The sequence below is a fragment of the Chlorocebus sabaeus genome, chromosome 8, assembly GCF_047675955.1.
Source record: "Chlorocebus sabaeus isolate Y175 chromosome 8, mChlSab1.0.hap1, whole genome shotgun sequence".
NCBI classification, from domain to species: Eukaryota; Metazoa; Chordata; class Mammalia; order Primates; family Cercopithecidae; genus Chlorocebus; species Chlorocebus sabaeus.
In genome coordinates, this window is record NC_132911.1 from 27,685,399 (window position 1) to 27,829,577 (window position 144,179).

Consider the following 144,179-nt stretch of genomic DNA (forward strand, 5'->3'; position numbering starts at 1 on the left):
CGTTCCCACACCACCCCCGCCCCGGATGTGACGACCCTGGGCTCCCACTTCCCCTCATGAGAGACTACCCACTTCCACCCTTTTACTTAGACTTCCTGACGTAGCCTCTATCCAAGAGCTCTGTCTCACATTTGTACTGCCCAAGTCGAGCTTTCTAACCCCAAGATACCACTCTGTTCAGGCGCTCCCATCCTCTATCCCTGAGACCCGGGGCAGGATCGCACCTGAGAGGCCTCTGGTGCCGCAAGCTACCCCGCTAGTTGCAACAAGGGGCGGGGCGTGGCTTTGTGCACGTCGGCTTTTCGGGAAGAGCTTTACGATACATTGACCGACATTTTACGACAGGCGGGGTTGCTTTGTGGCTGTGAGCTTTCCCCGAGGTCTGAGTTTGTGGCTGCATTTTTATACCTGGTGGTTCTGCTACGGCGGCGCAGAAATGAGGCAGAAGCGGAAAGGTGCGAAAGGGAAGGATATGGGGAAAAGGGGTGGTCCGAAAGGGGCGAACGCCCAGGCAATCAAATGCTGAACCAGACTTCTCCCGCGAGAATCCGCTACCCAGTCCAGTCGCCCCGCCACCTAGGGTCAGTCTGTCCATTCCAGCCCCCCAGCCTTCTCGTTTCTCTTGTTTTGCTTTTGGAAGCACCCTACCTTTCCTCTTTTCCTCTTTGGCAGTCACTTGGTGTCTTTTGTTTGAATGGCAGGGAAACCTTTATTCCAAGATATGTCCTCCGAGGAGTTAACGTCGATTTAACGGGTTGTGGGACTTTTCATTTGTTAAGATTTGTTTCACGACACATTTGACGTGTTAGTTTGAGAGTTTCTTTTAAAGCCTTATGTTAAGATATGAAAAAAAGCCTTAATTATCCTTGGATTCAGTGTAACAGTTGTGCATGCAATTATTCTCATTTTTATTACCTCCTGAGTTAGCATGGAACAATTCCACCTTTGGTTTTTCAACAGAACGGATTCAAATTTTAAATATTCTCTCACAGGTTCTGTTTCTGTTTCTATACACTCGTTTGACCAGCTGGTCTAATCATGGTAATGGTTGTCAGAATAATAGCTACCATTTATTGAGCCTGTATTTTGAAGTCGGTATCATTTCCGTTTCACAGATGAAGCTGAGATTCAAAGAGTTAAGTAACTTTCCCAGACCAAAATTATACTTAGGTATGGAGCTGGTTGGCCAGGCTGTATCTGTGACCTCAAAAAACATAAAATGAAAAATAAATACATCGTTAGTCACTATGCTTCTTGACATTAACTGCTATATTTCTTTATTGCAAGCAACAATTCTAAGTGTCCAAGTTACCTTCGTTTGGGTCTTGTCATATTTGCATGCCTTAAATTAATTTGTTATCTCACTCTAACTTGCTCCTTCTCAATCTGTCAGGATTCTTTTAGCGTCTGCTGTCACCAAGTCATGTTGATTCTTACTTAGAAATTACCTCTTGAAATAGTTTATTCCTCTTCATTTTGGCCGCCAACCTCCTAACCCACCTTCATCACTAACTAATATTTGAATGGTATTTTAGCTTTCATATACATTATGTGAATCTTAGAATGGCTTTGTGAAATTTGGATGTATTATTTTACAGACAAGGAAATGGGCGCTCAAAAGTTGATCTCGGCCAGGCGCTGTGGCTCATGCCAGTAATCCCAGCACTTTGGGAGGCCAAGGCGGGTGGATCACTTGAGGTCAGGAATTGGAGACCAGCCTGGCCAACATGGTGAAACCCCGTCTCTACTAAAAATACAAAAATTAGCCGGGCGTGATGGCAGGCGCCTGTAATTCTAGCTACTTGGGAGGCTGAGGCTGAGGCAGGAGAATCGCTTGAACCTGGGAGGTGGAGGTTACAGTGAGCCGAGATCGCACCCACTTCAGCCTGGGTGACCGAGCAAGACTCTGTCTCCAAAAAAAAAAAAAAAAAAAGGTCGACCTTTTCCTTTACCACACACCTAGTAGGGATTGGGACTGGATCCTGTCTTAGATTTTGTGGATTTTTTAAAACAATGTTGCCTTTCAAGAGCCATTTGCATAGTACCCAGATTATATGTGTCCTTTTTTACTTTCTGAATCATTCTTTGTACCAATACATATTCTTACCTTCCTTAAACATTACTTTTATCTTTTTATTTCCAAAGTTGAGAATATGTAATTCTTCACTGTCTACTGCATTCCATTTCAATGCCTTTGCCTAGTGGCCAGGGTCCCCTGTAATCTGTTCTTTATTAAACCCTGTTAGAAAGGTGGATTCTAGTTAGACTGTGCTCTTTCACACAAAGATAGATAATTCCTATGCCTGACATTATTTGTTCTGGATTGCCTTCTGTTTTGCATGTCCAAATCTTGCCCTATCTTTAAAGATCCCTGTGCCATTTCCTCCATGAAGCCTTTTCCTACTCATTTACTCTTCCAGTTCTTGATACACTCAAGAGCTATACAAGTGGTTTCCAAATATTTTTCTCTTCTTATCGGCCAATCCCCTTTTACCCTCCAAATAAATTCTTCTACAGAACCTCAATATATAAACAACTGAAAGCAGAGCTGCTGTGGTGGAAATAAAGAGACCCCCTCCTTTTTTTCCCCCCGCCTTATTTTTCTCTTCCCTTCTCCCTTCCTCTGCCATGACCACCACCAGTCCTACCTCTGTTACATGGCCCCTGAGGCACCTTTGTAGAACTCTGAAAGTGCTGAGTTACATGGTTTGGAAAGCATTTAGCCTTTGATTATAGATGGACTTTATTTCTCTCAAAAATTGTGTATATGTTAGCCTTGCCTCATTAAATTAGATGCAGTGTGCTGCAGTGAAAAAAGCATGGAAGTTGTGGTGAAAAGAGCTGGATTTGAGTCTTGGCTCTGCTATTTACGATGGCTTGTTAACTTGCCTTAGCCTCATTTTTCACATCTATAAAATGGGATAACAGTACCTACCTTCCGTGTTACTGTAAGGGTTCAAATGAGATAAAGTAAATGTGAGGCCTCCATAGCTGCCCGGGCCTTCCATCCACACTTTTCATTATCTTTTAGCTTTCTCTACAATATGAGTTCTCAACCCCCTGGGCTGCGGACCAGTACCAATTCGTGGCCTGTTAGGAGCTGAGCCACACAGAAGAAGGTGAGCAGCAGGCGAGCAAGTGAAGCTTCATCAGTATTTGCAGCCACTTCCCATCACTCACGTTACTGCCTAAGCTCTGCCTCCTGTCACATCAGCAGTGGCATTAGATTCGCAAAGGAGCCTGAACCCTGTTGTGAACCAGGCCTGCGGTGGATCTGTGTTGTGTGCTCCTTATGAGAATCTAATGCCTGATGATCTGTCACTGTCTCCCATCACCCCCGGATGGGACTGTCTAGTTGCAGGAAAACAAGCTCAGGGTTCCCACTGATTCTATGGGAATAGAATTTATTATGGTGAATTGTATAATTCTTTCATTATATATAACAATGCAGTAATAATAATAATAAAGTGCACAATAGGTATAATACGCTTGAATCATCCCAGAACCACCCTCCTCCCCTGGCCTGTGGAAAAATTGTCTTCCACAAAACCATTCCCTTTTATCAAAAAGGTTGGGAACCACTGCTCTACAGGCAAGAAGCTTGCTTGCCAACAGCTTCCAAGGTGATATCCCACAACTTTTGTCCCTGGAAAAAGACTGGCATTTTTTACCTTGAAGAAAAGAGCTCAGATTGGCCTGGCTTAGAGATATGCCCATCCTTGAACCAATTTTTGAACTGTGCTTGAGTAGATGAAGTCGTACAAGAACCTGTCAGCTTCTGCTGTTGCCTTTGGATGAGAGTGGGAGCTCCAGTTGCCAGAAGCTCATGATAGTGGACAGACAATATTTTAGAAATGCATTAAGATTCTTAGGCAGATACCTGGGTTTGAGTTTCAGCTTTACTCCTTGATAGCATCTTTATGTAATAGGCACATATTCTTGTTCTGTCTGCCTTCTGTTCTGAGAATCACCTGAATTCATGCATCTAAATGTTCTTTATGAACGCTAAAGTATTATGCAAATATTAGTAATTACAACTCTGGAGATAAAGGGAAGAGAATTACTTTGGTCCTTTCGTGTGTGATTAGGTTCTTTCTCCTCACATTGTTTCTACTCCTTCTTGTATCCTTTCCTGTATTTATTTGTAATCATCTCATAGAGTATGTGCTTCTAAAGGGAGCTTTTCCCATATCTATGTAAAACCAGGTTTGTTTTAAATTAAAGATACAAAAGATATGATCAAATCGTAAACAATAGAGGTTTAGCATCTTCTGAATTTGAGCTATTCATTTGGCATATTTGTATGGTTTTGGAAGGAAAACTGCCACTAAATCAGATTTTAAAATCTTGATTGAATGATACGATTTTTGACATTGTTGAATATTAACTTTCCAGGAGATCTCAGCCCTGCTGAGCTGATGATGCTGACTATAGGAGATGTTATTAAACAACTGATTGAAGCCCACGAGCAGGGGAAAGACATCGATCTAAATAAGTAAGTGGATATAAAAAGACAGCAAGCTTGTTCTTAGGTAGCAGATCTCTTTTATGAAATTATCTAGTACTACTTGTTTTCCAGCTCAAGTTTTGTTTTAGTTGAGAATTTTAGCTTTCTGCCTTGCCTTGTCATTCATTTCTTAATGGCAAAATTGTCTCAGCTTAAGAATACTAATAGCTTCTAACATTTATTGGGTACTTACTGTAATCCAGACACTGTTGCTAGTGCATTATATGTATTAGCTCAGTTAATCCTCTCAAAATTCTGTAAGTACTGATATCAGCCACACTTGACAGGTAGGTAATCTGAGCCAGAGAGTGGTTAAATAATTTGTCCATGGGTAAGTAACTAGTAATTGGCAGAGCTAGGATTTGGAATTAGGTCAGCCATCTCCAGAGCCCATGTTCTTCTGTGCTGCATTGCTGCACATCCTACTTTCCTTCCCTACTGTCTCAGCTGAAGCAGCAGCTTTCTGTCAGGAAAACCCTCGCTTTGGGGCCCCGATCTAATCCAACCCTCCCCTGCTGTGGAACCTCTTTGACACATTCATCCACTTCCTCTCCATAATCATATTCAGCTTGGACTTTCCTACAGTCTCAAATAAGAGTGTCTTTCATCTCTGCATCTATTTTTTTTAAAAACTATAATATATATTCGCTCTGTGTAGATCTTCCCGAATGAAAGGGTTCTCCCCCCAACCCTAGGTCATCTAATCACCACGTACAGCAATGACCTTTTTTTGAGATTCTATTCTCTGATACTTGAGATGCTGCAATATTTTACCCCTTCCTTGAAGCCTCATGCTTAGTAAATATTTGCTACAGGAATAAATAAGTAAATAATTATCCTCTTCTGACTATAAAGTTATTATATTTTACTGATTTTTCTACTATGTCTTTAGCAGTTTTTCTTCCTTTTTTTGTTATACCCCGATTATACAAATCTTTAATTTCTAGTGAACATTTCTACATCTTACATATATTTGTTGTTCTCTTTAATTTAGCACATTTAAAGCTAAAGCTGCCATCTTCCTTAAAACTCGCCCCTCCTCAGATATCACCAGCCTATTATTGGAAGGTCTCTCAGTCTGGCTTCAACCTGCTTTTCCAAGTTTTTAAACCTCTGTACCTTTACATTGAAAATCTGCTTTCTGTCAAGTTGGTCTACTTGTATTTCTTAAAATATATGCATTCCTGTTTTTGCATCTGCACATAAATCAGCCTCTCTGCTCTCCATGTCATCTTTGTGTCTTTACTGACTGAGACCTACTCTTTCTTCTGTGCTCATTTTCCATAAATATCTCCCCGGCACACATCAGATTCCTCCCTGAATTCTGGAAGCACTCATTGTGCTTGTGTATGTGTGTGTGTTATGACATATGTTTTAATCATTTATACATTAATTTTTTCGGCATGCCTGTCTGCAAACATGTAAACATAGAACATGAAAGGACTGTGCCTTGCACATTTGAACATACCAAGTATTCAATATTCAGGCAACCTCTTGTACATGTTAGGTACTCAGTTAGTATTTGTTGACAATGATGTGAGCACTTCACAGATATTTCTAGATGGATTAAAGTTAGAAGACAGGGTGACTGTTAGAGTTTGGCTAGCAGGCACAAGGAAAAGCTGGTAAAAGTTTTTTTAAACTTTCAAAAATACGTACTTTATTTCCTATTTGGTTCTGTGTAGCCATCCTTGATTTTTTTTTTTTTTTTAATTGTTTTGCCTAAGACAGTAGTTGTCAACCAGGAGTGATTTCCTCCTCAGGACATTTGGCAACGTCTAGGGACATTTTTGAGTGTTACAACAGGAAGACAGGAAGAAGGCTGGTAATGCATAGAGGCCAAGGATGCTGCTGAACATCCCTCAATTCACTGGCCACCTGCCACAGCAAAGAGCTGTGTGGTCCCAAACATCAGTAGTGCTGAGGTTGACAAAGGTGGAGTCAGAATAGTCATTTGAAGCTGCAGCACTATTCTGAACTAGATCTGTATTGTGTCATTGTCGTCCTCCCTCCATAGTCCTGGTTTTCTTTCTGGTACTCGAGGGTGGGAAGTAGTCATTCACTTGTGAATTTTGTTCTTCTATTTCCCTGATAGTCACAGATCTTAAAACTATTCTTGTCACATGATGAAGGGATTAGAGAGTGACAGTTGTTAATGATATTGTTTATAGATCATCCTCTTGATAGCATGTCCTTAAAATACCGTGATCTTGATAATGTGAGATGCTTTACTTTCAGGGTGAAAACCAAGACAGCCGCCAAATATGGCCTTTCTGCCCAGCCCCGGCTGGTGGATATCATTGCTGCCGTCCCTCCTCAATATCGCAAGGTCTTGATTCCCAAGTTAAAGGCGAAACCCATCAGAACTGCCAGTGGGGTGAGTGATTCTACTCATGAAGTGTCGACACACTGGGTATCTGTTCTGGCAGAAGTCCCTGCCTCATGTAACACCCGTGTAGTGAGGTGGAGGTTGGGGATTCTGACTAATGAAGTCCCTGTATTAGGATATGTGCTGGAATGGAGACCTGTGCTGAATGCAAGGAGAGCAGAAAGAGGAGAAAAGTATAATTTTGATTAAAGGAGTAGAAGACGTTTTGACTTCTTTAAAAGTATGGATTCAGGCTTGGTGACAATCACAATAGGATAAATGTTGGTCATCTTAAGCGGGTAGCTTTCAGTATAATTGATGCTTATGAAAGGTACTTTTGAAAGGCAGTTAATGGTGCAAAGTAGTTCTATATATGGTCATTATGAGCACTGTGGAAGTCCAGAGGACAGCAATGTCCCTGCAGCAAAAGGGGCTGGGGAAGGCCCAGTAGAAAGCACAGAGCTTGCTTGACCCATAAGCCAAGAAGAGCAGGCTCGAAGCACCATGGAATCTAGGACAGAGGGGCTAAAGCACAGAGGTAGAGAATGACAGGAAGGGTGTGGTGCGCGCAGGGAATAGCGAGTGTGCCAGACTTAAGGGCGTTAACAGTTCGGGAGAGTAGGACTGTGCATTGAATAGGTAGTTTGGGATCAGCTTATAAAAATCTTAAATGTCTGGCAAAGCAGCTAGATAATAGGAAACAAAAGTTTTGAAAAAGGGAGTAATATGAACAAAGTAGATTTTCAGAAAATTTATTTGGATACAACGTGCAGGGTAGTTCGGAGACAAAAAGACTAGTTTAGACGCTCTTGGTATGATCTCAGTATGCAGTGTTAAGGACTTGAGTTAGGAGGGAGACTCTAGGATGAAAAAAGATGAGTGTGAGATACATGCGCAGAAATTGATAGAATTAAGACCCTCTTAACATATGGTCCCCAGAACCAAATTTTTCCTGATATGATCCCACAAGTTCATTCTGTTATTTGAACTGGGATATTATATTCCAAGCAACTTGTGTTGACTTAGTGACCATGTCTCCTGGATCACGTTACGTTTATGGCTAATTAAACCCTAAGACTTTAACATACAATGTACCACCAAACCTCATATCTTCTTCTTTGTACTTAAGTGTTTTTGTTTTGTTTCGTTTGTTTGCATCTAGTGTAAAAAGTTTGTTGACCGGGCACGGTGGCTCACGCCTGTAATCCCAGCACTTTGGGAGGCCGAGGTGGGCGGATCACAAGGTCAGATCGAGACCATCCTGGCTAACGTGGTGAAACCCCATCTTTACTAAAAATACAAAAAAAAAATAAAAATTAGCTGGGCATGGTGGCGTGCGCCTGTAGTCCCAGCTACTCTGGAGACTGAGGCAGGAGAATGGCGTGAACCTGGGAGGTGGAGCTTGCAGTGAGCTGAGATTGTGCCACTGCGCTCCAGCCTGGGTGACAGAGCGAGACTCCGTCTCAAAAAAAAAAAAAAAAAGCTTGTTAAGAAAAACTAATAGTCCATGCCCCTCTCACCTCCCTTTTTCTACCCTAGGACAACCATTTTTAACTCTTAGCCAATTTCTTTAGCATTAACTTCCATATCCCTAAATAAAATAACATTCTTTATGTGATAGATAAGTCTTGACTTTCTTTTTTTTCCGTGAGACAGAGACTTGTTCTGTCGCCCAGGCTGGAGTGCAGTGGCACAATCTTGGCTCACTACAACCTCCACCTCCCAGATTCAAGAGATTCTTGTGCCTCAGCCTCCCAGGGAGCTGGGATTACAGGCATGTGCCACAATGCCCAACTGATTTTTGTATTTTTAGTAGAGACAGGGTTTCACCATGTTGGCCAGGCTGGTCTCGAACTCTTGACTTCAGGTGATCTGCCTGCCTCAGCCTCCCAAAGTGCTGGGATTACAGACATGAGCCACTGTGCCTGGCCGACTTTTTGGGGTTAAGCATTATGTGTGAGCTTGCCACTAAAGAAGACAGAAACTTAGCAACCTTTCAGCCTGCCTGGTAAACCGAGGCTTCTGTGATACCACCCTCTCTGTTTTTCCTTCTATCTCTGATCATTTCTGTCCTTTCTTTGAGAGCTACCCTTGTTGTGCTTGCCTCTAAAAGTTGGTGTTTTCTTTTGTCCTGGGCCCATTGTGTTTGGTGCTTTACATGCTTGCTTTGGTAACCTCATCCATATGATGATTTTACTGTTACTGTATGCTGACTCCCAGCATGAACCATTTGCTGAACTTCAGCCTCCTGTCAGATTGTCAGTTAGGTATCTGTCCTTTGACTGCCTAAGAACCTCCTCAAGTATAACATAACCCAAACTAATACCAAACGTGCTTATTCACCTTTCCTGTCCATGTTAGTTCATGGTACCACTGTGCACTCTGTTTCCAAAAAATGTGAAATGCATTTTCCGTTCCTACTGCCACTGGTAGGAATGCTTTGACGTTTATTATTTCTTGTTTAGATTATTTCAGTCATTTCCTTACTCGTCTACTTTGTCCTACCTGCATGAAATTCATCTTTGACAGTGTCACAAAGTGATCTATTGAAAGCATCAGAAACACACAGCCGGTGGCCATTCCTTATCTACTGCCATTCTCACCTCCATGCCTTTATTCTTGCTGTTTCTCTGATGATGATTTGTTTATTTTATGCAGTAGTTTTAGGTTTACAGAGAAAAAAAAATTATATACTTCCTCTAGCACCTTCACACCTACTCCAGTTTCCGTATTATTAATATCTTGCATTGTTTGGTACATTTGTTATAATTGATGAACCAATATTGCTGCACTATTATTAACCAAAGCCTGTAGTTACATTAGAACACCCACTGTGTTCTACATTCTGTAGGTTTCACCAATGCATAATGTCATGTATCCACTATTACAGTGTCGTATGAAATAGTTTCAATGCCCTAAAATCTCCTATTTGTGGCCGGGTGTGGTGGCTCATGACTGTAATCCTAGCACTTATGGAGGCTGAGGTGGGCAGATCAGCTGAAGTCAGGAGTTCGAGAACAGCCTGGCCAACATGGTGAAACCCCATCTTTACTAAAAACACAAAAATTAGCCAGGCGTGGTGGCAGGCGCCTGTAATCCCAGCTACTTGGGAGGCTGAGGCAGGAGAATAGTTTGAACCAGGAGGCAGAGGTTGCAGTGAGCTGAGATCATGCCATTGCACTCCAGCCTGGGTGACAGAGCGAGATTCTGTCTCAAAAACAAACAAACAAAAAAAAAACCAGCTCCTATTTGTCCCTCTCCCTCTCCATGCTCCAGAAGTAACTTGACTACCACTGAGTGTTTTACTGTCTTTAATAAAGTTTGCTTTTTCCAGAGTTTCATGTACAGTAATTGGAATCAAACAGCCTTTCCACTTAGCAATATGGGTTTAAGTCTACCTTGTCTTTTTGTGGCTTGACAGCTCATTCCTTCTTTTTAGTTGCTGAATGATATTCCATTGTACGGATGTACCACTATTTGCTTATTCATTCACCTATTGAAAGACATCTTGGTTGCTTCCAGTTTTTGGCAGTTTTAAACAAAACTGTGTGAAGGTTTTTGTGTCCGCCTACATTTTCAGCTTACTTGAGTAACTGTCAAGAAGTGCAACTGGTAGATCATATAGTAAGACTGTGTTTCACTTTGTAAAAGACTGCAAACTCTTCCGGTGTGGCTGCACCATTTTGCATTCCCACCAGCAGTGAATGAGCGCTGTGATGCTTGGATTTTATTTAATTAATTTATTTTGAGACAGGGTTTTGTCCTGTCACTGAGGCTAGAGTATGGTGGCATGATCACAGCTCACTGCAGCCTCAACCTCCCAGGTTCAAACTATCCTCCCACCTCAGCCTCCCAAGTAGCTGGGACAACAGGCATGCACCACCACACCAGCTAATTTTTGTGGGTTTTTTTGTAGAGACAGGGTTTCACCATGTTACCTAGGATGGTCTTGAACTCCTGGGCTTAAGGGATCCTCCCACCTTGGTCTCCCAAAGTGCTGTGATTATAGGTATGAACTGTGGTGCCCAGCCAGTGTTTTGGATTTTAGCTATTCTCACAGTTGAACAGTGGTATCTCCTTGTTTAGTTTGTAATTCCCTAATGACATGATGTTGAGCATCTTTCCGTACACTTATTTGCCACTGTATATCTTCTTTAGTGAGATATCTGTTCACATCTTTTGCCCTGTTCTTAATTGGGTGTTTTTTATTAGGTTTTAAGAGTTCTTTGTATATTTTAGCTGGAAATGGTTTATCAGGTACCTATTATGCAGATATTTTCTTGCAGTCTGTGGCTTGTCTTTTCATTGTCTTTCTTAGAGCACAACTTTTAAATATAGACAAGTAGGTTTGTAACCCATTTTGAGTTTGTATTTGAGTTCGTGTTTGTGTTTTCCTTGAAACACCATGGTTGTTAACTCGGATACATTACTGTCATCTAAGCCTCAGACCTCACATAAGTTTCACCAACTGTTTCCATAACGTCCCACAGAACCTAGTTCAGAATCACCTATTGCTTTTCATTGTCATATCTCTTTAGTCTGGACATTTCCTTTGTCTTTTTTGGACTCCATTACCTTAACACTTTTAAAGATTTCAGGCAAGTTGTTTTGTAGCATGTCCCTGAATGTGGGTTCATCAGCTGTTTCCTTATCATGAGATTCAGCTTATGTGTCTTCAGCCTGTGCATCACAGAAGTGGCACTGCGTTCTTCTCATCATCTTCCATCCGGTAGTGCCTAGGTTCAGGTTTCCTATCACTGACATTTCTTATTTTGATCAAGGTGCTGTCCACCAGACTTACCGTCTGTCAAATTATTTTTTCCCAGTTTGTATGAAGAAGTGTTGTATGGAGAAATACTTAGAAACTAGGTAAATATCTTGTTTCTCATCACATACCCAGTTCACACCTTTATTTGTGTGAAGGAATAAATGGTTTCCTCTTTGGTGGGTTGTCGTCTGTTACTATTTATTTTGATGCACAAATTATTGCAGACTTGACCAGTGAGAGCCTTTTCAAGGTGATTTCTGTCTTTTTAAAATGTCCTCATCATTCTTTGAGCAGTTTCTAACTTTCTGGCTCAATAAAATGTTGCAGGCTCAGCCAGACATGGTGGCTCACGCCTGTAATCCCAGCACTTTGGGAGGCTGAGCTGGGTGGATCGCCTAAGGTCAGGAGTTCGAGACCAGTCTGGCCAACAGGGCGAAAACCTGTCTCTACTAAAAAAAATACAAAAAATTAGCCAGGCGTGGTGGCACATGCCTGTTATCCCAGCTACTTGGGAGACTGAGGCAGGGGAATTGCTTGAACCCAGGAGGTGGAGGTTGCAGTGAGCCGAGATTGTGCCCTTGCACTCCAGCCTGGACAACAGAGTAAGACTCTGTCACCAAAAAAAAAAAAAAAAAAAAAAAGAAAGGAAAGAAAAATGTCCTAGGCTCATCTTAGACTTTCTTTGTTCCAGCCCTGGAATCAGCCATTTCCCCAAGGAGCCTTGATTTCTTTCAGTGAAGAAGGATATTTAGAAACTAAGACCTGAGTACTAGGTGTGCTTACTGCTATTAGGGTGTTATGCCACCAGACTCTCTCAGTGAATCAAGTGAGGACATATATATGTATAGCTGCATACATATATGCACACATATACATGTAACACATTTCCATTTGTATTTATTTATCAGTCTACCATATGTTGAACACTCTGATTGACCACAATACCTTTAATTCCACCCAGCCCATAGAGTTCATTCTGCTTTTCTCTCTTTCCATATTTGTAGCTACTTCTCTGACAGTGAGAAGCCTGGCTTGCATTTGCTTTCATAAATGGCCAGATTTGACCAAGTGCCCCGGATGTAACCAATCTCGCGTGTCTGCCACTGCCTCCTGTCCTCACCTCACTGAGGCTCTGTCAGACTCCTCTGAAGTTATTTACACCCAGACCCTGAAACATGAAGCTGTTAGTTTAATAGTCCCTGCTGCAAATATTGAGATCCAGTGTGTTCATGAGGCATTTGAGTCACAAAGGTTAGGTTTATATATAACTTCATGGAATTGCATAAAGTAATTTTTTTCTTACAGGCTATTTAGTAAGATAATCAGAGAGAGAAAGACTAAGAATCACTGTGGCTTTAACAATTAATTAATTTTGTACTTAATTTATTGTAAAATGGAATATAAATTCACATATATAATACATATGGACAATTTAAAGATAATTAATATTAAATAGAGATCGCTCTTGTACCCAGTGCCCAGCTTAAGAAATACAGCCTCGTCAATACCTTTGAAGCCCGGTCTTGCCCCTCTCTGGTTGCATTCCTCTCCTTCCTTCCAAGGGATAACCACTCTGTGGCGTTTTGTATTAATTATCCTATAATAGCTTTTTTTATTCATCTTTCTTTTATAGATTGCTGTTGTGGCTGTGATGTGCAAACCCCACAGATGTCCACACATCAGTTTTACAGGAAATATATGTGTGTAAGTATGGTGATTTTGTTAAATTGTATGTGTGTGTGTTTTATTTAAACTAAGTATGCCCCCTCAAGCCCTTAGTCAGTACATGCTGGTAATATTTAAAACTTCGACTTAATAGATTTATAGATTACTCCTTTCAAACAAGCAACCATTGGTAGATATTTTAATGCTTTAAAATTGGAATATATGGGGCCGGGCACAGTGGCTCACGCCTACAGTCCCAGCACTTTGGGAGGCTGAGGCAGGCGGATCACCTGAGGTCAGGAGTTTAAGACCAGCCTGGCCAGCACCGTGAGACCCCATCTCTACTAAAAATACAAAAATTTAGCTGAGCGTGGTGGCATGTGCTTCTAGTCCCAGCTACTTGGGAGGCTGAGGCAGGAGAATCGCTTGAACCTGGGAGGTGGAGGTTGCAGTGAGCCGAGATCACACCACTGTACTCCAGCCTGGGTGATAGAGTGAGACTGCATATCAAAATAAATAAATAAAATTGGAACATATGAATATTTTAATTTGTTGCAATATACAATTTTTAAAATGTAGGGTATGGAACTCAAAATAGTAGACATTGGGATATGCAACTCAAAACAGCACATTCTGTTTAACTCATAAATGAAACATGGGAATATGAGCTGCCTAAATTCCACGTCAGAAATTTAAAATGAATTTGGATCAGAAACGTATCAAAATAAAAAATTATCCTTATACGTAACCTTTAGATTTCTCCAACTCATCTATTTGAAAGAATTAGCAGAAAAGTTTGCATGATTCTGGGTAGGAAGATAAAAAGGGGGAAAGATTTTCTTGAGTGTGGTTCCCAAGAGAACACTGAGTATTGATTCAAACTTAGGAAATCTTCATTTCTGTTATTTGTCCCTAAAAGCTTAAACCTCTGAAATAACCACAACGGTAGTATTTTGAAAATGGGTGTAATAGTGTCCCTTTACATATTTATCTTATTTACTTGTTGGTAGAAAATAACGTTATTTACAGATACTGCAAAGGTAGATTCTTCTGTTAGGATTTGAAAAGGAAGCTCGTTTGTTATCAGGATTCTATGGAGACGGTAGATGCTTGAAACTAGCCGGTTGAACTCAGTTTTGCATCTGACATTCTTGTTCTTTTGTTGTATTGGCAGATACTGCCCTGGTGGACCTGATTCCGATTTTGAGTATTCCACCCAGTCTTACACTGGCTATGAGGTACAGTAACTTTGAGGCCATCCTGATGAAGTGTTGCATCATGCTTTACTTGTAGTATGGTTTTACCAGTACTGGCTTTCTGATAATTTTTTGTTTTTGTTTTTGCTTTTTTTTTCTGATTATGAAAGCTGTTCATTCACCAAATATTTACCAGTGTCTACTAGTGTCCTAAATTGTTCTAGCCACTAGAGAAATACTTATATAAGCATTTCTTATCCCAAACGCTGTTCTAAGTGCTTTGTAACTGTAAACCTTATTGCAGTGTTTTGAAGATAGACACTATCATTATCCCAGTTTGCCAATCAGGAAACTAGGGCATAGTGGGCTTAAACAGCTGGCCCAAAGACACACTATTAGTAAGAGACAAGCAGGTTTCGAACTCTGCTGCTCACCACTACATTGTACTGTTGCTTTAGCAGTGGAAAATGGAGAGGGTCCCTTTATCTTCCAGAATTTACATGTTTTTTTCTTCTTTTTTTTGAGATGGAGTCTCGCTCTGTTACCCAGGCTGGAGTGCGGTAGCACAATCTCCTTCACTGCAACTTCCACCTCCTAGGTTCAAGCGATTCTCCTGCCTCAGCCTCCCAAGTAGCTGGGACTGCAGGCAAGCACCACCACGCCCAGCTAATTTTTGTATTTTTAGTAGAGACAAGGTTTCATCATGTTAGCCAGTCTGGTCTCCAACTGCTGACCTCAAGTGATCCGCCCGCCTCGGCCTCCCAAAATGCTGGGATTACAGGCATTAGCCACTGCACCTAGCCTGGAATTTGTATTCTAATAATGGAAGGTAGACAGTAAAGACACAAGAAAAAGTATCAGGCACTCAAAAAACGCTAAGCGGAGATGTAAAATCAAGTAAGGTGATGGCAGCTGAGATGGTTTAGCTGTGGTGGTTAGGAAGGGATTCTGTGAGGAGGTAAGATTGAAGCGGAGTCTGAATGACAAGGAGCTAGTCCTAAGAATATGTGGAAGGGGCATTTCTAGCACAGAAATCACTAGAATAAGACCCAAGGAAGGAAAGACATGGGGGTGTTGTACAGTGCAGAGAGTGAGGGAAGCGTGAGGCTGGGAGGCAAATGAGCTGGGGTTTGTAAGCAAAGTTAAGGAGTTTCCATATTAGTGTAGGAGTCATGAGAAACTATTAGGATTTAAGGCAGGGGAATGATACAATCCAGTTTAGTTTTTTTTAAAGATCATTTTGATGGCCATGTAGAGAAAGGGTTAGAGTGGGGACCAGAAGGAAGGCAGGAGGCCAGTGAGGCACTTTTGAAGGAGTTACCCTCCTCAGAAGAGCTCAGAAGCCAGGAAACCTTGTGACTTTTTCTCATATGCGTTTTCATTTTTTTTTTTCTGTTTTCTAGGGTTCAAATTTTTTAAAATACAAGAGGAATGATTTTGTGAAAAGGCTTCCTCTCATTCCTATCCCCTAGCCATTCTTTTTTGCTCCTCCCCCTACCACTTAGTATTGTCTATTATTTCCTCCCCATCCTTCAGGGATATTTTAGGGAATACAGCATACACAGATTGCCTATCCCTTATGTGAAATGCTTGGGACCAGAAATGTTTCGGATAATGGATTTTTCTGGATTTTGGAATATTTGCATATGCATAATGAGAAATCTTTAGAGTGGAACCCGAGTCTGAACATGAGATTCATTTTTGGTTTATGTATACCTGATACACCTAGTCTAAATTAATTTTATACAGTATTTGTAATAATTTTGTGCATGAAGCAAAGTTTGTATTAAGTTTTAAAAAATTAACTCAAAAAATTTTGAGTTTTGGAGCATTTTTGATTTTTGGATTAGGGATGCTCAACCTGGACATATTCTTTGTTCGACTGATTCCATATAAGGTCGCATATCAGAGTCCTCTTTCACTTTGCCTTTTATTTTACAATATCTTAGTGAACATTTTATGTCAATACATTGTTTTGTGGCTGTAGAGTTTTCCACTGTATGATGGTAGCCATTAAAAATTGTGTGGTATTTTAGAAGCTTATTTAAAAGTTACTTTATTACATGACTCTAGAATATGTATGCACGTCTGTATCTGTGAGCAGAACACTTTGGCGACCCCGGGGTTCCAGAAGTGTTTATACAAAAGACAGATGTGATGCAAGGAGACACCCTGCTGTTGAGGTGCTTATGACAGTGTGGGTGGACACCTGCCGGATGTGATTTAGGACATTGTTTTGAACCCTGACAAGACTGAGAAAAATTAATGGGGGTACAAGCCATGTTTCAGTGTTCTGAACCATGGAGAGTTGTTTTTTTTTTTTTTTAAATACAATCCTTTTGAAACTACTTTTTATTTTTAATTCAATGTGAGCATAACAATATTTTTCTCTTCTAGCCAACCTCCATGAGAGCTATCCGTGCCAGATATGACCCTTTCCTACAGACAAGACACCGAATAGAGCAGGTACATTTTTAAAAAACATGTTTTTTAAAAATTAGCTGTTTATACTTACTAAGAAGGCATTGTTGGTTGAGTCAAATTGAACCTGAAATAACAAAAAATGTGTTTTTCCCCTTTGTAAGTTTTCAGTATCCGTCTGAGGGAGGGAGAATTTGCCATGCCTAGCAAGGTGAAAAACACTGCTTTCTTTAAAGACTGTATTTATTGTTTAAGGGTTTTATATTCTCTAAGTTTTTTTGTATTTGTAGAAAGTTATTAGTAGTATGAAATTTGTGGAATAAAAATGTATGAAAGTTCTTAGACAATAGGTGGATATGTTGACTTTTAACTTCCAAAAGTCAGAATAAGAATTTTGACTGGCCAGGCCCAGTGGCTTATGCCTATAATCCCAACACTTTGGAAGGCTGTGACAGCAGATCACTTGAGCCTAAGAGTTTGAGACCAGCCTGGGCAACATAGCAAAACCTCATCTACAAAAAAATAAAAAAATTAGCATGGCGTGGTGGTGTGCACCTGAAGTCTTAGCTACTTGGAAGGCTGAGGTGGAAGGATCCCTTGAGCCCAAAAGGTCAAGGCTGCAGTGAGCTGTGGTCATACCACTGCACTTCAGCCTGGATGACTGAGCAAGAGCCTGTCTCAAAAAGAAGTATCATGACAGATTTGTTGGATAGAAATAGGAAATTTCCTACAAAGGAATACAAAGAAACTTGTGGGGGTATGGCATTATTCTATATCATGATCATGGTGCTGGGTAGATAACTCTAAATGCTCTCATCCATTGTACACTTAAAGTTAGTGGATTTTATCATATGTAAATTATACCTTAGTGTAGCTGACCAAAAACAAGTACTACGTACATGACCTTGCACTGTTCAAGAAATCTGAGCATTAATACAGATTTTCTTTATTTACAAGTTTATTTTAAACTTGTCCAATTTAAAGAATGTAAAGCACTGTCCATAGTTGTAACAGTAATGTATAGTAGGCACATCCAAGTCTAAAGTAGATAGTAATACATACTATAGTGGATAAGTCGTGTGTGGGTTTATTTATTGGCTTATTGATGAATACTGTTCAGTTTTCATATCCACTTTGCTGTCACCCAAGCGTATGAGGAACAGGATTGTCAGTGACAGGAGAGGACCCCACCTGGGGGAGCCTGCATTTTTCCAAAAAGTGGGTTCTAAACTGACCTTTGCTTCAATTTCTTTTTGAGCTATGATAGTTAATTCATTTAAAATGTAAAGCTGTTGAGCTGAAATGTTTATGTTTACCAGAAAAGGAGCATAATTTACAAGATTTAGAAATGAACATAGAGCAGTGATTCTTTTCTTAAATGCGCTAGAATTACCTGAGTAACTTCTCCAAAACATGTGTCAGATCTTCGCCTCTGGATGTTCTGATTAAGTCAGCTTTAAGGTTCTAGCAAGATATTTTAAAAAGCTACCAGGGTAATTTTGATGAGTATCTCTTGGAAACAACGATAGATGTAGAAACAGAGTATTCTTTTAGTGTAGATATATGTATACACATGCATATATATAGTTTTTCTGTATAAATTTTTTTGCCATTTTCAGAAATTAGTGTTAATTTCAATACCTATTTTTAAAAATTAGAATCTTGGCTTATTGTAGTCAACAAAATGAAAGATTGGTATCATTCTCTCCCCTAGTAGAGGAGACCTAATATTTATTAATTAATTTATTTTTTGGAAACAGAGTGTCACTCTTACTGCCCAGGCTGGAGTGCACTGGCACAATCGCAATCTCGGGTCACTGCACCCTCCGCCTCCTGGTTCAAACCATTCTCTTGTCTCAGCCTCCAGAGGAGCTGAGATTACAAGCACGTCTGGCTAATTTTTGTATTGTTAGTAGAGATGGGGTTTCACTTTGTTGACTAGGCTGGTTTCAAGCTCCTGACCTCAGGTCATCTGCCAGCCTGATCCTCCTAAGTGCTGGGATTACAGGCATGAGCCACTGCACCTGGCCTGAATATTTCATTTTTAATCAGACTTTCACTTTTTTTTTTAGAAAGCAGACTTGAAGTGCCTCCTGTGCCCAGAATCATCCATCAATTTTAGACTGCTGTCTTTATTTTTCTTTCTAATTTATTCTTGTTTTCTTCCATTACATCAAATTCTTATTATGTTACATAATCATTCATGTATCATTGTTGACCATAAATGCCACCTTTTTGTCCCCTAGGCTTACCACCAAGTCTGACATAAAATACATGATCAATAAATACTTATTATTCTGCATATTGTATTATATTTGTCTTTACTGGTTTCTAGTTTATATTCTTCGTGTTTTTAAATTTCCACTTTGTACGTATTAAAGTCACGCCTCTTATTTGTTATTTTATGTTCTCATTCTCCTTATTTGAGTTGTACTCACTTTTTTTCTTTTAGATGAGCCTATTTTTAATCCACAGAATTAGCTGAATGTGTTTCATTACTTCTGATTTTTAAACTACTGATGAAAACACTGCAAAATAAGAGATTTGCAATGCCTTCTTAGAGTAGTTGCTTTTGCTTACATCATTCTAATGCTGATGAATTTGTCTTTCAGTTAAAACAACTTGGTCATAGTGTGGATAAAGTGGAGTTTATTGTGATGGGTGGAACGTTTATGGCCCTTCCAGAAGAATACAGAGATTATTTTATTCGAAATTTACATGATGCCTTATCAGGACATACTTCCAACAATATTTACGAGGCAGTCAAGTAAGAAATTCTTATTTTATCATAGTCTCCAGAGTGATTTTCAGTTTATGCTCCTAGCATTAGCTTACGAGAATGCCTTCTGCCCTGCATCCACATTCTTACTTCTCATAGTCTTTCTCGTTTCGTGGAAAGTTCTCATTTTCACGGAAATAATCCTTTCACTGAAATAACCCTTTTAAAGAAAAAATGAATATAGTTTGTTGACATAGTAGTGTTCTCAAACAGAGAGATTCACCAAATATGGTCCATGAAGGTCTTTTCAGCCTTAGGCTCATCTAAACAACAGTAGTTTTGATTGGCCTATTTAAGTTTTTCAGCCCACCTAAGAAGGGGACTGGGAGTGTGCTTTATTTGAAACATTTAACTGCTGTAAAATCAGCAAAACAAGGTACTGGTAGTTAAAAACTTAATTTAGAGTAAATATTTCATAAATATTAAATAATAACTGTGATTGGGATCTTTGGCTGTCTTGTGCTGCTGTAACAAAATATCTGAGACTAGGTAATTTAATGAACAGAAATTTATTGGCTCAGAGCTTTGGAAGTTGGGAAGTCCAATGTCAAGGTCCTAGCATCTGGCAAGGGTATGTCATCACATGGCAAAAGGCAAGAAAAACAAAAAGCGGGCTAATTCTTCCTTTTATAATGGCTTTAATCTTACCCACAAGCTCAGATCGCTTCTCAAAGGCCCCACCTGTTAATACTGTTACAATGACAATTTCAACATGAGTTTTAGAGGGGACAAGCTCATGTTTGTCAAATCATGTGTTATTCAAACCACAAGTTAATTTACTCATTTTGAGTTCCAATTGACAAAATTATGCATTATTTTGACATCTTGATTTTAGCAAGAAGAATACTACAGGTTAGTATGTAGTTCAGTGATTTAAGAAGTGAAAGTCTTAAAATAGTTTTTGTTTTCAGGAGTTGTGGGAACACCTGGATAGTTACTATTTTCCTTATTTAACAAATCCTTCTTGAGGGCCCACTAGATACTGTGTGCTGTTTTAGATCCTGGAAAGTGGTGATATTTAGGCTGAGCCTGAAGTACAAGGAGGAGTTAGGCCAACAGCAGAAAGGATAAGATAAAGGGCCTGAAATGGGAAACAGCTTGGGTGTTCTAGGGACGGAGAGGAAGCCAGCATGGCTAGATCCTGTGTTAATCCATTTGTGTCACTATAAAGGAACACTTAAGACTAGGTAAGTTATAAAGAAAAGAGGTTTAATTGACTCCAGTTCTGTAGGCTTCACATGAAGCATAGTGCTGGCATCTGCTTCTGGTGAGGCTTCGGGAAGCTTCCAATCATGGTGGAAGGTGAAGGGGGAGCCAGTACATCACATCACGGGTGGGGTAGGTGGCACGCTCTTTTAAACAACAGATCTCACGTGAAACAACTGAGCGAGAACTCACTTATCACCAGGGAGACAGTGGTAAGCCATTTATTTATGAGGAATCCAGCCCTAGGACCCAAACACCTCCCACCAGGCCGTACCTCCGACATTGGGAATCACATTTCAACATGAGATATAGAGGGGACAAACACTCAAACCATGTCAGATCCCAGTGAACAAGAGAAAGAACATCATGAGATGGGGTTGAAGTGTTAGGTAAGGGCCAAGATACATGCTTTTGAGGAGTTGAAATTTTGTTTGAAATGCAGTAGGAAGCAGATGAAGGGGAAGTGGCATGTTCTGGTTAACAGGTAGGGTCATTCTGGCTACTGTCTGGCTAATGGATTAGAGGAGTACCAGGGTGAAAGTGGGAAACCAGATAGAAGGCCATCTGATTACATCCATCCCTGCTCAGTTGGGGGCGGCAGCAGTGGTGATGGAGAGGAGATTGAGACAGAGGAAGGGATCAAGCCTGACACTAAGTTTCTGGCTGTCAGAAATGGTAGGAAAGCAGGGTAGGGCTGTATACTGAGGTGGAAAAGGTAGCGGGAAAAGCAGAGAAAATCTCAGCGGGAGAAAAATCAAGAGTTCTGTTTTGGGTGTGTGAAGTTTGAGGTGCCTGTGATACATTCAAGTGGAGATGTCAGTGGGCTCTGAATACAAGAGAAGTCTGAGCTGATGGTACGAAACTGGGGATTATCAGCTCACAGGTAATGTTGCCAACCATGTAAATGGAGGAGACCACCTCATGGGAGAGTTGTGGATCTCCAAAGTATACTAAGTGAAAAGCAATTTTTAGAGCAATTCTTACAGTACAATCCCATTATTTGTGTGTTCATGCACATACATACACATCTGTATATAAATGCATAGAAAAGGTGGCAGAATAATGGTCATCATAGATCTTAGAGCTGAGGAGGAAGGGACATGGGAAATGGGAGCAAAGGAGGATATTTCCCTTTGCTGCATGTACAGTGGGCCATGTTGTCATGGTGTTTAATATTCACTTATTTAATACTCATAGTAAGCCTTTGAGTTAAGTGTTCAGATTATCCCTGTTTTTCAGGTGAGGAAGCTGAGGCACAGAGAGATGAAGCAGTTTGCCCAAAGTTGCAGAGGTGGTTGGTGGTAGAGTGGGATGTAAACCCCTGGTAGCTTTGCTTTCAGAGCCTAACTTTGCAAGCTGTGCTAGGTGTCAGAATGTGAGTGTGTCTGTATGTATGTGCACGTGTGTGCACATCGTCAGAGCTGTGCTAAGTGTCAGAATGTGAGTGTGTATGTATGTGCACGTGTGTGCACATCGTCAGAGCTTGACGGTCTTGAGAGCAATATGGCCTGTTTTTCCTTGCCCCCCTTCCCTACCACCCTCAGGCTTTTCTCTGGCTTCTCTTTTATATGGGGTGGGGGTTTCATATAGCTAATTATAAGGTTGTTCAAATAGTGCCACCTCTTAAGATTTTTGTGTAGGATCAAATTTTGAGTAGACTTAAGAGTGGTTTTTATTACCCTGTAAGTAAAGCAGTTCTTGGCACATAGTAAGCACAAGTAAATGCGTGAATGAGTTTCAAATGAATGATCAGTTACCTTATGACCTGGGTATGGTTGCCTCTTGGAATTGGGGGCAGTCACATCTTTTTGTGCCCTCCCTACTCCCCCTACCCGCTTAACTTCCTTTGTTCTCCTTGGGTTTGTAAAAGTGAAAAGAAGAGAGGAGCTTTTTCATAAAATTTAATACCAAGGGTAGCTCAAAGAGCCCATGTGAAAGATCCGGCAGCTGAGAGAGTTGTGTGCACAGCATCCCACTTCTGTTCGATTGACTCTGGGGAATGTAACAGGTGAATTCTGTGTCCATGAACCTGGACCTGTAGCATTATGATCTCTTCCTCCAGCAGGGGCTTTAACAGCAGATGAGATGGTGACTGTGTTGTTACTGCTTATTCAAAACTGATCAAGAGGCCGGGTGTAGTGGCTCACGCCTATAATCCCAGCCCTTTGGGAGGCTGAGGCAGGCAGATTGCTTGAGGCCAGGAGTTCGAGACCAGCCTGGCCAACATGGCAAAACTTCCTCTCTACTAAAAATGTAAAAATTAGCCGGGCGTGGAGGCTGGTGCCTCTAGTCCCAGCTACTCGGGAGGCTGAGGCACAGAAACACTTGAACGCAGGAGCTGGAGGTTGCAGTGAGCTGAGATTGCACTACTGCACTCCAGCCTGGGCGACAGAGTGAGACTGTGTCTCAAAAAAAAAAAAAAAAACTGATCATTAATGAGTCATGCTTAGTAAACGCTGAAGTCTTCAAACTTTAGAGGAGTAATGATATCATCCAGCTAATTACTTTTAATAATACTGAAAAATCAAACTATACCTTAGATAAAATGCAATTGAGGAAAACCATGCTTTATTAGTTCAAAGCCAGGAGACGGGAATGGCAGCAGAATGGTCTCTCAGAGGGTTACTGACCACAATTTATTCAGCTCTGAAAATTCCCTGGCAGGGACATCTATCAAGATTAGTTTTTCTATGCACACTTATATACTTCTATACTCCTTTCTTGGACCTTAATGTGTAAGGTCTTCTTATCTTGAAGACCTTACATATTAAGTGGAATGGAGCTGTAAATATCTTAGACTTGCCTGTCTCCCCCATACAAATTTGCCACTAAGCTTTTCATCACCTACAGTTTGGGTCACCTGAGGTATATGAAGCAGGCCAACTAATATCTGCGTAGTGAACTTTTAGGATGTATCTAGTTTGACATTTTCATCGATTGAAACTAAAAATTTTGCTTTATTCTTGGTGTAACGTTTCATTTTTGCAGAAATGTGCTAGTGCTAGTGGTGCTTGAATGTAAGTTGTCCATCATTGGGTTGAAAATAGGGTTGTCTAGTACAGCGAACTCAGTGTTTGTAGAAAAAAGCCCTGTGGAAGAGAAAGCCTCTTTCAGTAATATTCTAGGCAGTGCCAGTGTTGTTTTGTTTCTGTTCTTGAATTTACCTCAAGAGGGCAACAAACACTTTATTTTCAGATAAAAATTTATATACGATTTGGGTTTTCATTGCAACACATGTCATGAATGGCTCTTGAGAAGTAATAAAAGTACAATCTGGGAGCCATAAAACCATCAATAAATTACACTGAATTCTGCCAACACACACTTTAAATGTTTTGCTCTTTTCTCTTAGTCTCTATATTTTTGGCAGATAATCTGAAAAAAAAAAAAAAAAAACCCGATTTGTGGCATTTTGTTTCTTTGTTGGGGTAGAGTTTTACTACAGACCCCTCATAATAGAGTTTGTATTTGTTTTGAGGGAAACTTTGTATTTGAAGAAATAATAGTCTCATTTGTGCTATAGAACTAGAGACAGAAAGTATTTTCAAGTGTTGGCATAATCGTGAAATAAAAAGCAGCCCAGAGAAGTTGTGGTTTTGACATAATGTGGCCCTCGGAAATGTTTGGATTTGACCTTGCTCTTCTCTCTTATCCTGCACAGAGCGTATGCGTGAAAACTGGTTGGTTTGCACAGCGTAGCCCACTGCTCTTAGATGTAAGGTGATGAACTTTGTTTATTTTACTTTGGTTTTTGCTTGCTGGACTACATAGATGTAAACTGACTTTCATTAGCTTAGCAGGGTTTTTTTAAAGATTAATATTAAATTAGGTTAAAGATGATATATTGAGACCGATGGGTCAGCAAGCAGCGTTTAAGGTTAACAGTCTATTCACATTAGGGTCAAGTTTTACTGCTGTGTTAGCTCAGGTGTCCCTGCTGTGTTTTCATATGTTGAACCTGATTAAAGTTTTGCTTCTTAAAAGAATAGGAGTTAAGGTAAAGAAAAGCTCCAGCAAGCAGAGAGCCTGGTTATTATTTATGGCAAGCTAGTAGCAAGCCGTGTGTTACATATTCTTGCGGATGGAAAAATTCAAAAGTTGAGTGAACAGAGAGTTCAAGGACAAAACAGGTATGGCTTTTGTGAAGGCTCATTAAATCAAGCAAAGTGCTAATCACTCATTACTATCAGCTGGACTGAGATTCTTCAGTAATCTCCAGAGAGCAACAATTACTGGTGACTGTCATCGTGTAACAATCAGGCTCTAGAGATGAAAAAGACCGGTAGTGGGATCTGAGTCACCCATTCACTAGAATGCAAATGTTGCCAAATAACTCGAACAACCTTTTAAAATGGTTTTATTCCTTTTTAATCAGCTTTGCCCAGAAGCAGTTTTACATTCAACTTTAAGGCTCTTTGGCTGTTTTCACAAGATGCAATTTAAAAGGGTAGTTACCCATTAAAAAGTGGGTGAGTCATACTTTCTCCCTGTGGAATTTTAAATTCATTTCCGTTCCTTCCTCTTTTTCCTCCCCATTAATGACTTTAAATCCTCCAACTGTGTTCTTACCTGTCTTAGAAAAGCTGAAGTGCTAGGTAATGCTAGGTACCAGGCCCAGAAGACAGTTTCATAGACTTGCAGAGCTGCGACAGAAGCAAAAGGAACCTACAGAGGCCTGAGAGTGACTGACTGTGGCCCTGCTGCCCTGGGCCTCATTTCTGGCAGCCCTCAGGACCTTCTGCATTTCTGGGCTTTGACACTGATACTCCCTACCTCGCACTTATTCTGTTGACCATTTTACTTTCTCTTTTGGTCACCCAGATTTCCATACATGGTGACCAGGATCCTTAACATTGGCCGGAGAACGTAGGATACAATCTTAGTCACTTTAAGGAGGTGATATTGTTTGTCTTTCAGGATTTTATTTGAAACAAAAATTAAACAGTTTTCAATAAGCATCCACATACCCATCATCTAGATTCTATAATACTTGCTTTATCACATATCTGTCAGTTCCACTATCCATTCATCAGTCTCTTTCATGCATGCTTGCGCTCTCTTTTTTGATGCATTTCATAGTAAGTTGTATGCTTCAGTATGCTTCTCCCCAGATACTTCATCGTGCATATCACTGACTGGTGTTCACTGTTTGCAGTGTTTTTCTTTTGAAGTAAATTTACATACAGTAAAAAACAACGTGTGGCATAATATATGTATGAGAAACACATATATTAAGTATACCATTTGATTATTTTTGACAAATGCATATACCTGTACTACAAAGTCGTATTAAGAAACAGAATGTCACTGTCATCCCAGAATGTTTCGGGGGAAAGTTCTCACATCCCTCTTCCTAGTAAATCCTCCCCTGCGCCTCCCAGAGGCAGCCATTCTTCTGATTTTTTCCCCCATCACAGATTAGTTTTGTCTCTTCTAGAACTTCGTATAAATGGAACCATGTAGCATACTCTTGTAGGCCTCTCTCACTGAGCATAATATTTTGAGATTTATCCATGTTGTTGGATGATTCATTTGTTGTTACCTATTTAGTGGTGAGTTATTCTATTGTATGCAGAGATCACAGTTTGTTTACCATCCTTCTATTGATAGATGCCTGAGCTGTTTTGTTTGTGGCCATTATGAATAAAACTTCAGTGTACATTCTTGTATAAGTCTTTTTGTGGCTATATGTATGTATTTCTCTTGGGGAATAAATAGACATGGAATTGCTATATAAGTTTAGTTTTACAAGAAACTGCCAGTCATTTTCCCAAAATGGCTCTACTATTTGTACTCCCACCAATAATGTATGAGCATTTGGTTGTACCACATCTTCACCAACATATGGTGGTGTCAGTCTTTTTAATTTTAGCCATTCTAGTGGGTGTATAATGGTGTCTCGTGGTTTTAGTTTGCTTTTTCCTGATGACTAATGATGTTGAACACTTATGTGCTTATGCTATTTGTATATTTCCTTTGTGAAGTATCTGTTAAAATCTTTTGCCCGTTTTTGATGGGGTGGTTGTATATGCTAGCTGCCAGTCCTTTGTCAGCTCTATATTTTGCAAATGTGAAAACCCAGTCTGCAGTTTGGCTATTTGTTATATTAATGATATCTTTTAGCCAGTTTTTAATTTTGATAAAGTAGAATTTAGCAGTTTTGTCTTTCATGGTTATTGCTTTTCTGTAATGTCTCTAATAAACCATTGCACATTCCCAAGGCACAAATATATTCTCCTGTGTTTTCTTCTAATTACAGTTTGAGCTTTCACTTGCAGGTTTATGTTCCATCTTGAATTAATTCTTTTGTGTAGTATGAGGTGGGGATCACAGTTTCTTTTTCCCCATGTAGACATCTAGTTGCTTTAACATTACTTCTTTAAAGACTTTCCTTCCCCATTCGGATTATATTTCACCTTTGTTAAAAATCGAAGGACTCAGTAGATGTGGGCTGGACTCTTTTCTGTTTCATCGATCTGTTTTCGATCCTTATGCCAGTGCTACACTGTTTTGATTACTGTGGCTTTTTAGTATGTCTTGAAGTCAAGTAATGTGAGTCTTCTAACTTTGTAATTGTTTTTCAAAATTGCTTTAGAAATTCTGGGTCCTTTGCATTTCTATGTAAAATTTAGAATCAGCTGGCCAAAGTCTATTAAAAAGTATAATGGATTTAGAATTGTGTTAAAACTATAGAACAAATGGAAAGAATTGACAATTTATTGCTTCTTCCAATTAACGAACATAGTCTATCTCCTTGTATACTTAGGTTTTTAAGTTCTCTTAGCAATCTTCGTTGTTGAGATTGTGTAAGCCTTTTGTAAACAAATTTTTTCAAAATATTTGTATGTGTTTTGGTGCTACAGTAAATGAAATGTAAATTTCATTTTAAAATTTTATTATTATTATTTTTGAGTGGGAGTCTCGCTCTGTCACCCAGGCTGGAATGCAGTGACACCATCTCAGCTCACTGCAACCTTCACCTTCTGGGCTCAAGCCATTCTCCCACCTCAGCCTCCCGAGTAGCTGGGATTACTGGCATCCACCACCATCTCTGGCTAATTTTTGTATTTTTAGTAGAGATGAGGTTTCACCACGTTGACCAGGCTGGTCTCAAACTCCCGGCCTCAAGTGATCCGCCCACTTTGGCCTCCCAAAGTGCTGGGATTACAGGTGTGAGCCACCATGCCCAGCCATAAATTTCATTTTTTTCAAATTTTTGCTGCTAATATGTATATACATACAATTGATTTTTATATATTAATGTTATAAGACCTTACTAAATTCACTACTTAATTCTAAAAGCTATTTTTGTAAATCCATTAATATTTACTTCCTAAACAATCATGTCATCTGCAAATGTGCCTTTTACTTTTCCCTTTTGGATTTGCATGCTTTTCTTTCTCTTGCCTTACTGTACTGCCTAGGACCTTCGGTACAGTGTTAAACAGAAGTGGTAAGAGTGGGCCTCTCTATCTTGTTCCCAGTGATACAGGGAAAACATTTTTATTTCAGTATTAAGTGCAGCCTGTGGGTTTTTTCTAGTTACCTGTATTAGATTGAATATGTTTATTGAGAGGGTTTATCATTAACTCATTTGTCTAATGCTTTCTCTGCATCTATTTAAATGGTCATATGATTTTCCTCCTTTATTGTGATAATATGAATTATTTTGGTTTTTTTTTAACATTAAACCTCACAGTTCTAGGATAAACCCTATTATATCATCATCTTTACATATTGTTGGATTCAACTTACTGATACTTTGTAGAGGATTTTTGTGTCTATGTTTATACGGGGTGGCAGCCTGTAATTTTTATAGTTTTGTTGTCAGGTATTAGTTGTTGGTATTAGTATAATTCTGGCTTCACAAAACAAGTAAGGATGTGTTGTTCCCTCCCCTATTTTCTGAAACTGTTCATGTAACATGAATGTGATTTCTTCCATAAATGTTTGCTAGAACTCACCAGTGAAACTATCTAGGGCTGGAATTTTCTTTATGGGAGGGTTTTAGATAATTAATTCAGTTCATTTAATAGATATGGAGCTGTTCATATTTTCTGTTTCATCTGTGTCCATTTTAATAAGTTATGTCTTTCAAGGAATTTGTTTCATTCATTTTGTCAAATATTTTGGTATTACGTTGCCTTATTAGGCTTTTAATGTCTGTGGAATCTTAGTGATCACCCTGTTTCAACCCTGACACTCATCATCTGTGTTCTCTCTATTTTTCTTGTTTACCCTAGTTAGGGGCTTATCAATTTTGTTGTTCTTTTCAAAGAAGTAGCTTTTGGTTTTGTTTATTTCCTGTACTCTGTAGACTTCTACTTTTATTTTTATTCTACTTTCTTTTGGTTTAATTACTCTTCTTTCTCTAGTGACTTAAATAAGGTATAAAAGCTTGACCGGGCACAGTGGCTTGCGCCTGTAATCCCAGCACTTTGGGAGGTGAGGCGGGCAGATCTGGCCAACATGGCGAAACCCTATCTCTACTAAAAATACAAAAATTAGCCATGTGTGGTGGCACGCATGGCTACTGGGGAAGCTGAGGCAGGAGAATCGCTTGAACCTGGGAGGCAGAGGTTGCAGTGAGCTAAGATCACGCCACTGCCCTCCAGGCTGGGTAACAGAATGAGACTCCTTCTCAAAAAAAACAAAAAGATTGGCCATCATTTTAGACCTTTTCCTCAAATCACTGCTTTAGCTGAATCCCACACATTTTGATGTGTTGTATTTTAATTATTCAATTCAAAATATTTCTTAATGCCCTTTATATGTATATATATATTTTTGATCCATGGAATGTATAGGAATGGGGTGTTTAATTTACAAATTTCCAGACAATGAGGTTTTTCTTGATATCTTATTAATTTCTAATTTATTTTCATTTTGGCCAAAGAACCTACTCTATATAATTTTGGTGTTTTAAAATTTATTGAGACTTGTTTTATGGCCCAGCATATGTGGTCTCTCTTGGTGAACATGCCATGTATGTTTGTAAAAAATGTATATTCTCAGTTGCTGGGTGTCATGTTCTATGAATATCAGTTAAACCAAGATGGTTGGTAGTGGTGTTCAGGTAGATTTTATTTTTTATTCTTTTGTAGTTCTGTCAATTGCTAAGAGATTGAAATCTCCAACAATGATTGAGGAACTGTCTACGTCTCTCTTCAGTTATATTAATTTTTACTTAATGTAATTATTTTGAAAATCTGTTGTTAGGTGCGTACACATCTATGATTGCTGTGTTTTCCTGATGTATGAGCTTTTCACCATTATGAAATTACCTCTTTATCGTCATGATATGTCCTTCTGCATCCCTGGTCTTGCAGTTTACTTGGCATTAATTTAGCTGTCACAGCCTCATGTGCTTACTGTTTGCCCTGTGTATTATCCTTTGCCATCCATTTGCTTTCCACCTGTATGTTTCTTTATCTTGAAAATGCATTTCTTTAGACAGAAGTCTACAGTAATTGGGTCTTTTTTTTTTAATCCATTTTGCTCATGTCTGCCTTTTAATTGGAGTGTTTAGTCTGTTAACATTTGTTGTAATTATTGATACATCAATTTAAGCTGATGGTTTGATTTGTATCTACCAGTTTAATCATCTCCTCACTTTGGTTTTCAGTAGCCCAGAATAATAGTTGTAATGAATACTATTGTGGTCTAATTCTTTATAATGTATTTTTTCTATATCCTTTAATAGGGAATGTCTTCTTAAGAGAAAGGGAGAAGACTCCTTATATCTGGTACAATGCCTTAAGCATAGAATTCTGGTACTTAGTAAATGCTAAGTGAATGCAGTGGAAAGAACTTTCCCTTAAGAATCAGGAGACATAGCCTCCAGACTTATTTATATTATTATTTTGCATTATTATCTAGTTTAATTCACTATTTTGTGTGTGTGATTTAGTTTCCTCATCTATAAAAATGAGGAGGTGTAGGACTGTATTATCTCTAAAATTATATCTGTCATCTATGATTTGAAGCTTTCTAATGGAATGAGAATTTTTATCTAAAAGATATGTTCACAAGTTATTCTTCATTTAGCAACCACTTTCTGACAATCATTTTCTATGTTTTTATGTATATAACCCTTAAATTTCAATGTGGATATAATATTAAAAGAATATAATATCTGTGATTCTTTTTTTCTTTTCTGTTAATAATGTGTTGCTGCTTGTTCTTTAGCTAGACGAGGGGACTACAAAATGATAGTTTTTGTCAGCCATGAACAGAATCAAACCTCAAACAAAATGTTATAGGTTGTTTTTATATATCTTAAGCCCTGCCAGCTAATATGATAGGGCACAATGGTCTTTGATTAGTCTGTAAGCTACAGTGCCACCAGGTTGGTTTTTCATAGGTAGTACTCTTTTTTAAATCAAAATTCTGTTCTTTGTTACTTCATTTTGTGTTGGGCAATGGTTAATTTATAGAACCTCATGACAAAACCACCAATATTGAGGAAGCAGACTTGACTACCATCTCAAAAAAAGATTGGGCGGAATAGTTATTTTTAAATCCTCAAGCACATCAAACAACTCATTTAAGTCTAGAGTATCACAGAGCATTGGGCAGAACTTCAAATTTTTTTGAGATATTTTCAAGATACGGTGATAGTTAAGAAGAGGAATTTGTTCATAGTGCTGCTGCCAAGGAGTTACACCAATAACTCGAGGTGTTATCAACAATTCAAACAAATCTGGCTGTTCAAAGGAGTGGGTATACTCCACTGACTTGTTTTGGGACCATAGATGGAGAAGAAATTATATGTTGTGACTAACGAAAATGAATATTTCATCTCTGTACCATTTTTTACTGTGCAGTCTGGTTTGAGCAGGTTGACTATGAGGTTGCAGGATGTCCACAGAGGGAATGTTCTGTAAGCCTTTCAGGAACTTGAGCCTTGAGTTCTTGTGAGAGTTTAAGCAAGACTAGATTCAGGCACATCCAGTTGCAGTAAGGACAAAGGTTCTGAAAGAGGAGCTGCCACGAATTATTCGTAATGAGAGGTGCCCTGTCTGATAACACAGCTTCTTGGAGTGAAACAAAAGATAGTTTCCAGAAGATAATGAAGAGACTTTAAAATCAGTGTGCTATCTTCCTTCCATCAGTGTCCGCCTGGTTGGGCCCTTAGTGCAAGGAGACGATGATGATAGATAGTGCTTTTGTCAAAAGGTCGCTTTCTTCTTTCCAGAAATAGAAATATGCTTCCCAAGAAACAATCTAAATCTATTTATATTTCTGCCACTTCTAGCTTTTTGTTCTGTAGTCGTTTCTCTCTTTTTTTTTTTCTGTAAGTCTTATCCCCCCAGCTAGATCCTTAAGCATGTCTGGGATAAGAACTATTATAGTTTTACTTTCTGAAGAATACCTGGCCTACTGCTAGGCACCTTCTAAGGTTAACTTTTTGCAAGAGGAAGGATAAACTGTAGATGTATCTGGAGGCTGCTGCTGGAGTGAAGAGAGACCTCCTGTATTCCCAGTTATGCCTAATTCATTTATTCCTTCTTCAAATTTGTAATTTTTTTTTTAATTGACGGAGAATTTTTAGTGTTGAAGCCTTTTAGCCTCTAGACGTGTTTGAGACTGCCAGCTTTCAGAGGCTTCCTGTCCAGATGGAGAGACAGACATATCCACACATAACAAGGCAGACTACTTGTAGTGTGGGCAGGATGCTTTGAGAATGGGAGCACTGAGATCTCACTGGGGGCGGAGGGGTTCTGGGAAGATGTCATCGGGGGAGAAATGTATTGGAGCTCTGTTTTGAAGGCTGGTAGCTTTTGGTTTTTGTTTGCTTTTAAATTCCTGGGTTATTGTCCCATTTCTCTTCACCCCTGCTCCACAATTTTTAAAAATTCTGTCAGCATAAGCTTTTGGCTTAAGCTATGCTTCACAGAGAGCATTAGCATCTTTTATCGCTGGTGCCATTCCTATGGCATACAGGAAAGCGTAGGATTCAACATAGCCCCATATTGTTGGGCTGTACAGGCTTAAAATGAATCTGTAATACCACAAAAAGAGCAGTAGAATTGGAATCAGAGGATCCCTTTTGAGCCTTGGCTTTGTCTCTCAAGAAGTTGACAGAGTTGCTGCATGCGGAAGAACTTGTAGCCCCCAAGAGTATGGGAGTTGGACTGGGTACTGAAGGAGAGCCATGCTTTTGGATGGCTGTCTAAATGGCACATACTGTTGGATAGCTACCTTGGTGATACAGGGGGATCACATTAATAGCAGGCCATAAAATATCAGCTTAGATTGGTTGAAAGCCTGTATGTGCATATTTGCATATTAAAGAATAGTTATGTTGATATGTTTACATCTCTGTTAAATGAATAATTAGATTTAGTGAGATGTAGGATTAGATATAGTATTATCCAAAAATTTTCATGAGAATACAGTAAGCCTATGGGAAAAATTCATTGTTTTGTCATTCAAATTTGATACAAATTTCTGTTTAATTGCTTTTCGGATGAAACTATAATTCTGGAAAGAGGAAATGTAGTGAAAGCCTTTTTATAAATATAAAATATTGACTTTTCAAAACCTGAGTTGTTTTTTTCTTCCTCTATTTCTGTTACTGCAAAAGGTAATGACATTTCCTGCCTGAGGAAAGACATTTTTGAAATGGAGTTAAATTATTATTTGAGAATAAGGTTTCCTTCTATGGCCTGTACTATATTCTGATGACTTATAAAGAGACCTTGTATAGCAGTGTCCTCTATATGTCCTTGGTGGGGCCTTTGACATTCTGTGCAATAGGAAGACTAGCTAATAAATTTTCTCTTTCCTCTACACAGATTCCCATTTGTGTAATTGCCTGCCCTCTAGTTTTTCCCAGTGATGTAAGCTACTATTATGCCACTACACTTGTTAACTTAATAGTATCACTGTTAAGAAATAACTGCAGGTTTTTAAAAAATACCAATTGGAATGCCTCATTCTAGGATATTCTCATTTACCTTTAAAAACGTAGTCATTTAGAACTTTTTGCTTTCTGGTTTTTTTTTTTCTTTTTCCAACCTTTGTATTGTGTGCCTTCTTCATAGTATATGAATATTTATTTTTATTTGAAAAATGTTTTCCCTCAAACCCAATACTTGATGGTAGAGAAAGGTGCGTTACGTCTCTTCTGTGGCATCATGTACTCCTGTTACTGCGTGCCTTAGTACCCACCTGTTTAAGAGGCACAGGACCTGATGATTCTATTGTTTCAGAGAAGCCAAATTAGTTTGAATCCTGTCTTAGGCAAGATTTAATAAGGTCTGAGCCTTTTTTCTGTCACATATTTCATCTTTTAGTGACTTTGAACTACTCGTTTACCTTTAGTCCTGTTGCCTCTGGTAATCCTACCTAAAACCTCGCGGAATACAGAAATAAACAATGCAAAAGAGTTCAGATGTCCAGAATGAAAGACTTGAGAATTTGTTCTCTAGATTGGTGATTCTTAGCTTTCTTAGTTATTATTACCAATAAATAAGTCCGTTTTTATTGACAATTGAGAATGAAAGAGTGAACCTCACAGAATTAGTTACAAAAATTACAGAAATGTTATGATTTTTACTTTTCAATAAAGAGCAATGAACTTCTTCAGAAAGAAGGAAAATAAATGGTAATTTTTTTAAGGCTTCTCTCATCCTCCCCCCAAAATTGAGAACATTGTAGAAGGGTGCATTAAGAAAAATGGTTGGGTTCTAAGAATTGAGAGATGTTGGCCGGGCGCAGTGGCTCATGCCCATAATCCCAGCACTTTGGGGGGCTGAGGCAGGCGGATCACTTGAGGTCAGGAGTTCGAGACCAGCCTGGCCAACATAGTGAAACCCCGTCTCTACTAAAAATACAAAAAAATTAGCGGAGTGTGGTGGCACGTGCCTGTAATCCTAGTTACTTGGGAGGCTGAAGTACGAGAAATGCTTGAACCCAGGAGGTGGAGGTTGCAGTGAGCCAAGATCGTGCCACTGTACTCCAGCCTGGGCAACACAGTGAAACTCCGAATCAAAAAAAAAAAAAAAAAATTGAGAGATGTTGAAAAGCAGAGAAGTCTGGGGCCCATGCTGAGTTGTCTAAACAGTGTGGTAACTGGAATACAGAGCAAGGACTTTGAAGTCAGGTGGACCCAACTTCGGATCCTGACTCCAATTTTATTAGCTCTGTGTCCTTGAACGTGCTGTTTACTCCCTTTCAACTTCAGTTTCACCACTTGTGAAATGGAGATAATAGGACACACTTCATAGAGCTGGTGGGAGGATTCAGTACTAGAGTGTGTGGCACAGAGCTTGGCCCACAAAAGACTGTAAATGTGAGCTCCTATCCCCTCACTTCACTAGCCCTGCTAGCAAGAGACTTGCTTCTCTGCCTCTTTGGCCAGCATTAAGGCCACTAACTCAAACAGCATGAATCTAAAGTGGTGCTTGCTACTCTGATACATGATTTTAGTAAAAGACAAAAGTGATTGGTAATTTTGTAAATCATTGCTAAGATTAATAGACTCCGTGAAAAGACTTTTGTGTATATAGAAGACATTTCATCTAAAATATTCCTGTAATCATTACATATACCCTCCCCCCTTTTTTTCTTTCATTTAAAATGACTCAAAAATATAGAGTGGGAAATAAATAATGCAGATGGTTTTCACTTATGTGAAAAATGGTTGCTAGGAATTGAAAAATAGGTTTTCACAGTTAAAATCACTGCTTTCAAGGAGATTATGGTTGCAGCTTACTGCAGGAGAATAATAATGATAATGATGATAATAACATTACTATGCTAGCTCAGTCACATCAATCCTATGAGGTGTAGATAGTATATTATCCTCATTTTGCAGATAAAGGAACCGAAGCACAAAGAGGTTAATAGCATCCTCATGTGCGTAGTTAGGAAGTAGCAGAGCCAGGATTTGAACTTAGACAGCCTGGTTCCAGAGCCTACACTCTTTACCACTATCTCATGCTAGGAGGACAGAAAGAAGGCAGTTTTTTTGAGAGTGAGTAATGTCTTGAAACCTGCAACAGGTTAATTATTTTAGATTTGCTCTACAGGTATTCTGAGAGAAGCCTCACAAAGTGTATTGGAATTACTATAGAGACCAGACCAGATTACTGCATGAAGCGGCATTTAAGTGACATGTTGACCTATGGCTGCACAAGGCTGGAGATTGGGGTGCAGAGCGTTTATGAAGATGTGGCTAGAGACACCAACAGGTAAGATGGTGGCAGGTGATCTTGCACAAGCCTTCCTCCAGCTTCACCAGTTTTCTCTACATTCATACCCAGCCTTTCTTCATTCTGACCAGTCTTAGGGAAAGAAGTATGGGTATTCCTCCTTTTCGAAGTTCTTTCTTCTGTCTATCCTCTTACTTCCATCTCTCCTTCCCTCATTTTCAGTTTTTCTCTAGTGACTCTTTTCCAGCAGCCTGTAAACACGCTCATCTCTCTCCCTCTTCTTGTCCTACACAGCCTTGTCCATATAGAAAGCAGGGGAGAGGACTCAGGGTTAGTAGTTTAAAGCAGGAGAGAAGGCCAAGAACAAAGAAAAGAGTGAGTAATGTTGAAGAGATTCATTTCTGTGGAGCAGATACCAACTAGCAAAAAGTATGGTGATGCCATGGTTGTAAACTTTGAGAAATTCGGGAATGCAAGGAAAGAAGGAAATAAGAGTTGTTAGAACTTTATTATGCTCCCTCTAGAAATATGTCTTTTAGTTGAAAAGAAAATGCCCGTGAAAGGTTAACTGTATAAGGAACTTAATAGTTGATTGCTAAATTAGTGGAGTAGGGGAGACAATTGAGAGTTTATTAGACAGCTGAGATGATTAAGAATTGTAACGGTGGGCTTTGGAGGAAGGATGTGTTGCGTTGGATGTTAAAGGCCCCTTTATTCTGTAGGGTTTCGGTAGATGTGATTGGTGTTGTGCCAGGAGAAGGAAGCAGAGAGGAACTAGGGAGACAAGCACTGATCAGCGTCTTAGAAACAACCAAGAGGAATGCCAGGCCGAGGAGGATGGAATTTTCCCTTAAGGAATAGAGATCTGTTGAATATTTTTTAGCATGGGGAAGAATCTCATGGATATCATGTTTAAGAGTAACTGAATAGGATGCTCTTTTGTGGGAAAAGGCTTCAACCAGGGAAACTGTGGAGTGGTGTAGCCTTCAAGGGCTGTGCTAGAGAGACACCTGGGCAGATGGAGGGGAAGGTGAAGCGTTCTGAAGAATACGACATCTGAGTTGAGACTTCGTGGAAGAGTCTGAGTTGGTCAGGTGCAGAAGAGGAAGATTGAGGCAGAAGGAACATAGGAACAAACTCCTGGAGATGGGAGTGTGTGGCACATTTGGGGAATTTGGAGTGGCTTAGTTTGGTTAGAATGTGAGATAGGAGAATGATAAGAGTAAGGCTGAAAAGCAAACAGAGGGCCTGGTTATTAGGGGCCTGAAGAGTCAGCCCAGGGAGGCTGGACATTAATCCAGCGGAGCAAGCCACCAGCAGGCTTAAAGCTACAATGTGATGGAGCATATCTGCAGCTTAGAAAGATGCCTTAGTTACAGTGTAAGGGGCAGGTCAGAGAAGAGCAAGTTGGAAGGGAGATCAGGTACAAGGCTGTTACAGAAATTAAGCAGGAAATACCGATGTCCTGGAAAGAAGTGAATGGTGGTGCTGGTGACTGACTGGAAGTGAGGATAAGAGAGAATGGGAAGTCAAGGAGGCTTGGAGAGAACATGGGTTTCATTTGGCTACACTAAGTTTCAGGTACCTGTAGAATAGCCAAGTGAAGGTTTGCTTTAGAGCAGGACTAGGCAATAGACAATTCAGCAGTGATCAAAATGTTCTGTGCTTGCAACCAAGTTTTCCATTTTAATTCTTCTAAATATAAATTTTAATAACCACATGTGCCTAGTGGCTGTCATTTTAAATAGTGCTGCTTTAAAGTATTGGTTATTTGGGTTTGGAATTCAGGAGACAGGCCTGGCCTTGTCCTAGGAATTGGGAAGTCATTAGCAAAAAGAGATTAGAAATTGAAGTCATGGAAATGGAGGGGAGCATTCTGAGAGAGTGAGATGGAGTCTGTGGTTTTTAGGATCCTTCTGCCGTGAATGGGAACACCTTGGTGGCAGAAGGATTGCCACAAGGCTTCAGTCTAGTTGCCCAAAACTATTATTAGGACTTGTTTCCTGCTGGATGTGGCTCTAGAATGCTAAATTAAGATGATTTATCCACGTGACCCCAAATGACTCTGCCTTCTCACTAAGTCATTCTCTCTTTCTACTGTTTTTTTAAGGCTCCTCCAAACCCATCAGTGAAATCTATTTTGTATTGTAGGTTTCAGTCTTCCTCTCTGTCTACAAATAATTTCATAAGATCTTTAAAGGAAAGAACATAGCAGCTTGCTGCTTCTGCATGGTTTTGAGCTTTTGATTTTTAATACAGATACTTACATTCATAAGCTTATTTTGACTGGTGATGCTAAACCAAATAATTTTAATACACATTAACTTTTGCGACCCCAATGCTTTACTTTCAAGACTTTGAGTAGATGCGTAAGGGAATTTCTGAGAAATATCTCAGAAATAAAGTTATTTACTTCCAGGCCTCCTGAGAGGTGGGGATGTAAAAAATAACTTTCTGAGGTGTCTTTTCCCCCAGCCATATGATTTTGGTTATGGAATTTCTGTTACCTGTCTCAGAGATTGTTTTCCCCCTGTTCCTTGTGTTAACTTTGTCACCCATTTACACAAATAGGTAGTGATTTTCACAGGTAGTGATTTTCTTTCCTTAGGGGCCACACTGTGAAGGCAGTGTGTGAGTCATTTCACCTGGCCAAAGATTCCGGTTTCAAAGTGGTGGCCCATATGATGCCTGACCTGCCAAATGTGGGACTAGAAAGAGACATTGAACAGTTCACAGTAAGTGTGGCTTCAGCCAGGCGCATTCAGAATGCCTCTGCATGTTTCTTATCCCATCTGCTCTTGTTGCCTGTTTACTGATGTTTTCCATTGTTAAAGAAATGCATCCTTATTATAGAATACTGGAAACACAGTAGGGTAAGGGACATCACCCACGGCCCCATCAGACAAAACTCTTAACATTTTAATGGGTTCTTTCCAAGATTTTTCTATGCTTAGGCTTTTTTGAGGGTGAGGTTGTCTCTGCAAATATAACACAGACATACAAATATGTATGACATAGGAAATTATTGTAATAGTTTTTTCACTTAACATTATAACAAATGTTTATCCATGTTGTAGCATGGTCTCTGTTAACATGTTAACATATTTAAATGGCTTTTTAATTTAATATGCCATATCTTGCTTAACCCCTTGCAAGTTTTTCAGAATAAGGTATTACTGGTTTTTAAATATTATTTAAAAAACACTGCAGGTAAATGAGTTTATGTGTATAATTTTTTGTCGTATTTAGGTTTATCTGTTTATGATAAATTCCATGGAGTAGAATTATCAGGTAGAGGTAGAAACATTTTAAGACTCTCACTCTATTAATAAGTTGCTTTGCAGAGAGTTATAACAATTTACACTCATTTCAGCAGTTTTTCTTCACAAATAATTCTCTCCTGTTTATTTTCTATGTATGCTTATACATGCACACACACATATGTACATATATTTTACTCTTTGCTAGTTTGATCGAGAAAAGTGCCATTTTAACTTGCATTTTGAAATTGTGATAATACATTTTTCAAGTTTGTATTTACTAATTACATTTCTTTCATCTTTTTGGAGTTGTGTGTTTTTATCCTCTGACTCATTACTCTATTGGGACAAGAATATTTTTAATATTAGTTTATGTGAACTTTTTAGGTAAGGAGATTATGGACTCATTGTTTTTTATATTTGTTTTAAATATTTTACTTAACCTATTGTTAACCTTTTAGTTGTGCTTCCATTAAGTCGATCTTTTTTTTTTTTTTCTTCAAATGCCTCTAAGCTTAGAACTGCCTTTCTGTTCTTTGAATTTTCACTCTAGGTTGTTTTATTGTTGTTATTTTAACCCTCACAGTTTCTTGATCCATGTTAACTTTGTTGTGGGAAATGAGATTGGTCAGGCCTTTAGTTTTTCTTCAGATTCTCAGATAGGGCTAGTGTGTTTTAGGGATATCCTTTTATTGAAGGCGATGACAATATTTGTCAAGTTATTTCATCTATAAAAGTACTTTTAATTTGATCTGTTTAGAAAAATGCAGTTCACCATGTCTTATTTGTGAAGTTAATAATTCTTTCCTCTCAAGAAGTTTACTTTTATTATTTTTTAAGTTGGTGAACTGCACCTGAGGACCTGTTTATGAGATAACATTAATTCACAGATATCCCTCTTCGTAATTTCCCCACACTGGCTGTGTAATAGATTGTGAGTCTGGTATCCTCCCCTCAGTAACTAATAGCCAGGTGCTCAGACCCCAGGCCAAAAAGGCACCTGAAACACTATTATTATTATTATTATTATTATTATTATACTTTTAAGTTCTATGGTACATGTGCACAACATGCAGGTTTGTTACATATGTATACATGTGCCATGTTGGTGTGCTGCACCCATCAACTTGTCATTTACATTAGGTATTTCTCCTAATGCCATCCCTCTGCCTGCCCCCCATCCCATGACAGGCCCCAGGGTATGATGTTCCCTGCCCTATGTCCAAGTGTGAAACACACTTTTCTTTAGCACAGCTCCTAGGTGGACCAGTAGGATAGCCAGAACTCATAAAGTGTAAGTGCTCCTGAAAAATATAGTATGTTTCATACTGTAACAAACCATAGCAAACAGCTGAGTCTTGCTATGTATTTTCCTTGGTGTCTTCAACATAAGGAATAGTTCAGTAATAATATTGCAAGGACTACCCTTCCTGTAAACAGATTTATTTGCTTGTTTGTAATCTTTGCAGGGGAACACATAGGGAATATGAGTGGATCATATTTCTTTTCTAACTGCGTCCTAGTAAAGAGTAACAGAAGGGAGCTAAAATGAAAAATATGAGTTCTTTCTAGAGAAGAATTCTCTACAAATTAAATTGTTTTAAAATAAATAATTTTTAGAAATTGATAAGAGACAAACAGCTCAGTAGGAAAATGGGCAAAAAACTTGAACAAGCATTTCACAAAAGAGAATATTCAAATAGCCGATAGACCTATCAAAAAGTTCTCAAAGTAATTAATCTTCAAAGAAGTGAAATTTAAAACTACAATTGGTTTCTCAGTTTTCTATAGCACCTTGGTCTTGTATTGTGGCTGTAATTTATCTTATCTCTGAAGAAATTTATTACAGATATTTTTTATACATTTTATTTTTCTTTATGCAATGCCTCTGTTTCCTTTTTTCCTTTTTGTTTTGGTTGGCCCCTTAATGTCCTAGGCTTTCCCCAAGTTTATGATGATCTTCAGTCAATTTCTTATGCCCCCTTTTTTTTTTTTTTGAGACAGAGTCTCGCACTGTCGCCTGGCTGGCGTGCAGTGGCGCAATATCAGCTCACTGCAGCCTCTGCCTCCCGGATTCAAGCAATTCTTCTGCCTCAGCCTCCTAAGTAGCTAGGATTACAGGTGACTGCCATCACACCTGGCTAATTTTTTGTATTTTTAGTAGAGACATGGTTTCACCATGTTGACCAGGCTGGTCTCGAACTCCTGACCTCGTTATCCACCCGCCTCAGCCTCCCAAAGCGCCGGGATTACAGGCATGAGCTACTGCGCCTGGCCTAAAGCAATTTCTTATGCTTTTAAGAGTAGGGGATTGAAAAACTGGATGGCAAGGCCTGTGTGCCTAGCTTGCAGGCGTGCTTCACTGAAGAACGTTCTTTTAGCAATAAGCTCTCCTTTCTTTAGGTTATTCCTAAATGTCAGTATGGTGAACTCTTATGTAGAGCCATTTGATTCATCCAGAGATGAACTCTCCAACTTCCTGCTTTGGGCTGGGTGGCCTGGGTATATCTCAGGAAGTTGGTTGCTGACATCCAGAGAGTGGGGTGGAGAGTCCACCAGTCTATGTGCTGGCTTTTCCCCGTTTTCAACCTTGGTCTTCATCTAGACTTTCCTTTGTACTTGGAATCTCAGAGCCCGGAGGCTTTCCAGTTTCTCCAGGGACTAAACGTTCTCATCTCCCTGTTCAGGAAAGGCTAAGGGTTAACAGATAATTCCCTCTATGTACACACTTGATCCAGTACCCCTGTTTTTATTTCCATGTCTCTCCTCTGTCCTGCCCAGTTCTTGGTACCTCTGATCCGTGAGCCTTTCTGAGACCCGGCAGTGCAATTGAGCAGGGTTTTCGTTTCTGTCTCCTTTTGCTGTTTTCTTTACTTGCAAAGTCATTCACAAGCCTTCCTAGTTTCTGTCTTTGAAGAATTTGTTGCCATCTTGGGTCTCATCCTTGCCTCCTTTCTAGTCCTCTTTGTTATTCTGGGTTTATACTTTTTAAAAAATTATTTCCTGTTCCTTTTCTTTTTTTTTCTTTTGAGACGGAGTCTCGCTCTGTCGCCCAGGCTGGAGTGCAGTGGCAAGATCTTGGCTCACTGCAACCTCCGCCTCCTGTGTTCAAGCGATTCTTGTGCCTCAGCCTCCTGAATAGCTGGGATTATAGGCACGCACCACCACATCCAGCTAATTTTTGTATTTTTGGTAGAGACGGGGTTTCACCATGTTGGCCAGGCTGCTCTCGAACTCCTGACCTCAGGTGATTCGCCTGCCCCAGCCTCCCAAAGTGCTGGGATTACAGGTGTGAGCCACCGCGCCTGGCCCCTGTTACTTTAGTGTGGTTTTGGAGGGAAAGAAAAGAAACACTTGTTTTAATTATCTAGTGTAACCAAAAATTGAGAACCAATCAATTTTCATTCTTTCCAAAGGAATGTATCAGTCCATATGTCTCCGAAACTTATTATAAAAGCACCACAAGTACCTTTCTAAATCCCATGTTCAAATGTGGATTCAGACTGGGTGGACAATGGCTTCCATATGTGCTCTTTGTGGAAAGGCTGCAGAATATTTATTAAAGACCCGATGATTCTTTAAAATACAAATATTATAGGAAAATCACACAATTACAGAAGAAGATCTCTGAAACTGAATAGTACATAAAGAATACAGCATTTAAGAACATGATAGATGTCAATGAGAGATGGAAAGGTCTATCGTTACATTTCTTTGTAAAGCAAGTTTAACAATGAAGAGCTTTGTAAGAATGATGTGGCAAAGATAAAAAGGATTTTTTCCAGTTTACAAGATAGAGCCCTGCCAGCTGAGTAGATACTCCTGCCAAGGTGGGAGTAACAGGGGACTGTGTTGAGTCCACTTTCATTTCTCCAAAATATATTATGCAAAACAAGATTAGAACAAATTATCATTGCCAAGTCATGGAAAGGAGAATGCCTGGTGTCTCATTGCTACATCCCAAAATAAAGAAAGAAAGCAGCCAGCTGGGGTGATACAATATAAGAAATGACTGTGGCAAAAGTAGATGAGTTAGATGTATTGCTCAGTGTCCGGATAACAAATGGACGACGTGTAGGCCAGGATAGGAATGGTGCCAGTTGGCTTAGGGACAAAGTAGTCATATTCAGGGATCAGCAGACTTTTCCTCTAAAGGACCCTATAGTAAACATTTTAAATTTTGTAAGTCAGATGATCTCTGTCACAACTTTTGAAATGTTTAAACAATTAAGTATATTCCATTATTAAAGGAAGATATACTCTAGAAGTGAAGACAGACATTGAATAGATTGTCATGTGGTGATAAGAAAGAGGTAATACTGGGTTCAATGGGTTTTTTTTTTTTTAAGCGGGACAGCTAGTATTTGAAGGTCAGAAGGGCCTCTCTGAAGAAGTGGTGTTCAAACTGAGACCTGAAGATTCGCTAGATAAAGAAAAATTGATGAATTTTCCAGGCAAAGGAAATTGCCTTTGCAGGGCTGGAAAGGCAAGATGGTGGGGGTGGCATGAGATGAGATTGTGCAGGAGACAGGCTGGAATGGTGAGGGCCTGGTGCAGTCCAGCACACACTTGCTTTGCCCCAGTGAGGCCACAGAAACAAGGGGTTTCTGTTCTGTCTTATGCCCTACCTGGTCAGAAGCAAAGGCTGCCCCAGGGCCTACAGGGTATGCCAGAGAAGCTGTCCGAGGGTTGAGATTTCACCCTGGGTGATCTCTGCATAACTAATGGAGAAGTCATTTTCTGTTCTCTATTCACAGGAGTTTTTTGAGAACCCTGCTTTTCGTCCCGATGGTCTGAAACTCTATCCTACCCTGGTGATTCGTGGGACCGGGCTTTATGAGCTTTGGAAATCAGGAAGATATAAGAGTTACTCTCCTAGTGACCTGGTCGAATTGGTGGCTCGGATCCTAGCCCTCGTGCCTCCATGGACTCGAGTGTACCGAGTGCAGAGGTAGTGTGTTATCTTTTATTCCTAAAATAGTTGGTGACTAGTCTGTTCACCATTTCTCATGGAAATAGTCTGATTTCATATTAAGGGTTTTGGATTTTTTAATGGAAATAAGGTAACTGGAATGCTATCTGTAAATAGAGAGGGATGGAAATCATAGCATGTCTAAGCCACTTTGCCAATATCATATTTATTTATCTACCCATTCATTCATGAGCCTGGAGATGGAGCCATGACGGTCAGTAGGCATGGTGCTTGCTTCCCAGCAGCTTATGGTCTAGTTCAGTGTTTCCTCTTCCAGGTCTGCTTCCGTCTAGATGCAGTAATGGGTGTGAGCATAAGAAGTGTGGCCATGTGTGCAATCTGTGTTCTAGAGCCTCTGAAAGAAAAAGAGTAGCAACAATCACTCTTTACAGATATTAATGTAAATATAGAGGAAAGGTGACATATTTCTGATGGCATGAAGAAAATAATCTGAACTGCCTTCTTCCTAGGAAAGAGAAAGTAAGATCTCATTTACAGTCAGGAACCTTATTTGCCTATTTATACATACATACATACGTACATACTAGAAACATAACATAACTTCACAGAAAAATTGTAGAAGCTGTAAAATTTTCTGTGTACCTACAATCCTAACAAAGCCGATTCCCACACACACGTTCCCACCACCCTGCCAAAAGCTACCCAGGCTCCAATATTACAAATGCAAGGCCAGAAGGAGACTGCAAATGCATTACAGTCAGCTACTAGAGCAGGACTCCACTGAGCACAGAAACTGTGTGACTGATCATGTAAAGCAATGAACACTGGAAACAAGCAGAATTAACTACTTAAGGAAAATTATCAAGGATATAAAGTAACAGACTTACTTGCAGGTCAAAGGACATTTACATGATACTTCTGCTGCATACTGATTTCTCACAGTTTTAAAATCATTGGCCAAACTCCAGGATCTAAATTGCCTATATGATCTTTATTTTTAAAAACACACCTAAGAATACTAAGGAGATTTTAATAGAAAAATCAACTGTTGAAATTGCTTGCGTGGCCCTTCCCCTTGTTGTTCAACCCTTCTGAAGCAATTGAGTCCAAAAGACATTAGGTGGCGCAGAGCAGTGTAGGTGTCCACGTACAGGAGGCAGGGAGCCACAGCGGTCCAGAGCAGGGTGAGAAGGTCACTCATTCACATGCAGGAGGCAGAGGCGTGGTGCAGGCTGTTGAAGTCAGAATGTGACGAAAAGGGCGTTCATTCCCACCAAGGGCAGATCTGGTACAGGATGTCAGAGCTGTACATCCTCTAGGGGTGGGTTGGGGGTATATGCAGAAGAGGAGACAGCAAGAAAAGGCCAGTTACTTATGGGGAGTTAATCTGTTTGGCAGATATATTAATGATAATGGGTGCTAGGTTTTTTTGTTATCTTAGAAGTCAATTACAAATGTTGAAAAAGGAGAAAATTACTGTGAGCATTGTGGTGTTTTGGAATAGGAGATATTGGTGTGAACTCATAGTTTCCAACGTTTAGGTAGATGTAGAAATAAGTGTAAATGTAATGAATAACAACACAGTCAGCCCTCCATATCCTCAGATTCTGCATTCTTCATATTCAACCAACTGCAGATGGAAAATACTCAGAAAAAACAGTGAGTGGTTGTTGCATCTGTACTGAACATGTACAGATTTTTTTTCTGGTCATTACTCCCTAAACAATACAGTATAACAACTAGTTATAGTACTTACAGTGTATTAGATATCAATAAGTAATCTAGAGGCCAGGCGCGATGGCTCACACCTGCAATGACAGCATTTTGGGAGGCCAAGGTGGGTGGATTACCTGAGGTCAAGAGTTCGAGACCAGCCTGGCCAAGATGGTGAAACCCTGTCTCTACTAAAAATACCAAAGTTAGCCGGGCGTGGTGGCAGGTGCCTGTAATCCCAGCTACTCGGGAGGCTGAGGCAGGAGAATCACTTGAACTCGGGCAGCGGAGGTTGCAATGAGCAGAGATCATGCCATTGCACTCCAACCTGGGTGACAAGAGTGAAACTCCACCTCAAAAAAAAAGTAATCTAGAAGTGATTTAAAGTATACAGGAGGATGTGCATAGGTTATATGCAAATACTACACCATTTTATATGAGGGACTTGAGCATCCATGGGTTTTGGTATCTTTGGGAGTCCTGGAACCAATCTCCTTTGGATACTGAGGGACAACTGTAAATAGAGTGTGTGTGTGTGTGTGTGTGTTTATAGCAGTGAGTGCACCTAGTTTCGAGTGAGCACAGCTGATTTCCAGATCTTGGTCTCTAAATGCTCTCCATTACTAAAAGGAGCATCTTGTGCCAAAAAGTAAGGAAGTGTTCAAAGAAGAAAGGGGAAGCTGGCTTAAAGGGCTCCCATTGGCCAAATCTGGGACAATTTGAGCATCAAAATAAATATTGATACTAACAGATTGTAACCAGCTGAATAAAATAGGAATCCGCAAGTTTATACCGATATACATAATTAATAAATTGTGTGATTCAGAAACATAATTTTTGCAGTCAGTCTTCATCATTCTCAGATTCCTTATTTGCAAATTTTGCTACTCACTAAAATTCATTTGTGACTCAACTCCAATACTGGCATTTTCACAGTCATTCTTGGGCATGCTTAGCAGTGAAAAATTTGAGTCGCCCAGCATATCACCAGCTGAGGTCAAACAGGTGGCGCTCTGCCTTCTCGTTTCAGCACTCACACTGAGAGCCAGTGTCCTTTTGCAGTCTGTTTCATGCCATGTTTTTCAAAGTTTTATGCAGTTTGTTGAGGATTTGCTGTTTAGTGTGGCCCCCAAGCATAGTACTGAAGTGCTGGCTATTGCTCCTGAGTGCAGGAAGGCCGTGACGTGCCTTCTGGAGAGAATACATGTTATGTAAGCTTTGTTCAGGCATGACTGATGTGCTGTTGGCCATGAGTTCAGTGTTCATGAATCAACAGTATATGTAAGTTGTGTTTAAACAGAAACACACATACAACAAGGTTATGTATTAATGAGTCGACAAAAATATTGTGACCAGGACCTCACAGGAACCTAACCTGGTATTTTCCCTAGGAGCAATTGCTCAGTGTTCAATTGCAAAGTGTGTTGGTGACACTTTGTAGAATGTAACTACTTACTGCCTGCTAACAGAACTAGAACCAACTACCGACTGTACATAGTTTGAGAGTATCTGCCCCACCATACGTAACAATTACAGAGTGAAAGAAAATAACCGGGCCGGGCGCGGTGGCTCAAGCCTGTAATCCCAGCACTTTGGGAGGCCGAGACGGGCGGATCACGAGGTCAGGAGATCGAGACCATCCTGGCTAACACAGTGAAACCCCGTCTCTACTAAAAAAAAAAACACAAAAAACTAGCCGGGCGAGGTGGCGGGCGCCTGTAGTCCCCGCTACTCGGGAGGCTGAGGCAGGAGAATGGCGTAAACCCGGGAGGCGGAGCTTGCAGTGAGCTGAGATCCGGCCACTGCACTCCAGCCCGGGCGACAGAGCAAGACTCCGTCTCAAAAAAAAAAAAAAAGAAAAAGAAAATAACCGAATAGTGGGAAAACCTGGCAGCTGATCAAAGTGAACATTATCAGTAATAGGACAAATCTCAATTCTGGGCCTCCTGATAGAGGGTATGAGAACATAGCATCACTTCTCTGTTACTCAGCCAGAACTTCACGATCTGAATCCAGTAGTCAAGAAACGTTAGACAAAACAAAATTGAGGAACATTCTAAAACATAACTGGCCCGTAATCTTCAAAAGTATCAAGATCAAGAAAAGAGTTCAACTTGAAGGAGACTATGCAGACATGACAATTAAATACAAGGTTCTGAACTGGGTCCTTTGACTGTAAAGGACTTTATTGGGACATTGGTGAAACTCACATGGGATCTAGGATTAGACACTAGTGAAGTATCCATGTTAACTTCCTCATTTTGATGGTTCTTTTGTAGTTGTGTAAGAGAATATCCTTGTAGGAAATATTTAAAGTATTCTCAGGGCGTTGGGACATCTTATTTGCAAATTAACTTTCAAATAGTTCAGGAAAATAATTATTTGTACTGCACTTGGGACTTTTTGTGTAACTTTGTGATTGTTTCAGAATCTAAATTAATACAATAGACAACAAAGATGCAGTAAATAGCATTCACAGAGACAAAAGAAAAAGATGATTTGCATGTGTTATAACTGACTCAAGCAACCAGAGAGCAGTAAAGCTGCGGCTTCTCAGCCGCAGAGCATGGCAACAGATAGCACAAAATAGTTAGCAATTTCACATCCAGAAATACCAAAAGTAACAAGGCATGGATCTCACAGGCAATCAGATGAAGAATTTGCATTTTCTCCCTTCATTTTCAGCTCAAATTTCTTTCTGCTGTAACCAGTGAGTCAAAAGCAGCAGAGACATTGCTATACCATTAAAAGCTTAATTTTATAGACTTTTAAATACCACTATGGGACATTATCCTGGCCTACCAACAACTGAGAAAATAAGGACTTGAAGAAAACAAGGGCAGCAGATATAGTCTCTATAGGAAAAATGTAAAGGAGTCATGACAGGAAGAGTGGAGAACACTTATATGATACAACCAAAAGGTCATATGACAAGAAAGCCATGACATTATTAATAAGCAACATATGAGGCCTGTTAAGGAAACCTGGCTGTTCTCAGTTCTTCTGATACGACCCCGTTACACTTCTCCTAGGGAGAATTGGCCCATAGGAGAGTCCACAAGCTCTGATTTCAGGAGGCCCAACTGTCACACATATTCCTCTATCAATACATCACTTACGGAGCTTATGAGTGAGGAGTGGCACAGGTGGATGTAGGCTTACAATTTCGAAGTGACACTCTTACTTCACACGTAGGTGGGTGGATTAAAATGTAATGGAATAATGTAAAACAAGAGGCAGTAGTGCAATCTCTTTCAAAATGTGGAATTAGTAATGTCCTCAATGAGTCTGAGGACAGTTTATTGTTTGAAGATTGTGGTGACTCAGCTCCTAACATAGTAATGCCATTGGTGAAGAGAGTCATCCAGAGTCTAGCTGTGATGTCAGGTTTTTATGCTTTAGGACTGATAATGTAGTTAACTGTGAATATGATCGTTTGCTAGATTTTTTTTAGTACAAAGACTAATATCTTCATAGTATTTTCCATTTTGTTTTATTCTTATTTGTTATGTAGTTTGGGTGCTTTTGATATGTAACTATGATACTTGTTGTTAAACATGTTTCTGTTAGAATTCATTTTTTTTTTTTAAATGTAGCTTACTGTGGACTGAGGTTCAATAAAGCATTTACTTTTTTGTAAGCATGGGGAGAATTCCTTGAGATGCTACTTTATGTTTTGCATTGAGTGTTCACTAAACTATTACTGTGACTGCCTGTATAAGACCTCATTCATATTTATTATATTTTGCTACTTCCTTTTTACCCATTTTTATCTCCACATTTTCTTTGTATATACCACACTGAAAAATGATTCAGATTTATTTTGTGTTGGAACTTGCTTTTTATTCTCAACAGCCACTGAAACTACTGAAATTTTAGACTAGGCTTATGCAGTGCTGAGGTAGCATATGAGATTTCACGTTCTAGTCAATGTATTACATCTTGTGTTTCTGCTGTGTACCACCACTCCATGATCTCATACACTTCCCTTTTGATCATGTGATTTTATACTCCCCCCCACCAACAGTCTGTAGAATATTACTAATTATCCAGATCTTATGTTTCTTCCTGATTTCTAGCCATAAAATATTCTATTTACATGAGCAAAATAATGTTTTCTCTGTAGAACTAAACCACTTTCAATATATGTATTAATAACAAGTTAACATTATTTTTCCAGAAATTTCCTTGCAAAGTTGGAGTGCATCTTTACATACCAGTATATTTTATACACTGGCAAATTTGCCATTGGCACTTTCGTGTTGCATTTCTTAAGGATTTAGAATAATCTTCATGGTTATAAACTTAATGGCAGAATAGTACTCTGCAATTTTAATTTGTATTTTTCAGTAAACTGTTCACCTTGTTAGACGTTTAGATTGCTTCCAGGTTTCTTTGATTTCTTCTTCCTTTTTTAAATGTAATTATCCTGGCCTCCACTACAGCTAAAATTCACATACATAGAATTTTCTAGTGCTGGTGAAGTAGTCTCTTAGAGGGGTATAATCTGGGCGAAGGATTTCCCGTGGTAAAGGATCTAAGCATTTTTTTCATTACTATTATACTTCTTAAATCCTTTCTGGAACAAGGGGAAAATAAATAAATGTTACAGCTTTTGCTGTGAATATTGATATGGCTTTCCAAAGGGATTATACCAGTTTAGAGTAAACATTTACTGGTTTTATCACAACCTCTACAGAATTGGGTGCTTTGTAGTATTTTTATTTTATTTAATTAAGGGTATTAATTTGCATTTTCCTAGTTTCCCTTGTAACTGGTTATTATTTGTGTTTCTTCTTACGTCAGTTGTCTGTTTATATTTAATTTGCCAGTCATGAAATTTGGATTATAAATATTGTCTTTTTATTGAGAAAGCTCAAAAAAGTTCATAAATGTTGCCTCATTTTGAATTCTTTCCTCTCACCCAGACGAATGGGAGACCAGGAAACCAAGAGGCCACATTTATGTTCGTATAGGACACTTAGCACATAACAACAGTCTAATAGCTGTGTTCTAGTAAAACAGCTTCATATCTTTATTCGAAAACCTTTAATTCAGCCAGCACACTGGCTCACGTGTATAATCCCAGCACTTTGGGAGGCCATGGCAGGTAGATTGCTTGAACCTAGGAGTTCAAGACCAGCCTGGGAAACATGGTGAAACCCCCATCTCTACCAAAAAATAAAAACACTTTAAAAATTAGCCAGGCAAAGTGGCACATGCCTATAGTCCCAGCTGCTCAGGAGTCTGAGGTGGGAGAATCACTTGAGCCTGGGAGGTCGAGGCTGCAGTAAGATGTAATTGCTCCATTGTACTCCAGCCTAGGCAACAGAGTAAGACCCTGTCTCCAAAAAAAAAAAAAAAAAAAAAAAACACCTGAAATTCCATTTCAAAGTGTTTTAAATTTTATATTCAGATTTAACTAGAATTTGCTGTGTCTGGACTTTTAGAAAGAAACTTGTATCAGGCTGGGCGCAGTGGCTCACGCCTGTCTTCCCAACACTCTGGGAGGCTGAGGCGGCCAGATCACCTGAGGTCAGGAGTTCAAGACCAGCCTGGCCAACATGGCAAACCCTGTCTCTACTAAAAATACAAAAAAATTAGCCGCGCGTGGTGGTGGGCACCTATAATCCCAGCTACTTGGGAGGCTGAGGCAGGAGAATTGCCTGAACCTGGGAGGTGGAAGTTGCAGTGAGCTGAGATCGTGCCACTGCACTCAGCCTGGGTGACAGAGCGAGACTCCGTCTCAAAAAAGAAAAGAAAAAAATAAAAAAGAAACCTGTATCAAAAGCTAGATAGTAAAATTTTGATATAAAAGTGCTCAGAAAAATGTTAATTGCTAACTTAAACATTATAGCCAAATGTGTATGAGAAGGCTAAGTGTTTATACAGCATCAAGTGGCTGAGAAACTTTCTGATTTTGGAAGAGAGATTCATGGGGATTTTACTCAGCAGTGTTTTTTGTCTAGCTTCAGCCTTAAAGTTTTAGAGCAATTCTGAGACTGTAGAAAATTGGTGTTAGTCTAAGACTGCAGTTAAGCACCCTGACTCAACGTGTTTAATTTGATATTAGTGATGTCTTGCTAGGAAGAAACCATTGGCAAAGGAGAAAAGTCTCGCAGGATATTTAGTTCAGATGATTTTTAATAATTATAGATTATTTATTTTTATTTTAAACCATTGTAAAGGAAAATCATTTGTGTCTTTCTGTTCTGTGCCTGTAGAAAATATGCCTAGCCTCTATGGAGGTTCACCTAGTGGCAGCTTCCACCAATTACAGGCAACACACTGTTGACGGGTGAAGCTGAACTTACAAGGTTTATGTGGAGAAGGAACTTTTTTTTTTTTTTCCTGAAATGGAGTCTAACCCTTGTCACCCAGGCTGGAGTGCAGTGGCGCAATCTCAGCTCACTGCAACCTCCGCCTCACAGGTTCAAGCGATCCTCCTGCCTCAGCCTCTTGAGTAGCTGGAATTACAGGCTCCCATCACTATGCCTGGCTAATTTTTGTACTTTTAGTAGACACAGGGTTTCGCCGTGTTGGCCAGGCTGGTTTCGGAACTCCTGACCTCAGGTGATCCACCTGCCTCGGACTCCCAAAATGCTGGGATTACAGGTGTGAGCCACCATGCCCAGCCGAGAAGGAACTCTTTTTAGGCAGGTATCAGAAGGGAGAATGGAGGAAAGGAAGATAATTTAAGTGAGAACACAATGTTTCACACTTTTAAAATTGTACTGTATTTTACTGGTACATTACTTGATGTTTTTAATTGGTTATTTTCCCCACCCTTCCCTACCCATTACCTTTTTTTAAAAAAAACTATTTATACTTTTTAGTTTTATGACAGTTGAGTCAGTAACATCTTCCAGGGGGTTTTTATGAAGCAGCATCCTAATAGAAGATTCTGTTCTAGCCCTGAAGGGTGCAGTCAATGATTAAATGTAAAATTCTGTCCAGACACATGATGAAGCCACATTAAACTGTTGCTGCCCTCAGGCTATTTGACAGCTGTCTGCTGATGTGATATTTAAATCATGATGAAACAGTAGAATAGGAATACCAATTCACAAGCCAAACATGTTTCTGAAATATGAGCAACTGCAGACAAAAAAAGGCCTAGACATCACTTGAAAGGTTTTTGATGAGCAAATTGCAAGTATCAGCACCTCTAATCTTGAAATCTTACCTGTTGAAATAGAACAGTGAATATTCTTGTATGTAATCGGTCTTCAGGCCAAGAAAGTGGAACTCGATTGAATCCAATTGGAGAAACCTAAAAATAATTTTAACTCCTACCTAGATGAATGTAGCAAGCTCAGATGGTCAGTAATCTCATCTAGGTTTTCAACTCCTAGAAGACTGTAACAATGCCTGCTTATATAGTCCAGATTGCTAACTGCAGTACTCTGTCCACTGAACATGCTCAGCATACATAGAATTATCTCTTTTCATTTTCAGTGAAAAAGACTTTGTCACTGAAACTGGCAATTACCACATTTCTGTTCCTTAATGAGGAAGAACTTCCATCTGGTATACTCCCGGCACGATACTACCGAAGACCATTGAATCCATGTTGCATTCTTGTAGTGGCAGACGTAAATTTAAGGACATTTGTGAATTGTCAGCATCAGCATAAATGCCTGTGTTACCAGGTCCTCACTGACTTGTGCTCTCTGGTAATCAGGGCCAGCTTCAAGGATATGTGGCCCATGCAGTCTCATAGGGTCTTGCACTTGGCTTAATGCTCTGCTCTCACCATCTTGAAATTATTAATAATTTTTTTCACAAGGACTCTCGTGTTCTCATTTTGCACTGGGCCCCACAGATTGTGTAGCAGCCTCCTGGGTCTTTTTATCATGCACTTCTGCCTACCAACACTGTATGTAAAACCTTCCCTAGATAGTTTACATCTATTGAAATTTTAATGTCTTTTAAAAGTACCAGTTTGTTATTAAAAGTATTTGTAGAGATCATCTCCCCTTGCCTTCCCATCTCCCCTTCCCACTGCCTGTGGAGACAGTGCCCCCGAAGTATGGCCAGAAGCATGTCTGGCACCTGACTGATGCAAAGGTAAGGGGAGGGAGTGCAGAGATGGCAGCTGCAGTTTTTGGGAGATTAGTTACATTGAGCAAAGAAGTTACTTGATTTAGCAAACGGGTAGATGTTCTAAAGATAAGGAGAGGCAGTTTTTTCACTCCCTGAAGGGATTTACAAACATTTAAAAGGTGAAAACTGAAAAGAACACCAAGGTACCATACTAGTATTGGAATTATCAGTATGAACTTATGGGTTTAAAAATGTATTATATACACACACACACATATATATATAGTTATAGCATGTATGTCTATATATATAAATATCTCTGTGAGTGTGTGTATATGTGTGTATGCATGCATATATTTCTTAGTAGTGTATACTGAGAGGTTCTAGAGGCAATGACACCCCAGCAGTAATGAACACAGTGAGTTCCAAGACCATAGTTGTTTTTTTTTTTTTTTTTTTTATACTTTAAGTTCTAGGGTACATGTGCACAACGTGCAGGTTTGTTACATATGTATACTTGTGCCATGTTGGTGTGCTGCACTCATCAACTCGTCAGCACGCATCAACTCGTCATTTACATCAGGTGTAACTCCCAATGCCATTCCTCCCCGCTCCCTCCTCCCCATGATAGGCCCCGGTGTGTGATGTTCCCCTTCCAGAGTCCAAGTGATCTCATTGTTCAGTTCCCACCTGTAAGTGAGAACATGCAGTGTTTGGTTTTCTGTTCTTGCGATAGTTTGCTGAGAATGATGGTTTCCAGCTGCATCCATGTCCCTACAAAGGACACAAACTCATCCTTTTTTATGGCTGCATAGTATTCCATGGTGTGTATGTGCCACATTTTCTTAATCCAGTCTGTCACTGATGGGCATTTGGGTTGATTCCAAGTCTTTGCTATTGTGAATAGTGCCGCAATAAACATACGTGTGCATGTGTCTTTATAGCAGCATGATTTATAATCCTTTGGGTATATACCCAGTAATGGGATGGCTGGGTCATATGGTATTTCTAGTTCTAGATCCTTGAGGAATTGCCATACTGTTTTCCACAATGGTTGAACCAGTTTACAATCCCACCAACAGTGTAAAAATGTTCCTATTTCTCCACATCCTCTCCAGCACCTGTTGTTTCCTGACTTTTTAATGATTGCCATTCTAACTGGTGTGAGATGGTATCTCATTGTGGTTTTGATTTGCATTTCTCTGATGGCCAGTGATGATGAGCATTTTTTCACGTGTCTGTTGGCTGTATGCATGTCTTCTTTTGAGAAATGTCAGTTCATATCCTTTGCCCACTTTTTGATGGGGTTGTTTGTTTTTTTCTTGTAAATTTGTTTGAGTTCTTTGTAGGTTCTGGATATTAGCCCTTTGTCAGATGAGTAGATTGCAAAAATTTTTTCCCATTCTGTAGGTTGCCTGTTCACTCTGATGGTAGTTTCTTTTGCTGTGCAGAAGCTCTTTAGTTTAATTAGATCCCATTTGTCAATTTTGGCTTTTGTTGCCATTGCTTTTGGTGTTTTAGACATGAAGTCCCTGCCCATGCCTATGTCCTGAATGGTATTACCTAGATTTTCTTCTAGGGTTTTTATGGTTTTAGGTCTAACATTTAAGTCTCTAATCCATCTTGAATTAATTTTCATATAAGGAGTAAGGAAAGGATCCAGTTTCAGCTTTCTACTTATGGCTAGCCAATTTTCCCAGCACCATTTATTAAATAGGGAATCCTTTCCCTATTTATTGTTTTTGTCAGGTTTGTCAAAGATCAGATGGCTGTAGATGTGTGGGATTATTTCTGAGGGCTCTGTTCTGTTCCATTGGTCTATATCTGTTTTGGTACCAGTACCATGCTGTTTTGGTTACTGTAGCCTTGTAGTACAGTTTGAAGTCAGGTAGCGTGATGCCTCCAGCTTTGTTCTTTTGACTTAGGATTGTCTTGGAGATGCGGGCTCTTTTTTGGTTCCATATGAACTTTAAAGCAGTTTTTTCCATTTCTGTGAAGAAACTTACTGGTAGCTTGATGGGAATGGCATTGAATCTATAAATTACCTTGGGCAGTATGGCCATTTTCACGATATTGATTCTTCCTATCCATGAGCATGGTATGTTCTTTCATTTGTTTGTGTCCTCTTTTATTTCACAGAGCAGTGGTTTGTAGTTCTCCTTGAAGAGGTCCTTTACATCCCTTGTAAGTTGGATTCCTAGGTATTTTATTCTCTTTGAAGCAATTGTGAATGGAAGTTCATTCATGATTTGGCTCTCTGTTTGTCTGTTACTGGTATATAAGAATGCTTGTGATTTTTGCACATTGATTTTGTATCCTGAGACGTTGCTGAAGTTGCTTATCAGCTTAAGGAGATTTTGGGCTGAGATGATGGGCTTTTCTAAATATACAATCATGTCATCTGCAAACAGGGACAGTTTGACTTCTTCTTTTCCTAACTGAATACCCTTTATTTCTTTCTCTTGCCTGATTGCCCTAGCCAGAACTTCCAACACTATGTTGAATAGGAGTGGTGAGAGAGGGCATCCCTGTCTTGTGCCAGTTTTCAAAGGGAATGCTTCCAGTTTTTGCCCATTCAGTATGATATTGGCTGTGGGTTTGTCATAAATAGCTCTTATGATTTTGAGATACGTTCCATCAATACCAAATTTATTGAGAGTTTTTAGCATGAAGGGCTGTTGAATTTTGTCAAAGGCCTTTTCTGCATCTATTGAGATAATCATGTGGTTTTTGTCTTTGGTTCTGTTTATATGCTGGATTACGTTTATTGATTTGCATATGTTGAACCAGCCATGCATCCCAGGGATGAAGCCCACTTGATCATGATGGACAAGCTTTTTGATGTGCTGCTGGATTCGGTTTGCCAGTATTTTATTGAGGATTTTTGCATCGATGTTCATCAGGGATTTTGGTCTAAAATTCTCTTTTTTTGTTGTGTCTCTGCCAGGCTTTGGTATAAGGATGATGTTGCCTCATAAAATGAGTTAGGGAGGATTCCCTCTTTTTCTGTTGATTGGAATAGTTTCAGAAGGAATGGTACCAGCTCCTCCTTGTACCTCCGGTAGAATTCGACTGTGAATCTGTCTGGTCCTGGACTTTTTTTGGTTGGTAGGCTGTTAATTATTGCCTCAATTTCAGAGCCTGCTATTGATCTATTCAGGGATTCGACTTCTTCCTGGTTTAGTCTTGGGAGAGTGTAAGTGTCCAGGAAATTATCCATTTCTTCTAGGTTTTCTAGTTTATTTGCATAGAGGTGTTTATAGTATTCTCTGATGGTAGTTTGTATTTCTGTGGGGTCAGTGGTGATATCCCCTTTATCATTTTTTATTGCGTCTATTTGATTCTTCTCTCTTTTCTTCTTTATTAGTCTTGCTAGTGGTCTGTCAATTTGGTTATCTTTTCAAAAAACCAGCTCCTGGATTGATTGATTTTTTGAAGGGTTTTTTGTGTCTCTATCTCCTTCAGTTCTGCTCTGATCTTAGTTATTTGTTGCCTTCTGCTAGCTTTTGAATGTGTTTGCTCTTGCTTCTCTAGTTCTTTTAATTGTGATGTTAGGTGTCAATTTTAGATCTTTCCTGCTTTCTCTTGTGGGCATTTAGTGCTACAAATTTCCCTCTACACACTGCTTTAAATGTGTCCCAGAGATTCTGGTATGTTGTATCTTTGTTCTCATTGGTTTCAAAGAACATCTTTATTTCTGCCTTCATTTCATTATGTACCCAGTAGTCATTCAGGAGCAGGTTATTCAGTTTCCATGTAGTTGAGAGGTTTTGATGGAGTTTCTTAGTCCTGAGTTCTAGTTTGATTGCACTGTGGTCTGAGAGACAGTTTGTTATAATTTCTGTTCTTTTACATTTGCTGAGGAGTGCTTTACTTCCAACTATGTGGTCAATTTTCGAATAAGTGCGATGTGGTGCTGAGAAGAATGTATATTCTGTTGATTTGGGGTGGAGAGTTCTGTAGATGTCTATTAGGTCGGTTTGGTGCAGAGATGAGTTCAATTCCTGGATATCCTTGTTAACTTTCTGTCTCGTTGATCTGTCTAATGTTGACAGTGGGGTGTTGAAGTCTCCCATTATTATTGTATGGGAGTCTAAGTCTCTTTGTAAGTCTCTAAGGACTTGCTTTATGAATCTGGGTGCTCCTGTATTGTGTGCATATATATTTAGGATAGTTAGCTCTTCCTCTTGAATTGATCCCTTTACCATTATGTAATGGCCTTCTTTGTCTCTTTTGATCTTTGATGGTTTAAAGTCTGTTTTATCAGAGACTAGGATTGCAACCCCAGCTTTTTTTTTTGTTCTCCATTTGCTTGGTAGATCTTCCTCCATCCCTCTATTTTGAGCCTATGTATGTCTCTGCATGTGAGATAGGTCTCCCGAATACAGCAAACTGATGAGTCTTGACTCTTTATCTGATTTGCTAGTCTGTGTCTTTTAATTGGAGCATTCAGTCCATTTACATTTAAGGTTAATATTGTTATGTGTGAACTTGATCCTGTCATTGTGATATTAGCTGGTTATTTTGCTCATTAGTTGATGCAGTTTCCTCCTAGCATCGATAGTCTTTACATTTTGGCATGTTTTTGCAATAGCTGGTACCGGTTGTTCCTTTCCATGTTTAGTGCTTCCTTCAGGATCTCTTGTAGGGCAGGCCTGGTGGTGACAAAATCTCTAAGCATTTGCTTGTCTGTAAAGGATTTTATTTCTCCTTCACTGGTGAAACTTAGTTTGGCTGGATATGAAATTCTGGGTAGAAAGTTCTTTTCTTTAAGAATGTTGAATATTGGCCCCCACTCTCTTCTGGCTTGGAGAGTTTCTGCCAAGAGATCTGCTGTTAGTCTGACGGGCTTCCCTTTGTGGGTAACCCAACCTTTCTCTCTGGCTGCCCTTAACATTTTTTCCTTCATTTCAACTTTGGTGAATCTGACAATTATGTGTCTTGGAGTTGCTCTTCTCGAGGAGTATCTTTGTAGTGTTCTTTGTATTTCCTGAATTTGAATGTTGGCCTGCCTTAATAGGTTGGGGAAGTTCTCCTGGATGATATCCTGAAGAGTGTTTTCCAACTTGGTTCCATTTTCCCCCTCACTTTCAGGCACACCAATCAGATGTAGATTTGGTCTTTTCACATAATCCCATACTTATTGGAGGCTTTGTTCATTTCTTTTTCCTTTTTTTCCTCTAGACTTCTCTTCTTGCTTCATTTCATTCATTTGATCTTCAATCATTGATACTCTTTCTTCCAGTTGATCAAGTCAGTTACTGAAGCTTGTGCATTTGTCACGTATTTCTCGTGTCATGGTTTTTATCTCTGTCAGTTCATTTATGGCCTTCTCTGCATTGATTATTCTAGTTTTCCTTTCTTCCATTCTTTTTTCAAGATTTTTAGTTTCTTTGCACTGGGTACGTAGTTCCTCCATTAGCTCTGAGAAGTTTGATCGGCTGAAGCCTTCTTCTCTCAACTTGTCAAAGTCATTCTCTGTCCAGCTTTGATCCTTTCTTCCATTCTTTTTTCAAGATTTTTAGTTTCTTTGCACAGGGTACGTAGTTCCTCCATTAGCTCTGAGAAGTTTGATCGACTGAAGCCTTCTTCTCTCAACTTGTCAAAGTCATTCTCTGTCCAGCTTTGATCCGTTGCTGGCAATGAGCTGCGTTACTTTGGCGGAGGAGATGCGCTCTCTGATTTTTTGAATTTCCATCTTTTCTGCCCTGCTTTTTCCCATCTTTGTGGTTTTATCTGCCTTTGGTCTTTGATGCTGGTGACGTACTGATGGGGTTTTAGTGTGGGTGTCCTTTCTGTTAGTTTTCCTTCTAACAGTCAGGAGCCTCAGCTGTAGGTCTGTTGGAGATTGCTTGAGGTCTACTTCAGACCTCGTTTGCCTGAGTATCAGCAGCGGAGGCTGCAGAAGATAGAATATTGCTGAACAGCGAGTGCTGCTCTCTGATTCTTGCTCTGGAAGCTTTGTCTCAGGGGTGTACCCTGCCATGTGAGGTGTGAGGTGTTGGTCTGCATCTAGTGGGGGATGTCCCCCAGTTAGGCTACTCAGGGGTCAGGGACCCATTTGAGCAGGCAGTCTGTCCATTCTCAGATCTCAACCTCCGTGCTGGGAGATCCACTGCTGTCTTCAAAGCTGTCAGACAGGGTCATTAACATCTGCAGAGGTTTCTGCTGCTTTTTGTTTAGCTGTGCCCTGTCCCCAGAGGTGGAGTCTACAGAGACAGGCAGGCCTCCTTGAGGTGTGGTGGGCTCTACCCAGTTCAGGCTTCCCAGAGGTTTTGTTTACTTACTTAAGTCTCAGCAATGGCGGGTGCCCCTCCCCCAGCCTGGCTGCTGCCTTGCAGTTAGATCTCAGACTGCTGTGCTAGGAATGAGGGAGGCTCCATGGGCGTGGGACCCTCCCAGCCAGGTGTAGTATATAATCTCCTGGTGTGCCGTTTGCTAAGACCCTTGGTAAAGTACAGTATTAGGGTGGGAGTTACCCAATTTTCCAGGTGTTGTGTGTCTCAGTTTCTAAAGGGATTCCCTTACCCCTTGTGCTTCCCAGGTGAGGCAATGCCTTGCCCTGCTTCAGCTGTCGCTGGTTAGGCTGCACCAGCTGACCAGCACCAATTGTCCGGCACTCCCCAGTGAGATGAACCTGGTACCTCAGTTGAAAATGCAGAAATCACCTGTCTTCTGTGTCCCTCGCACTGGGAGCTGGAGACTGGAGCTGTTCCTATTTGGCCATCTTGCTCCAGATCCAATCATAGTTTCTAAATCCCACTCTCCACTAAAAGAAATCGGGGCTTGGAAAAATGACCATTTCCAGGGCTGGGGCAGCAAACATACAGGATGAACATGGAACATCTTGTTGTTCCAGAGAGTAAGTAAATAACCAAAGAATGATGGGGTCATTCAGAAGGACCCAGAAACCAGCCTGAATAGGTACCCACTGGCAAAATCTAATGTCAGCAACAAAATAAATAATGTTATTATTAGTTAAAAACTTGTATAAAATAGGAATCTATAAGTTTATACTGATATACATAAATGAATAGATAAATAGGAACGATATATACATACAAAAGATACATACATACAAAAATACATACAAGGTCAATTAGTAAATATAGGAGGGATGGTAGAAATAGTCACTATTTGGCAACCATTATAGGAAAGGTGATAAAAACAGGAATCATCAGTCAATGTGAGACTAGTAGTTGTAGGTTTGATGAGGAACAGGGTGTTGTCATGACATTGACATTTCTCCCCATGAAATATTACTCAGATGTAAAGGGGGAAATGGTGACCATGGTGGAGATAACCAGCAGACACAGTCTTGATCAGGGCATCCTGTGATGAAACAGGTCAATATAGCATGCCTATGTGATTCACTGAGACGGGGCATCATTTCTGTGGTATTCCTGCCAAGAATTCATGGACTCTGGTCATGAGGAAACACTGGACACTTCCAGTGAGAATAAAGACTTTCTCACTGGATACCATTAAGTATGGTGTTAGCGATAGGCATTTTTAGATACTGTTTATCAAGTTGTGGAAGTTCCCTTTTATTCCTAGTTTACTGAGAGCTTTTATCATGAATGGGTGTTGGATTTTGTCACATGCACTTTCTGCATCGACTAGTATCGTGAGATTTTCTACTTTAGCTCATTGTTGTGATGAATTACGATAAATTGCACTTAGTTTCAACATATTCTTTTTATGCATTTGATACATTGGATTTAATTTGCTAATATTTTGTTGAGAATTTTTCCATCTATGTTCATGACAGATGTTGTCTGTAGTTGCTGTGATCTGAGTATTCCTCCTCCACGAAAAAATAAAAATTCATGTGTTGAAATCCTTACCATCAGGAGGTGGGACCTTCTGGGATGTGATTAGGTTAATAAGGCAGAGCCCTCATGAATGGGATTAGTTACTCAAGAAAAGAGGCCCCAGAGAACTGCCTCATTCCTTCCATCATATGAAACACAGCAAGAAGGCACCATCTGTGAGAAAGTGGGCCCTCACGAGACACTGAATATGCCAGTACCTTGATCTTGGCCACCAGAACTGGAAGAAATAAATTTCTGTTGTTCATAAGCTAAACAGTTTATGGTATTTTGTTAGAGCAGCTCAAACAGACTCAGACAGTAGTTTTCTTGTAAGTTCTTTGTCTGGTTTTGGTATTAAGGATGCTGGCCTCATAGAATGAGTTAAGAAGTGCTAAGAAGTATTCCCTCTGCTTCTGTCCTCTGAAAGAGATTGTAGAGAATTGGTATAATCTTGCTTAAATGTTTGGTAGAATTCACTAGTGATATAGTCTTATTCAGATTGTGTATTTCTTCTTGTGAGTTTTGGCAGATTGTATCTTTCAAGGACTTTGTCCATTTCGTCTAGGTTATCAAATTTGTGGGCATAGAGTTGTTCATAGTCTGCCGTTGTTATCCTTTCAATGTTCATGGGCTCTGTAGTGATGTCTCCTCTTTCACTTCTGGTACTAGGCATTTCCGTCCTCTCTTTTTTGTTAGCTTGGCTGGAGGCTAATCAACTCTATTGGTCTTTTTTTTTTTTTTTTTTTTTTTTTTTGAGACAGAGTCTCGCTCTGTCGCCCAGGCTGGAGTGCAGTGACTGGATCTCAGCTCACTGCAAGCTCTGCCTCCCAGGTTTAGGCCATTCTCCTGCCTCAGCCTCCCCAGTAGCTGGGACTACAGGCGCCCGCCACCTCACCCGGCTAGTTTTTTGTATTTTTTAGTAGAGACGGGGTTTCACCATATTAGTCAGGATGGTCTCAATCTCCTGACCTCGTGATCCGCCTATCTCGGCCTCCCAAAGTGCTGGGATTACAGGCTTGAGCCACCGCGCCCGGCCTATTGGTCTTTTCAAAGAACCAGTTTTTGGTGTCATTGGTTTGTTTCTCTGTTGATTTCCTGTTTCAATTTCATTAATTTCCACTCTAATTCTTATTATTTTTGTTCTCCTGCTTACTTTGGATTTAATTCACTCATTTTATAGTTTCCTAAGATGGAAATTTGGATTTTTTTAGTTTAGATTTTTCTTCTAATATAGGCATTCAGTGCTATAAATTTTCCTCTAAGCACTGCTTTTGCTGCCCTTGTTCTTTGTTTCTATTTTTGTTTTCCATTCTTTTTCTGCCCTTTGTGGTTTTAATTAAGCATTATATATTATTCAGTTTTCTCTCCTTTCTTAGCATATCAGTTATTCTTCTTTTTTTCCTTTTTTTTTTTCCAGTGGTTGCCCTAGAATTTGCAATGTGCATTTACTACTAATCTAAATTCACTTTCAAATAACACTGTACCACTTCACAGGTAATGTGATACCTTATAATAAGAAAATAATCCTAATTCCTCCTTCCTGTCCCATGTATCATTACTGTCATTCATTTCACTTAAATACATGCATAAGTAAGCATTTGTATATATGTGTGTATATACACACACATAAGCTATCTATAGCAGCACACATAATTGAATACCTTGCTGTTATATTGAACGAACTCTGTTGGATCATTTTAAAATAAGAAAAAATGAAAGGTTTTATTTTGCCTTTATTTTTGTTCAACATTTTTCTTTATGTAGGTCTGAGTTTCTGACCTGTATCATTTTCCTTCTCTCTAAAGAATTTCCTTTAACGTTTCTTGCAAGGCAGATCTGTTAGCAACTAATACCCTCAATTTTTGTCTGAGAAAGCCTTTTTTTCTCCTTTATTATCCTTTGAAAGAATACTTTCATAGGATACAGCATTCTAGGTTGGTGGCGGGTGTTTTTTTTCCTATCAGCACTTTAAATACTTCACTGTACTCTCTTCTTGCTTGCATGGTTTCTTAGGGGAAGTTGGATATAATTTTTATTTTTCTCTGTACATAAGGTGTTTCCCCCATCCCCAGCTTCTTTCAGGAATGTTCTTTATCTTTTTATATTCTGTAGTTTGAAAATGAAGTGCCTACGTGTAGGTTTTGGGGGCATTCACCCTGTTTGGTGTTCTCTGAGCTTCCTGGATCTGTGGTTTGATGTCTGATATTAATTCTGGGAATTTCTCAGTTTCTGTTATTTCAAATATTTCCTATGTTAGTTTGTTTCTTCTCTTTCTGATGTTCTTATTATACATATGTTACACCTTTTATTTATTTTAGAGACAGGGTCTCACTCTTGCCCAAGTCCCACCTCATCCTCCCACGTAATCGGGACTACAGGCGTGTGCCTCCATTTTTTGAGGGTATGTGGTCTTATTATGTTGCCTAGGCTGTTCACGAACTTCTGGGCCTCGGCCTTCCAGAGTACTGAGATTATAGGCATGAGCCACCGTACCCGGCCTGTGTGACACATTTTGTAATTGTCCCACAGTTCTTGGAAATTCTGTTCTATTTCTTTCAGTCTTTGTTGTCTGCTTTTCCATTTTCAAAGTTTCTCTTGATAATATCTCAAGCCTAGAGATTCTTTTCTCAGCTGTGTCTGTCTACTAATAAGTCCATCACAGGCATTCTTTATTTCTGTTTCAGTGATTTTTTGATCTCTAGCATTTCTTTTTAGTTTTTCTTTGGATTTCCATCTTTCTGCTTACATTCCCCTCTGTCCTTAAATGCTAGCTACCTTTCTGTTAGAGCCTTCGGCATGTTAATTATAGTTGTTTTAACTTCCTGGTCTGATCATTCCAACATCCCTGCCATGTCTGTTCCTTATTCTTGCTCTGTCTCTTCAAGTTGTCTTTTGCCTTTTGGTATGCCGTCTAATTTTTTCTTCATAGTCGGACATGTAATGTTCTAGGTAAAAGGAATTGCTGTAAATAGGCTTATAGTAACCTGATGGTAAGATGACAGGGGAGGAGAAGTGTTCGCTAGTCCTGTGATTAGGTCTTAGTCTTTCAGTGAGCCTATGCCCCTGGACTGTGAACTTCACAAGGGTTTCTCGTTTTTTCCTTCCCCGTTAGATGGGACAGGATGACTAGAGTGGGCAGGAGTTGGATATTTCCTTCCCCCAGGTCAGCTAGGCTCTGGTTAACTAGTTTCTCCTACGGGAAGGCCTTGTTAAGAAAAGTAGTGCTAGGTCATTTTTCAAAATGGTTTCTTTTCTCCTCTGCCAGCCAGAAGCAGAAGGGTTTATTTCTCTGATATTTAATGTGGGGACCTGACCAAGCTACTGGAGGTAAATCTCACAATATTGTAGGAGTTGGCCTGTGACTGGGTCCATCTGGAGTTTTTAACTCTCAGACTTGTCTGAGCCTCCAGCAGTTCATCAGTTAGAGTTCAGGTTTTCTTACTTTAGAGTTGGTTTCTCACAGCAGTTTCCACTCAGGAGTCTCTGCTCTGTTAAGCCATGCCTTCAAGTAGGGAGTCTGTGGTCTCTGCTCTGGGAAGCCACAGCTCCCTCTTTTTTCCTGTCTCTCCAGCCCTGGGGCAGTAGTTTACCTTGTATCTTCCCCTCTTATAGGTCCAATAAGAGTTGTTGACTTTTCAGACTGTTGACCTTTTACTTGTTCCAGTGGAGTAGCAAATTTCAAGCTCCTTAAATGCAGAACCAGAAACTGGAAGTTTCTCCTCTGCCTGCTTTTCACTTAGGTTTTTTTGTTGCTGAGTTGTAAGAGTTCGTTATATATGCTAGATACAAGTCCCTTATCAGATATATGATGTGCATATATTTTCTCTCATTCTGTGAGTTTTTTCACTTTTTTATTGGTATGATTTGCAGCACAGACGTCTTTAATTTTGATGTAGTCTATCTTTTTCCTTTGTCACTTGTGCTTTGACGTCATGTGTAAGAAGCTCAGCAGTGGCTGGGCACAGTGGCTCATGCCTGTAATCCCAGCACTTTGGGAGGCCAAGGCGGGCAAATCACCTGAGGTCAGGAGTTCAAGACTAGCCTGGCCAACATCACAAAACTATCTCTCTACTAAAAATACAAAAATTAGCCGGTTGTGGTGGCAGGCACCTGTAATCCCAGCTACTCGGGAGGCTGAGGTAGGAGAATCACTTGAATCTGGGAGGTGGAGGTTGCAGTGAGCTGAGATCATGCCACTGTACTCCAGCCTGGGTGACAGAGCGAGATTCCATCTAAAAAAAAAAAAAAAGCTCAGCAGCATGAGGTTTACTTCTGTGTTTTATTCTAACAGTTGTGTAGTTTTAGCTCTTACTACATTTAGGTCTGTGATCCATTTTGAGTAAATTTTGTATATGGTATGAGGTAGGGGTCCAGTTTCATTCTTTTGCCTATTTGTTGAAAATACCATTATTTTCTCACAGAATTGTCTTGGCACCATAAATAATTTTTGATGTGTAGGTCTTAGATCCTAGTTTTGAAACCATTACTGAACATCCAGGTAGCTCCAACTATGGTGATTTACCAGATGTCATATCCTAGAAAATCCTTGTGGAGTTCACATGTCATTTGCAAGCTTTAGTCGTTTCCATAATGAGGCATACTCAGGGTCTGCCTAACCAAATTGTCATTTGCCAGCAGAGAACTTAAAGTACCAAAGAAGGGCCTAATTTTTTTCCCTGATGTCAAATTAAAGCTCCAAAGTGCCTCAGCTTTTTATGATTGTAAATTATCAGTCTATCTAGATGAATTTTAATTAACATTTTCTACCTTTGCCACTTATCAGATTAATGAATTCTGTGTGTTTAATACCTGTCCACATTTGTCCCTATCAAGTTTCAAAGTATGCTTTTTAGAAATTAGAACAGTTCTTTGAATTCTGTGTGCTAGTGCAAAGAGCAAGCATAAAGTTGTGCATATGGATTAATAAGCAAATCAGTTGCTTTATAGGTAGGGAGGGAAGTTTAATTTGGATGTAGGGAAACGGCAGTAGGATAAGAGCAGGACAACAGAGCATCGTTTATGATTGGGGAGCTAATGGAGGGAAGTTGTCCTGTTGGTTGAGAGATGGGTTCTGCAGCCCCTTCTGTGAGCTGGGTAGGCTCCATGGGCAAGTCTCTTACACATCGTTGTCCTGGATTATCTCCTCTGAGTCCGTTCTACAAAGGAGACTGTTTAAAACCATGTTTTCTACCTATGGTAACAGAGCTGATGAGAGTTTAATCGATGCTTCTTTTAAGGGTTTGAGATTTTTTAATTGGTTTTTGGTGCATTGGGTAATTAACTTCTCAGTGATCAGTTTTCTGCATACAGTCATCCTTCAACCCACAGAGGCCCTACCTTTAAGGCCTCTGCTCTCTTCCCATGTCCAGCCATCCATGGTATCCCACACCTCTTCATTCATTTTCTTCTTAATTAACTAAGGACATAGAGAGGAGCACTGCCCCAGGTGTAGTCCTGAGATGCTATCTCATGTTCCTAAATGCAAGAAGGCTGTTGTGTGCCTTAGACAAATTGCATGTGTTAAGCTACTTTGAGTTATAGCGCTGTCCATGAGTTATAGTGCTGTGGCCATGAGTTCAATGTTAATGAATCAGCTATATGTTAAATAAGGTGCCTTTAAACAGAAACGTGCATTAAACAATGTTATGCATTGATCAGTTGAAGGTGTTTTAGGGGCTCACAGGAACCTAACCCTGTATATCCCCTGTGGACAATGCTTTAGTATTCACTAATTCAGTATTCACAACAGCATAACTATCATGGATAACAAGAATTAAATGTATTTGTCATGTAATGGGCACTAACACTGGTTGCCAGTGACTTTATCAGATTAATTTTGTGCCATGTATGATAATGTTTTAAATTTTAAGTTTTATGTATTTCTTATATGTGTATATATATAATGTATAGCCATATATTTAATAATTTATATATTTGTGAGTTCTTTATAAATTGTTTTAGGGTAAAAAAGGGCATTTGGAAGACTTTATGTTTGGCTTGTACAATCTGAAACAGTAAAATTTTTAAAATATACATACATTCCTTGCCAAAATCAACCATATTTTTTACTTTAATAGCCTTCATTCAGCATCACCTGATTACTAATTTTAAAATGTATTTGATTTTAAGAAAATTATAGTTCCAAAGATAGAAATTTATTTTACCAAAAACTGTAAGTAAGCCATATATGCAAACTCTGGTCACTGTAATATATACATTTTATGTCACTCTCACTTTGAACCCTCCAGTGTGTCTTTGCCTTAAAGAATTTTGACTTGTCTTTGATTTATATTTATGGCAACTCTCCTGGCTTCCAGAGCCTAACAGACTTATTTGTATAGCTTTTAAAGCTAATTGATTGGCTTTTGATACTTTTGCTGGAGGAATATCTTATTAAAATCAAATGGATGAATTAGCTAATTGCATTTAACATTTGAAGGGATAAGTGAAAAGAGGAGAAAAAGACTCAAGTTGATTCAAAAGCAGAATGAGAAGAAAAAATCATTGGCATATTCTCCACATCTTTCCTCTGATCAACCACATAGGAGACAAAACAAATTAGAGACTTGTCTTTGAATAGGAAGCAGATGTGCGGAGCATATTCTTACTTCAGATTTTGTTAACTGTTTTATCTTTAGATACTGATTTTTGTCTAGAGGAGAGTGTTGGAGCAACTAAAATGGAACTCATAACTTCAGCTCTTGATGGAAGTTTCCTTGATGCCTCGCACTTTATGCTGTATTAATGCCAGGAAACAAATTTTATTTCCTCCTATCTTTAGGCAAGCTGTTATTCCTCTAATACAGTCACTTTTAACTTAGATTTTTGAGAAACAAGGAAAAAAGATTTATTCTTTGAGACCAGTTGTTGGCTAAGGCAGGCTTTTGAACATCCCAGTTACTTGTCATTCAGCAGCTGTGTGGGAAAGTGTAAGCTACATTGTTGAACAAATTTCATAAAGGAAAAAATTTATTTCTTGATTTATTTGGTACAAATGTCTCTTTACTCAAAAAATCTTTACAAATGGTTATTGGGCATTCAGACATTTGTTTAGCACTCTGTAGTCTTATAAAGTGATTTCAATCAGGTGCCTTTCACAGAAACCCTGAAGGTCAGGGGAAATCATAATTTCCTTGATGAGAAAGCTGAGGCGTAGAGAAGCTCCTTGTTAGGAGGTGTTGCCTCTGATTTCCTGGTCAGATTCATAAGTTTCTTGCTTTTTTGTTTTTGTTCTTTTTTATTTTTTTAATATCCTTGCCTTACTGCTGTGGAGAATGATTTCTATTTTGCAACAGCTTATGTTTTTCTCCTGTGTACAGGGATATTCCAATGCCTTTAGTCAGCTCAGGAGTAGAGCATGGTAACCTGAGAGAGCTGGCACTTGCAAGAATGAAAGACCTCGGAATACAGGTAAGAGCAAATATAGTGGTCAGGCCACAGCTGTTGAGAAAAAGAGGAATCTGAAACGCAAACGACTTTGCTGCTCTCACCCCTAAAACCAGACATGCGGGTCAGGTCAGAAAGTCCCCAGATGTTGAAGGCATAGTCACTGGACCATGTCGGAGCTGAAGCCAGTGGTGCAGAGGCTGCCTCCTGTTCCTTCATTCCCTTCTGCTCTCTTCTGCCTGCTCAGATTGCCAACTGCATGCTCCATTCCAGTTTTTAAAAACAGTTTTTCTTTTGAAGTATTAGGAATTCAGTTATAGACTGAAGAAAAAGATGTGATTCCTGAGAAGAAAGTATAATCATTTGAAAAGACGAGGATTATGGGCATGAAATAATTGCCAAAACTGCTATTGCCCCACATATACCAGTCTCCCATCCCTCTGGCCATTGAAATCCCTTCTTTGGTCACAGATATTTACTAAGCATCCCCTCTGTGCTGGCCCAAGATGTAAAAAGAGCCCAAGAACCTGCAACTTAACAGTCTCTGTGGGAAATTCTTAAGTCACAGGAACGTTTGAAACTCCAGTACTCAGGAACTTCTTAGAGCTGCTAAAGCAATAAACCAGGAGTGGTGTTGAGACCAAGGGCCGACTCCCGGGCTCTGCCTTCAGAGATTCTGGATCAGTAGGTTGGGATGGGACCAATCTATTATCCAGCACTAGGTACATGGTTCTCATGCACAGTTCAGATGTGGGCCACACTTTGAAAGACATTGTTCCAAGGATTGCATATGGTGTTTGTGGACTTACCTATGACATTTTATTCTCTCACTCAAATTATTATGGAGAAAATTTTTCAGATTGTTCAAGGGAGAGTTTATGAACATTATTGGCATATTCTACCAAAAAAAAAAAGTGAAGAATTTTATGTTCCAGAAAAATAGCAGATGCATTTATAATAATTAATGGCACCAAACAAAATTGTGTGCCTGCTTTGCCTCCCAGACTCCAGCTGTTCATGTTCTCCATCTCTTCTCGCCTCCAAGAAGGCCACTGACCTTCAAGAAGGTCAAGGTGACTGACCTGGCCTGGTTATCCCAACAATCTCATTGTCCATCCATCTTCTTTAACCCTCACCCCTCATAAGCCTTGTTAGCCTCTGTTAAAGTAAGCTAAGATTGAGTCCAAAGGCTGGAATTGAGTCATAGCCAAAATATATCTAGTTCCTAGAGGCAACATCTTGAGCAGAAAATAAGCACACACCAAACTCTGCCTTTAAAAAAGCATGCCAAAAAAAAAAAAATAAAGAAACAGCATGCAGGTGTTCATTAAGAACATGGAACAGTAATACATTCCCATGCTAGCTACTATATAGAACTACTGTAGAGAAAGGACAGCAGCTACATTCAGTAGATTAATAATTACAGAGATTGATCATCTTCATCTGCTATACAGTTTTTGTTTACTGGAATTCGTGGACTCCACATCAGCAAAGCATTATCTTGAGCTAGTTCCTGGGTTGTGGAAGTAGCTTTAATTTTCTACAACTGAATAATGAGCTCTTATTTTTCTCTTGGAATTATATACATGTATAGCAGTCCTTCATAAATATACTATTTTTTTTTTTTTTTTTTTTGAGACAGAGTCTCGCTCTGTCGCCCAGGCTGGAGTGCAGTGGCCGGATCTCGGCTCACTGCAAGCTCCGCCTCCCGGGTTCACGCCATTCTCCTGCCTCAGCCTCCCGAGTAGCTGGGACTACAGACGCTCGCCACCTCGCCCGGCTATTTTTTTTTTGTATTTTTACTAGAGACGGGGTTTCACCGGGTTAGCCAGGATGGTCTTGATCTCCTGACCTCGTGATCCGCCCGTCTCGGCCTCCCAAAGTGCTGGGATTACAGGCTTGTGCCACCGTGCCCGGCCCATAAATATACTATTAGTAGAAAAGCTTATGTGACATCATCAGATTTCCCACAGTGATCTTTTCTCACTGGAAGAAAATGTTTATGGTTTGTTCTGTAAGGGGGAAATACACCATAGGATATATAATTGAATAATTACAAGGATTTATAATAATGAAAAGGACTGTGTAATTGTAAATGTCTGGTAGCGTAGCATGCACTGTGGGTCGTAGAATAGAAGTGAGAGCCACATCACAGATGCTTGGCCATGCAGACCAGGCATTGCATTGGCATTGTCTGTAGGCAACTCCATGCCTCCTCAGATATTCAAAGAGCCATTTGTGATTGTGCTTCAGAGTATGTAATACACGGCTCTAGGTTCCTTCTCCCTCCCTCCCTTCCTTTCTTCATTCCTTCCTTCCCTCTGTCTCTCCCTCCCTCCTTCCCTTTCTTCTTCTTTCCCTTCCTTTCTTCCACAGTGCCCTTCTTACAAAAAAAAAAAGCCATCTTCAACATGTACTTTTTGGATATTCCTAAAATGATACAAATATGGTGATGCTAAAAATGCCATAAAATGGAGAAGGTTTTAAACATTTAGGAATTTACTTTTTACTCTTTATATACATACTTCTGGATTGTACTTTCAGATAGTTATATCCCCCAGGCAAACCTGTTTCTTACTCTTATGACTTACATTCTTTACTGCTAAGATTATATTGTATATTGATCTTTTTTGAATTCTAAATTTATTTTAAAAGCAATACTGTACTACTTCATACATTCCTACTCTGGTTTCCCCTATCCTCAGATTGATTAAAGGTGGTTTTATTTTGAAATTCAGCTCTTTTATCTCATTATAAGTTATGTGCAAACTTAATTTCGAGCCCAGGGTTTGGTGGAGAGGTTTAAATAAAAATAAAGATTGAATGAGTTACCAGTTTTATATTTGTGCCCTCCCCCTGCCCCGCCACTTTTCTTGACAGTGTCGAGATGTGAGAACCAGAGAAGTTGGAATCCAAGAAATTCATCACAAAGTACGGCCATACCAGGTTAGTCTCTTCATGTCGTAGAGGGCCTAGGTACTGTCCTTAGATCTTTGCCAACCCTGTGCCCACATGTTCTTAACCAAGGACAGAGCCCCAGAAGTGAATAACTAAGAGCAGAGACTAATCGAGGATTAGATACCGGTGTCAAACCATGAAAGCCAAATAGGAGAATTCTAGAAGAGCCAGGTTAGGAAAACGAAGTCTGAACCTCATTCTAGATTAGCACTATTCAATGGAACTTTCTGCAGTGTTGGAAATGTTCTATGATATGGGCTATCCAATATCCCATATGGTGGTGACTGTTGAGCCCTTGAAATGTGGCTTGTACAAATGAGGAACTAAATTTTTAATTTATTTAGTTTTGATTAATTCAATTATAAATAGTCCCCTGTGACTACAAGCTACATTTGGGAAGAGTGTAGTATGATCTGCTTCTCTCTTTGTGTGTAACTATTCAGCTGTTGCCCAATGGTGATAAGCAAATGAACAGATCAGCCCTTATCCACAGGCTCCACAAAAATTAAGCATAATGCCTTAAGGCATTCATGGTATGTAATGAATTAACTTCTCTCTTATACTTGTATAATGTCTAACTGTATGCCAACTTTTCTGTAGGATTTGATTCTCTTGTGGAGCCCCATTTGTGAAAGACTGGAATAGATGATCTCTGCATTGATGTTTCTGTTCTCAGCATGAATTAGTTAATTGACATTTTTCACATGTAGGACCTTTTGAGAGGAAAAGCAGACCCAACACAATTTGCCAAATTCTTGTGCAGTTCAGTTATTTAGCAAACATTGTTGAGAAGGAATATGTGTTAGTCTGATTGTTCACCTTGCTCTGGGTACAATCTGCTCATCTACCAAGTGTTTCTGCATGTGGCCATGTCCATGTGTATACTTTTCTCTGTGCATGCATATTGTTACATGTGGCTTCTATTTAGGAAAAGTACAAGAGCCATTTGTACAATGAGCTGAAGAGCCAAAAGCCTGTGCAGACTGCCACCACAAAGCTTCCCCCCAAAAGCTACCCTCCATGATTGAATTTTCTTTAACATTTTTATCCCATAAATTATGCATAATATTTTAAGTGCCCTGTGGGAGGCCATACTTCCTTGAAATTTCATCACGGTGCCAGTGACCAGCATCACATTTTTCTTCCCCAAAGGTAGGTTTCAGTGGAGGCGATAAGATTAGAAGGTGAAACACAAACCATTGAGCACCTGACAGTTTTGAGACAAAGGGGTGCTCCTGAGGGCTACACATGTGACGGATTTTGAAATTTTACATTAGAGACTCTTCATGGGGAGTCAAATGCATGGAAGCCTTTACTGAGCTGGATCTCTGTAAGAGTCTCAAGGTTAATGAAGTTCAAGTATTTGCGAAATTATACAGTTGTTTTCCTTTTATAATAGTCCATGAACAAGGTATGAACTTTAATCTTAGTGCTATTTGAGAGTAGACAAGTAAAAAGAAACGTAATTAGTGATTATTCATTCCTTATCCCTAACTAGATATTAACCTAAATAAATACATACAATTACAAAAATGAATTTGGTTCTTTAATTTTGAATAATATTTTTTGTGGCTTTTTACTAAACAGGTTGAACTGGTTAGGAGAGATTATGTTGCAAATGGTGGCTGGGAAACATTCTTGTCATATGAAGACCCAGATCAAGACATTTTGATTGGCCTCCTACGATTACGCAAGTGTTCAGAAGAAACTTTCCGTTTCGAATTGGGTGGAGGTGTCTCCATAGTACGAGAGCTGCATGTGTATGGAAGTGTGGTCCCTGTGAGCAGCCGGGATCCTACCAAATTTCAGCATCAGGTATCCTGTATTCCATTTCTATTTGGCTTGTAAGAAACTGCCTAAGTAGGAAAAGAGAAAAGGAATGGGGTGAAGAGATGAGGAAGAGACAGAGGAGGAGGAGAGGGGAAAGAGAAGCATAGAAACAGACGAGCCAGTGTTTTAGTTGTTCAGAGATGTTTTCTCCCCAGATTGTATCCTTTTGGGAGGAAAGGACAAACTGAGATTCAGTCAGTTGGAACATAACAAATTGAACCACATGGAATTGGTATTTTTTTGAGATAGAGTCTCACTTTGTCAGCCAGGCTGGAGTGCAGTGGCATGATCTTGGCTCACTGCAACCTCCGCCTCCCTGATTCAAGTGATTCTCCTGCCTCAGCCTCCCTAGTAGCTGCGATTACAGGTGTGCACCACCACACCTGACTAATTTTTGTATTTTTAGTAGAGACGGGGTTTCACCATGTTGGCCAGGCTGGTCTTGAACTCCTGACCTCAGGGGATCCACCCACCTTGACCTCCCAAGTGCTGAGATTACAGGCATAAGCTACTGCGCCCAGCCTGCAGTTAGTATTTTTGAAAGTAAGAAATTGTCTAATACTGGCAATCTCATATGGGTCAACTTATTGTGGAATCAGGTTAGATGGGGATGGGAAAGCACTTATGAAACACTTCCTAAGGTTAAGCCATACTATACATAGGGGAACCCTATTCTAACCCCAGACAACCTACCTTAATAACTCACTTCTTAAAATTTCCAGAAAATGTGTTAAAATCTAATGGTGGATATGATATAAGCTCCAAAATTGATGATTTAAGAATTTTGCCTGGTTTCTCAACTCTTAGAAAGTAGAGAGGTAGCCGGGAGTGGTGGCTCACACCTGTAATTCCAGTACTTTGGGAGGCTGAGGCAGGTGGATCACCTGAGGTCAAGTTCAAGACCAGTCTGGCCAACATGGTGAAACCCCGTCTCTACTAAAAATACAAAAATTAGCTGGGCATGGTGGCATGTGCCTGTAGTCGCAGCTACTCGGGAGGCTGAGGCAGGAGAATCACTTGAACCTGGGAGGTGGAGGTTGCAGTAAGCCGAGACTGAGTCAGAGTGATCTCTCCCAGTGCAGTGAGCCACTGCACTCCAGGCTGGACAACAGCGGGAGATTCCATCTTAAAAAAAAAAAAAGTAGGTGACTAAGAAATTAAAGACATATTGCCGCCCCAGACTTCCATCATTTAGAGATTGCCTAGAACTTACCTAAAAAGAGACAGAATTTGAGAGGGAATTACTGTCTTCCTGTGAATAGATTACATCATTCACAAAATGCCTTTTGGTAGCTCTTGTTCGAAAGTTACGCCTTTTTCAATTGTCTACTACAGTATACCTTTGGTATGAGTGAATGGTTTCTTATTCCTTACTCCCATAAGTGGGCTTTTTCACTCTTATTTTAACAGATTTTTAGCAACTACTAAAGTATATAGCCTTCTTGTTTCATGGACCCCTCTTCATGAACTGCCTTCCTTTTTAATTCCCACTCCTCTTTGTTGCTCTGTGCAGGGATTTGGCATGCTGCTGATGGAGGAAGCAGAAAGAATAGCTAGAGAAGAACATGGATCTGGGAAAATCGCTGTGATATCAGGTACCTGGGGGAGGGCGAAGTTCATGATTCCTTCCCATTTTGAACTTGGCACCACAGTGAAAACTATGTTGGTACCCTCTTGCCCCTGTTGATGGTTATTACGTTCAAAATTGAGCTGAGCTGACTGGCGAAGGACTTGTGCTCAAACAAAATTTACAAAAGCAGTTGAGTGGAATAGAGCTTTCCGAGCACTCTGAGAGTCAGGACCTGTGACCCATAGCCCCTCTTCTGCACTCTGTCACACTGGTCAGCATGGTTGCCTCCTCCCTGTGCTGTGCCCAGTTACTCTATCTAAGGAAATGGAATTTGAGTGTTTTTCACTATTGTGGAGATTATCACTATTGTTCAGAAATTAAAATAGAACCTCAGTTGCCAGTACAAGCTGTTTAAAGGCCAAATTCTTGCTCTTTCAATTTTCTTCTCAGTAACTTCGATCCTGGGGAACAGCTTTCCCCTGTTTGGGAGTAAAAAAGTTTTCCCCAGCCCTCTTAGGGTCCCTGGCTGGGTCTGAAAATTAAACTGACAAAGGCAGATTAACAGGGGAAAAGCATACACATTTATTGCATATAAATTTTATGGAACAGGAAAGCCTTCATAAGGAAATAAAGACCCTAAGAAATGGCTGAACCTGAGTGTTTTTATACGAGTGCAAAGTCATGAAAAAATATGACAGGACACAGGAGTAAGAGCTAAGGGTGAAAAATGGGGATGTTTAGCAAGGCCTGTTCATTTAGATTCCTCAAGGTACCCCCTCTGCCTTCAGCGGTGAAGATGTTTGTTTGCTCCAGGTGGTGTGAGGGCACCTCCCTCATAAGCATCTCATGACCTGTGTCAGGGAAGAAGAAAGGGGAAAGTCAGAGGGTCCTTCCTGCATACGCCATTTTCTGATTCCTTCACCTTAAGATACTCAGTATGCCAAGGCACCGTCTTTTGGGGTAGTGTGTTCTGAACCCCATCAGGAGCTTCCCCATTTCTTATCTAGGACAGCAGGTCACTGGGGAAGTGGGCATGAAAAGGAAAACCCAGTACAGCATGTGTGAGTGGAGCAAGAAATGACGTAGACCCCTTTCACATCTGCTGTTCCGTAGTGAACCCTTACAGAAATCACTGTTTCCAGTAGAAGCTAACAGGGTAAGAGCCATGATCAAAATGTAGGTTATTTTTCACCCAGCATGTTTGTTTTCCCACTCGAATACTACAACGTTCCTAAAGCTCAAATACGCCTTCTGAGAACATCATCTCTTCTGAAAATGAAAGTTGAAATGAGGTTTTTCTTAAAAAAATAATAATAATAATAAGTCATTGCCAATCAGTAAATCAATACCCGTGCTCGGGTTTTAATGATTATAATTATGAAAATGTAATGACTCAGGCTCACTTATAATCATTTAGTGTGGTTGAGGTTTTTGGCATTATCCAGACAGATTCCTAAAAGCTTTTTTTTTTTTTTTTTTTAACATGTCCAGCGTTATTATTATTTTTTTTTTTTCTGTTATCTTTCACAGAAAGAAGAGGTAACTAAACCAGGCTCACTTGATTGGTACTGTTACCTGTAATCAAAAAAGGTTTACTTCTCAACTGTTTAACCTGTGGTTGATCAGATGTAGCAGGCAAGGGCCAGACTGACTTGGAACCCCTCTGCGCATGCATCTGTGTAGAGTTGATAACACCTGAAATTGCCATGGCCCCTTTTGTCAGAGCACTGTCAGTGTTCTAGTAAAGTGCTTGTGAAACTTCAGTGTGCTTACACATCACCTGGAGATCTTGCTAAAATGCAGACTCTGACTCAGTGGGCCTGGGTGGGGCCTGTGCTCCCAGGTGATACCTACGCTGTCTTCAGACCACACTTTATACACAAGCAAGGCTTTAGTATTCTCTTTCAAGTGTATTCTCTTTTCAGTCACTGAGATAATCATAATGCTCTGTGATCCTGGCAGTGCTGCACTCCCGGAGTCTGATAATAGTCATGCAACTTTCTGGTGTCTGTGGGAACCTAATCAACGTTAAAACTGAAGAGCAGGCATATTCTATCACTGCTCTGCATTATTTCATCTGCCTTCATGACATCTATGTCTTTTTACAATGTTGCATGCAGAGAGGACCCCTGACTTGCCTGAGGTCATATCCAGTTGTTCATAAGAGCCTCCGTTTCTGCTTTTTATGAGCAGGGTGATTTCCATTTTCTAAGTGGAAATCGGCATCTGTCCTCTTTCTGGCATATCTATCTCCCTAGCTTTTTATCATAGTCTAAATAATAGCTCAATTTCAGATCATCTGCATGTAGAGTTTCTCAAATAACAAGAAGAGACTTGCTCAAATTAACAGGGAAGAACCTTTCTCTTGTCGGCTGGTATGATAGATCTACTTCATTTCTATACAAGGGGTTTCTTTTGGCCAGTGGGTTTCTGTAGGAACAGTTCTGGAATGCCTTCTTGGGACTCTAGTGAGTTCAGGAAGAAGGATGCCATAAGCATTACTTCCTGTCACCCTGCCTGGAAGCCCCACCATTGCTCTCTATAGGGAAAACTATGTAAGCCTGGACTTTCTGTTTGACTTAAGCACTGGTCACCCTTCAAATGAAAGAACTAAGAACACTTGCTGTCTGGATGATGCATTTTTATTTCTCCAGTTGAGTAATCTATTACTGTTCTGTGTAAGTTTCTGAATCAGATGCTGGAGAAGTTAGTCCATTATTCAGAACTTCAAGGAGGGCAGATGTGAAGAGCTTGTTATTATATCATGCTTTTAATGTTGTGTTTTTCCGGTTTTTGCATTTTGACTTTGGTTTCTCTGATTTGAGTACAGTGTTGTGTGTACATGGGTTTTAGTTTTTTGTAAATAGTTATTCTCCATAAATTAATCCTTAGAATGAAAATCTCTTTATGATAGTGCTGGTGTCTGTGGGCTGCATTTTGTCAACGTTACCTCATTGGATTAGCTGAGAAGAGGCACTGATTTGGGTGGGGGGATGGGGGTGGGGAGGACAGGTGGCCAGGATTCCATTCCTGCTTTGCCAGTAGCTCTTCTTGTGATCTAGGATAATTTTACTTGCTCTCCATGGGCCTTTATTTCCTTATTTTAAAAAAATGGATGTGGTTATCTTTTACAGTTCTGACTCTAGAATTCTACCCCTTAGTATCTTCTTTAGTTCTCAACATGACCAATTATGTTTTCCTGATTAATTTGTAGGTGGGACCTTTTCTGTGCCATATTAAGAGACTCTAATTTCATCAGTAATAGATATCAGTCTCATTGTAAGTTGGGTGTTTGCTGATAAAGATGTTGATAGTTTCCCATAGGTAATTAATCCTAGGCTTTGTGAATGCCTATTAACTTAGGTCACAACTGGCAATACTGTTTGACCTAAGTGTTTACTTTTTTTCCAACCTTGTCCTCAGTTTGTAAATCCATCCTTGTTCCAGGTATGTAGGCTTTTGTATAAGTTGTACACAGTGGTGGCCTAGATGTTCTGTCCTGGCATAAATAGTAAGCTTGAGTAAGGGAAAGACAGAATCATTTATCATTTTGGTTATTCTTGTGTAAGAGTAATGCATTTAGGTAGAATTTTTTTTAATTGCATTTTGATTCATTATGACTTCCCTTCATCTTGCCAGCAGATTTTCTCTGTAACTTGGGTTTATAATCTTGGATTCAGCCTCTAAACAATATTATGAGCTACACAGTAGATCTGATTTGAGTCACTATAGAAAGACTCTGGGTATTCTTTTTTCTGTATTTAAAAACAAATTGGTTTTTTATCTGTGCTACTTCAATAGACTTTGTTTATAGGTATACACTGTGTATTTTATAGCAGATTATCTTTTTAAACAGATGACTACCTTTATGGCTACATGAGAAATGGAAAACTTTCTCGTGTATCAAAATCAAACAAAGCAATTTCTTGAGAGAGGCCTTTAGGTTTATTCTATTTTTTTCTTAGTGAACTGTGTTTTAAAGTGAACCATCAACTCTAAATGTGAAAATTAAAGTAAAAATGAAATGTTCAGTTTCATCAGCATCAAAATCACCGTGTGTTGAGGGGTCACATATGAAATGAAGAGACATATGAAAAAAGAAGACGTGTGAAATGTCACCCTGCCCTGCGTGAATGTTCGTGTTGGGCTGTAGGAAACTCACCCACCTTCCCCTCATTGATTGTCTTTGACTGCAGAGGAAGATAAGTTTTCTCCTTACTTAGACTGCAGATTAGTTCGTAACTAAGAATAATTACTTCACAGTAAGAAAATATTCTTTTTTTATATATTAAAATGGACAAATCAGTGTTACGAGAACCACCAGTTTATAAAATAATGTGTAGGCAAAAAATAACAGCTAATTGCTGCCAAATATCTAAGCAATTAATTAGTCCCTATTAATTCCAAGTGATATCATTTGCCAGCTTAACCCATGTATCTTCTGTCAACACACATCTGTTCAAGGTTAACAAATTATATTTACTCAGAAACCATGATGTTTATCTACTTGGATGATCAGTATTCTTTCCTTTAAAAATGTTAACATGAGCAGTTTTTGTGTCTCCTCTCTTACGATGTAAAGTACAAGGAATTATACTAGAGAAGCTAACCACAACATCTGAAATGCCATCACTAATAATCACCATGGAAACGGAGATCTCTGATGTCACACTGCCTGTACCATTTCCAAAAGGGCAAATATAACTGTGATAGTCACTATTTAAAAAGCCATTTAACACCCCCAACAGAATGAGTTTTTTTCTTCTGGCAATTTTGGCTAGGTATCAGATCCAATCGTGTGACTCTTTCAGTTTGCCAAGCTAATTGCTATGCAGCAAGATGACCAACTATTCCCCAAGCTCCTCTGACTACCTTCATCATAAGCACTATTCTATTTGTGTCCTTTCAAGTAGAAAATTAATATGGCCATTGGCCAAGAATCGTACAAGGCCAATGGATTGCACAGTGATGGTGAGAAATGAGGAAAATGTCTGAATGGTCGATGACAGAAATCACTGAAGTCAGAGACTGATAGCCATTTTGTTTAAATCTATTAAAAAGCCAGAGAAGGGGAGAGGAGGGAAGAATTTAAATATAGAGTGATTAAACGAGTCACTATGGAGATGAAATCATCCTTAATCACGAAGGTCTTAGTTATATCATCCTAAAACTACATCACAGTGCCTCCTGGTCAGAAAATAAATGTACTTGTGCCTTATACAATCCAATATGGCTTTCTAGGGCTGCAGTTAATGGTCTTGTTTGCCGGAGCCACTGATTAATAAAATCATATGTGGGCAGAAAATAGCAGTTGTTTTGTTGAAACATGTAAACTATAAATGGTTGAGATCTACTTATTAGATCCTCACCTGTCTCCCAGGCTACTACACATCTCCCTCAGTTTCAGGTGAAGGTAGTTTTATTCCTTGCATTATAATCTGGTTGACAAGAAGGGTACATTTGTAACTAGGTTTGTCTGAAAATGGACTCATAATCCTTACCAAAATGCCCGGAAAAGCATTTCTTCATTGTAGCGTATCTATTTGCTAATGGACACAGGAAGCCGGCCAAATGCAGACCAGTTTGTGGCACCTGCACGTGTTAGTCTAGGGCTTCTCAGAAAGGAAGGGAAAGAGTGTTTGCCCTTTTGTACTCTGTGCTTTAGTCCTTTACATCATTTATCTTTGTGACAAATTATCCCCTAAATGTCCCCTAATTAAATGTACATTTTCTGGGTTTTGTATATTCCTCCGTTCCATTTCGGTATTCTAACAATGATGATATATATTTCTTTTTTGGTGTACGTTCCAGTAGTATTTTTAAAATCATTATTAATATCTTTTTAAAGACAGTAGATACAATATAAAGTATTTCTTTACTATAAGAACTCAATTTCAGCATCATTATTAATCAGACTGGAATTGATGACATGGAATACTATTTTGCTAGATAATGAATTAGCTAGATGTTTGCTAGTTGGTGTCTTGCAGCCACACTGTGGCAGCATTGTTGCGTAGCTCCTCCCAGGAATCTGTATTCCATGACTTGACATTTACTCATTTGAAGGTGAGTCAGGTACCAGTTTGTAGTACACCACACACCAAGTGCATCAGACCATCTCTCACTTGGCATCACAGACTATGTTAATTAGTACACATGTTTTGAATATTATTGAATAGGCCACTAATGAGTTTCTACTGTTTGGATCTTGGAGGCAACTGAATTTTTGTGATGTTTCCCAGGCAGAAGCTAGTGATACTGATTTGGAGTGGCTGATTGGCATTTGAAGAACAGCATTTGGCAAATGCTGTTGCTAATCCCAGGTTCATGCAGTCCATCCTCTTACGTTTCAGAGTGTGCACATTGAGATCTTGTAGTTCAGCTTTGCCAGTGTAGACACACAACACATTTGTAGACTTTCTCCCCATTCTTGTTCCTCTTAGTTTATGGATATAGGGAATGATGGTCTTATGCTTTTGCTTAGGAGGAATAGGGTTATATCATGTGATTTCTAATAACATTCCTGAAAGGTCTGGAAGCTTTGAGATGAATGACTACCTTTATTTAAAATTAGACACTTCACAGGCTTTTTTCTGAGGAAGCAAGCCCTCTCCAAAAGCGGCCTACCTTACACTACTCACTACCAGCTGTCTCTCAGAAAGTCTAATATTTTGTTGCAATGTTGATTTCTTATCAATGTAACTTTAATATGAATAGTACTGTTCTTTTCTCTAAATATTTGACATTGCCCTAATTCATTCAGTTTGATAAAGCTTTTCTATTTTAGATCTGTTAGAGGCAGGGATTTGGCAGGTTCTTCTTTGGGTGAACAGATATTATTGAATAATGCTGGAAAGTATTGGTGCTGCCTTCCTTAGCAACCAAGATAATAGTTTTGTGGAGCCTTTTAGTTTAGAGATTTCTGATTCCAACAGAACACATGCAAGGAATTTCTTATTCTTTAGTTGGCTTGGCTTAAGCTGTTGTCTCTGACCAACAACTCACGTTTCTAAGACAGTGCCTGTTAGACTTCGAATGATAGTTTGCGGCCATGGGATCATTTCCTTATGCACCCCATCCTCTAGTCCCTAAGCAGACCACTGTCCACTTGTCCACTATTCATGAATAAATTGCTGGGGTTCAGTAAAGCAATCCACATGCCCCAGATCTCTACATGTGTGATCTGTTGCCTCACTGCAAATCCTAATAATTAGTGTTTGTTCTGGTTATTATTATATAACATACCACCCCAAATTTTAGTGGCTTCAAACAACAGCCATTTTATTTGCTTTATGATTCTGTGGGTCAGAAATTCAGCAGGGCATAGAGGGGATCTCTGTTCTGTGATGTCAAGGGCCTCAGCTGGGGTGGCTTAAATGGCAGTCATTTGGCTGGGATGGTGTGTCTGAAGTTTCCGTTCTGACTGGGGCTGTCCACATGAGCAGCTTGGTTCTTGTCCATGTGTCTGCTCCATGTGGCTTGGGCTTCTTAATAGCACAATAGCTTGGGTTCTAAGAGGAAGGAGCAAAGGCCTGGTCTTAGAAGTCCTAGAATGTCTATATTAGTTATCTGTCATTGTGTAATAAATTACCCAAAAACTTAGTGGCTGAAACAACAAACATTTCTTATCTCATGGTTTCTGTAGATCAGGAATCTGAGAGTGACTGAGCTGGGTGCCTCTGGCTCAACATCTCTCACAAGGCTGCAGTCAAGGTGTGAGCTGGGGCCATAATCATCTCAAGAGTCCATTGCAGCTGAAGGATCCCCTCCCAAGTTCACTGTGCAGTTTTTGGCAGGCATCGGTTCCTCACAAGCTGTTTGTCTTGGGGCTGTGGTTCCTTGCCATGCTTCGTGGGCCCCTTTGTAGGGCTGCTTATCGCATGATGTGACAGGTTGCTCTCTCAGTGGGAGTGATCAGAGAGAGAGAGAGCCCATTCAAGATGGCAGCCATGGTATTTTTATAACCTAGTCTCAGAAGAGTGTTAATGAGTCCAGCTCACCCTCAGGGGGAAGGGATTACACAAGTCTGTGAATACCCTAGGGGGTGAACTTTGGGAGTCATTTTAGAGACCGCCTACCACAGTGTATCTTCTACCCTGTTCTGTTGGTTGGAGTCACTGGGCCAGGCCAGATTTAAGGGGAAAGGAAGTGAATTCCATCTCTGTAAGGGGGAAGGCAGCCATCTTTGGATGCTGTCAACTGTAGTGGTGGAATACATCTCCATTGCTTTGTGATTAGTAGGCATCCAGTACCTCTAATGCCTTCTCCAAAGATAGACCCTTTGGGTAGACCTAAATTCAAGAGTTCTTGTCCCAACCCTAGTATCAGATTTTCATATAGTCAGGCATGGCAACACAATCACACCTCACACTTTCCTAGGCAGAGCTTGGCAGGTCCAACAAAACTCAGCCTGCACCTGACCCTTTGTGTACCATCTCTCTTCCATGAGGACATGCCTTTCTGTTTCCCCTTGCAACCCTATTTTATACCTGATGCTTTAGGTGCACATGCTGGCCATTTATATTTTTCTTCCAGATGATGGAACATAGAAGCCTGTTTTTGGGCTGAGGATACATGGTTTCCCTCTGGAGCTTTCCTACCCTTAGATATTTATTCTCCCCCTACAAACACATGGAGAAATTTTATGCACTGTAAGAAAGCTTTTTTTCATTTGGGGAGTTGATAAATCATATGTAAAGCAGAATTTGCTATTTTAACCATTTTTAAGTGTATAAATCAGTGGCATTATTTACATTTGCAATGTTGTATGACCATCACCGTTATTTCTAAAATTTTTAACACCCTAAACAAACTGTGAATCCATTAAGCAGTAACTCCCAGTTCCCCCCACAGTCCTCTAATCTATTTTCTGTCTCTGTGAAATGGAATCATAGAATATCTGTTCTTTTATGTCTGGGTTATTTCACTTACCATGATGTCTTCAGTGCTCATCCGTACTGTAGGATGTCTCAGAATTTGCTTCCTTGTTATGGCACAATAATATTCCGTTACATGTGTATACCACATTTTGCTTATCATCCATCAGTCCAATAGACATTTCGGTTGTTTCCACCTTTTGGCTATTGTCAATAATATTGCAGGGTGGACAAATACCTGTTTGAGTTCTGCTTTCATTTCTTTTGCACATTTACCCAGAAGTGTAATTGCTAAGTCAAATTGTAACTCTATGTTTAACTTTTTGAGGAAACACCAAACTATTTTCCACAGTAACTGCCGTTTTTCATTCCCACGGTGGCCACAGTGCACAAGGATTTTAGTTTCTCTACATCTTTGCCAACACTTAAGATTTTTCTTTTTTTTTTTTTTTATAGCCATCCTAGTGGCATTCTGTAGGAGGTTTGACTTATATTTCTGTAATGATTACTGATGTTGAATGTCTTTGTCATTTTTATCTTCTTAGAGAGATGTCTATTTGGGTCTGTTGCCCATTTTTTAACTGGATTGTTTGTCTTTTTGTTGTTGAGTTGTAGGGGTTCTTCATATTTTCTAAATACTAGACCTTCATAAAATATGTGATTTGCAAATGTTTTCTTCCATTCTGTGGGTTGCCTTTTCACTTTCTTGCTACTTTCCTTTGATGCACAAAAGTTTGTAATTTTAATGAAGTCCAGTTTATCTATCTTACTTTTGTTATTTGTGTCTTTGGTGTTATATTTAAAAAACCATTGCCAAAGTCAAGGACATGAAGATTTTCCTCTATGTTTTCTTCTAAGGGCTTTATATAAAGTTGTAGCTCTCAAATTTAGATCTTTGACCTATTTTGAGTTCATTTTTGTATATGATATAAGGTAAGAGTCTAATTTAATTCTTTTGCATGTGGATATCCAGTTTTTCTAGCACCACTTGTGAGAGAGACTTTTCTTTCTCCATTGAATGCTCTTGACACCCTTGTCAGAAATCAGTCGAAAAGAGACGTGAAAGTTTATTTCTGGGCTCTCAGTTCTATTTTGCTGGCCTATATGTCCATCTTTACATCAGTACTGTACTGTTTGAATCACTGTAGCTTTGTAGTAATTGGGAAGTATGAGTCTCCACCTTTGTGCTTCTTTTTCAAGATTGTTTTTGACAATCCTGGGTTCCTTGAAATTCCATATTATTTTTCACATGGCTGTTTTCATTTCAGCAAAAGTCACCATTGGGATTTTGATAAGGATTGCATTGAATCGTTATATGGCTTTGGATGGTATCATCATCTAACAACGTTAAGTTTTCCAAGCCATGAACACAGGATAGCCTTCCATTTATTTAGTCTTCTTTAATTTCTTTTAGCAATGTTTTGTAGTTTTCAATGTGCCAGTCTTGCACCTCCTTGCTTAAATTTATTCCAAGATATTTTATTCTTTTGATGCTATTGTGAGATTTTTAAATTTTTGTTTTTGAATTGTTCATTATTAGCATATAGAAATAAACTGATTTTTCTTCCATATTGATTTTGTGTTATGCAATTCTGCTAGATTTGTTTATTAGCTCCAATAATTTTGTATGTGTGTGGATTCTTTAGCATTGTCTACATATAAGATCATGTCATCTTGAATAGAGATAGTTTTACTTATTCCTATCCAATTTGGGTGCCTTTTATTTCTTATTCTTGCCTAATTTCTCTGACTAGAACCTTTAAGTACTGTGGTGAAAAAGGGCAACCTTATCTGGCTTCTGATCTTAGGGGGAGAGGTTTCTGTTTTTCACCATTGAGCATATTATTATCTGTGAGTTTTTCACATATGACCTTTACAATGTTAAGGAAGTTCCCTTCTTTGCTAATTTATTGGGTGTTTTTATCATGAATGGGTTGTGGGTTTTGTCAAAGGCTTTTTCTGCATTTGAGCTGATTATATGATTTTTTTTTCCCCCACTTAATTCTGTTATGGTGTATTACATTGATTTTTGTGTGTTGAACTATCCTTGCATTCCAGGGATAAATCCCACTTGGTTTTGGTATATAATACTTTTAATATGCTGCTGAATTCAGTTTGCTAGTATTTTGTTGAGGAGTTTGGCATCTGTATTCTTAAGGGGATGATGGTCTAAAGTTTTCTTTGTAGTGTCTTTATCTGGCCTTGCTAACAGAGTAATGCTGGCTTTATAAAATGAATTATAACGTGTCCTTCCTCTTCAGTTTTTTGCAAGTATTTGAGAAGGGTCAGTGTTAATTCTTCAATTGTTTGATAGAATTTACCAGTAAAGCCACCTGATTTTGGGCTTTCTCTTATTGGGACATTTTTTATTACTGATTCAGTTTCTTGTTACAGATTTGTGTAGACTTTCTGTTTATGAGTCAGTTTTTATATGTTTCTAGAAATTTGTTTCATCTAGGTTATCCAACATGTTGGCATACAGTTGTTCACAGTGTTTTCTTATAGAATTCTTATTTCTGTACAGTGAGTAGTTATGCCCCCTCTTTATTTCTGTTTTTGTGATTTGAGTCTTCTCTTTTTTAACCCAATCTAAGGTAAACATTGCTAGTTGATCTTTTCAAAGAATGAACTTTTGGTTTTTACTTTTTTTTTTTATTCTTTTTTTTTTTTTTTTTTTACTGAGATGGAGTCTCGCTTTGTCACCCAGGTTGGAGTGCAGTGGTACGATCACAGCTCACTGCAAGCTCCGCCTCCTGGGTTCATGCCATTCTCCTGCCTCAGCCTTTGGAGTAGCTGGAACTACAGGCACTTGTCACCACGCCTGGCTAATTTTTTTTTTTTTTTTTTTTTTTGTATTTTTAGTAGAGACAGGGTTTCACTTTGTTAGCCAGGATTGTCTCGATCTGACCTCGTGATCCGCCTGCCTCAGCCTCCCAAAGTGCTGGGATTGCAGGCGTGAGCCACCATGCCTGGATCTTTTTTTTAAATTCTCTATCTTCACTCTATTCTTTTCTTCCATCTGCTAGCATTGGGTTTTGTTTGCTCTTTTTTTTTCCCCCCCTCTAGTTCCTTAAGGTGTAGAGTAGGTTACTGATTCCAGATATATCTGCTTTTAAAATCCCAAATGTGATCATATGTATCTGCTTTTTTAATGTGAGCATTTACAGCTCTAAGTTTCCCTCTGAGCACTGTTTTTGCTGCATCCTATAAGTTTTGGAATGTTGCATTTTGTCTTTCATTTGCTAAAGGTGTTTTTCAATTTTCCTTGTGATTTCTTCTTTAGCCCATTGGTTGTTTAAGAATGTGTTAATTTCTGCATATTTATGAGTTTTCCAGTTTCCATCTGTTATTCTAGTTTCATTTCTTTGTGATCAGAAAAGGCATTTTGTATAATTTCAGTTCTTTTTAAATTTATTAAGACATGTTTTCTTGACCTGACATATGATCTATCCTGGAAAATGTTCCATGTGCACTTGTGGAAAATGTGCATTCTGCTATTAGTGATAGCATGTTCTATATATGTCTGTTAGATTTATGTGGTTTAAAGTGTTGTTCTAGTTCTCTCTTTCCTTATTGATCTTTTATCTTAATTTTTAAATTAATTGTTGAAAGTGGATATTGAAGTATCCAAGTCTTAATGTAAAACTATTTATTTCTCCCTTAAGTCCTGTCAAGTTTTGCTTCATATATTTTAGAGCTCTGTTGTTAGGTGCATATGTTGGTAATTGTATAAATCTTCCTGATAATTGAACATTTATCACCATATAATGGTCTTCTGTCTCTGTAACCCGTTTTGACTTAAAATTTGTTTTGTCTGTTAATGTAGTCACTCTATGACTCTTTTGGTTATTAGTTGTTTTCTTAGTGGTTACCTTGGGGATCATAATTAACATTTTAAGCCTCCAGTCACTCAGTTTGAATAATACCAACTTAGTTTTAATAGTATGCAAACACTCTGCTCCTATACATCTCTGTCCCTCCCCCTTTGTATTGTTATTGTCACAGATTACATCTTTATACTTAGGTATCCATTAACCTAGACTTAAAATTATTATTTAATGAATTTTCTTTTTAAATAATATAGGAAGAAAAGAGGAGTTACAAACCAAAAGTGCAATAATGCTAGCTTTTATGTTTACCTATGTAATTATCTTTATTAGTGTTCTTTATTTCTTCATATGGTTCCAAGTTACTGCCTATTCTTTCATTTCAGGTTGAATGACTTCCTTTAGCATTTCTTATAGGGCAGATCTAGTAGGAATAAGCTTCTTTAGCTTTTCTTAATCTGGGAATGTACTAATTTCTGTTTTATCCTTGAAGGATAGTTTTGTTGAATATAGAATTTATGATTGACAGGTTTACTTTTTTCTTTCAGCTGGCACTTTAAATGTGCTATCCCATTGCCTTCTGACCTCCATAGTTTCTAGTCTAATTGAGAATTCCTTGTATGTGATGACTCATTTCCCTCTTGCTGCTTTCAAGATTCTCTCAGGTTTTCAGCAGTTTGACTCATATTGTGATCATTGTGGATCTCTTTGAGTCTATCCTGCTTGGAATTTGCTGAGCTTCTTGAATGTATAGATTCATGTCTTTTGTCAGATTTGGGAAGCATTCAGCCATTTCTTTAAATATTTTTTTTACCCTTTATGTATCTCATCTCCCTCTGAGACTCCAGTGAGGCATATATTGGTATGTTTGATGGTATCCCCCAGGTCTTTTATTTTTCTACATTTTTTCTTTCTGCTCCTCAGACTAGATAAATTCCTTGCGTTATCTTAAAGTTCACTGATTCTGTCTGCTGCCTCCTCATAACTGCCATTGAACACCTCTAGTGAATTTTTTATTTTTACTATCATACATCTCTGTACCAGAATTTCTATTTTTTAATATAATTCCTGTCTATTGACATTCCTTCTTTTTAATAGTATCCCCCTGATATCCTTTCTTTTTCTATGGTTTCTTGTAACTCCTTAGGCATATTTAATGCAGTTGATTTAATGTCTTTGAGTAGTAATCTCAATATCTGGATTTCCTCAGGAATAATTCCCGTTAAATTCTTCTTTTCTGTGAATGAGCCATTCTTCCCTGTCCTTTGCATGCTGTAGAATTTTATATTGAACTACTGAGAACTACACAATTAGTGTAATGTGGTAACTCTGGAAATTATCCTTCTCTTTCTGAGGAATTGCTTTTGAGGTCTGTAATCATGCATTTGTCTAGTGACTTTTTTTTTTTTTTTTTTTCCCTTCCTTGAGATGGAGTCAGTCTTGCTCTGTTACCCAGGCTGGAGTACAGTGGCATGATCTCAGCTCACTGCAACCTCCGCCTCCTGGGTTCAAGCTATTCTTCTGCATCAGCCTCCCGAGTAGTACAGGCACGTGCCACCACGTCTGGCTAATTTTTTTGTATTTTCATTAGAGACGGGGTTTCATCTTGTTGACCAAGCTAGTCTCAAACTCCTGACCTCGAGTGATCTACCCGCCTCAGCCTCCCAAAGTGCTAGGATTACAGGCAGGAGCCACTGCACCCGGTCCTGTCTAGTGACTTTTCCAAACTATTTTTGCAAAGTCTGTGTTCTTCATTGTGTGTGTAGTCACTGAAATTTCTGTTCTTATCTCTATGATCAGCCTGTGACCTGAGAGGGATTTTCTTAAATGTCTGGTTCAAAAAAAAAGGATATGTATCTCTTCAAATCTTTTGATACACTCCACGAAGGAAGCGAGATGGGGTCAAAACAAAGACAAGGGTCTGCACTGGTCCTTCCAGGAACCTCCAAAGTGAACATAATACACAGCCCCAAATTTTTGGAGGACTAGGTCCTTATTTCCCACTCCAGTTCCAGCCAGCTGCTCCAGGAAAATAAGTTACCGTTCCTGTGGCTACGGTGGAGCTAAGGAATGGGGGGATGGTTGATGGCTTGAGCATGCTGTTCCCTGAGTGAAGTTTTATATCCTCTCCTCTCTCCTCCCCTAGTTGCTATAAATATCTTATCAAATTCCAGCATTCCAAAACAGTTGGTTCCAATTATTTTTTTCCAGCTTAATTGTCTAATTAGCAGAAGGATGAATCTCTGAAAATTCCTATCTTGCCATTTTCCCTTTTGAAGTCTGTATTTAAAGAGACTATAAATTGAAGGGGTCCCTCTTCCTACCAGATTATAAGATGGTACAGTCTGACATGAGTAAAGAAGTGAGAATGATGTGTGACATAGCAAACATCCTGCACTGATAGGAACAGAGACAGTCTATTTTTGAATCAGATGATTGTGGGCCATCCTATGTCACATCATGGGCCAGACTCGCTGAAAGAAAAAAACTTTCTAAAGCTGTGAGATGACCCACCAGCATCACCCAACTGTAAGTTACCATGGTAGTATCTATTTAGATTCTGTAAATAGATAAATTACAGTTGGTAATTTTAAAAGTTTGTGTATTAAAAAAAACCTTTGTAAATTACCTGTTTTTTTTTCTTTGTTCTTATCTTGGTAGTCTTTTCAAAATGTGTAGAAGAACCTTTAGGCTGCTGGGTGGGAGACTCTCTTGAGATACTCTGTATTTCCACAGTGATGGAGAATAATGTGTACTATGTTAGTTGCAGTAACCAATTTGAAGAACTAAGATTATTCATGGGTAACCTTTGTATGATTTTTTTTAATAGAATGGGGAAAAAGTTCTGAAAGGTTTAGGGTCGTATAGTTAATTGGTTCATTTTCAAACATTCAGGATAAAAACCTTTTCCCAACTTTCATATCAGTGTGCATTATTGAAGAGTAAAATATTGTCATCCTGGCAGGAGATCAATGAGAAACAATAAAGTCTCATTTCAATAACAAGTGAATGAAACTAATGAATATATTTCCTGGTATTAATGTTGGTAGACATATCAAGTAGGCAATAGTTGATTAATTGAACCCAAAAGCAATTAAAACAGTTTAATTTGTTTTTATTTCACTGATTTCTTATAATTAAACTATCATAAATCAACTGAATGTTTTGCATCTAATCAAAGCAGAAATTTAAGCTTTAAAGGATAGATTTACAAGTTTGGCTATGAGAATATGATGTGGCCACAATTTTAATTCCATCTAAGAAGACATTACTAGCAGTGAAGGGTGGCCTGTGTCCTAACAAGTAAGCATCAAAAAACAAGAATGCGCCTGTAATAACTGATTCATTTTCCTGCTTCAGACATGAAAACATTTAAATTATTAAGCCAAGGTTTTTCTTAAGGAATTCCAAGAGATAAAACTCTTCAATTTCCAGGCTCCTGGTACATACTAAGCAAATACTTGATCAATTAAACTTCATTATTTCTTCTTCTATTAAATCACATTAATAATTCCATGTTCATTCTTTGTCCAGTTGGAATCACAACCCTGGCTCGCTTGTTTTTCCATAGACGTGAAGAATTGATTTCATTCCCCATTTAAGCAATCACATAGTTGAGATTATTTAATCTTGCCTTCTTTTTCGTTTTAAAAGTTTACTGGAAGCTGTAACAAATAGCAGAGTTTATAAAATGTTAAATAACACCTATATGTCTTAGCTCACTCAGGCTACTATAACAAAACTGGGTAATTTATAAATGAGAAACTTCTCATAGTTCTAGAGGCCTCGTGACCTAATTGTCACCCAAAGATCTCACCTCTTAATACTATTGCATTGGGGATTGTTTCAACATACGAATTTTGTGGGGGATACACGTTGACCATAGTACTCTATAACCCCCACTCAGGTCAATAACTAGCATCCAAGAAGTGCCTCTGTTGGCCCCTCCCTCTTCCTTCCCAGGATCCTAACTTTTTTGGTATTTTCTTCCTAAGTATGTATCCCTTAACTACATAGTCTAGTTTTGTTGTTGCATATTTTTGTTCTGGTTACTTTTGCTCAACATTGCTGTGAGATTGAGCCAACGTTGTAGTAGCAGCATTTCATTCCTTTTCATTAATATATGGGATTCCATTATGCTGATAGTTCACAATTTATCTGTCTTAACTCTTGCTGGGTTTCCAGGTTAGACTTATGAATATTCTTGTGTATGTATTTTGGGACACATAAGGACATACTTCTGTAGAATGTACACCTAAGAGTGGAGTTGCTGGGTTGTAGAGAGTACATAGATTTAGCTGAGGATTCTGCCAAGTGGCTTTCTAAAGTGCTTCTACAATTTTTCACTATTACAGGAAATGTATGAGTTTCAGTTGTTCCATGCTGATAAATGAGTGGCATTTCTTTGTGGTTTTAATTTGCATTACCTGATAACTGATGATTTTGACTACCTTTTCATGTGTTTACTGGCCATTTGGAGATCCTCTTTCTGAAGTTGCTGTGTGCACATGTCTGTGCAAGTTTTTCTAAAATCCCCAAGATATTATTATTATGTACAGTTAGTATTCACTTAGATTTACTGATAAAAGTGACCCTTAAACAACACAGGTCCACTTATACTCGAATTTCTTTCAACCGAACACAGATTGAAAACACAGTATTTGTGGGCTGTGAAACCTGCGTATACAGAAGGCTGACTTTTCATAGATGCAGCTTCTGCAGGGCTAACTGCAAGACATGTGCAGAGTTTGGTAGGTGGTCCTGGAACCAGCCCCCCACATATACTAAGGGCAACTGTATATTTACCACTTTCTTTGCTCTTCTATCTTTGCTATATCTTTAAAGCGTTTTCTTCATTTTCATTGACATGTAGGATTCCATGATGTACTACAGCTTATCTGTTTTACTGTTGATGGATATTTCGGTAGTTTGCACACATTTTCTTTATACCTTTATTATGAATTTATTATCTGTTGGTAGCAAGTTGTTCCAGTTTTGATTGTATACAAATGTCTTTATTTTGCATTATTATTAAAGCAGTGGTCCCCAACCTTTTCGGCACCAGGGACTGGTTTTGTGGAAGACAATTTTTCCACTGATAGTAAAGGGGTTGGGGCGATGGTTTCAGGATTCAAGTGTGTTACATTTATTGTGCACTTTATTTCTATTATTACATTGTAATATATAATGAAATAATTATATGAATCAGTGGGAGCTCCAAGCTTATTTTCCTGCAACTCAGCAGTCCCATCTGGGGATGGTGGGAGGCAGTGACAGATCATCAGGCATTAGATTCTTAAAAGGAGCACACAACCTAGGTCCCTCACATGCATAGTTCACAACAGGATTTGTGCTCCTTTGAGAATCTAATGCCACTGCTGATCTGACGGGAGGTGGTTACTGCTCGTCAGGCAGTAATGCGAGCATTGGGGAGTGGCTGTAAATGTTGTGTGGCCTAGCAGTTGGGGACCCTTGTCTTAAAGGTCTTTACTAGGTATAGAATTCTGGGTTTGCAGGTATTTTCTTTCAGTACTTTGTATCTATCTTTCCCTTATTTTCTGGCTTTTAATGTTGCAAGTAAGAAATCAGCTGTCTTTGAGGATATTCCCTCAGGCTACTTCTGTAGTTTTTTTTTAAAAAATATATTATTTTTATTCTTTCAGACTGTCTTCACTGTCTTGGTTTTTCTCTAGTTTTACTAGGATATTTCTAGGTATGGATTTCCCGTTTGGGCTTCCTTGGGCTTCTTTAATCAGTGAACTGGGTTTTAAAATCAGTTCTGTGTGATTTGCAGCCTCTAACACATGCATATTGATTCTTTCCCATTCTCCCTCACCTCTCTTCCTAGGACTCCAGTTAAACATACTTTAGACCTATTTATTGGATCCACTGTGTCTAATACCCTCTTCCCCACCAATGTTGCTTTGTTGTCCATAATTTCTTCTGACTTAATCTTTCAGGTTACTGATTTAGCTCTGTCTGATCTGCTAGACCCATCCATTGATGCATTGGTCCCACACTTTAACATTTCCTAAATTTCTGGTATCTTTTTCCATTCTGTGATGTCATGTTTTAATGTTTCCAGTTGTTTTCAGACATTGAACATAGTAAGCATACCTGTTTGCAGTCTGTGTCTAGTGATGTTACATCTGGAGTTTCTGCTGTTTCTTGTCATGTCCTGTCTCAAAGTGCACCTCATCATTTGCTGGGCATTTGATATGAGAATTTGCTTTCGGGAATACTCGAAGACCTAGGTGATGCTCGCTTCCTCCAAGGAAGACCTGTTTCCTTTAGCCAGGCATCTCAGAGTCATAGTTGTCTAGGACCAAGACTGTAGTTTATCTAGAAGATTCCTATCCCTACCACACCAGTCCCTCCTCCCAATTCAGAGCCTTTCAGAATACAATCCAGAAGAGAGGGTGCTATGTTTGGGTCCCTGTCTGTGCCAGGCTCTGAATTCAGACCTATGTTCCATCTCTTCAAGCCTCCTCGAGGTGTTACTGAGAGGCAGAGTTGCTTCCACACCTCCTAAACAGCAGGGCGCTGGGGGAGTGGTATGACCTCTTCTCTGTTTCTGGTGGCCACGAGACACCGCCCCCGCGCCCCCGGTATCTCAGCTGCCCTTCCTAGATCACACACCCTGAGACACAAACACTTTACTCCCTTCTGGAAGCTCACATTTTCTCCTTATTCTTGACCTGACAATTAAGAGCTCTTAACAGTCTCTGATATTTTCCTAGCAGAAACATTTTAAATTTTGTCGCAATATTTTCATTGACTTTGGCTGGAGCATTATTCTTAATTTTGTCTGCCATAATCAAGCCTGAAGTCATCTGTTCGCTAAGCTTAAATACTCCTGACTCTTCTGCCCTGCTCTAGCTTCCATCATTGAGCCTTCTTTGTTGTTTTCCTCCAAACTCTGTGTTGTAGTGCTTGTCATTTTAGAAATGGTGACTGCAGTTTACCAAGTTGTTACTGAAAAGTTTCCCCCTTCCCATTCTCACATTTGTAAGCTGAATCTGTTTACAGAGTTTCTTATTGCCTGTTATCAGATCCTTTTCTGTGATTTATTCTTCAGTTTCTTACTAAGCCATATTGTTAAAAATGGAAATAGCCACCATGTTTGTTTCATCTAATGAGTTATCAAAGGACATTGAAAAACTGGACACAGATACAGGAGGTGAGGTGATTAAGACAAATGGTAAGTCCTTTCTTTACCAGAAAAGAAGGGATGTGCTTACCCACTCTGACTCAAGACCAGAGTCGGGGGAGTTGGGTGGGCCTACCCCATCACATAGGTGCCAGGCGCATTAGAAACGCTCTGGGCCATGGGATCGGGCAGGCTGGGTCTCAGTTACAGTACTACTTCCCTATCCTGTGGCCTTGAGTTATGACCCATTCTGAAACTCACCTTTCTCCTAAGACAATAATTGCAATCTTGTTACATTTTAAAGAAATTAGTGCATGGAGAGCCTCTAGCAATCCAATGCCTGGCAGGTATTTAAATCTCCCTCTAACTTCTACCAAGTGGTTTTTGTTTGTTTGTTTGTTTTGAGATGGAATTAGAATCACAAGCTAGGTAGCACTTAAGTTCATTTCCTACTCTTGATTTGTGATTTATTTTCCCTTTTAGAGGAAAGGTGTACTTATTTTTAGTGTCCAAAGACATTACTCTGGTATTGCATTTATCCCCTTAGAACAAAAGGCTGCAGTAACTTGGAGGAACAAAGAGTTGGTTTTCAACAAACTCAAGTACCACACAGACTGGCTTACTCCATCTCCCCACTCTTTCCCCTACAATTTCTCTCTAAAATAGAATCACAGCAGAATTTAAGTAAACATCTGGGTTTGTGGCCAGGCCTGTAATCCCAGCATGTTGGGAGGCCGAGGTGCGTGAATCACCTGAGGTCAGGAGATCGAGACCAGCCTGGCCAACATGTTGAAACCCCGTCTTCACTAAAAATACAAAAATTAGCTGGGCGTGGTGGCAGGTGTCTGTAATCCCAGGTACTCTGGAGGCTGAGGCAGGAGAATCCTTTGAACCTGGGAGGCAGAGGTTGCGGTGAGCTGAGATTGTGCCATTGCACTCCAGCCTGGGCGACAAGAGTGAGACTTCGTCTCAAAAACAAAGAAACAAAAAAACACATCTGGGTTTGTTGCCCCCCGACCCCCGCATTTTTTTTTCTTTCTTTTTTTTTTTTTTTTTTTGCCTTTGGTTAGTCTAAGGTGGTGTGATTTGATTTCCCATTTTTACTAAAGAGCATTGAGCAGCCCAGGATGAGCGTGCTCCTGTAGCCAGGGGCCCAGGCTCCAGCATAGGCATTGCCTGTGATTCCCCCCCTTTCCCAAATCCTTCGAGTTAGCAGATTAAGCCACATGGTGCGTATCTTTTGGAGAGGGACATGGAATCAAAGCAGAGGATTTCTTTCTCATCATGAGGGGCTTGAGGACATTTGGTTCAGAAAAGGATCAGAGAGACGCAGTACCCCTGGGTCTCCTCCGGGCTGGAGATTCACAGGGAGGCCAGGGGCTCTTGCCAGCCCGCCTTGGAGCAGTAGCCAGAGGTCATCCTTGGGAGAGGGGCTTTCCCACTGAGTGCTGAATGACTCTACTCCTCTCAGCCCATCCCAGAGCAAGCAGTGTCCTCTGCCTTTAATGTAACCCCTTTCCATGGGTCTATCTGTAATTGATCTAAAGTGTGCAGTGGAAGTCATTTTAATAACTTATATATAGTAAAACTCATGTACAAATAAGCAGGCTGCTTTTCTTCTCCCAAAGGGGGTGGATGTCCTGGGGCAGAGGCAGAGGGGAGGCCACCACAGAAGCTGTTCACTCTAGGCACTTTGCAAGGTATTCTTTTTTCACCTAACTCATATCATCATTGCTGGTAGAGTGGGGAAGATAAAAATATTTATCCTGCCTACAGAGTAGGAAAAAGGTCATGTAGGAAAGCTCAGGGTGTAGATGAGAGAACTTGGGAGGATAAAACAAAGCCAGTGTTTGGACTCCCCCAACTCCTGCCATTCTTTCTTGAGACAATCTCACTGTGTCCTCCAGGCTGGAGTACAGTGGCGCGATCTCAGCTCACTGCAACCTCTGCCTCCTAGGTTCAAGCAATTCTCACACCTCAGCCTCCCAAGTAGCCGGGATTACAGGCACTCACCACCACACCCAGCTAATTTTTTGTATTTTTAGTAGAGACAGGGTTTTGCCATGTTGCCCAGGCTGGTCTCGAACTCCTGAGCTCAGGTGATCTACCCTGCTTGGCCTTCTGAAGTGCTACAAAACAAAGCCTGCATTTGGACTCTCCCCACTCCTGCTGTTCTTAATGCTGGCTCTGTAGCAGGGCACCCTGAGGCTGCTGCATGGAGTGAGTTCCTGCTCATTCCCCATCCCAGGGATTTGGCAGAACCCCATGCAGGCCATCGGGTGGAGCACTTGGCTCCTCATACAGCCTGTGGGCGCCTCTTCTCTAGGGGAGGCAGAGCAGTTAGGCTGAGGACTCGGAGACGGTCCAGGCAGCCTGCACGTCAGTCCAGGAGGGTGGCTGACGTCAGCTCTGAAGGATGATTGCTTTTTCTTGGCTGGCTAACAAAAGGAAAGTTACTATGACAGAGGACTTTCTGGGAGCCCTGCTGAACATGGAGAGGGGATCAGAGCAGAGCAAGGCCCTCACCCCAACCCTGGTAGTTAAGTGCAGGGCTAATGCCTTTCCCAACCTGTTCTGCAGGTTATAGAAACAGGAGGAAATTTTTCTTTCAAAAAACAAGAGGCAGAAAGAAATTTAGCTCTTTAGGTGAGCAGAGGTTAGAGTCCAGACTGGCTAGAGGTGAAGCTCCCTCCCCTGGATGCCAGCACTTCTCAGAGGACCCAGAGACAGTGTTCCATCTCAGGGCTGAGCTCGCCATCTCAGGCCTGCCGCGTCTTATTGAAAATAAGGACAAGAGCTTCAATACACAGCTTTCCTCCAAAAGGCCCATCATGAGGCCTGAGTGCCCCTGCCCAAGGTGGTAATCGTTTCTAGGGCACACCTCCTGTCGAAAGGAAAAAGTAGAAGGCCCAAGGAGCCTGTAGCTCCGTGGGAATCATGATGAGAAATGCTTAGATGTACCCCAGTAAAGCAACTCTTTCAACCAGCATGCCTAAGAAATCAGGGCACTCTTGATTGTTGAACTTTCTGGTTATCCAAGGACTGTCTGGTCCTGTGTTAGATGTAAGGAACTCTTCTCTCTCACCTCTGCAGCCATTTATGGTAGACAAATATAGGTTGATGCATATTTTTGGAAGTGAAGCTCTTGGACCAACAATTACACATCTTCCTTCTGAAAATTAGGCCATCATTTTCATTTGACAGAGGACATATAAAAGAGCAAAACTAAACATGTCTCCAAGAACTGAGCTGAGCAGAACCAAAAGGAAATGTTAGAGATGTTTTCTAAGTTCACGTGAGTAGAAAGCTCGAAGCTTAGAAGTCTCCTGGGTGGGAGGCGGAGGTTGCAGTGAGCTAAGACCGTGCCATTGCACTCCAGCCTGGGCGACAAGACTCCATGTCAAAAAAAAAAAAAAGAGGTCTCGTAGGTGAATTGTCCCTGCTAAAGCTGAGTGATAGGTGCAGGGAGGTTCAGTGCACTGTCTTCTGCACTTTTGTGTGTTTGACATTCTCCAAGATACATTGTTTTAAGTCCATGGAAAACAGTATCTGTTTTGTAAAAGTAAAGTAGAAATATAAAAAGCCAGAAATAGTTCTGAAAGATTTGGGGCAGTTTTTGTTAGATAGAGATAATAATATAAGTCAGGAAGGTGCCTCTTAATCTCTCAGCTAACAAGGTAGGAAATTTGTACCTAGGTTAAGAAGTTGTCCTGCCCTTCAGCTCTTGTACATTGAATCATTTCCATTTCCCAACACCCAACATAGAGCCATTTTTTTTTTTTCCACGTACATCCTCCAGGAACACATTTCTTTGTATATACACAACATAAGAATAGCTGACCAGCATATGAGAGATCTGCAAACATTTATTGCATCTTGCTTATATGCCAGACACTGATGATAGAAGCCATTGACTTGAAAGAGCTGACATCCTAGGGAGGGAGACAGACCTGTGCAGTGTGATTACTAAAACAATGGAACTCTAATTAAGGCACACAGCCAGCCTGGAGAGAGGGTGCTGTGAATTCTGGCTTTGTAGATAGGGGAAGTATCTGCAAAAGTCTCCTGGTGGGACCTCGGGGATGAGTGGGAGGGTGGCTGGGAGTGCCCTTGTAGACAGAGTGGGCGGCTGCTGAGGGAAGCGCCCAGAGGCAGTGGCTGAGCCCGGGTGGTGATGCCAGGCCTGGTTTGCTGATTCTGGACCTAGTCAACTGTGCCAGGAACTGAAGTCAAAGAGTCTGGGCAGGAAAGACTTTGTGGATCAGGCTAAGGAATTTCAGCTTTATCTTGGGACCCATCATTAGTGATTCTAAGCAGGAGAGCAGTGTGTTCAGAATTACTCTGAATTCTGATTTTAAATAGTGGCTTGACCTCGTTTGTTTTTCTCTTCCTGTCCTCAAGCTTACTTGTCAGTTATGCTACATATTTTTAGTTACAAGTCACAGAAAACTCAGCTCAGTGGCTTGTACCCAACGTGCATGAACCTTGAAGACATTGTGCTCAGTGAAATAAGCCAGTTATAAAGGACAAATACTGCATAATTCCACTTCCATGTGGCATCTACAGGAGTCAAATTCATGCAGACAGAAAGTAGAATGGGGGTTGTCCGGGGCTGGAAGGGGCCCATAGGGTTGATGTTTAGTGAGTGCGGAGTTTCAGCTTTACAAGATAGAGAGTTCTGGAGACGGATGGGTGATGGTTGTACCACAATGTGAATGTATTGAGCAACACCGAGCTGTATACTTAAAATCAAAAATATCCTCAAAATGGCTTAAACCAAATGGAAAATATTTCATAAGAAATATATAGAGAAGCTCTGGGACTGGTTAATTTAGGGTTCAACAGTTTCCAAAAGAAGCTAGGTGGCTATGCCTTCTCACTCTGCATCAGCCACTTCAGCCCCTTGCAAGACAACTGCCCCAGTCCGAAATTACCTTGCAAAGCAACATCCAGGAAAAGAGACCCTCCCTCTCTAAGTCCATTTTCAATTGCTTTTAACAGAATACCTGAAAAGGAGTTTATTTCTTACAGTTTTGGAGGCTGAAAAGTCCAAGGTTGAAGGGCTGGATCTTGTGAGGGCCTTCCTGAGGGTGGGGACTTTCTGTGGAGTCCTGCGGTGGCACAGGGTGGCACATGGCATCACACAGTGGCAGGGCTGCACATGCCAGCTCAGTACCCTGTTCCTCTTGTTGTAAAACCACCAGAACTCATTATCCTATTAGTCCATGAATAGATTAATCCTTTCATGAGAGCAGAGCCCTCACACTCTAGTCACCTCTTCATAGCCCCACCTCTCAGTAATAGGGATTAAGTTTTCAACATGAGTTTCAGAGCAGACAAATACCTAACCCATAGCACTCCCTGTGTCTCTTTAAGAACAAGAAACACTTCCAAAATCAGTGTTCAGCATCTTGGCATGAATGTCTAGCAGCCATTCCACATGCAGCCTGACTGGAGCCCCACTCCTGATTCCCCTTGCAGCTCTTCCCACCATCTCCTCACTCCCAGGCAACAGTGGCTCCTATTTCTCCAGACTCTTCCTTTACTCAGGCTAAATACCTTGGCGTCACCTTGGCCCCTGTCACACCCCACATCCATCGGCAGATTCTTTTCACTCTGCCTTCCACATGTGCCCAGGCTCCGGCTACTTTTCACCACTGTGACTCAGCCTGAGCCACCACCATCTCCCACTTGGATTATTGTCATCGATTCCTACCTGGTCTCCCTGTTTCTGCCCTTGGTCACATATCCATTCAGTGAGCAAATATTGACCATGTACCTCACATGTGCCAGGCATCGCTCTGGGTACTGGCAGCTCTACAGTGAACAAAACAAAACCCCTGCCCTCCTGGAGCCTTCATTCTGTTCTCAAAACAGCAGTCAGATCGTGTCCCTCCTTTGACCAGCATCCTCTCGTTCTTCCATCCCACTCAGAATAAAAGCCAGATTCCTTAGGAGACCTGCATGATGGTGCCTCTTTGTTCCTTGAGTAAGGACGAAGGCACGCCCATCTCAGGGCTTTCACATTTGTTTTTCCTGCTCCCTAGAATCCTGTCCCCACCCCTGTAGCCTCAGGCCTTCCTCTTTCATTTTTTTCAAGTCTCTTGCTTTGGAATTTGACAGAAAGATGGGAATCAGTTGGCCTGAACAACTGGCAGTGGAGTGGCCATTTACAGAGAGGGAGCTTCCTGAGGGAGGGAGCTTGTGGGGGCGGGGCACCAGGAGTTGAGTTTTTGACTTGCTACACCTCCCATGCCGATTTAGACATTCAGGTGGGTCGTGCAGCACCTGTGGACGAATCTGAGGCTCTGAGTGACAGATTTAGGGGTCACCAGTATATACGCAGGTTTATGCTCAGTGTCACAGGAAGCACGTGCACAGAAGAGCTGCATATTGCAGTGATTTCAGTTAGGGATACGAGGAGGAACCAGCAAAGGAGACTGAGGAAGAGCAGCCAGCGAGCTAGAGAAGAATCAGGAGATGCACTTTTCCAAAGCCCAGTGCAGGGACATGCAGAGAGGGAGCGAGGGAGTGCCTGCGGCAGGTGCTGCTGATAGCTCTCCCCGCCCAGCCTCAGCTGTCTCACTCCCAGATACAGACAGCCGGGCTCTTTGAGGAATGCGTCCAATATGCAGGGGTAATAGACCTTTCGTACCAACTTCAACTAGTTCATGTTCCTTGAATGCTGAGATATCATAAAAAATATAATTTGGTCTCTGTTCCTGGTTCCTGACATAGAGCTTCTAAAACCCTTGTAATTTCCTGAGCTGTAGGGGTTCGGGGGGGGGGCATCTTTTGTTCTAATCTGGTGACTCTTGGTGGGCTTCAGGGTGGGGACCTGTCACCAGAAAGATCAAGCTATGATGAGAGGGTTGGACTTTCAGCCCCACCCTTCATCCTCCAGGGAGGCAAGGGAGCTGGAAATGGAGTTAGTAATTGATCATACCTACACGGTGAAACTCCATAAAAATCCCTAAAAGATGGCGTTGAGAGAACTTTTCATTTTGGCAAACACATCCACTTTCTGGGAGCATGGTGCACCCCAGCACAGTGGGGACAGACAGTCCTGTGCTCAGGACCCTCCCAGACCTCACCCTGTGTGCCTCTTCACCTGGCCATTCACTTGTGTTTTATCATATCCTGGAATAAACTGGTAAACGTAAGTAAATGTTGCCCTGAGCTCTATGAGCCATTATGACAAATTATCAAATCTGAAGAGGGGCTTGTAGGAACCCTCCATTTGTAGCCCAGTCGGACAGCAGTTGTAGGCAACCTGCAGACCCTCTGCTTGCAATTGGTGTCTGAAGTTGTAGGGCAGTATCTGGACTGAGCTCGGAACTAGGGGGCCTTGTGCTCATCAGTGTAGGTAGTGTTCAAATTGAGTTAAATTGTAGAACACCCAGTTGGTGTCAACAGAGAACTGGACAGTTGCTTGGTGTGAAAAAGCTACACTTCTCTTCACAAACCACACTTCATGAGCCAGGGCCATTCCAGCAAACCTGCTTCTTTGACACCAACTAATGAGGAAAACACTTTTTCCTGTTAAGCCTTGTATGCTCCCAACACTTCTGACAGTAGCCACAAGTGTACCTTCGCTACTGGGTGAAGATACCTTCGCTACTTGAGTGGAGATTCCATTTCCCCCCCACCGCCCCACTCTTCTCTCTTTAAAACTTCTGGGAAACCATCCATCGTTTGACCTCATCTGAAGCATAGGCAGCTCAGACAGTAAATCTACCTCTTCCCGTTCACCTGTAGCACCTACGGTAGTGCTTGGGGCTGCCTGTAGGATAGTGAATACACAGGCTCCAACATACGGGTGAGCACATTTGCTGTTGCCTGTGAGTGTGTGTGTCACATACCCTGAGCTTACGTTAAAAATCAGAGAAAGAGAGTAACTTCTCTCCACTTAGCAGTTTCTGTATTTTAATGCAGCCTGAATTCAAAGTAATAATGTTCCAAACTTATTAAACTGAGATTTTATGTGGGAGAGAATTTGGTCTCTGGGTGGGGGAAGGGTATAAGGCTGAGGGAAGCACATGCCGACTTTTGAGAATTACTAAAGTGAATGCTCCTTTTTTTACTTCAATTTTTCTGCAGGGGTCGGCACCAGGAATTATTATAGAAAGATCGGCTACAGATTACAAGGCCCGTACATGGTGAAGATGCTGAAATAATGGCCACACCAGTCCACCTTTCTGCAGTATCCTCCCTGGCAGAACACGGAGAATCAGGATTTCTTAAATACTCAACAGAGAGGCTGAGCAGAGCAAATAGGGGACTTCACCCTCGTCCCGCAGCTGCAGAGACTGGAAAGCTGCAGAGACCTTCAAGGCCACGGCTGGTCATCTGCTGACCACACCCCAGATCCGTCCTCTCCTGTGTGCACCTAAAAAAAATCATTTGCATTTTTGAGGCTTAAATCGTCTATCCAGTTTCTAAATTTTGCATGCGGCCTGCAGGTGGCCTATTTTGACTCAGACGGTGACAAAAGCAAATTAACTCATTTGGACACCATAACTCATGAAATAAAACTGATTGTCATTTGAGGAGCAAACTTAGGAGTAGGTTATTTATATACCCTAGGGACAGAAAGTCAGGTTGAAACAGGAAAACCACCAGACTCTGATCTCAGGCCTCTAACGACATACGCATTGGAGCGCAAGTTAGGAAAATGAGCTTTTGTTTTCATGGAAATCATTCTGATTACAGTGCCGATGTTTAGAAATAGCAGTGTGACGGGGAAAGAGGAATTGCAGTTGTGGGGGAGTGAGCTGGCAGCAGCCGGCCACCAGCCTCTCCCAGTCAGGAGTCCACCATCCGAGATGGCGATGACAAAGAGCTTCATTTCATGTTCTTTGTTGTCTCTACTTCCCACCCTCTTGGCAACTACAGAGCAGTGTGGGCAGCCACAAGTGTGGTCCCCAGCGAGCGTCAGGCTTTCCTGTTTGTCTATCCCGAGCGGGTGGAGTCTGAGATTGTGTGCCCCTAAATCAAGATTTGCTTCCACAGAAGCCATTACTTGCAATTTTTTTTTTTTTTTTTTTTTTTTTTTTGGATAGAGTCTCGCCCTGTCACCCAAGCTGGAGTGCAGTGGTGCGATCTCACTGCATCCTCAGCCTCCCAAGTAGCTGGGATTACAGGCACCCGCCACTACACCTGGCTAATTTTTCTATTTTTAGTAGAGATGGGGTTTCACCATATTGGTCAGGCTGGTCTCGAACTCCTGACCTCAGGTGATCCATCCACCTCGGCCTCCCTAAATGCTGGGATTACAGGCATGAGCCACCGCACCCAGCCTTTAATTTTTTAAGGTGGATTTTGGTTGTTATAAATGAAGAAAGGTAAGAGTTCAAGTTCAACTTGTGTGAAAGCAAAACAATGGAAAACAGGATTGGCTTCTTCAAAGGCTCCTCTTGTAGAACTACCTCTTTGAGATTTCGAGGTAATCTACTTTGGAGACTGCCTGGAGAGGGTCAGTTCCTAAGTTAAGAGCATTGCTTAACCTTGGCTCCTGTGGCATTTTACAAAGGTTTAAAGGAATTGATTCCTCTGAAAGGGCCTGAAAATAAAAAGTCCTTAACATACAAAGAAGAGTCATGTGGGGTTTTTTTTCTCTCCCTGTAAATGCAGTGACATTTGCCACGAATGTGCAGGTTTCAGTTTCCAACCTATGGCACTGTTCATTTCCTCCTGGGTGCTGTTTGCCATTTCATTAAACTGCTACGAGGCAAATGGCAGTGGCTTTGTTATGGGCTCACTGTGGAACTACCACGGCTTTCCATGAGTGTCGTTTAGGGACTTAGCTACTTCTCAATTATGCTTTTTTACCCTATAAAAATAAAACTAATAAAGCATACTCCCGCTGGCTGTCAGAGCTGTGTTGCTGGAGACAGAACCAGCCGCACAGCCCTGGAGCGCAAAGTCTCCGGGCCTCGACCTTCTCATCTGCGCTCGGTGCCCAAATGGATCAACACACATAACTTACAAGAAGCGCTTTTGTGAAATGGTAAAAAGGCCTGCACATGGAAAGTTCACTTCAAAAGATGACAATTTAGGGAATTTGAAATGAAATGATAGGAACTTGCACCTTTCTGATGGCTGTCAGCCTTCTCTCAGGATTCACGAAAATCCCTCTTTCTAGCTCATCCCTGGCCTTCCTTGCCGTATTTTGTGGCCTGTGCAAAATGGCAGCAGTTGGGGAGCTTCCCCTGGGTGTCAGAGCTTCTGCCTCCTCCCTCTGCCACCAGAAGCTTCCGCTTCTCTTGTGACTGCCAGGGTTTGTTCCGCCATGGATGGTGCTTGGCGCCTCCACTGTCCGGCTGGTCTGGCTGCTCTGAGGCCTGTGGGGCCACTTCATAAGAAAGCTCAGTTGGGCACGATCCTGCCGGCCTCGGTGTGAAACCATCACAGCTGCAGCCTGATCCCACCTGAACGGAAGGACTCCTTAGCAACCACCTCCAACCCAGAAAGCTCTGCTTTTAGCTCCACTTCTGGGACATCACCTGAAGAGTTTTTTTTTTTCTTCTTCTTTTAATTCAAGTCATATCAAAAACAGACTGAAATAAATTTGAACAGAAAATGGATTTTTAAAATACATTATCACCAAGCGAAAGGGCCTGGTAAAACTCATTGTTCTATTTGGGAACAAGCAAACCCCTTTTCCATTTTCCATCTCTGCAGACCCAAAAGTACCGCAAAGACAACTAAAAAACCAACGCCTGTTCCCCTAAAACGTCCTTCAGATTGCAAATTGTCATTGCCAATGGGTTTTTCGCTTTTTTGTTTTCAAGATTATCACATTGAAAACAGAAAATCTTGTTCCTAAAGAACTCACAGACCCCTGAGTTTACAAAGGAAAAAAAAAAAAAGCACAAGATCTGGCATCCTGGTTTCCTCATTAACCATGAAGCTTTGAGCAAGGCCCCTCCCTGTTTCTGAGCTACCATTTCCCTATTTGTACACATGTGTCGCTCAGGGCAAGCGTAGGAATCAGATGTGGCATTTGAGAGACACTGCATAAACCAGGACGTACACCGATAGTTGTTGCTGCCCCCAGTGAAGTGGCTTCTCTGCTGATGTGTGACCTTGGGCAAGTCAACCCTGCAAAGTTTCTTCATCTGTAAAATGGGAGTGAGGACTACAGAAGCCCATGTATGCAGGGTTCTTAGAACAGGAAGCGTACTATAGAAGCACTAGCTCTGATTACTAATATCTAACAAGTGCAATCATCCGCCCATTTTTTCTTCAATGAGGGAGCTTCTCTGCTGACAATAGAATTTCTGATTCTTTGCTACCATCTAAGTTTTTCTTAGAAGCCCATGTCAGAAGAATAGTATCTCTAATGCTCTAAGACCCTATCTCCTTCTCCTCTGGTCTATTTTATTCACACAAGTCTAGGGTTGCACATTGTCAAATCCATTCCTTGAGGGCCAAGATCCTAGCTGAGACTGCAACAGCAAAAAGCATTTTGAAATGCTGCTGTCTTTGGAGTGGCTTCCTGGAAAGGTGTCCAGTATCAGCACGCATTGCTGACCCGTGTGAGCTGGTGGCTGTGTCCACCTAGGGAGTCTGGCAGCCATTTGTGGCAGGGGTTGGGACGGGGAGGGGACACCTTTCTATATACTGGAGTTGTGTATACCAGCAATACATTTGTGTTTCATTCTGTGAAGGCATTTCCAAAAATGATGTTTCAAGAAACCTATTTTAATGTAGACAAATCCATGCCTGTGAAAAAGTTGCCGCTCGCCTGCTTTTCTCTATCCTGCCTTCATTGCCGTTACCCAGATGTGCAGCTTTATCTCCTTTGTCTCTACACGCCTGATTCCCACCTTGTCCACCTGGAGAATTTCTCATCATTCAGGGGAACAAATGACTATTTGTTGAGCCTCCACCAGGCCCTGGACTCTGCCTCAGGTCCTATCACCTTCTTCATCTTGGGAAATCCCTCCAACCCCCGCCGTCCTCAAGGTCAATAAGGTAAGGTGAAGAGTCTCCGCTACTTTTTTTTGTTTTTGAAACAGGATCTCACTCCGTTGTCCGGGCTGGAGTTCAGTGGCGTAGTCATGGCTCACTGTAGTCGTGCAAACTCCCAGGCCCAAGCACTCCTCCCACTTCAGTCTCTCAAGTAGCTGGGACTACAGGCATGCACCGCTACACCCAGCTAATTTTTTTATTTTTTATAGAGGCGGGAGGGGTCTCGCCATGTTGCCCAGGCTGGTCTTGAACTCCTGGGCTCAAGCGATCCTTCCTCCTCGGCCTCCCAAAGTGTTGGGATTACAGGCGTGAGCCACCGTGTCTGACCTTGTCTCCATTACTTAAGTAAGGAAGGCAAGCTGGTGTCTTCACCTCTGAGCCTGGCATCACAGGAAGCCACTGTGGCACCCAGGTGCAGTCACAGTGCCATTCCCCAAATGTCTGGGGATCGCATATACTATACTCTGAATAGGACCCCGGCGTGGCCCAGTGCAGCAGCCCTGGTCTCAGCCACTAAATACTAAGATGCAGGCTTCGAGACCGAGTCAGTGACTCAGCCCTTCCCACCCCACCCAGCCCCACTCTTCCTCTTTTAGAGGAAAGCGTTGCCAGTCAGCTTACGTTAGACCTGGGCACCGAGCCTGTGCCTTCAGATGTGAATTTCACCCTCACGCAGCCTGTGAGAGAAGCCCTATTATCAGCATCCCAGCAGTTCCAACTGGCGGGAGTGGAAGTGGATGATTTCCTTAGGAGATAATGCAAAGTACAGAAAGAGTCTGCTCTTTTCATTTAAATGAAAATAGCGCTTGGGGGCTCTAAAAATTATATATGCTCATTATAACAAATGGAAATGAGACAGAAAAGCACAAAATAACCTGAAATCCCACCATCAGTGCCAGCCGTGGCTAACGTTGTGATGAATGTCCTTCCAGCCACCTCTCTGCACACACACACACACAGACACACACAGACACGCAATCAGTTTTACATAAAAGAGTCATATTGTACATGTTGCTTCTTTTTTACTCTACAAGATGTAAAGTAAGCATCTTTCCATTTCAATATGGATCTACTTGAATTTTTTTTTTTTTTTTCTTTTTTTTGCTTTTGAGACAAGGTCTCCCTCTGTCACCCAAGCTGGAGTGCAGTGGTACTATCTCGGCTCACTGCAACCTCCAACTTTTGGGTTCATATGATCCTCCTGCCTCAGCCTCCCAAGTAGCTGGAACTACAGGTGCACACCATCACACCCAGCTGATTGATTATTTTGTAGAGCCAAGGTCTCCCTGTGTTGCCCATGCTGGTTCTCAAACCCCTGGCTCAAGCTACTCCATCCTTTGCAGTGAGTACCTAGTGGTCCCCTGTCTGCAGATGCACAGTTGATTTCAGCGCGCCTTTCTAATCTCACACGCTCATCATCACAGTACCTAGAAGCACCAATCTGTTGACTCAATACCAAGATTTACTTCTTTATTTTCTACAAACACTCACTCATTCATGGCTGGCCCCCTTTGTGCCCCTACCCCCCGCCACTTTGGTTGTCCTGCCACCAAGCCTTTCAGTCCTTCACTCACAATGGGGAAGGCCTCCCTGGCTGGCGTGTGGCCTTTCTAATCCAGAGGGCAGCAGCACATTCCATCATGAGCAAGTCCCATCACACGAAATGTCAAGATGCCTGCTCACTGGAAGGCACTGGAGCGTGACACCCTTTACTGAAGTGAGAGGTGACTGTACCTTATCTTTTTTCCCCTGATGTAAGGGACTGCGTCAAGTCAGATCCCTGCACCAGCTGCAGCCCTGCAGAGATGCTCGTCATCTTGTCTGCAAGGCTAGAAAATGTGACCACCAGAGAGACTTGACGGTACCTGTTGTCACCATCAGGGCAGACAGCAGAGGGGCTCTCAGCGCTTGGACCCTCCCACAAAAAGGATGGCAGGACATTCAGATGTCTGGGTGCCAGGCTTGCTTCCACCTCTGTCCAGCTCTGCAGGGACAGGGTCTGGGTCACCACATATCTAGGGTGCTGAGGCAGCAAGCAAAGATCACCTGCATCTACCTGAAGGAAAGAAAGTACAGGAACATTTTGGCGAGAGGAAGAAAGGGAAGTAATGTGTTGAGCAGTCATGCTTGGTATTGCCCCACAGTGGTCCTCTGAGGGTGGAATTAAGGTCCCCATTTTACAAATGAGAAACTCAGGCTCGAAACAGCTCAGTAAATTAACCAAGGCCACAGAGCTAGTCAGAGAAATGAGTGTGAAGATGACAGACTGGCCCAATACAGTGGCTCGTGCCTGTAATCCCTGCAATTTGATTCTCTATAAAAAATTAGCCAGGTGTAGTGGTGCACACCTACAGTTCTACCTGCTACAGAGGCTGAGGCAGGAGGATCGCTTGAGCCCAGGCGTTGGAGGCTGCAGTGAGCCATGATTGTGCCACTGTACTCCAGCCTGGGTGACAGCAAGACACTGTCTCAAATAAATAAATAAATAAATAAATAACAACAAAAACACACACACACACAACAAATTGACATTTGCAGACTTGCAGAGATTCATACTTACGAGCAGTGGTTCCTCTAGAATTTCTAAAACAAAGTTTCTGGCTGGCAGTTGGGTTGGAGAAGGGTTTATCTTGAAGCTACATGGCCTGGCAGACATCGTTTGCCCCCCACCCCCTGTTCCAAGCCACTTCTTAGCACAACAACTGCCAATGGGCTCTTGAAAGACCTCTTGATTGAAATATACAGACAACAGATACAACCAAATAAAAACTGGTAAATAGGGACAATATGGAAAGAATGAACTAGTAGCAGGAAATCAATCTGCTTAAATAGAAAATTGAAACTAAGTAACTCTGGGAGTTACTGTTACAGAAAAGAATGGAAGTTTCTGGGTTAAAATGGAGGATAGAACACACACATCTAGTATTGCTTCCACCTGGAGCATTCCATCCTCCCTTTTAACTAATGGAAGCCAAGGTGGGAGTATTGCTTGAACCCAGGAGTTTGAGACCAGCCTGGGCAACATAGCAAGACCCTATCTCTACAAAAAGTTTTTAAAAATCAGCCAGGTTCACACCTGGCTGTGATGGCACACACCTGTAGTCCCAGTGATTTGGGAGACGTTGAGGCAGGAGAACCACTGGAGCCCAGAAGTTTGAGGCTGCAGTGAGCTATGATTGAGCCGCTGCATTCCAACCTGGGTGACAAAGTGAGATCTGTCACCAAAAAAAAAAAAAAAAAGACTAAGTTTGCCTGATGCTTACAGATGTGGAAAAAGAGACAAATGAGCCATGCAGGAGAGGAAGCCAGAATGGGGTGTCTAGGGTTTGTCCAAAAGGCCTTGACAGAGGGGCAGAGAGGTCCCAGCACAGAGAAACTGAAAGTCCCCTCTCACCCCACATCCCTAGGGCTGCAGAGGAATAAGTGGCCAAGACTACAGGTGGGAGCAGTCTCCTTCCCCACTCAACCCTGTGGGGACCCAGAGGGCACAGAGCCAATGTAGGCTCATAAGGCCCTGGCCTCCCTTATTTCACCTCTGTCCCCAGCACCCCAGTCCTTCCTCCTCCAGGAAATAGGGAGGAAGTGCTGGTGCCCCTGTGGCAGGCCCTCCCTGGAAGAATGGAAGTTCCAGCCTGGAAATGTGGATGTCATATGGCCTGGGCCATTCTCATTGTTGAACTGAGATTGTGTTGAGAGGCTCAGAGAGAAGGAAGGACACCTGTTACCTAAGACAAGTCATAAAAGTCAGGGGAGGCTGAGGTTTTCATCCCAGGGCTGGGGAAATAAAATAATAGTTGGCCTTTGAGAACCTCCCATCAGCTGGGCTTGTTCAAATAACAGCAACATTCTGATTGTGTTCTCAGCTCAGTCTGTTCAATTAGCAGGCACATGGACAACACTGGATTTCCATTTTAAATTGAAACAACACAAAACAAATATTTAACGATCGCTTTTGTTTTAATAAGTTATTACTCCCTTTGAAAACAGAAACTTTTTCTTCTGTACCAAGATGTCGGCGCCACAGGTGGAATTTGACCTTTCTCTGGAACTAAAGGATTTAGCCTTGAATTTTCTGCCTGGGATTATTTATAGGGTGAGGCCGTTTTCAGCCACAGGAGAGTTTATAGTGAAATGAAACCCAAAGTGTCAGTACTCTGGGGTTAAGATTAGAGATCCTTTCTGTATTTGGAGTTTAAAGTGTCACTTTTCAGAGAATTTGACGTTTCCGATTATTTGACAGATCAGCTGTGATTCCAACTTAAAACAGGCAGTTGATTTTTAGACTTAGGATTTTAAATGGAAAGATGTGAGAGAATTTGAATAAATTTGCAAACAATGCTGGAATGTTTAAGAAATCTTGAGATTTGCTATATTTAAATTTTTCATGTGTTAGATTTATAAGACTTTTGAAAAGTTACTTGGGGTTGGGCACCGTAGCTCACACCTGTAATCCCACACTTGAGGAGGTCAAGGAGGGCAGATCACTTGAGCTTAGGAGTTCAAGACCAGCCTGGGCAACATGGTGAAACCCTATCTCTGCAAAAAATACAAAATGTAGCTGGGTGTGGTGGCGTGCTCCTGTAGTCCCAGCTACTCAGGAAGCTGAGGTGGGAGGATAACTTGAGCCCAGCAGGAGGTTGAGGCTGCTGTGAGCCATGATCATGCTACTGCACTTCAGCCTAGATGACAGAATGAGACCCTGTCTCAGGAAGAAAAAAAAAAAAAATTACTTGGAAGGGGTTTTGCTTGCTGAAGTCAAAAATTGCCTAGTCGGGCACTTAAAGTACATAAAAAGAAAATAAAGATATTGAATTTATATAAATGTATTAATGTGGTTTTAAAACATTGAAGAAAATTTTATTTTTAAAAGCTTTTTTTAAAAAAGAAAAAATATATATATATATATATATATATATGTATATATATAATAGAGACAGGGTCTCACCATGTTGCCCAGGCTGGTGTCAAATTCTTGGCCTCAAATGATCCTCCTACCTCGGCCTCCCAAAGTGCTGGGATGACAGGCGTGAACCACCACACCCGAGCTTGGGAGGTTGAGGCAGTGAGCTGTGATTGCACCACTGCACCCCAGCCTGGGTAACACAGCAAGACCCTATCTCAAAAAAAAAAAAAAGAGTGAAGGCAAGAGAACATCTGAGAACTCAGTATCAGGATTCAAACTATAGCAGCAAGTGGACTGGAAGGGTTGGGGAGTGGGGAACAGCAACAAACGCAATATCCTTTAAACAAAGATAGTATCCCACAGTGACACAGTGGCATAAAGAGGTAGGGTCCTGGGACTCTCCTCCTGTGAGCTGCCCCAGGCCTGGGACCTCACCTGTTCTTGTGTTCCCAGAGCCTGGCACCCAGAAGGTGTTCCATAAATCTTTGTTGGAAGAATGACAAGAAGGGAAGGATGGGAAGAAAATGTCTAAGATGGGGGAACTATTGGAATGAAGTTGAGAGACACTGACTCAGCACATACTGTGGTTCAACTGATGTTTTCTTTTCCTTTTTCTTTTTTTGAGACAGAGTCTTGCACTGTCACCAGGGCTAGAGTGCAATGGCACGATCTCGGCTCACTGCAACCTCCACTTCCGCCTCCTGGGTTCACGTGATTCTCCTGCCTCAGCCTCCTGAGTAGCTGGGATTACAGGTGCACACCACCACACCTGGCTAATTTTTTGTATTTTTAGTAGAGATGGGGTTTCACTATGCTGGCCAGACTGGTCTTGAACTTCTGACCTTGTGATCTGCCCTCCTTGGCCTCCCAAAGTTCTGGGATTACAGGCGTGAGCCGCCACGCCTGGCCTGTTGTTTTATTGTGTGTTGTTTCTCTTTATGATTTATCCTGCCCAACACAAAAGTAAGCAAAGCAGCTTCATATTGTCTAACTTGCTTTTAATATTTTACTTGAAATGTCATAACTAGAAAGTTTTCTGTGCTTTAAAATGTCAATATCGACCTCCTGCTTCAACCTCCAGGTCTTGTTCCCAGTGCTTATTCTCCTGGGCCCCTTTGCCCAGGGGTGTGACGGCGCCTCCCTTCCTTTGGCTTGTATAACATTACGCAGTCCAGCCTCCCTCCCCGTCTCCCCTTCCTACATAGACACACTCCACTCTGAGTTGTGAATCTATTCGTGACAACCGTATCCCCTCTGCATGGGCACCAGTCACCCATTTCCACTTGCGCTGTTGACATTTCTGCTGTCATGTCCCACTGTTGCCTCAAAGTCATCTAAAATTAAACTCCTCTCCCTCCACCCCCACAAAACCACTGCCCTTCTTGACTTGGACCACTGTTAATGGCATCAGCATCCTCCTAACCACCCAAACTCCAAGCTTTTAGTCACTTTGGACTTTGCTCCCTTCCTCACCCTGCATATGTAGCTAATTACGCTCTTTCCTCAATTTTTCTCTAACATTCATCTGAGTTTTCACTGCCTTGATCACTTTGACACACAATAGTCAAAATATTTAGAGGTACACAGTGATGCTTCCATACGTACAATGTAAGTGATCAGATGAGGATAATTAGCATATTCATCATCCCAAACATCTATCATTTCTTTGTGTTGGGAGTGTTGAATATCCTCCTCCTAGCTACTTCAAACTATATATTATTGTTAACTAAGTCATCCCACAGTGCTACAGAACAATACGCCATTCCTTCTATCTAGCTGGATTCTGTATGCTTTAACAAATATCTCCCTGCTCTTCCTAACTGATCTGTCTGCCTCTATTTTCTCCCTCCTTTAATCCGACTTGTCAGATTAACCTTCCTGTAACAATCATAAAAGCAACAAGAGCTAGCATTTATCAAAACTTGCTACGAGCCAGTTCTAAGAGCTCTACATATAGGCATACGTTCAAAACTCACATCAATCTCATCGTGTTACTTTTTTTTTTTTTTGAGACAAAGTCTTGTTCTGTCGCCTAGGCTAGAGTGCGGTGGTACAATCCCAGCTCACTGCAACCTCCGCCTCCCCAGTTCAAGTGATTCTCCTGCCTCAGCCTCCCGAGTCTCTGGGATTACAGGAGCATGCCACCACGCCTGGCTAATTTTTATATTTTTAGTAAAGACGGGGTTTCCCCATGTTGGCCAGGCTGGTCTCAAACTCGTGACCTCAAGCGATCCGCCTGCCTTGGCCTCCCAAAGTGCTGAGATTACAAGCCTGAGACACCACACCTGGCCTACTCTTATTTTATAGATAAGAAAACGTGAGGTACAGATAGGTTAAGTAGCTTGCTCAACAACACACAGCTAGGATGTGGCATCGGAGGATGACCCAGGAGGTCCGCATTGCCTACAAAATGAACTGCATCTTCCCATGTCCCCACCTCCCTCTCTCTGCTCAGCTCCACTGAGGTCAGCAAGATGCCCAGTGCACGCCTCTTCTGTGCCCCAAAACACAACGCAGTTACCCCCTTCCCACCTCCCTTCCGGGGCCATCTGAGCTCACCATGGTCTTGTGAGCATTGCTGACGCTACCCCTTAGCACCACAGGGGTACCTTTTTTTCGGGGGATGTATGTGCTGACATAGGACATGGACTTGATGGGACTATTTCGGCATGGAAGACGTTTTAAGGTGGCAGGATCCAAACAGTCATATCAAAATGTAAGTGCACCACTGCCTTTTAGGTTTTATTTTATGTTTAATTGGCATAAAATGTCCATAATAGACTTCCTTAACCCTCACCCTATCCCTCAAGTGCTCTCAGCCCCGCAGATGCTCAGGGATAGAGGAGCGGTCTGTGTTGCACATCGCTTGATCTTTTCTCTCTCTATTCTGGTGTTTCACTAGGATATGCATCCACGTAGGACAAAATTCTGAAGGGACAAAGGATATATCATGAAAAATAAGTCTCCTTTATATCCCATCCCCTGCCACCCAGCCCCTCCCAAAGGCAACCACTCATCTTTTCAGAGAGTATATGTCCAGTGAATGTCAGGCATATCAATACAGATGCCTGATACTTTTAAAGATGAAAGTGCACTCGTGTTTTCTGACATTATGATGATCGAGACACAAATATTAAAAAGTATCCTGATGTTAACATGGCGACATTGACGTGTCCTGCACTTCCCCTCCAGCTCTTTGTAAAAGGGATGAAGTCTTACACATCCTCTGTCTCTGCTCTCCAATCTCTCCATGCCCCCCGGGCCCAGTGCTGGTCCAGGGTCTGGGCTCAGAGCAGACACTCAATGATATGATTTGAAGAAAGCTCAGACAAAACCCTGGTCTAGAACGAGGGCAGGAACCAAGTGAGTGGTGGAGAGGGAAGAGCTGGGAGTAGAGAGGGGAGACATGGAGTGAGCCCAGGAGGGAAAAGTGGAAGCAATGGGGAAGAGGGAATGGCAATGCTTACCTGGCACTCTCCTCCCCTATCCACCAAGGCACTGATCAGCCCTTGACAGCCCACTGTGGAGCAAGTCCCCAGTCCACCTGCTGCTGGGGTACCCATTCATCCAAGCCTGACCACCCGAGGCCAAGGGGCTGCAGCTTAGCTCACTTTCCCTGTGGTTTATTCACTTTACAGAATTAGACTCAGCTCGACTTACCAGGCCCGGGTCTCTAACCGTCCTTATCATCCCTGAGAGAAAACTGCTTCTCTGATGACTCACAGGGAAGGAGCCATAAAGCACTGAATCACCGATGCCCCCTCCTACCCCGCTTAGTAGTTTCAGCTTGTGTTTTCCCTTCCAGAGACAATTTTGGATCTGTTTCTGTGGCCGTGGCCCCATACGATGGCTGCCGGCTGAACCGAAGTTGGCAGTAACCTTTTCCCCAACTTATTGTTTACCTGAGACTGGCTGTCACTGATAAATGCCTTGCCTTGCCTGGCTACTAACCACGGTGAAAAAGAAAAGAAAATCAGATCAACAAGAGAACAGATTTGTGCTTGGCTGAAGCCCACGCTGTTTCCAAACGATAAGAAGTTCATGCCCCTGACTGAGGCTGTGAGGAAACCTTTCTCTAATGGGTTTTGAAAATTGTTAAAGAATAATTATGAATAGTGTGACTTTGAAAAGGCCACCACAAAGGGAAAATCAACACTCCTTTAAGACATATGAATGTTTTTGTCTGAAAGAAATGCCCAGCAATTGACATGCAAAAAAAAAAAAAAAAGAAAGAAAGAAAGAAAGAAATTGAAACTAGAAACTAGAGACAGACCTTACACCTGTCACAAAAATTAACTCAAAATAGATCACAGACCTAAATGTAAAACACAACTGTAAACCTCCTAGAAGATGACACAGGAGAACATTTTGATGACTGAGAATGGCAAAGACTTTTTAGACACAATACCAAAGACTAAGATCCATGAAAGAACCCATTGATTAACTGAACTTGATTAAAATAAAAAACTTGAGCTCTGTGAAAGACACTATCAAAAGAGTAAGAAGAAAAGCCACAGACTGGAAGAAAATATTGCAAAAGACATACCTGATAAAAGATGTATATTCAAAACATACAAAGAGCTCTTAAAACTCAACGATAAGAAAATAAACAACCTGATTTTTAAAATGGGCCAGGCTGCACATGGTGGCTTACACCTGTAATCCCAGTACTTTAATAGGCCAAGGTAGGTGAATCACTTGAGCCCAGGAGTTTGAGACCAGCCTGGGCAATACGGTGAAACCCCATCTCTACAAAAAATTATGAAAAACTAGCCATGTATATGGCACATGCCTGTAGTCCCAGTTACTCAGGAGGCTGAGGTGGGAGGATCACCTGAGTCTGGAAGGTCAAGGTTGCAATGAGCCATGATCGCACCACTGCACTCCAGCATGGGTGACAGTAAGACCCTGTCTTGAATAAAAGGGGGCCAAAAACCTAAATAGACACGTCATTAAAGAAGAGATATACATGATAAGCAAGCATGTGGAAAGACACTCCGCATGACGTCTTTAGAGAAATGAAATTTACAGCCATAAGATCTCTACCTATTAGAATGGCTGAAGTCCAGGACCTGAACAGCACCAAATGCTGATGAGGATGTGGAGCAGCGGGAACTCCCATTCATTGCTGGTGGGAATGCAAAACCAAACATCATTCTGACCATACCTTCCCCGCAGTCATACCCTTGGTATTTACCCAAATGAGATGAAAACTTATGTCCATACAAAAGTCTGCTCATGAATACTTATAGCACCTTTCTTTATTGTTGCCAAAAACTGGAAGCTACCAAAATATCCTTCAGTAGGTGAATGGATAAATAAACTGCAGTATATCCGACAGTGGAATATTATTCAGTGCTAAAAAGAAATGAGCTATCAAGCCATGAGAAGACACGGAGGGAACGTCAATGCATATTGCTGAGTAGAAGAAGCCAATCTGAAAAGGCTACATAGTATTATTCCAACTATATGACATTCTGGAGAAAGCAAAAGTATAGAGACAGTGAAAAGATCAGTGGTTGCCAAAAGTTACCAGGAAGAGAGGGATGAACAGGTGGAGCACAGAGGCTTTTTAAGGTAGGGAAACTCCTCTGTATGATACTGCAGTGGTGGAAACAGGTCATTATATATTTGTCTAAACTCATAGAATCTGCAACACCACGTGTGATTCCTAATGTAAACCATGGACTCTGGTGATAATGTGTCAATGTAGATTCATCATTTACAGCAAATGCACCACTCTGGTGCGGGATGCTGATAATGCGGAAGGCTGCCGGGGCGTAGGGCTGGGGAAACATGGAAACTCTCTGTACTTTCTGCTCGATTTTGCTGTGAACCTAAAGCTGCTCTAAAAAATGAAATCTATTTTAAAAATCCTAAGGGAAAATATTTTAGGAATAAATTAGGCTGGGTACAGTGGCTTACACCTATAATCCCAGCACTTTGGGGGCCCCAAGTGGGAGGATCACTTGAGCTCAGGAGTTTGGGGCCAGCCTGAGCAACATAAAGAGACCTCATCTTTACTAAAAATCAAAACAATTAGCCCGGTGTGGTGGCACACGCACCTGTAGTCCCAGGTACTCAGGAGGCTGAGGTGGGAGGATGACTTGAGCCCAGTAGACAGAGGCTGTGGTGAGTTAGAAATCCCATTCCCTTTCGTCATCACCCCCTTATGCTTGCCAGCCCCCTTATCTGTGCATCACTGCATTCCAGTCTGAATAACAGAGCAAGATCCTGTCTCAAAAAAAAAAAGAATAAAGACTGGGCACAGTGGCTTATGCCTGTAATCCCAGCAATTTGGGAGAACAAGGAGGGCAGATGACCTGAGGTCAGGAGTTCGAGACCAGCCGGACCAACATGGAGAAATCCCGTCTCTACTAAAAATACAAAATTAGCCAGGTGTGGTGGTGCACGCCTGTAATCCCAGTTACTCAGGAAGGCTGAGGCAGAAGAATTGCGTGAACCCAGGAGGCAAGGTTGCAATGAGCCGAAATCACGCCATTGCACTTCAGCCTGGGCAACAAGAGCAAAACTCCATCTCCAAAAAAAAAAAAAAAAAGAATAAATTAATACTCAAGGTCATGTGGGAAAAAAAAAGAAGATACCCAGTGGATAAAGGAGTTGGGAAGGGGAGGGGGCTGATACAGGTGCAGGAGGGGGCTGATCAAGATTCCTGTTTGCTTTACCATGTTCAATTAATTTAACAGCAAAATTGCCAGGTTTATGAGAATGAGTGTTCCTGAGCGGTCCTTGGTATTTCCAACAAAACCCCAAATGCACATCCCAGCAATAGATGACCACAGGGCTCCCTCAGGTCCAGGTCCAGGCCCAGTGAAGCCATCCCCCATGCAGACCAGGCTCTGTCTAGACTCTGTCTTTGCCCCTGTTGGAATGTACATATGTTCTGCCTCAGCCTTTGAGACCAAACCATCAACATGTAGCACAGTCAGTGCTTTTTTAAAAAAATGGGCCATCTGCTTGTATTTTTCCCTTGTCCTTTCCCCATTCTAATAGGCTCCATGCTTAGTCTCAGGATGTAAACTTTTATCACAAGTTTTTTTTGCTTGAATTAACAAGTGGATTGGCTAGACTGTAAAAGACATCAGGGAGACAGAAGATGAAACCCAGGAGTTAGATGCTGAGCCGAAGAAGGCTCTGCGCCAGGTCCATCAGTTGCTGATGTCTTGATGGGCACCTGGGGCTCCCAACTCCAGCTGCACATTTGAATCACCTGGGCAGCCACACGTCTCGACAGGATCAGGCACAGATTACTCACACATCCAAGGCTAAGTGAAGAGAGCAAGTGCAGCCATCACAGAATGAACAAGGACCTGACCAGCAACTTGCACAGATCTCTACATGTGAATAACTAAAATATGCAGTCAAACATGTGTGTACATATTTGCATGCATCTCAGGTATTTATTATGCATAAAGTATACGCATAATACATGTAGATACATACTCATGGACACACATGTATACAGGAAATGATCAGAAAAAGGCCTCCAGGGTATGTACCTTTAGCCAAAATGCAAAATAAAATATTTTAAGTTTTCATCATTATCATATTAATATTAATAAGCAAAATGATTGCAATGTAATGCCAGGTGGTAAGCTTTTTTGGATGACAAGTTGTGAACATAACTTTTTGTTCTGTTTCCTTATTGTTGTTACTTATTCTTGTAAAATTATACACAGTGTTCCACACTAATAATTATCCTGGATTTGTTCTAGACATCTGAATCTGGAATGTAAGCTATAAATATATTTATACTAACTTTGTCTTTAAAAAAAAAAAAAACAGCTTTATTGGGATATAATCCAAACACCATACAATTCATCCATTTAAAGTACACAATTCAATGGTTTTCAGTATCTTCACAGGCTTGTGCAACCATCACCACAAGTTTTAAAATTTTTCACCTCCACAAACAAAAACCGCATACCCTTTAGCCATCATCCCCTTATCCCTGCCAGCCATAAGCAATCACTAATCTACTTTCTATCTCTATAGATTTGAATGTCCTGGACATTTCATATAATGGAATCATATAATACATGGTCTTTTATTATTGGCTTCTTTCACTCAGCATGTTTCTGAGGCTCATCTACCTTTGTAGTATGTACCAGTACTTCATTCCTTTTTAAGGCTGAATAATATTCCCCTCTAGGAATATACCACATTGTTTATACATTTATAGTTTGATGGACACTTGAGTTGTTTTTCCTTTTGGCTATCATGAATAATGCCACAATGAATATTGGTGTACAAGTATCTGCTAGAATCTACGTTTTCAATTCTTTGAGGTATGTACCTAGAAGTTGAATTGCTAGGTTCTCTGGTAACTCTATGCTTAGCTTTCTGGGGAACCACCAAACTGTTTTCCACAGTGGCTGCACTATTTTACATTGCTACTAGCAATGGGTTCCATTTCTCCACATCCTCACCAATACTTGTTAATATCCTTCATTATTATGATGTTTATTATAGCCACCTTAGTCAGTATAAACTGGTATCTCATTTTGATTTTGATCTATATTTCCCTGATGTCTAATGATGTTGAGCATCTTTTCATATGCCTGTTGGCTTCTTTAGAAAAATGCCTCTTCAAGTTCTTTGCCTATTTTTTAATTGAGTTGCTTGTGGTTGAGTCCATTTTTTTCTTAATGGTTATTGTTTTTAGTCCAATTGGCCACATCAGTTAGTAAGACCCAGAGGTTCCTTAAATTTTATGTCCCCCACTACAGTGACTTCAGCAAGAAGACATGTCTATTTTGAACTGTGCTGCTGCCTTGCATTGCTCTGTTGTCCTTAACTACAAGTTCTGTTGTTCTTATGTCATTTGAAGACTCAGAGTAAAGACTGAGATTCCAGGACCTGAACTCAGCTCTGGATCCAGCAGACCTGATAGACATCTATAGAACGCTCCACCCCAAAACAACAGAATATACATTCTCCTCATCACCACATGGCACTTACTCTAATATTGAATCACATAATCAGAAGTAAAACACTCAGCAAATGCAAAGGAACTGAAATCATAACCGTCTTTCAGACCACAGCACAATCAAATTAGAACTCAAGATTAAGAAACTCACTCAAAGCCACACAACTATGTGGAAATTGAACAACCTGCTCCTGAATGACTCCTGGGTAAATAATGAAATTAACATAGAAATCGAGAAGTTCTTTGAAACTAATGAGAACAAAGAGACAATGTACCAGAATCTCTGGGATGTAGCTAAAGCAGTGTTAAGAGGAAAATTTATAGCACTAAGTGCCCACATGAAAAAGCTAGAAAGATCTCAAATCAACAACCTAACATAGTGTTGGAAGTTCCAGCCAGAGCAATCAGGCAAAAGAAAGAAATAAAGGATATTCAAATAGGAAGAGAGGAAGTCAAATTATCATTGTTTGCAGATGACACGATCCTGTAACTAGAAAACCCCACTGCCTCAGTTCAAAAGCTTCTTAAGCTGATAAACAATTTCAGCAGTCTCAGGATACCAAATCAATGTGCAAAGATCACCAGCATTCCTATAAACAAACAACAAGCAAGCAGAGAACCAAATTATGAATGAACTCCCATTCACAATTGCTACAAAGAGAATAAAATACCTAGGAATACAGCTAACAAGGGAAGAGAAGGACGTCTTTAACGAGAACTACAAACCACTTCTCAAGAAAATCAGAGAGTACACAAATAAATGGAAAAGCATTTCATGCTCATGAATAGGAAAATGGTCATACTGCCCAAAGTAATTTATAGATTCAATGCTATTCCCATTAAACTACCATTGACATTCTTCACAGAACTAGAAAAAAAATTTTTTTAATTCATATGGAAGCAAAAAAGAACCTCAATAGCCAAAGTGATCCTAAACCAAAAGAACAAAGCTGGAGGCATCATGCTATCTTGACTTTAAACTATAATCTACTACAAGCCTACGGTAACCAAAACAGCACAGTACTGGTACAAAAGCAGACACACAGACCAATGGAACAGAATAGAGAACTCAGAAATAAGACTACACACCTACAACCATCTGATCTTTGACAAATATAACAAAAACAAGCAATGGAAAAAGGATTCCCTACTTAATAAATGGTGCTGGAAGAACTGGCCAGTCATATGCAGGAAACTGAAACTGGACCCCTTCCTTACACCTTATACAAAAACTAATCCAAGATGGATTAAATACTTAAATGTAAAACCCCAAACTATAAAAACCCTAGAAGAAAATCTAGGCAATATCATTCAGGACATAGGCATGGACAAACATTTTATGATGAAAACACCAAAAGCTATTGCAACAAAAGCAAAAATTGACAAATGGGATCTGATTAAACTTAAGAGCCTCTGCACAGCAAAAGAAACAACCTACAGAAAATGTTTGCAATCTATCCACCTGACAAAGGTCTAATATCCAAAGCTGACAAGGAACTTAAATATACAAGAAAAAAAATTAAGAAGTAGGCAAAGGACATGAACGCATGAACAGACACTTCTCAGAAGATGACATTCATGCAGTCAACAAACATATGAAAAGAAGCTCAACATTACTGATTAAAGAAATGCAAATCAAAACCACAATGAGATACCATCTCACACCAGTCAGAATGGTGATTATTAAAAAGTCAAGAAACAACAGATGCTAGCGAGGTTTCAGAGAAAAAGGAACACTTTTATACTGTTGGTAGGAGTGTAAATTAGTTCAGCCATTGTGGAAGGCAGTGTGGTGAGTCCTCAAAGATCTAGAGGCAGAAATACCATTCAACCAGCAAACCCATTACTGGGTATATACCCAAAGGAATAGAAATCATTCTATTAGAGATGCACGTGTATGTTCATTGCAGCACTATCCACAACAACAAAGACATGGAATCAACCCAAATGTCCATCAATGATAGACCGGATAAAGAAAATGTGGTACATATACACCATGGAATACTATGCAGCCATAAAAAGGAATGAGATCATGTTTTTGCTGGGACATGGCCGTTATCCTCAGCAAACTTATATAGGAACAGAAACCCAAATACTGCATGTTCTCACTTACAAGTGGGAACTAAATGATGCGAACACATGGTGGGGAACAACACACACTGGGGCCAGTTGTGGGAGGGCAGAGGGAGAGAGAGCAACAGGAAGAATAGCTAATGGATGCTGGGCTTAATACCTAGGTGATGCGTTGATCTGTGCAGCAAACCACCATGGCACACGTTTACCTATGAACAAACCTACGTATCCTGCACAGGGACCCCAGAATGTAAAATAAAAGTTGAAAAAGTGGTATATACCCAAAGGATTATAAATTATGCTGCTATAAAGACACATGCACACGTATGTTTATTGCAGCACTATTCACAATAGCAAAGACTTGGAATCAACCCAAATGTCCATCAGTGACAGATTGGATTAAGAAAATGTGGCACATATACACCATGGAATACTATGCAGCCATAAAAAAGGATGAGTTTGTGTCCTTTGTAGGGACATGGATGCAGCTGGAAACCATCATTCTCAGCAAACTATCACAAGAACAGAAAACCAAACACCGCGTGTTCTCACTCATAGGCGGGAACTGAACAATGAGATCACTTGGACTTGGGAAGGGGAACATCACACACCGGGGCCTATCATGGGGAGTGGGGAGGGGGGAGGGATTGCATTGGGAGTTATACCTGATGTAAATGACAAGTTGATGGGTGCAGCACACCAACATGGCACAAGTATACATATGTAGCAAACCTGCACGTTGTGCACATGTACCCTACAACTTGAAGTTTAATAATAATAAATAAATTAAAAAAAAAAAAAAGTTGAAAAAGATTAAGAAAAAAACAAAGAACAAACTCCAGGTAGCCGCTGGTCCAAGGAAGATGAAAATACACATGGAGCAGAACTGATTCCAGTCGACAGTCCAGAGCCCAGTTCAACACCTGCAGACCTGAAGCACAGCTACCCAAGCTGATTCACAGACCCAGAAGGGAGAAAAAGTCATGTTTGTTGTTGTATACCAGGGAGATTTTGCTATGGGTTTGCTATGAAGCAACAGCCAACTAGAAACATTCTTCACTTAAAAAAAAAAAGACTGAGATTCACTCTGGGCACCACTGTCAGACATCCAGTCAAAGCATCATCATGTCTTTAATAGAGTTTGATGCAAGGAGGATTGTTATTTTTGTGACTTAAAGGGTTCAATCCTTCCCTTTCAATAAAGCAATGGACAGTGGCCATCTTCGCATAATACAACTATGAATAGTTTCTCTTTCTACTGTTCAAAATGTCCAGCTTTAAAGACTATATATTACTTTCATAATGTAAAACCTTTTTTTTTTAATAAAAGAGACATTTCATTGCTGTGAATAATTATAACTTCTCCGTTCAATTTCTCTAAATATTGGTTTAGCAGCAACCAGCTATCTTGCCTGATGAGGATAGCTCACCTCATCAAAAAGTCAAAGAAATAGCGGGCTCAAATTGTTCTCTTTCATCTATCACTGGGCTGACTTCAGAGGGGCAAAAATGCTACCAGCATTTACTGTCAACTTTCACCAAACTGAAGGATATTACCTGGGCAGGGTGTCATGCTTTCTTGAGATAAAATCAGCAATTGAATAAAGTGGAATCTATTCATCTGAAAGCACAGTCATGAGTGCTAGGTTCTCAGCCTTGATCTGCTCTCAACTGGCTAAGTTGGGAAAATTACTTCCCCTCTCTTGCCTGCATTTATATGTAGAATGATGAGATTTGATTAGAACTTTAGTCTTTCCAGCTTTAGCAATCCAGGAACCCCACTTACAGAGGCTAATAGCCCAAGGAAATTACTGTTTTGTAGAAAATATCTTTTGTGTGTAGGAGAGTGAGGGATTGTATGAGGGAGGCAGAACTTAGCCCCATGAAACAATTGACACAGGCACAAAGACGTGGGCTAAGATGTTCTTTGTAGCATTGCTTACAATCATGAAATACAGAAACAATGTGATTTTCCAACAGTAGGGGAAGGATTATACAAATTATGGCATAATTAAAGGATGTAATATTTGGTAGTCATTTAAAATTATGCAGATCTGGCCAGGCGCAGTGGCTCATGCCTGGAATCCCAGCACTGTGGGAGGTCAAAGCAGGAGGATTGCTTGAGCCCAAACTCATCTCTACAAAAAATACAAAAATCAGCCCGACATGATGGCATGCACCTGTAGTCCCAGCTACTTGGGAGGCTGAGGCGGGAGGATCCCTTGAGCCCATGAATTCGAGGCTACGGTGAGCCATCATCATGACGCCACTGCATTCCAGCCTGGGCAACAGGATGAGACACTGTCTCAAAAAAAAAAAAGAAAAGGGTAAAATTATGCAGATCTGTTCTGACTGGCACAGCTATTAATAACACCTTAAGTGGAACATCTACTTACAAAAACATTTGAGTGTATCTTTTTGAAATATATATACCTACACACACCTCTTGAAAGGTTAATAGTGATTATTTTATGGTGGTGAAGTTGCTCTTAAGATTTTTCTTTTGGCTGGCAATTTCTAATTTTCTATAATATGCATGCCTTATTTGTATAATTCAAACAAATATATAGGGTATGTAAGTCAAGGTTCTCCAGAGAAACAGAGCCAGTAAGAGATAGACAGATAGACAGACACACACACACAGACACACACACTTACACAGAGAGAGAATGGGATATACAGGTTGGATACCTGTTGCCTGAAATGCTTGGGACCAGAAGTGTTTTGGATTTCATATTTTGGGGAATTTTGGAATATTTGCATATACATAACAAGTAGATAAGTTGGGAGTGGGACCCAAGTCTAAATGGGAAATTCATTTATGTTTCATATACATCTTATACATATAGCCTGAAGGTAATTTTATACAATATTTTAAATAATTTTGTGCATATCCAGCCTGCACATGGGCCATTGTATTGCCCTTTGTGGGCGTGCTTGCGTCACTGAGCCTGGGCATTTGAGGAAAAGACAGAGCTCAGATGAAGGGGGCTGGAAGGGCCTTTATTCCTTTGGGGACTGTGGGTTGTACCCCCGCATTTTTGACGGTGATGCACCACATGAGGTCAGGTGTGAAATGTTCCACTTGTGGCATGTTAATGCTCAGAAAGCTTCAGGTTTTGAAGCATTGCAGTTTTCAGATTAGAGATACTCAACCTGTGTAGATATATATAAACAGAACCAACAGGATATATACCTGTATATTTATATGTGTATTATGTGTATATATACATGTGAGCATGTGTGTGTGTGTGTGTGTGTGTGTGTGTGTATATGTGCAGATATATATCAGGCTAAACTGATTGCGGGGCTAGCCAATCTGCAATTCACATAACAAGACAGCAGCCTGGAAGCTCAGGCAGTCTTGAGGCAGAATTTCTTCTGCCCAGAGGAACCTGTTTCTGATCTTAAGGCCTTCAACTGAATGGATAAGACGCACCCCCCACCCCAACCCCCGGCATTATCTAGGGTAATTTCCTTTACTTATAAAGTCACCTGACTGTAGGTGTTAACTACATCTACAAAGTACCCTCCCAGCAACACCTAAGTTCATAGCTGATCAAATAACTGGGTGCCACAGCTTGCCAAGCTGAAATACAGAAGAAACCATCCCTCAGGTGATTTCTGATCAAATAATGAGGTACAAAAACAAGATGGAGACTTTAACTTTTAAGTTCAAGGGTACATTTGCAGGTTATATAGGTAAATTTGTGTCATGCATGTTTTGCTGTACAGATTATTTCATCACCCAGGTATGAAGCCTAGTACCCATTAGTTATTTCTCCTGATCCTCTCCCTCCTCCCACCCTCCACCCTGACAGGCCCCAGTGTGTGTTGTTCCCTTCTATGTGTCCATGTTCTCAGCATTTAGCTCTCACTTATAAGTGAGAACATGCACTATTTTATTTTCTGTTCCTGCATTAGTTTGCTAAAAATAATGGCCTCTAGTTTCGTCTATGTTGCTGCAAAGGACATGCTCCCTTTCTTTTATATGGCTGCATAGTATTCCGTAGTGTAAATGTACCACACTTTCTTTATCCATTCTACCACTGATGGGCATTTAGGTTGATTCTATGACTTTGCTATTGTGAATAGTGCTGCAGTAAACATATGTGTGCAAGTGTCTTTATGACAGAATGATTCCTATTCCTTTGGGTATATACCCAGGAATAGGATTGCTGGGTCAAATGGTAGTTCTGGTTTTAGGTTTTTGAGGAATTGCCACACTGTTTTCCACAATGGTGGAACTAATTTCCACTCCTACCAATAATGTGTAAGCTTTCCTTTTTCTCTGCAACCTCACCAACATCTGTTCTTTTGTGACTTTTTATTAATAGCCATTCTGACTGGTGGGAAACGGTATCTCATTGTGGTTTTAATTTGCATTTCTCTAATGATCAGTGATCTTGAGATTTTTTTTCATATCCTTTTTGGCCACATGTATATCTTCTTTTGAAAAGTGTTCATGTCCTTTGCCTACTTTTTAATGAGGTTGTTTGGTTTCTTTCTTGTAAATGTTTACATTCCTTATAGATGCTAGGTATTAGACCTTGTCAGATACATAGTTTGAAAAAGTTTTTTCCCATTCTGTAGGTTGTCTGTTTACCCTGTTGGTAGTTTCTTGTGCTGCGCAGAAGCTCTTTAATTTAATTAGATTGCATTTGTCAGTTCCTGCTTTTCTTGCAATTGCTTTTGGCATCTTCGTCATGAAATCTTTGCCTGTTCCTGTGTCCAGGATGGTATTGTCTAGGTGATCATCCAGGGTTTTTATAGTTTTGGGTTTTACATTTAAGTCTTTAATCCAAGATGGAGACATTTTAATCCACCAGGATCTCGGCAAGGTTGGGATAGGCAGACTGATAGAATGAAGGGTTGTTCCTGGCAAGAGATCCTGCAAGAGCCTGGAGGGGGTGCCCTTTCCAAGCCCTGATGATGGGGGATCACTTGTGTGAGCGGGAGAAGGTGGCAGGAAGTAGAGGAGACAACAGCCAGGTCAGAAAGCGAGCCAGGGCCTGAGATGATTGCTCCCCGTGAATTTTTAGTCACCAAACCAGAGGCCTGTGGATCAGAGCTGCTGATATGGAAGTAGGAACATGGGAGAAAGACCAGAAAAGCCCGGGCAGCCAGAATGAGGAAGCTTAATGTCTCAGGCAGTGGAAAGGAGTTTGGGGTAAGTTCAGCCAGACTTCCAGGGGTGCCGGAGCCCCTGGTGATATCCGGTGTTGACGTGTCAAGCCTGGATCTAAATGGCTTTACAGAGTTCCTTTTTTTCCCCATGCTGGGGGCAATCGGGTAGCATAGACTGATGGAGCATACGTTTCATATAGATTTTTAAGTCATTAACAGTTCTAAATTAACCAGCTGAATGCTCTCACTGCATGAAGGAACAGGCATGGCCAGTGGGGGTTCTGGGTTATCGACTGATTGTTCAGCAAAAGTGAGGCTAAAGAAAGATGTTAAAGTGAAATTTAAGAGCATCAATGACAACACAAAAATATCCAAACAAAACCTTGCTGCTTCATTTGGGAACATTACAAAGCAAATAAGGATGATCCTTGTCTCTTAATATATTTGGCAAACAAGGAGAAAGGGGTTGTTTCATTTCTGTTTCTCAGTCCTGGCAGATGAGTTTCCAAAAGGCTCCTAACTTACTCTCTATAGGGCAGGCTGCTCGGGTTGGGATTTTCATATCTCTGTGCCTTTTTGAAAGCTGTATAAAGATATATGTTATGATGATGGTTGTATGTTCATGTTTTTATATTTTCAAGGCTTATTAAATTTTGCCTCTGTCCTTCAACTAAATGTTTTCCACTCATATGATCACTCTGAAATTTAAAACCAATAGAAAATATTTTATTACTTTGACTATGCAAATAGTATTCCATGCTGGGCTGCATAATGTATTGGAATTACATTTCCCTATGGATTCAATTTCACAACACTAGACCACTTTAAAGAGAATATCTCTAGCATCAAGGACAAACATGTTCTCTAGTTTGACATCCCATCAGCTCCTTAAAATGCCACCTTATAAGGCTCCTTATAAAAAGTCACATTTTATGTTGGCTTATATGTTTCTTGTGTAGTTTTTTTTCCCTGAAATTTCAGATTTCCTTTCCTTTCTTTCTTTAAGTATTTGTCTTTATATTCTCAATTATTTCCCAACCTTGTAGTCATACTCTCATTCTACCTCTGGTTGTCTTCTGCCTTGTGAGCTGGGACTTTCAAAGTCTCCCACACAGTTGCCTCTCAGAACTTTCCTGCCCTGTCTTCTAGAGCTGAAATCTATGATTTCCATGTTTTCCCCTTTCCTGGCTTACCCTCTGGATTTGCTGGAAAACATCCTCAAGTAACTTCCTAAGAAAGGTAGATAATATTAGAAACAAAAAAAGGGAACATAACTGCCAATGCAGAAATAAAAAAGATACGGGGACAATATTACAAATGTTTGCTAAATTTGAAAACTTACTTGAAATGGATCAATTTCCTTAAAAAGTGGAGTCTACCAAAATGAAAATAAATAGAACAGCTGAATCATCTCATAACTGCTGAGCGAACTGAATCAACGGTTAAAAATCTTTCCACGAAGAAGCAGTCATACAACTTTAATGGAAAAATCTACTCATCATTTCAGGAATAAATTTCAGTCTTACCCAAACACTTCCAAGAAGGTAAAAGGAGAAATACTCCCCAATTTATATCTTTTTGTAACTAGCGTAACAGAGTTTAACGTTAATATCAAACATCAGACAAGGAATGTATTAAAAAGGAAAGTTACAGGCCAATCCCACTCATATATTAATATTGATATTAATATTAATAAAAACTATGGCAGGGGCTGGGCGCAGTAGCTCACGGCTATAATCCCAACACATTGGGAGGCTGAGATGGGTGGAACACAAGGTCGGGAGATCGAGACCATTCTGGCTAACACGGTGAAACCCCATCTCTACTAAAAAAAAAAAATACAAAAAAAAAAACTGGGTGTGGTGGCGGGCGCCTGCAGTCCCAGCTACTCAGGAGGCTGAGGCAGGAGAATGGTGTGAACCGGAGAGGCAGAGCTTACAGTGAGCCGAGATCGCGCCACTGCACTCCAGCCTGGGCGACGACAGAGTGAGACTCCATCTAAAAAAAAATATATATATATATATGGTAGGAATATGTGCTGCTCAACAAAATTCACACTCCCCTTTTTTTCCTGGGCACGTAAATTATATTTCTCAGCCCTGCTTGTGGTTTGTGTGACCAGAGGACCACATCTAACTAACGAAATGTGAGCAGAGGTGATGTGTGCAAGTTCAGTCCAATGCGTTTTTAATGAGCCCTCAAACTTCCCTTATACTCTTTTTCCCTGTCCACTGGCTGGATGCAGAGGGTTGCAAGATCCACAAGACAGAAGGAACCTGATCACTACCAACTGGATTATTTGATGGGCAGAAAATAAACTCCAGTTGTGGAAAACCATGGAAATTTGGAGGGTTTATTTTGTTACGGAAGCTAGGATTATCCTTAATCAGAGACTGATATTTTGAAGTGTGTTGCTGCCATAAGAAAATCCAAAAAGTGACCATAGCTTGGCAGTGGCAAGCTGTAAGAAAATAGATTTTTGTAGGCGAAACCAGCATGTGACAAATCGTTCGGTAAAACTGTCACATGTGATAACTTGGCAGAAAGACTTGCATGACCCCATAGTTCTAAGGAAAATGGGGGGGCTAGCCAGAGGGTTCGTGTGTGTCAGTTTTGATTTGCAGCATCTAGCAGGTATTACACAGAACTGGGCACAGACAAAAACACCTGGTTTGAAAACAGAGACAAGGAAATAGAGCATAAAAGTTGGGGATAGGAGTTTAAACAATCCATCAGTTTCTTAATTACTCAGAAGGATTCAGCACTGCAACAAGGATGGGATGAGAATGTTGTTCACAAGGCAGCTCTCATTCAGATGAAAAAGAAACCCTTGAGTGTGAGGAAGGAAACAAAGAAGGCAGGTTTGAGAATTATGTCCAGAACTACGCCGTCCAATTCAGGTGGTGGTTGAGCAGCAGAACTGCGGCTAGCCTGAATTTCAACGTACTCTAAGAGTAAAATCAACACCAGATTTCAAAGACTTGGTATGAAATGAATGTAAAATAGCTCATCAATAATTTTGGATTGTATTGCCACCAGGAGAAAAAAAATTCAGGCCTAGCCTTAAGAGCCTGTGACTGTAAAAACAAACTTTAGACTCCCAAACCTGAGTCTGCAAGAAATTTCCACACATACGTGGTTCAGATTCTGGGCTCTCAAAATTTCTTAAGAAGGCAAACTTCAAAACCAAATACTTGGGCCAGGCATGGTGACTCATGCTTGTAATCCCAACACTTTGGGAGGCTGAGGTGGGAGGCTCACTTGAGGCCAGGATTTGAGACCAGCCTGGGAAGCATGGCAAGATCCTACATCTATAAAAACAAAAAATAAAATGTTCATTGGGCACAGTGGTGCACACCTGTAGTCCTAGCTTCTTGGGAGGCTGAGGCAGGAGGATCGCTTGAGCCCAGGAGTTCAGGCTACAGTGAACTGTGATTATGCCTCTGCACTACAGCCTGGGCCACAGAGTGAGACGTTATGTATTAAAAAAACCAACACATTCTGTACTAAATATTTATGATAAATCACCTTTGATTCAGACATAAAGCATGTAAAACATAAGACATTAGGAACGTGATAGAGAAAAATGAGATACCCAAAACACATTTCGTTTTTACTAATCAAATTCAAAACAATAGACTTAAGAATACTTTAAGATAATTCCTTATACTTTTGAATCTATAAGAAGCTTAAAGTTTAAACAAAGAGCATGTAGATATGTTTGTTGTAGAATGCTGTTTTCAGCACTTAAAGATTGCTGAAAGGGCTTTCAGATCTGCCCAGGCTTTGAAACCTTGGTACCCAGGTACATCTAGAATACATGCTAGTTAAAATACTATTTTGTGCTCTGCACAGAGAATTAATTATATTTCTTTAGTGTGCCATTAAAAGCAAGCACTATTTGGTATTGCACATGTACAATATAGCAATAGCAAGAACAAGTAATTGCTGAGCATGTGGCAATATTATTCCTTTATGAAAGTGGCATACTCGTAAAATGTTCTAAATTTTCTTTTCTTCCTTTCATTTTAGGTTTAGGGGTACATGTGCAGGCTTGTTATATGGGTAAATTGGATGTCACAGGGGTTTGGTGCACAGATTATTTTGTCACCTAGGTAATAAGCATGGCACCCAATAGGTAATTTGTTTGTTTGTTTGTTTGTTTTTTGAGACAGAGTCTTGCTGTGTCACTCAGGCTAGAGTGCAATGGCGCAATCTCCACTCACTGCAACCTCTGCCTCCCAGGTTCAAGCGATTCTCCTGCCTCAACCTCTCAAGTAGCTGGGACTACAGGTGTGAGCCGCCACACCTGGGTAATTTTTGTATTTTTAGTAGAGACGGGGTTACGCCACGTTGGCCAGCCTGATCTCGAACTCCTAACCTCTTGGCCTCCTGAAGTGCTGGGATTACAGGCATGAGCCGCCGCACCCTGCCCCAGTAGGTAGTTTTTTGATCCTCTCCTTTCTCCCAACCTCCATCCTTCAGTAAGCCCCATTGTCTATTGTTCCCTTCTTTGTGTCCATGTGTACTCAATGTTTAGCTCCCACTTATAAGTGAGAACTTGCAGTATTTGATTTTCTGTTCCTTTGTCAGGTTGCTTGGGATTATGGCTTCCAGCCCCATCCATGTCCCTGCAAAGGACAGAATTTCATTCTTTTTAATGGCTCCATAATATTCCATGGTGTGTATGTACCACATTTTCTTCATCCAGTCTACCATAGATGGCTTTTGGGTTGATTCCATGTCTTTGCTATTGTGAATAGTTCTGCAATGAACAGACGTGTGTATGTAACTTTATGATAGAATGATTTCTATTCCTTTGGGTATATACCCAGTAATGGGATTGCTGGGTCAAATAGCAGTTCTGTTTTTAAGTCTTTGAGAAATTGCCACGCTGTCTTCCACAATGGTGAATGATTTACACTCCCACCAACAGTGTATAGGCATTCCTTTTTCTCCACAACCTCGCCAGCATCTGTTCTTCATTTAGTAATAATCATCCTGACTGGTGTGAGATGGTATCTCATTGTGGCTTTGATTTGCATTTCTCTGATGATTAGTGATACTGAGCATTTTTTCATATGCTTGTTAGTAACATGTATGTCTTCTTTTGAGAAGTGTCTATTTATGTCCTTTGCCCACTTTTTAATAGGGTTGTTTTTTGCTTGTTAATTTAAGTTCCTTATAGATTCTGAATATTAGGACTTTGTCAGATGCGTAGTTTGAAAAATTTTCTCCCATTCTGTAGGTCATCTGTTTACTCTGTTGATAGTTTCTTTTGCTGTGCAGAAGCTCTTTCATTTAATTAGGTTCCATTTGTCAATTTTTGCTTTTGTTGCAATTGCTTTTGGTGTCTTCATCATGAAGCTTTTGCCAGTTCCCATGTCCAGAATGATATTACCTAGGTTATCTTCTAGGGTTTTTATAGCTTTAGGTTTTACGTTTAAGTCTGTAATCCATCCTGCATTGATTTTTGTATATGGTATAAGGAAGGGATCCATCTTCAGTCTTCTGCATGTGACTAGCTAGTTATCTCAGCACCATTTATTGAATAGGAAGTTCTTTCCCCATTGCTTGTTTTTGTCAACTTTGTCAAAGATCGGATGGTTGTAGGTGTATGGCTTTATTTCTGGGCTCTCTATTCTGTTCAATTGGTCTATATGCCTGTTTTTGTGCTAGTCCCATGCTGCTTTTGTTACTGTAGCCTTGTATATATAGTTTGAAGTCAGGTAACGTTATGCCTCTAGCTTTGTTCTTTTTTGCTTAGGATTGCCTTGGCTATCTGAACTCCTTTTTGCTTCCATATGAATTTTAAAATAGTTTTTTCTAATTCTGTGAAGAATGTCACTGGTAGTTCGATAGTAATAGCACTGAATCTGTAGACTGCTTTGGGAAGTATGGGCATTTTAACAATATTGATTCTTCCTATTGATTTGTGTCATCTTTGATTTCTTTGAGCAGTGTTTTGTAATTGTCATTGTAGAGATCTTTCACCTACTTGGTTAGCTCTATTCCTAGGTATTTTATTTTTTGTGTATGACTATGGTAAATGGGATTGTGTTCTTGATTTGACTCTCAGCTTGGATGTTAATGGTGTATAGAAATGCTACTGATTTCCATACATTGATTTTGTATCTTGAAACTTTGCTGAAGTTGTTCATTAGTTCTAGGAGCTTTTGGGCAGAGTTTATGGGGTTTTCTAGGTATAAAATCATCTACAAAGAGAGATAGTTTGATTTCTCTTCCTGTTTGAATGCCTTTTATTTCTTTCTCTTGCCTAATTGGTCTGGCTAGGACTTCCAATACAATGTTGAATAGGAGTGACGAGAGTGGGCATCCTCATCTTACTCTGGTTCTCAAGGGGAATGTTTCCAGATTTTGTACATTCAGTATGATGTTGGCCATGGGTTTGTCATAGGTGCTATTATTTTGAGGTATGTTCCTTCAATGCCTAGTTTTTTGAGGGCTAACGTGAAAAGATATTGAATTTTATCAAAGTATTTTTGGCATCGAGATGATTATATGGTTTTTTGTTTTAGTTCTGTTTATGTAGTGAATTACAATTATTGATGTGAGTATGTGGAACCAACCTTGCATTCCAGGAATAAAGCCTACTTGATTGTGGTAGATTAGATTTTTGATGCACTGCTGGATATGATTTGTTAGTATTTTACTGAGGATTTTTTGCATCTATGTTCATCAAGGATATTGGCCTTAAGCCTTCTTTAAATTTTGTCTCTGCCAGGTTTTGGTATCAGGATAATTCTGGCCTCATAGAATGAGTTAGGGAGGAGTAAGTACCTCCTTCTCAATGTTTTGGAATAGTTTCAATAGGAATGATATCAGCTCTTTTTTACACAACTGGTGGAATTCAACTGTGAATGGTCCAGTCCTAGACTTTTTCTGGTTAGTAGGCTTTTTGTTACTGATTCCATTTCAGAAGACATTATTGGTCTGTTCAGGGATTAAATTTGTCCCTGGCTCAATCTTGGGAGATTGTATGTTTCCAGGAATTTGTCCATTTCTTCTAGGTTTTCTAGTTTGCAGGCATAGAGGTGTCTGTAGTAGTCTCTGAGGGTTTTTTGTATTTCTGAGGAGTCAGTGGTAATGTCCCCTTTGTCATTTCTGATTGTGTTTATTTGGATCTTTTTATTAGTCTAGCAGTCTATCAATCTTATTTTTTCTCTCAAAGAACAAACTCCTGGATTTGTTGATCTTTTGCATGGTTTTTTGCATTTCAATTTCCTCTAGTTCAGCTCTGATTTTGGTTATTTCTTGTCTTCTAGCTTTGAGGTTGATTTGCATTTGTTTCTATAGTTCCTCTAGGTGTGTTGTTTGGTTGTTAATTTGATATATTTCTAACTTTTTGATGTGAGTATTTAGTGCTATAAACTTTCCTCTTAACACTGCTTTAGCTGTGTCACAGAGATTCTAGTATGTTGTATCTTTGTTCTCATTCATTTCAAAGAATGTCTTGATTTCTGCCTTAATTTCATTGTTTACCCAAAAGTCATTCAGGAGCAGGTTATTTAATTACCATGTAACTGTATGATTTTGAATGATTTTCTTAGTATTAATTTATATTTTTATTATGCTGTGGTCTGAGAGTATGTTTGACATGATTTCAGGTTCTTTGAATTAGTTGAGAAATGTTTTACGGACAATTGTGTGGTTGATTTTATATGTGCCATGTGCAGATAAGAAGAATGTATATTCTATTGTTTGGGACACACACAGAGGGAAGATCATATGAGGACCCAGGGAGAAAGTGGCTGTCTACAAGTCAAGGAGAGGCTTCAGAAGAAATCTGACACCTTGATCTTGGACTTCTAGCCTTTAGGATGTGAAACAATACATTCTGTTGTTTAAAATCTCTGTATTTGTTACAATCTCTGTACTTTGTTATGGCAACCCTAGCAGATTAACACACTAGTCATTTGGGTCTCTGTGGGAATCCTTCTCTCATCAGAACAAGAAAAAATCCTCAGCCCATGGGGAACATTCTGACAGTGCTGACGCAGGAAACAAAAACAATGTTGTGGCCCAATTCCAGCCTCGTGGGGAACAGGATTACAACTAGCAAACATTGTCTGACCTTCAGAGGTTGGTCAACTTATTTCCCTTTAAAATATTTATTTGGGAATATAGTTTGATTGTTTTTCTTTGCCCTCCAGATATTTTCATAGGAATAACTTTCATTTGTATTATATAGTTTACTCAGATAATTGAAAGAGGTGTTTCAATCAGGTATTTAGCTGCAGGAGTATAGTTCATTTTACTACTAAGTATAATTTAAAGCTGCAGTCACATAAAATCTCTCTGGGGTTACTTTTGTTTTTGTTTTTGTGACAAGGTCTCACTCTGTCACACAGGCTGGAGTGCAGTGGCAAGATCATAGCTCACTGCAGCCTCCATCTCTCAGGCTCAAGTGATCTTCCTGCCTCAGCTTCCTGAGTAGCTGGGACTATAAATATGCACCACACCCCACTAATTTTCTTTTTTTTTAGTAGAGACAAGGTCTCACTATGTTGCTCAGACTGGTCTTGAACTCCTGAGTTCAAGCCATCCTTCCACCTCGGTCTCCCAAATTGCTGGGAATACAGGTGTGAGCTACCCGCGCCTGGCCAAAATTTCTTTTTGGAATGAAATGTAGCCAAAAATGTGTTTGTAAATGCCTAGTAGAGCTTGCACAGAAGACCTTGATCAGAGCACACAAATGTGTTTTGCACAAAGATCCATGCTGTTGCCACCACACGTAGCCTGAACCAGCACCCACGAGGATCAAATATCACCTGGAGCCAGTAAATGGGAAGCTCTGTTTATTTTGGAGCTTTCTGAAATTATCATCATTAGGGAGAACAGGCAAAATAATTTAGTGATTTTCCTCATATGAAACTCATAAAGAAAAACAAATATACTCAGCAGGCATCTTTTTCCTTTCTGTTCCCAAGGCTGGAAAATTCTGTATTGGGGCGTATTTTGGAACACTTCTAGGTTTTTTGTACTATAGTGGTATTACACATTTGATTCAGCAGCTAAATGAATGTGACCTGGCCTTTACTTCCTAAATTTCAGTGTCTTAAGGGCTTTGTAGGTGTCAAAGTAGAAGATGGAACCACTGCACAAAATCCAGAATTTCAGCAACGGTTCTAACACCTTTTACTAAAGCCCATCTTGGCATCATCAGCTCGGCTGTGTACAGGGACATTGTACATCTCAAGTGTTGGATTTGAAAATGCATGCTTATGTTTAATAGAACTCATGATGCATCTAAACAACATCTAATCAGAAGCTGTGAGCCACCACTCTTATGGGGAACCATGTCACACAGACGACTTCTATAGGGACTATCTATACCCACAGCCCACATTAATTGGTCCTGGCAAGGTACCCAGAGATAAAATCCTAAATGAAACCTGATCCCAACCTGGTGTGAACTATAATTACGATGGTTCTCACCCAGCTGGTTGTGTTTTATTTAATAAAAAACTTGGACTGGAAATGGGTCATATTTTGGGCAAATGCCTTTGATAGCTGCATTAACCACTCTATGACTCTGGCTATTCATGAGGTTTCCCAAAATAACACTTTTGGCTACTACAAAGCTATGTGGAATTACGGTTCAAAATGTTTGCCAGTCTTCCTCTTGGGGTTCTACATTTGATTTCCATTAGGAGGTATCACATGGAACAATCACTGATAGCTCAGAGGTGATGGCATTCATGTAGATATTCCTACTGATTTTGAGGTCTGGCCATTTGTACCATTTTCAGAGAGTTAATATGGGTTATTTTTCAGCCTCTCTTTTATGCCTTTCAACCTCTGCTCATGAACCCCAAACCAATCTCTTATCTAAAAATTATCAATACTGTGACCCAAGTCACTTTTGACACAACTTACTATGTTTGGAAATTCAATCTTTAGTTTACACATTACTAGTATCCTTACCTGTTCTAGATTTGCATCCAATTTCTGGACATCTCATAGTTGAACTTTACATGCTCTTAAAGGGACATTGGGAGTGACAGGAGGTAGCCAAATGCCTAGGCAGATGGGGCGGGTCCCTGGTGAAACCCCAACTCCAAAGCTGAAGACAACTTAAAGCCTGAAAATAAAGCTACAAGTCAAATCCACGGACCAGATTGAGAACCTGTCTTCACATTTGGCAGGCTTTCCTCCAACTGATCCCTACCCTTTCCTAATTGGTTTTCTACACTGCTATGCCCACCTTTGAGTGGTGCCTTTGCTTCAGCCTTTCTTTGCACACTCACAAACCAATCAGCATGCACTCCCCTATTCTGAGCCCATAAAAGCCCCAGACTCAGTCACACTGAGGAAGAAACCACCTGATCATGGGGATAGGGGACCACCCCTACACCCCCTCTCTGCTGAGAACTGTTCCATTGTTCAATAAAATTCTTCTCCACCCTCCTCACCCTTCAGTTGTTGGCATATCCTCTCCTCCTTCTTGGATGTGGGACAAGAGCTCAGGAACTCCCGAATGCAGGTACAAGCTATAACACAGGTGGCCTAGGGCACCACACCCAGCCTGGCCAAGGGCTGAGCCAGTGCATAAGCCAGAGCCAGCCTGGGTGAGCTGAGTTGGGTTGGGGATGCCTCCTATAGTAGGTAGCATGCCCCAGCAAGGCCCAGGTAGGGGCATTGCCAGCCTGAGGTCCCTAGCTGACAAAGTGACCAAGAAAATTCCTGTATTGACATGAAACATACTGGTATTGTGGGCCCCTGAATTTATTTACCCTCGATGTGGTTTCTCAGAATGAACATCAAAATTTCCCCAACATTTCTGGGAGGAGCCTTTTACTAGTGAGGAAGATGACAACTTCCTCCATGACAATTATTGGATAAAAGAACTGTGTGATTTTACATTGGATGATACAATAAGATCTTCCTTGAGAAGGAAGGTCCATCAGAAAGGGGAGGTAGTACTAAAGTCAATACCATTAGAACCAAAGGAATTTTTCTCAGAAACTTTAAAAGAGCTGATAAGGTGAAATTTTTACATTATTAAACTAAGACCATTGATACTTAGAAACCACCTTGGTACAATTTCCAAGTAGGATTTCCATGGTATTAAGAAACTAATTTGACTTTAAGCAGCCAGCCTGTCTCTGTAGTGTTCAGCTTTGCTCCCAGGAGACTGGTTCATTATATTGTCATTGCTGAAGGTTTTTTTTCACCTACATCTGTCATTTTGTAAGCATACCATTAAAAATGCTTTTTAAAAGCTACTTCCAGCCGGGCATGATGGCCCATGCCTGTAATCCCAGCACTTTGGGAGGCCAAGGTGGGCAAAACATGAGGTCAAGAGATCGAGACCATCCTGGCCAACATGGTGAAGCCCTGTATCCACTAAAAATACAAAAATTCTGGGCATGGTGGTGTGTGCCTGTAATCCCAGCTACTTGGGAGGCTGAGGCAGGAGAATCGCTTGAACCCAGGAGGCAGAGGTTACAGTGAGCTGAGATCGTACCACCATACTCCAGCCTGGCAACAGGGCAAGAGTCCGTCTCAAAAAATAAAAAGCTACTTCCAGTATATTATTTTCACTATAAAGTTGTATTTTATTAAAACAGCTAGTAAACTAAGCAATTAATCACACTGATAGTATTTATCATGTTTTTGGTTTTCACTGTCTTTATATCAGGAGATACCTGGGTACTGAGGTGAGCTTGCTTTAAAATTTCACCATCAAAAAAAGCAGCCCTGGGTGATCACAGTATAAAAGGATGAAATAGAAATATCACTACAAGCTGGATTACTCATTTTTAATTTTTACTGTTGTACCTAAATTAGGTACTGTTTTACCTGAATTAGACAGTGCTGAATCCTATACAGTCTTACTCATACTTGTTGAATTTTTAAAAATGTACTCTCAAAAGCTAAATTATGTTATCCACAATTGTAATTGTGTAGAAAGTATACACATGTCTAACCAAGATGCCAAGATGTTTTATATGGCTGTGTTGGAGGCCATACATAGTACATGTGTGTTTTCCACTGTAAGTAACAGCAACAAATTTAGTTCTTAATAAAATGTCAGATTCATTCCTGTACCTGTTTTTCCTTTGATGGTGATAATTGACCTTCAATTCAGCTTCAGCTGAATGTTAAATGTTAATATTTTGCCATTTGGAGATCAACCGCAATAAAAATCAGCGTACCTCAGTGGAGACCACTTAACCCAAGACCCCACACTCCTCCAAAGTTAATTTAGAGCAGCTGAGACCTTCCTTCCTAAGTCAGACACTACAGAGCTAGATGCTGAAAGGGGTCTAAATCCCCGAGTTCTCGCCTCCACTTTCCCCAGGGTGCCCACACAGAACAGGATTTATGGGGACCCTGCAGGGAGAGGCCATGTTTCTCTCCCTGCCGCCACCCCCGCAACCAGCAAGGTGTGTCGGCCAAGAACCTGCACTAGTGCAGAGACGGAGGCTTGGCTTTAGAGACCCAGATGCACCAGCGAAAGCAAAGTCCATCAACATTAAAGCGAGCAGAAATGGATCTTAGCCACCGTGGGGAGAAATCTGTGGGGCACACTGGACTTGGCTTAAGCTGCTTTTAAAGTTTCTGAAATGGGGCACTTTTGTTTTTCAGAGGACTCTTTGTGGGCAATTTCTCCACAAAATAAAATCAAGAAGAAACTTCAGACACCAACAGAACCTTCTGTGTTTCTTCCTCAGTCAAGACAATAAAACTTGATCAGGGTGAAAGAAATGGTATGACTTGCAATATTGGCAGAACGAAAGGGACATTGCGAAGGAATATTTATTTTTGGTTTTGCTTTTCCTGTCATTACTTCAACCTGTGACCCTTTGCTTTTCAGGCCAGGAAGTTCCAGGCTGTCATTGCCCCAAAAGGAAAGAGGTCAGGGAGAAACTGAAGGAGGGGAAAAAAAAAATTACCTTTAGGTTTCAAAAGCCCCAGCACAAATACTGCTTCCACAGGGATTTACCCTCTATGCTGAAAGAATCAACGACCAGACAAAATATATGGGAAGTGGTTTTCAGGAGACTGGCAGTAAAGTGGTGAAGGACTTGATCCCTGAGAGATGAGAAGCAAACAGAGCCAGCCTGTGATGGCTTCAGGCAAGGCCTGGGGAGGGTGTCCAGAAGAGAGTCTCTTGGCAACAGAAAGAACCTGGTAAACCCCTTAAGCTGGGGAGATAAATCCCAGACTTTGGAGGGACCAAGGCGGCTGGGGTTTGAAGGAGAACTGCACAGCAGGAGAACTCTGGATTTCAGTATTCAGCACGCATTAGTCAATACACACCTGTGATAAAACTATCCTGGGCTAGGGGAAGACCCACTGAGAGGATTAAAGGGAACACAGGCCAGGATCACACAGGGCTGGGAATAGCGCCAGGATCAATAACAACTAAGACATCAAAGCTTGACAGTAATCCTTTCAGATGATGGGTACCCCAGTGCATTTCCATTTTGAATGGAAACTGTTATATGGTGCTAGACCAGAAGGGAAGGATTCATAACCTGGAGCCAAGGGGTGTCCCATGTGCCATCCCTCTCAGTGGCCAATGGGGAATTTATGTTTTCTGTTATCACAGCTCTGGGCTCTGCAACTCATGGTTCCCAGATGAAGAACCCTTCTTCCAGTGGACACAGCAACTTCCATTGAAGTTTAAGCTGTGACTGCCTCCTGGGTACTTCAGCATCTCGTGCCAAGGGACCAGGAGGCAACAAGGAGAGATATCAACCCAGCAGGGCCAATTGACCCGGGTCATCAGGAGGAGGTAGGGCTGCTGTGACAATGGGGGTAGGACGGGTCCACTTGGTCACCTCTCGGCACTCCCTTATCCAGTTTGACAGCAAATGGACCAGGAATGGCAGGAGTGTCAGCCTGAGCAGGGGGTGGTGCTCAGGATTCAGACCGCCTCAGAGGTGACGGCCTGTGTTAGGCCACGTTAGCCACTGGGACCAGCAAAGGTGCTAGCCGAGGCAGAAAGAGATCCTGAATGGAGACTGGAAGAGGGAGATGAGTCCCCGGGTAGCCAGGAGACCAGCTGCAGAAGTGAGCACTGCAGCTCATCCCACAAACCCTCCTCTTCCCCATTTCCCCCCGGAAGAACAGGGGCACTGGCCTGTTCTACAAAAATCCTGGAGTCGCTGCTCCCAGAACATAAGATGAAGAAGCGAATCCAAACAGCGTGACGGTACGGTGTAGTGGACCCAGGGATGCACACCCAGACCCACTGCTGCCAGGCGCTATTAGCAGATGGCCTCCAGCTGTCAGTCCCTTAAGGGATTGCCTCAAGGCAGAGAGCTGCCTTGCCAAGATCACATCAGTTCTCAGGGCAACCCAACGTGGGACAACTCTGAAGGGTCATCCTAGCTCCAGAGCTCCCGTGGGGTGGGTCAAGGCTGTCACTGGACCTGCGTCACAGTTGGACGTCTTCCTGCTCCTTCTGCAGGAGCTGATCCCAAGGACACTCCTTGGCCAACATGCTGCATTTCATACTCTGCTTCCCAAGAAGGCAACCTGCAATGCTAAGATCACCCATTAGGAAGTAAAAAGTAGAGGAGGTGGTTTTCAACGCAAGCCGTGTAGGTTGGAGGGCTCACTTGTAACCATTGCACTGTGCAGTCCACTTAAACTGGGAGCTTAGAACTCCATGAAAAGGTTGAGGCATAGGGGAAATCTCTGACTCTAAACCTAAAGGGACTAAAAAAAAAAAAAAAAAAAAAGTTTGTTTGTTTGTTTTTTTTTTTTTTGAGACAGAGTCTCACTCTGTAAGCCAGGCTGGAGTGCAGTGACGTGATCTCAGCTCACTGCAACTTCCTCCTCCTAGGTTCAAGCAATTCCCCTGCCTCAGCCTCCTGAGTAGCTGGGATTACAGGTGCCTGCCACCACACCCGGCTAATTTTTTGTATTTTTAGTAGAGATGGGGTTTCACCATATTAGCCAGGACGGTCTCGATGTCCTGACCTTGTGATCCGACAGCCTTGGCCTCCCAAAGTGCTGGGATTTCAGGCGTGAGCCACCGTGCCCGGCCCAGGACTCGAATTATTGAAGACTGCTTAAAAGTGACTTGAGGCCAGGCACAGTGGCTCACACCTGTAATCCCAGCATTTTGGAAGGCTGAGGCGGGTGGATCACCTGACATCAGGAGTTCGAGACTAGCCTGGGCAACATGGTGAAACCCTGTCTCTACTAGAAATACAAAAATTAGCTGGTGGTGGTACATGCCTGTAATCCCAGCTACTTGGGAGGCTGAAGCAGGAGAATAGCTTGAACCCAGGAGGTGGAGGCTGCATTGAGCTGAGATCATGCCACTGCACTCTAGCCTGGGTAACAGAGTGAACTCTGTCCCCAACTCGAAAAAAAAAAAAAGTGACTTTTTTTACTCACTTTTTTTTTTTTTTTCCACTTAAGCAAATGAAGCTTGAGATAGAAATTATAGGGACACAATTAAGGGTTTTGTTTTTGCGTATCTGAGTCTTAGAAATCACATCCACTGCAAAATATCTAAAATCAGTGAGATTTCATTATTGGAATTAAATCATCAGAATTATAGCACCCATATAGGCACATAACCATTTCTATATTGTTCCCTAGAACCATCTAATATGCCAGTCTACAAAAATCTTTCTGTGTTTCCAAACATCAAGGCATGGAACTAGAGAGAACATATCTGCAAGTCATCCCATTAGAAGTCATTCTTATTCCTCTGGTAGTAGACC

General features: G+C 40.7%; 1 protein-coding gene across 2 annotated transcripts; it reads left to right on the plus strand.

Moving 5' to 3' along the window:
- The first annotated feature begins 334 nt into the window (after positions 1-334).
- On the plus strand, positions 335-105,030 carry ELP3 (elongator acetyltransferase complex subunit 3). 2 transcript variants are annotated; one of them, XM_007962016.3, is made up of 15 exons: positions 335-455; positions 4,396-4,495; positions 6,746-6,884; positions 13,277-13,347; positions 14,483-14,546; positions 16,902-16,970; positions 19,538-19,692; positions 35,949-36,110; positions 38,680-38,806; positions 44,089-44,282; positions 69,157-69,247; positions 72,104-72,169; positions 73,769-73,996; positions 75,525-75,606; positions 103,535-105,030. In XM_007962016.3, exons 1-15 carry the CDS (start codon positions 437-439, stop codon positions 103,609-103,611), a joined length of 1,644 nt encoding a protein of 547 aa, XP_007960207.1. In that variant the 5' UTR covers positions 335-436; the 3' UTR covers positions 103,612-105,030. The 2 variants fall into 2 exon arrangements, with proteins under 2 accessions (XP_007960207.1, XP_072874119.1); XM_073018018.1 differs by lacking the exon at positions 335-455 and adding an exon at positions 477-581.
- The last annotated feature ends 39,149 nt before the right edge of the window (positions 105,031-144,179 follow it).

Excerpts from the sequence above, each read along its gene's own strand:
- ELP3 (XM_007962016.3), top strand. Across the intron at positions 13,348-14,482 it reads TTTACAGGAAATATATGTGT|ATACTGCCCTGGTGGACCTG; the intron begins GTAAGTATGGTG and ends TTGTATTGGCAG. Across the intron at positions 72,170-73,768 it reads ACAAAGTACGGCCATACCAG|GTTGAACTGGTTAGGAGAGA; the intron begins GTTAGTCTCTTC and ends TTTACTAAACAG.